Below are 137213 nucleotides of genomic sequence, written 5' to 3' on the forward strand. Positions count from 1 at the left end.
ATTAGAGCTTATAATAATATTAATAATATTCCGTATTTATATAGCACTCAATACATCGATCCAACGATGTGCCTAAGCCCTTTACAGATATATTATTACCCCGGTCATTGGATTCAGGCGTACCCGCACACAATGTATGCACATTTTCCACTCCCTGGGGAGCATTCCAGCCAGTCGCCATACATCTAAAAGTATTCAACAAATGCCCTATAATTCAACCAGTCCACCGTTCATTCTTGAGTCATGGAAAAAATAACATTTAATGTAAAGTGGTATGAATAATTCAGTTGTTCACTGTATGTAACAGCGATACTGTAGTGGATTCAACTTACATCCGTCAAATGTAAAGGACACTATGTCGCTCGGCATCATTGAAAATCCTCTTTGGCAATACAAGTCTTTAAATAGAACTTATTATCACAGTCTCCAATCCTGAATAAAGTCCTATTATCATTAGATATAAGTTACAGGATATCCATTGGCGTACTCACAAAGTAGCCATAGTTTTGTCAACAACTGCCATTCCGCTATTAAAGATATTTGGTATGTTCCCTCATGATTAGACGATAAAGATGCCAGACACTTTGAAAAGCCTTGAGGTTGTACTCCGCTTCAAATGTTCTTCACTTTAGGTCCTGTGATAGACGGCTCATTAGTGTCCGGACCTAACAACTCTTATCACTTCGATACACAACGGACAGACATCTCAGCGACCAATGACTTTTCACCTAGTAATTTCTGTAATGAATTAGTCTCTAAACTGTCTTTATTTATCCTTGTCTTCAATGGACACTGTCCTAAAACATTCCTCAGATAGCTGAGACAATTAAAAAGTGGTTGATTAATTAGGCACTTCCGTCAGCTTTAGATAAACATATTTATGCACGTATCCTGTGAACGATCCTTCTGTAGTAAATTATAGAAACCTTTGAGTCTAGTGGCATTAATCAGGGATTCTACTGGCGTACTGAAACATCCACATATGGTCTAACCTGCACATGCAGCATAACTTATAGAGCTGACAAGATACATTAAAGAAACCTGTCTGAATTAGACTTTTATGGTACTCTCCACAACTGGTATATTCACAAATAACGTCCGAAACAGCATCTGAAAAGATCAACATCCATTCAATCTAAATCAAGTTTTTCTGTCCGGGCACTGGTGCTGCTTCCAGCATTGTCAGGAAATGCACACAATAAATGCAGATTTTCTGAGTGCGATCTCCACATAATATCCAAATATTGAGCTTTCATTGTATTCCGTTATGACATCATGCAAAGGCACTTGCTCATCAACAATCAACGACCTTCTGAAAATAGGAGTTGATTATTCGCCACAACAAAGGAGAAATGGGTAGGGTCTTTTTTTAAGCATTACTTTTAATACTCGGGACGGGGAGACCCCTAAAGAAGTCCCATTGTTCAGTACCTTATGATCCTGTAGGACAAGTTTGTCAGGCCCTCTGTTACATCACTCACTCCTCATTCAAGGTCGTGCAACATCACACGTAAGGTCATTTCTTTACAAATTAGGCAGAAGAAGAATGAAGTCAAGTTTGCTGAAGGTACAAAAGTAATGGCAACGTTCCAAGCGCTAAAATCTTCTAAAAGCCGGCAGGCCCATAGAAGGGGACTCGGCTATCTGTTGTAGAGCTGAAGATTGCTCTTCGTACTTTCCACTCAAAGGGTTAAAAATAATCTCTATTCCATACACTAAATGTATCCTAACTAACTTTGCATATAATGTCAACCATAAAAGCTTCACAAATCAGCTATAACTGAAGAAGAAGATACAACCTTTGCCAGATCGCACAGAAAATGACTGTGTACATGAAATTTGCTTCATGGACTATTGTTCCAGAATCTGAATGTCGCAGTACAAATTCTTTTCACACGATGCCACGGCGAAAGATTATCTGTTCCTCAAAAAATGTCCAAGTCTGAAGGTAACTCTCTGTAGTCTATTTCGAAATATATAATCTTGAAAGTGATCATACTCCAAAGAAAATAGAAGGACCATGCCCTGTGTGCCACAATGAAGTCCTAAACAGCGTTTGAACGCCAGAACAAACTACAAGCCCCTAAAGCGTACTCCCAGAGGCTCCAAGAATTAGTGATTGCTTCCTCAAAACACAAGCAAGATCCAAGCTATCAGCTGTGCGTCTCTCCCAAAACTCTAATTGTTCAATTTCCTCGACCCAGCTATCTCCATGGGACCTGAGTCTCCACGAGGACAATGTGGGACTATGGGGAGCAGGTGCCCTGCCTTGCGGGTGTTGTCAGCACGGTGGCTTGGAAAGAGATGACTCCTTTTGGTAATTCGACTTAAAGACCTTTTTCTCACTTCTCCTGCTTCGAAGAAGGCGATAATAAGGAAGTGTTACTGATTAGCGAATAGTTGCAGCAATTTCCCCAACCAATCAGCGTGCATGCACAGGATGGGGTGAAAAGACAGAGAGAGAGAGAGAGAGAGAGAGAGAGAGAGAGAGAGAGAGAGGGGGAGAGAGAGAAAGTGTGTGTGTGAGAGAGAAAATATACCAAGAGAAAGAAAGAAAGATAGAGAGAGGGAGGGAGAGAGTCAGACACATTGTATTCTAAACTTCAACCTCACAAAAGAGTACTTTCACTCAGCAATTGAAACTGTCATACCATATAACTTTTTGACAGAACATCATTGTACTGCTGCAGTTAACTTTTCAACAATTACCATAATGGCTGTATGTGCACTTCAAGTGTGTATTCCTAAAGATTTCATAAATGTTGCTTTGCTGTGTTTACATTTGTTTCTCACGCTCGTATCAGTATCATCTTCAACTAGAAATTGTCTAACACGCAATAAAAATAAATTGTTGAAGTTTTAAAGAATGATCAATTGTGTGTGTATACATTGTAAATAATATCTGTAAGATAAACTCCAAACCTAAAATGAGTAAAGCTTTAATACATGAAATGTCTATTATACATTAGACTGGGGAGGCAGTGGGTCACAGGGGTCTGACACCCCCCCCCCCCTTTCTATTGCTTGTCATACATTTGTGTGTATTGGACAAAACAATTTTTTCTTCCAATACCTTCTTTTTTTCTTTTCTTTTTTTTTTGGGGGGGGGTCTCATTTCTTTGAGTGCTGAGTCAGCACCATTAAAGTTCTGATGTCTTTGACATATTTTTGTTTTTGATTCTAATGAGAGGTTGTTTTTTTTTGGGGGGGGAGGGGAGATGAAACCCCCCTTTTTCATTATACAAAATCATGGAGCTGCCCCTGGTACCTGGTACCTGTTTTAAAGATTGTGACAATGGACTTTCTCTTTTTATAATATACAGCGTATATATATATATATATATATATATATATATATATATATATATATATATATATATATAAATATATATATATATATGAGGGCTAAAAAGTACTTGCATTGACTCCTTATCATTCTAATTGAAAGTTAGCTTTTACTTTTCACTAACTAACTTTCCATCATTTTTCTCTTACCAGAAAACTGTTAGGATATTTAACAATCGACCAATCCACTAACTTGTCATTTATTTAATCAATCCATCCACAATGACTCACAAACATCATCATACCCTACACACAAAATTGAGTCTTAGTGGGAATTCCCCTTCACATAAACTGGGGACAATGCCATGCTATCCAAATAGAATGGTGTTATCTATACTTCTTGTGAGAACAATGTGTAGTTTGTTAGCTCAAGTTAGAAGAATAATACAGGACTCAAAATGCAAGGAAGACAGGCAAATATGATCAAGAGCTGTGGATATAGTACAGGATAAAGGAAAGTATGGTGTAATGGAGAGTTATACAGAGTTGATAAACTCTAGAGTAAAAAATAGATAAATAAATGGTATATATGTAGAGGTGTAATTGTGGTCGAGTGGATACGTCGCCGGACTGTTGATCACAAGGTCCGCGGTTCGAGTCCCGCCGCCGCACTAATGTTCTTTGGCAAGACATTGATCTACATTTGCCACACTCCACCCAGGTGAAGTAAATGGGTACCTGGTAGGAATTTATTCCTTGAAATGCTAGAGCGCCGTATGGCAGCCGTGCTAAAGCCAGGGTAATAATCGGGAGCGCCAGGAGGGTCAAATCTGACTGACATGAGCGCTATACAAGAACCCACTATTATTATTATAATTATTATTGTCGAACTGCCTGAGAGCACCTTTGAAAATCTCACTGTGTGCTAACATGTTGCAGATACCAAACTCCCTCCATCACAATGATAGGTGAGCAATGCAAACAATCCAGCCCGGTTATAACATAGCCGCGCCCATCAGGCCTTTTGAGAAGCGCCATCACATTAACCTTCCAATCACCCCATTCAATCTGCACACGTACATTACACATCAAAATTGCTTGATCACTCTTTAACATGCAATTAATAAGCTTTATCAGGTTACAAACGAGAAATCAACCGATTAGGTCACAGACACAACAGGATATAGTTCAAGTCGATACACGCATGTTGAGATCAATGGATGCTATCCTGATTAAATGAGTTAAATGATGACAGGTTCCATCACAGCATTATAAACTTATTTGCCAACCATCCTGCTCACTTCAATGAACTAATCATTACCCAGAATGTTAGCAAAGATGTATCATGGCATCACTTTGAATTGAGCCTTTTAATTTTAGGCCTTTAATCCTTTGCTTCAGGTAGTTTTTTATCATTTTGCACATTAATCTTCCTTTTCCTTTGCTCTTTTCCTTCTGTTTTCCGGCTCTTGCTAGTCTCCTTCTTCCATCCTGTGTCATAAATTTCAATGATATTTCTAATGAAACAAAGCTCCATATATTTAGTTAAAAGAACTTTGAATAGTTCTTATAATGGTTAGAGTCGTTTATTCAGTTTTCACAACTGTGATGTAAGCAAAATATTTCAATATTCCTGCAAGTCTTCAAATTCATTATTGACTGTCAATAGGGTGGATTCACATTTAACAGTGCCCCCACCGGCAAGCCATGACAGGCCTATTTTTCGGCTGGCGGGTCGACATCTTTAAACCAGTGTAGCACAGCAAAACATGTAAGCTAGCCACCAGTTGATATGACCCAAGTGGTCAGAACTGTGTAATATCATTTAAAGGTCGTCAATACTACTGGGCCAGAAGGGATTAGACCACACAGCAAGGTCACTGACAGGTGGCTCTCTCATTAACTCAGCTCTCAACTAACATAAGAACTAGATGGAATTTTGACTGCGCGCAGTCGAAAATGATGCCTCCGCCATAGAGCAATTTAAACAAGTTTGGAGTTTAAATCTCCAGTGGTTCTTGAGATATCATGATAACAATCTCAATGTATGGAATTTCATAAGTTGACCTCTGTGACCCTTGACCTTTGACCTATGTGCTCCAAAATCTAATCAGATTGTCTTCCTATGGTGATACACACTATCATTAAGTTTGAAGTTTAAATCTCCAGTGGTTCTTGAGATATTATGATATGGTGATACATACTATCATTAAGTTTGAAGTGAAAATTCTCCAGTGGTTCTTGAGATATCGCGATAACGATCTCAATGTATGGAATTTCATAAGTTGACCTCTGTGACCCTTGACCTTTGACCTACGTGCTCTAAAATCTAATCAGAATGTCTTCCTATGGTGATACACACTATCATTAAGTTTGAAGTTTAAATCTCCAGTGGTTCTTGAGATATTATGATAACAATCTCAATGTATGGAATTTCATAAGTTGACCTCTATGACCCTTGACCTTTGACCTACGTGCTCCAAAATCTCATCAGATCGTCTTCCTATGGTGATACATACTATCCTTAAGTTTGAAGTTTTTACATCTCCAGTGGTTCTTGAGATATCATGATAACAATCTCAATGTATGGAATTTCATAAGTTGACCTCTATGACCCTTGACCTTTGACCTACGTGCTCCAAAATGTAATCAGATTGTTTTCCTATAGTGATACACACTATCACTAAGTTTGAAGTTTAAATCTCCAGTGGTTCTTGAGATATCATGATAACAATCTCAATGTATGGAATTTCATAAGTTGACCTCTGTGACCCTTGACCTTTGACATACGTGCTCCAAAATCTAATCAGATCGTCTTCCTATGGTGATACATACTATCCTTAAGTTTTAAGTTTAAATCTCAAATGGTTCTTGAGATATCGCGCTAACAACCTCAATACAAGGAATTTCATAAGTTGACCTCTGTGACCTGTGACCTTTGACCTACGTACTCCAAAATCTAATCAGATCGTCTTCCTATGGTGATAAATACTATTCCCGAGTCTTAAGTTTAAATCTTAAATGGTTCTTGAGATATTGTGATAACGGTCAAACGGGACGGACGTACGGACGGACGTACGGACGGACGGACGGACGTACGGACGGACGGACGGACGGACGTACGGACGGACAACCCGAAAACATGATGCCTCCGGCACCACCTTCGGTGGCGGAGGCATAAAAAGAGGATCATGGGGGACCAACATGCACCGATCGGCGAAGTTTTCTATATAGAGGGAGCAAGTAGCTACAAGTAGGACAGTGGGGCTTTAACGGGATGATTGTTCTGATATCAGCATACATTTTTATATTGATTTGGATGCCAAAACCCACTGTCAATTGATTCAAGCTGAAAATTAAGCATACTTTTGGACAAAAAAATCAATATAAATAGTAATTTGTTGTGCCCCAAAGTGACCGAAATGACCATAATGTTGTTAATGAGGGGGGGGGGGGCTATTTGACCACTTTTCTAGCATCAGGGCACATTTTTACATAGGATATGCCTATCAAATCTCCTTTGCTAATAATAACGATTGGATAAATTACCTGAACAAAAGTGACCATATCATTATATCATTATTATTATTTTTATCATCAATTTCATTATTATTATAAGAAGTGACTTACTGGTATTTGTTTGGAATAAAAACATGAAAGTAATATATACTAATCATAGATTCAAAATCTCATGTTCACTCAAAGCTCACATACACACTATAAACTTAAACCTTAAAACCATTCAAAGCCATTTCAAATTATCATGGTTCTGCAATTCAATGTGAGATAAAAAGTGAAATCTGAAACAAAGTCAGTGACATACTTATTTTCTTGATATCCTCTATCAGGTTTGAGCTCTGTATTTTTGAAATGACATAGGGTGGATCGCACTTTGGTTCTTCTTCTTCCTCTTCTACCTCTTCTATGTCTTCTTCTTCTTCCTCTTGATCAACTTGATCAAGATTAAGATCTAAATAATATCCTTGCTCCATTTTTCCTTGAGCCAGGCACTAGGGTTCTCCTTGCAGACAGGAAGATGGGAATATTTTAATATCCATCACAAAATCACTTTTTTTCAAACTTATAGTTTCAATATTAGTCAGAACCAAACTTCCATGAACATATCCATGCTTCCGCTTGTATAAACATGTATCTCGCGAGCTTGTACAGTTGAGAGAAAATGTTTTCATTCAGATTGAAACTAACAAGGATCTTATACGAGTCTTTGATGAAGGCCAGAGGCTCTTCAGCATATACACTTGTGACAATTATGAAGGACTTTGGATAGTCCAGTATCAGTTCCTAATGGAGGCTATTTGGAGCATTGAATATCCAATAAAAGCTTGATAATGTACATGTATTAAAGTCAGGTGAATCAAAACTCATTGTTGTGAACAATGTCGGTATATTGATACCAATTGGCAATGCCGATGATGTCACAAGACACTTGAAGACAGCTAGTAGTTCTTCCCTGTATCACTTATCAGGAGTTCCTCAATGCAAATAGCCCTGTAAATGTAATCCATGCATGCATGGACCAAAGTTAAAGCCTTGATACATCCCTCTTAGATTGTTGCTCCAAAAATAATTAACAGAACATGCTCCTTTTCACTACCTGGGATCAGTCTTTTCCAAAAATATCTGCCACAGCCCTAACTTCTATTATCATTCATTACATAAAATACTCAGGTCTCCTTCTCAACGGACAATTCCACTGCATTTGGCCCCACAATTGTTCAAACCAGCAAACACGAGGTCATGATCTCCAATCAAAAGATTCCACGTCCTTAATTTTCATCCGGCCCAGGCTCTTTTAGTTGTAATGTAAAACTCCTACATGTAAAAGCAACTTCTCATAAATGCAGGATCGACTCCATGCAACGCTTTTTCCACGATTCACAAACGATTTATCCTCATGATAAAAATCCTTCTTTTTTACACTCCAAATGGATCCTCGTTGTAGACGTACCTTGCAAAACTATTGTTTAATTACACGGTTTTTCGCTTCTTATGCCTTTCAATTGACAAAAATATTTTTCTGTCTACACATGGTCTTTATGCACTAGTTTTTGCACTCAAGTTGACTTAACCATGTAGATACTTTGTACCAAGTATTCCACCCGCATGCACACGTACAATGGAAGTGGCATGTCAACCGAGAGTCGGCACAGGAAGTTAGTTCACATATATTTTATCATTATCAAGGTCCAAGGGTGAGACCTGCCCTTGTGGGAAAACCCCAAGTACAAGTATTTCAACACTCAAACAATCACCCTCTTCCTCCTTTCTGTGTTATTACCATATTTCAAAACATCATTACAGGGATAGAGGTCTTTAAATTGGCAATATACTAATATAGTCATATCAGTTACATGTAGGATGGGATCAGGTGCTCGATAGGTCATTAATTGCTCAATAAAGAGCTATAATCGAAAGAAACTGAAATAAACAATGCTCTCTGTAGACTCTGTAAAGAAAATATCAAAGCTTTGACCTTTGATCGGTAAGGAAGGAGTAGTAGCACAAGCGAATACTAGGCAATCTTCCGTGCCAAACTCCATTCATCCGTAAAACGGGAAGTCTTGCAGACCTCGTGTCTTGTATTAATAAAATTAATTATTCATTTCGATTTCCCCTTGCTTTCCTCTCACCTCCGATCATTTGATAATTCCCCCACTGATTGTTAATTATATGACATGTATTCTCTTATCATCATCTACGATCGAATGTTGACTTTCTATCTTTCTTTCTATCTTTTCTTCACTGCTTTACCCACATCCTCTGCCTACCTACCTTTGTTTTCTTCAACTCTCTCGCTCTGTTGGCATACTCATCGTACAAAACGTATTTCAATTACCTTATTCAACTTTAGCTGTTATGAGTATAGTTTACTGAAACTGACTATGATTATGATTATTTCTTTTTTGTAAATTGATTCTCTGTAAACTTCAATTTCAACTTATGAACAAGGAACAGTAACAGGAACCACATATATATTATGAGGCAACACTTTTAGGCAAGGAAAAAGTACAAGTGCTACAATAATCATAAAAACTATTGTGAAATTTGATTACATTTATCTATTACAGCCTCTATTCATTGTCAACATTGTTTACCCCCTTGGCACTTTTGGTTGTATCTATAGAATGTACATTACACAATGCAAGCATGACTTGTTGAACTTCAAATTATTATTCAAACACTGACTTGGAGACTCGAGGCTCTAATATTGACTATGTGGTACATTTGTACGTCTAAGGCAATAAACAATCGAGACATCTAGATTTTAATCTGGCCCCTTTTTCATAAACTTTTTTTTTTAAATGCTAATGTTTTATGACCAATTACCTCACAGCCAATCAGATGCCATGATTTCAGTAGCTTTTAAAATTGTAACTTGAAAAGTTGATAACAAAGTATATGAAACTGGAAGCAGTTACATGTATATCACAATTTATGTGTATCATCATTGAGCTCAATGTGTCAATGTTTTATTAGCTCAGTTCAGCAACAGGCCAATTTTTCGTAGACATGAGACAGCTCTAGTCTTCTGCCCCAATAGCTGTACAATTTCTATAGGGTTTATACTGTGTTTTATTCCAACAATAAGAGATGTACTTTACCTTTTAAGTTGATTAGTCGTATGACCGTTAAGATATGACGCAGAAACAGCATTAACAAAGATGCTGCAGATTTCATTTTTGCGTGTAAATGAATGGTAACCACAACAAGGGTCGTACACATATTTACTTAGCTCGATGTCATAAGATAAAGAAATATGAAGCATATTACAATCACATTATCATTTTTTTTTTAAATGCCAACTTACCATTTCATATCTGATTGAGGATTTAGGTTATTCTATGATAAGGGATAGATCTAAAATATAATATAAAATTCACCTGCAAAAATCTCAAATGAACTTACTGATGTTTTCAAGTCCATCCCTGGAGTTCAGACACGATTCCGACGTCGTTCGCTGGAGGGGTTGTAGATGAAGACTCGTCGGGAAGTTGATGCTGATCATCGACTCTCTGCCTGTTTTCCAAGCCATAAGAGTGTTGCCGTGGTAACCCCTCTATCCGATAAAACTCTTTCTGGTTTGAAACCTTCCGTTCTGGTGCCAGTGGCAATGATGATGCAGACCCTAGCCAGCTGACGCTAGTTGCTACATCCCTGTAATCATTACAATTCGTTTGAATTTGATCAATTGCCTGTAAAATGTGTAACTAAAGCAATCATGTCATAATACAATATCAATTTCCTGCATTAGAAATGTTATAGTAAAAAAAATAATAGTATTTGCTTTATCATCAATAACAATCACTTACTAGTACTAAAAGTATATAATGATAATTACATTGCTTGCTAATTAAAAATGGTAAATAAATCACAATTGTAAGCTTAAAAAGCATAAATGATAAGTTGACTCAGTGATCCAAAGATACTGTTGTCGTTGTCAATTGATCATGACATTTTAACAAGTCATGACAGTGTACTGTAATCAGGCAAACTATTTTCCATTCAATTTGCTGTTAACATTTATGAAAGAGAGCAAAAGTGATGATTCATTTCATTTTTCGTTTTTCATTTCAATTATTTTCATATTTCTCATGTTACATATACATTTCAAAATAAAGTACAAGTTGTTTTGTGTGTGATAAAATAACAATCAATAATACATAATAAATAATATAAAGATAAGTGGTCAATAAAGAGTACTCATTTAACTGAGAGAAATATGATGAGACCTACATGAAATATCTATATTTCATGAACAATTATATATATGGTGTATACATAAGATTTAAAACGATACCTTTTTATTTCTTTATTGAAATCCCATCCATGAGCTATCCTTCACAAAGAAATGCGGTTCACGACTGGAAATGAGCATTTTAACTGCAAAAGAAAAAAAAGTCTCGATTAAACTCTTGATATAGGTACATTTGTTACTGCATGCAGACAAAGCCACCATATACATGTATAGCAAATTCAATCAGTACATAAATCATAATTTGCATTGTTTTTTTTCATTGATTGATTCCTTTCCAGACAACAAAGAAATGCTGTTTCCATGCCTTTTATTTCGAACAATACTATTGAAACTCAGAATATGGCATGACCTTTTCATCAACCAGAGCGAGTAACTTTTGTACATGCAAGTCCAAAGTACAACTGTACGCTATTATAGTCTCAACTGAAGGAAAGTATATCGTGTTATCAGACTCAAGACAAATAAAGAAGATGAGAGAGGAATAAAAAATACTGATTTGAGAAGTGGCATCATAATTCATAATCATAACAAACAAAAGACTAAGTTATTAATACAGCTGGAAAAGACCCAAGACATATTCCATAATTCAGACAAAATCAAAAGAAAGAATATTGATCACATTTAAAACTCAAATATATGTTTGGAAATCGCTCAAGTTCGTATTTGATCAGGGAAAACATTACTTTTCACCTGTTTCAATATTTACGCTTTGTCTACACAAAAGGGTGATTCTACGCTTGACTGAACTGATTGAAAAAATGTGTTTGTCTGTTTGTTTTAAAAGTATATTTCTACATTGTTCTGAGGGTACATTATCATTTGTACACATCAATGATCAATGACCCGCTTCTAATAATGACCAAAATTGAGCTTATCAAGTCTTTACTCAGCACAAAACGTATGACTCTGTGGTACAAGGTTCTGAAAATCAGATTACCTTCTAGGCCTATTTTTTGCAATGTGTTTTGAAAATTCCTAACGGTCAATATAATTCCTCATACACGGACGGTAGAGGAAATTACCAGTTCTAATATTTTAAGAGGAGTTTTTTTTGTTGGTACTAAACTACTATCTCTTGTTTACCATAGGATTTACATAATTTTATATTTTCAGTCTGCAAAAGGGACAGACTATCTTTAAATGTTGTAAAATCCTTTTTTACTCCACTACATGAAGTATAGATTTATGATCATTATTACTTCCATCTTTATTTATTCATCTAATATTATCTTTCTTAATATTGTCGCACTATTAATTGATTAGTCTTGCGAGGGCAAGAATCAAACTGGACTATCTTTCATCTGAAACATGAGCTTGTAAAAGGAAGAATGAACATAAATAGATTACACTTATGATTATTCTCTCAGTATCAGGGCTAAACAAAACAAATTCATATTACATCAGAGTTATACAGTATGACATTTATGACTTTACTTTTGTCTGGATTACATTTAATCGTAGACAAAGTAAAACATACTTGTCATGTAAATGGATACAAGTAAAACCACACCGCCTCCTTAGTCCTTAGACAATTAAATTTGCCCTTGGAATTTTATGATTATCCAATTGTCTTTACTCTTTTCTTACCAAATCACACCACTGACAAGCAAAATTTAGAAAAAATGTGCCAGTAGCCCAGTACATGTACATGACAAGTGAAGTAAAATAAACCTTCTGTGAGTAGACTATGATGAATTTGGGCAATGCAAAACTTTTAAAAGCCCCCCCCCCCCTCCCCCCTCCTCCTCCTCCTCCTCCTAGTTCTTCCTGTTTTTGACTTAGTTTCTTCTTCTTCTTCTTCTTCTTCTTCTTCTTCTTCTTCTTCTCCTTCTCCTTCTCCTCCTCCTCCTCCTCCTCCTCCCCTTCTACTTCTTCCGTTTTTGACTTAGTTTCTTCTTCCTCCTCCTCTTCTTCTTCTTCTTCTTCTCCTCCTCTTCTTCTTCTTCTTCTTCTTCTCCTCCTCCTCCTCCTCCTTCTTCCTGCTTTTTACTTTGTTTCCTCTTCTTCTTCTTCTTCTTCTTCTTCTTCTTCTTCTTCTTCTCCTCCTTCTTCTTCTTCTTCTTGTTCTTGTTCTCCTCCTCCTCCTCCTTCTACTTCTTCCTGCTTTTTACTTTGTTTCTTCTTCTTCCTCTTCTTCTTCTTCTACTCCAATGAGGAAAAGGCCTATACACTAAAAACCACACCACACACAAGTAAGGGATCGAAATACCTACTACACAGAACTGTATGGAATTGGAAACAGCCATAAACAAATAACTCTCACAACAACGGTCCGAGCAGCTACAATCACCCGAGCCGAGCGGGCTGCGGCCGTGTGTGCAAGCACTTGCACTTCTGACGTCCAGTTTTAGAGACTTTTGCATAGATCTAGGCCTACTGCTGTCGAAAAATCAGGTGGTTGACCTTTAAATTTCCTCTTTAAAGTCAAACAAATGTTAGCGATGCTCAGATTAAATGATACGTAGTTATCGGGTCGCACACACAGATTACACGCTATAATGCTCGATAAGCTACCAAAACTAGTCTGCGCAATGAAACTAGAATACTAAAACTTGAGTCTCTTTTAATTTTTAAAATAACTTTACACATAATCAAAGAGGGTACACGAAAAAAAAAAATTACAAGATATTAAAGAGTACTATATTTAAGTAGATAAGATATATTTTATTGGAAAATTCAGTCACTATAACAAAGCAAATGGCAATTCGAATTTAAATCAGGTCTGAATATTATATACTAACTAAGTAAATAGGGAATCCCGTTCTATTAGGCTTCTAGACAAGACAGTGCGCTACGAGCTCAGTATGCATGATATAGGAACACCACTAAACTTTTTGGAGGGAAAAAGGGGGGTACCCCGGGGGGGGGGGGGGGGGTACCTACAAAAGGAAACCTCAAAGCGAAAATATGCAATTGTTTAACATTGTTATATACCCCTACAACATCGTGATTAAGATATCAAGGATTATTTCAATATCTGTTTTGTGTTTACAAGTTCCAAGATACAGTTGGGTGTGATGGTCTGACTTTGCGAGGGAGCGAATTAAGCGAGCAAACAAAAAAGATTTGTGAGGTCACATTACGACCGATAAGATATCATAAAGACCAACAACAAAAGATCCTGATTGAGTATTAAGCACAATCTCATCATGAAAGCCTGAAAACCCTTTAATTAGTTACAAAATTACATCAAAGTAAAATAGTCATATTTTATGTAAAAGAGGCACTTTATGGGTACTTGAAAAAAGGGGCAATCATGTGCTGGAGGTTCTCGCCCTATCTGTTCAAAAACTCATTATCCCTATATATTTTAATCAACTTTCAGAGTCATCACCAATGAGCCTTCATCAATCCTCTCCCAAGACTCTCTAACTTGTCTTTTATAAGGAAACACCTTTGGATTCTTCATTAAAACTCATCATTATCTAATAATGCAACAGTAGAAATTATAATACTATAGGGATTAAAATAGACCTGTATTCTTTAAATCATGTTCTGGAGGTTTTCATATAGCAAACAAAGCCTGCCATAAGCGGTACCCGTTGATTCCCCATGGTCCCCTTTTTCTCATCTTAATTGAGAGCTGATTTGATGAGATAACCACCTGTCAGTGACCAAGCAGGGAGGTCTAATCCCTCCTTGCCAAACTAGTGCGGACAGGCTTTAAATTGAATATTCCTCAAGAGTAACAAATAAATTAATACAACAAAAGGGATTCCAAAAGAGAGGACCCCAAAAGATACATTATTAGACACGTCTTGTCTAAAAACAAATTGCGATTAGTACCAGCCTTCAATGAATTCAAAGGTGGCGCCCACAAATACAAAAGCAACCACTCATCCTTATTGCAGGAGCCACGAACCACAAAGAAGCCCCAGAATGCACATTCGCAATCACGCAATCATGTACTGCGAACGCGCATCCGGAGGCCTCCCGCCTATCTGCCAAAAAAGAGACAAAAACTCAAAAACTCATTAACCCTCAGGCGCGTATACAGGGGGGGGGGGGGGGGGGGGGGGGGGGGGGTTGGGGGGTTAAACCCACCCCTTTAGTATTTTTCTGTGTGTAAACTCCCCCCCCCCCCATAACCCCCTTAAACCCCCCCCCCTTTTTGGATTTTTAAAAAAAAAAATTCTATTTATTAAAAAAAAAAATTCCCATGGCTGACCTAAAAAAGCTGACCTTACCCCCCCCCCCCCCCAAACGGAGCAAAATGTCAAATTTTCAAATTTCGAGACCAAGAAAAAAAAAAGTGTCCTCGAATTCTTAGTTGAAATGCAGCATTTACTTGTTCACCCCCTTCTTCAAAATAAACCTTGCATCATTATGGGAGATTTCAACGTTGATTTGTTAAAATGTAATGATAATCAGTTCTCTCATTATTTTCTGGATACCTTACTTTCATATTCTTTTGTTCCATTAATTTAAAACCCACGCGGTTATCCACTCATTCGTGTACTCTCATCGATAATATATTTGTAAATGTTGATCATTTACAAACTGAATCTGGCATCATACTGTCTGACATATCAGATCATTGTCCAGTTTATTGCAAAATTCAAAGTTTATTTAATCTTGCTGAATCACCTCCCCCGTCAAAAATAGTAAGGAAATTTACAGCCTCCAAAATTGATAAATTAAAGGGAAAGTCGGGATCGATTGATTGGGCAGAAATTTTGGCTCATACTGATGTAAATGTGTCTTACAACAATTTTATCCACGTTCTAAAAATAGCTCTTGACGAATGTATTCCTCTAGAGAGATGCAAATTTTCTTGTTATAGACATGAACCACGTAATCCTTGGGTCTCTAAATCTTTATTAAGATCAATTAATAGGAAAAATAACTTGTATTATAAATTTCGTGCGAATCCCAAACCTAAACTTCGTGAAAAATATGTTAAATATAAAAACACATTGACAAAGATTATGCGATTAGAGAAACGGAGATATTATTGTGCCCAGTTTGAAAAAAAAAAAGAAATCCAACATAAAGGAAACATGGGGAGTTATTAATAAGGCATTGAACAAAAAAAGTGGGAAAAAAGCATAAAACAAATCCGAGAGGATAATAAAACCATCAACGATGAAGAATCTATTGCTAATCACTTTAATGATTACTTCTCAAACATTGGACCCAATCTTGCCAAGAAAATTCCTGTTGTCGAAAAACCCTTTCATTCTTTTTTGAAGAACAAAAATCAGAATTCTATATTTTTTAGTCCAACCAACTCATCTGAAATTCTAAAACTTGTTAATAATTTCAAAGAAAAAAGAAGTGCGGGTCATGATGAAGTCAGTAACTTTTTATTGAAAAATATTATACACGAAATAGTTGTTCCCTATCTTTCCACGTCTCAGGGTGCGGTTCCCGATGCCATGAAACTTGCAAAAGTTGTTCCGATTTTTAAAAAGGGTGACCCCTTAGATTCGTGTAATTACAGGCCCATATCTCTCCTGTCTTCCATCTATAAAGTGTTAGAAAAACTTAACTATGATCGCACAGTAGCTTTTTTAGTGAGTAATAATATATTCTCCGATTCACAGTTTGGCTTCAGACAAAAACATTCGACTGTTCATGCTATTTTACATTTCATTAATCATGTTACTTCTGCAATCGATGATCACTCTCATACCCATGGGATGTTTCTGGACCTCTCCAAGGCCTTTGACACAATCGACCATCAAATTCTACTATACAAACTTTCACACTATGGTATACGTGGAAGGGCCTTGGAGTGGTTCGAAAGCTACCTCAAGGGTAGGAAACAATACGTATCCATAAATGGAACAGACTCGACCTTTCAACAGTTAATTTGTAGAGTGCCACAAGGATCCCTTCTGGGGCCAATTATATTTATATTGTATATGAATGACTTTCAAAACTCATCCAATGTTTATATTATTCGCTGATGATTCTTCTGTGTTTTTCTCACACAAAAACCCCAATACACTACTTGAAACCGTAAATCTTGAAATGAAACTTGTTGAAGAGTGGATTTGTGCCAACAAACTTTCCTTGAACTTAAATAAAAATCAATGTATGCTCTTCAGCAGCTCTATTTCGGGGATTGCCTGGCAACGTTTACATCAATGAAACGATTATAAACTTAGTTGATTCGTCAAAATTCCTTGGTTTTATCATTGACAATAAACTTTCTTGGAAAGAACACAACTTAAATTTAAGTAAAACTCTATCAAGGAACATTGGGATAATCAATAAATTAAAAATGTCTTTTCCTAAGCATATTTTGAAAAGTTTGTACTCGACGCTTAACTTGCCTTATCTTAACTATGGCATACTTGCATGGGGAAATTTGTTTAATTACCAGTTGGACAAATTATTGATACTTCAAAAATGCGTCATACGAATAATCTGCCACACTAATAGTTTATTTTTAGAAAATAAAATATTAAAAGTTCATGACCTGTATAATTTCTTTTTAGGCTGTTTTATGTTTCGATTAAATTTTAACGAACTTCCTCATGCCATCACTTCGATATTCCAAAAGAATCGACAACTTCATAATTATCCAACCTGACAGTCTTCCTTTTTTCACTTACACAAACTGAGAACTTTACTAAAACAAAAAACTTTGATTTATACTGGTCCTGTGTACTGGAACTCCTTAGACATTTCGCTCAAACAGCTGCCAAGTTTAATTACTTTTGAATATCATTTGAAACATAAACTTCTACTCCAGTATGAAAATGAGTAAGGTCATCATGATAGAGACCATCGGTAATATCAACACTTGTTGGCTGGCTGCACCACACACCCGTTTTTGTTCTTTTATTTTGTTTTTTGTTTTATATATTATGTGACAAATGTATTATGTAAAGGGAACCTTAATTACAATCATTATGCTTCCAAGGTTTCCTCCTCATTACTACAGATAATTGTTAGCATCATATGTATTTAATGACTTGCCATTACATTGTTTTTATTACTGTTGTATCAATCGAATATTATGTACATGTTTTGTTACCTTGTATATGCCTTACTTTGTAAATTCTTTTCATATGCAGTTAATTTGGAAATAAAACCTAAATAAAATAATACTACAGGGATTAAAAATAGACCTGTATTCATTTAATCATGTACTGGAGGTTTCCCGCCCTATCTGTTCAACAATACTAAATCGAATTTCTAAACTTCAGAGTCATCACCGTGAGAGCCCTCCCTATCCTCTCCAAGGCTCTTTAACTTGTCTATTATAAAAAAAAAAAACCTTTAAATTCTTCATTGAACACTCCTCGATTAACCAAAGCTTTACACTAGGGATTCCAAAAGAGAGGACCCCGACTAATACATTAACATACCTGTATTGTCTAAGACAAATATACCATTGCAACCAATGACAGACCTCAATGCATTTAAGACAATGACCCATCCCTCACTGCATTAAAAAAAAAAATAGTTCTGTCACCCCCTTATTTATTGATTGATTGTTTTTGGTTGAGCGCCCTCTATCACCACATCGTCAGCGGGAAATTTGTTGACATTTCTGAATTCTGTGTTCTCCGATCCAACATCTAAATCATGGATGCGTCAAAGCGATCTCTCTACGAACCAGCACCGCTTTACAGTGAAAAGGAAACAAGGTAGATTCCTTTTTAAGATGATCTTTTATTTTACCGATTGCATTTTATGAATACTTGTTAAAATCCACTTTTTGAATTTGATAGTCAAGTCCCACACGTTCATTTCTGCGTAGGCTAGCTAAACTGTAACTCCGGGAAGCTCCAACACCGGCGCCGCAGGCGTCGGAGCTTCGGGTGGTTTCCTTGGTTTCTCTTGGGGGCTAGTAAAACAGCCGATTGGGTGATATTATCGTTAAATCTGCAAAGGGAGTACTTACAATTTTTACATCATAGGGTGCACGACTCCTCAGGGCTCAACTCCAATCACTTGAATGTATAATTTGAAGAAGTCTTCGATGGGAAAAAAAGGTTAATTCGAGGTACTACACCAACGATTCTTCCATGTCGCAGCGTTGATTCAAAATAGCGATGAGAAGGTACGCATGTGTGGCAGTGGCGAAGAAAATATGAATATTCAGGCTATCGAGCGCCGATCGCTCGAAATCGCTGAATATGCACGACTCGAATAAACAGAGCCCTTCTCAACCTCGTGCATATTCAGCGATTTCGAGCGATCGGCGCTCGATAGCCTGAATATTCATATTTTCTTCGCCACTGCCGCGCATGCGTACCTTCTCATCGCTATTTTGAATCAACGCTGCGACATGGAAGAATCGTTGGTGTAGTACCCCGAATTAACCTTTTTTTCCCATCGAAGACTTCTTCAAATTATACATTCAAGTGATTGGAGTTGAGCCCTGAGGAGTCGTGCACCCTATGATGTAAAAATTGTAAGTACTCCCTTTGCAGATTTAACGATAATATCACCCAATCGGCTGTTTTACTAGCCCCCAAGAGAAACCAAGGAAACCACCCGAAGCTCCGACGCCTGCGGCGCCGGTGTTGGAGCTTCCCGGAGTTAGCTAAACTGTAACTCCAGGAAGGAAGCTCCACTCCAACAAAGCATAGTGAGTCATAACTCCGGGAAGCTCCAACACCGGCGCGCAGCGTCGGAGCTTCGGTCAAACTGTCGTGGTGGCTTCGAAAAAAAAAAATGGGGCGACGTTATCGTTAAAATCTGCAAAGGGAGTAGAGTCTAGACCTACTTAGTACTTACAATTTTTACATCATAGGGTGCACGACTTCTCAGGGCATAACAATGATCACTTGAATTCATAATTTGAAGAAGTCTTCGATGGGAAAAAATGGTTTTTCAGAGCACTACCCAAACGACTATTCCATGTTGCAGCGTCGATTCAAAATGGCGAAGAGACTGTACGCATGCTCGGCAGAGCCGCAGAAAGTATGAATATTCATGCTATCGAGTGCCGATCGCTCGAAATTGCTGAATATGCACGACTCGAACAAACAGAGTCCTTCTCAACCTCGTGCATATTCAGCGATTTCGAGCGATCGGCACTCGATAGCATGAATATTCATACTTTCTGCGGCTCTGCCGCGCATGCGTACAGTCTCTTCGCCATTTTGAATCGACGCTGCAACATGGAATAGTCGTTTGGGTAGTGCTCTGAAAAACCCTTTTTTTCCATCGAAGACTTCTTCAAATTATGAATTCAAGTGATCATTGTTATGCCCTGAGAAGTCGTGCACCCTATGATGTAAAAATTGTAAGTACTCCCTTTGCAGATTTTAACGATAACGTCGCCCCATTTTTTTTTTTCGAAGCCACCACGACAGTTTGACCGAAGCTCCGACGCTGTGCGCGCCGGTGTTGGAGCTTCCCGGAGTTAAGTGAGTCAATGCTAATGCGTATTGGGAAGCTCCAACACCGGCGCCGCAGGCGTTGGAGCTTCAGTTGGCGGATCCTGGGGTTAGTAACACAGCCAATTAGGCGATATTATCGTTAAATCTGCAAAGACTTCATAATCATAGACCGTCACCTGACCTAGGGCTAGGTTGCATGATTTCTCAGCTCAGGGCATGGAAGACCACTTGAAATTATAATTTGAAGAAGTCTTTGATGGGAAAAAAAGGGTTTCTACACCAACGATTCTTCCAAGTTCCATGTTGCAGCGTTGATTCAAAATGGCGAAGAGAAGGTACGCATGCGCGGCAGTGGCGCAGCAAATATGAATATTCATGCTATCAAGCGCCGATCGTTCAAAATTGCTGAATATGCACGAGGTTGCGAAGGGCCGAGGGACCGCTCTGTTTGTTCGATTTGCATTACAAAAACGCTGACCTATCAGGAGAGAGTTGTGATGTTGGTTCGGCCGCAAAGGCAAATACATGCGGTATACACTAAAAAATTACCTGTTTTTTTAATTGCCAACCTGATATTGTCTTTACAACAATAGTGTTTAGTGTAAAAAGGTGCATGCAGGCAGTTCCCCAAATTCTGTGCGTGTCCCTTTTTAATTTTACATTAAACTTATCGCTATTATTGTAAAATCAGAATTTCAGGTTTCTTTAGATAAATATATATTTTTATTCTTAGTCCTTACCTCTTTTTGTTCTTGTACTGTAAAAGAGCTGCACTAGACAATGTGGCTAATCCGCGATACGTGGGATACCAAGAAGGTCTTGTTTAGGGCACAGGCATTCTTGGTGATCCAAACTTGATCTGTTGAATCATAAGATAATTAGAAAGGGAAAATAATTGTAAAAATGTGTGATCCACCAAATAAGATTCTTGAATATTTAGAATCATTTTCATCTCATATGGAGACACTGCAATGAATCAAGTGAAGACATTCTTGCATGTTACTGAATCGCTGACAAACAATATTTCAGTGAAAGTCAGTGATATCTAGTAATACGTAGGTACCAAATTCTTGTTCACCTATATTTGGTTTCAGATGATCATGCAGCAGCAGCCTTCCCTGTTGATGAACGATGCTATGTGTATTCAGTATTGTTAGTTTGTTTGTGAGCAGAAAACTTCAGACCTTTGTTTCTTGCATGTAAGAACAATTCAAAAGGAAAATTCTAGAAGTAAATTATCAAAATACTCTCCAATTTTAAAAATCAAACACTGTCTCTCACTTTCTTTCAGTGATGTACCTACATGTACTTCTAGATATATATTTGTCTATCTCATCCCCTTCCTCCCTCTACCTCTCCCTCTGGCTATCTGTCTGTCTCTTTTTCTTTCTTTCTCTGTCTCTCTCTCCTTCTCTCTCTCTCCTTCTCTCTCTCTCTCTCCTCTCTCTCTCTCTTTCTCCCTCCCTCCCTCCCTCTCTCTCTCTTTCCTTCTATCTCTCTATTATAGGAGACCACTGGCCCAGGGACGTCTCACAAATGATACTGTTCTCCCAGAGAGTCTGACAGTGTATGCCTCGCCCTCAGTACTTGCTTCAGACCCAGGTAGAATGAAAGTAAATTATATTATGGTGAAGCAGCAGAGAAAGATTTTAGTACTGTCTAAAACTAGAATCTGATCTGAGCTCGTTCATATATTTGTCAAAATAAAAAATGTAATTTGTGATAAATGTACATCAATGTTTAGGTAATTATTGTACTATTGTATTGTATTCAAGCAATTGTAGCAGTTATCAAATACACTATCAAACTTAGTGATGTTCATGTGTATGTAACTGTTAGAATTTATATTAATTTTTTTTTGCTTGAAAGATATTTTGGACACTATTAATGATCCAGCATTTGCTCTTTCAACGATTGTTCCAGGCTTTACTTTGTCAAAGGTTTAAGCTTTGTAGGATAAGGTTGCAATTTGGTTGTAGGGTTAGGGTTACGTTTAGTATTGGGACCAGGGCCGAAGTTAAGAATTCAGTTAGTCTAGGAATTAGATGTGGAACAATTGTCACAGGAGCATACATGTGTCACACAACCAATCCTGAAACCTCTCATTTTATCAAATATTTTATTCTACTTCAAATCTACAGTTACTACAATGTTAATTATTTGAAATCACAGACACAGTTGCAAGAATATCCCACAATGCTTCTTCAGGATTTGGTGAAAGTGCGATGACCCCAGCTCGTCACTCCATGGCTAGTCTCAACCTCAGCCACCGCACCCCATCTTTATCAAGTGATATCTCCACATCACTGTCGAGGAGGTAGGGGGATCAGTTCTATAGCATACGTGTTAATGTACCATTTAGGGTTATATATAGATGTCCTGTTATTATATATACAGGTATGTATATATATAAATATATATATATATATATATATATATATATTGAAATCTGTATAAGGACCGCTCCAGCAAAAAATGAAAAGTGGTCTTTATAAGGAGGTGGTCTTTATCAACATGTTCCTACTTCCTACAGTACAAATTTCAATAAAAAAAACATATTTAAGGGAAACAAAATCTGTGGTCTTTATTGACACATGGTCGCTAAGGCAGGTTTGACTGTATATGTATATTTTTAATTTTCCATATATTTATGTGCCTTACTAAAAAAACAGATTATAGCTTTAACTTTGAGTACCGGTAAACAAGGTCCAGAGCAAATGACATTTGTATTGTGCCACAGTTGGATCCCATAGATCAGTGGTTTTTAATCTGGGGTCAGGATTTGGGGGGGGGGGGGGGCATTGTGATTTTTTTTTTGATTTTTTTTTTTGGGGGGGGGGGGGGTCATAAGTGGAATATGAAACACATTTGAATGTAACTTTCGAAGTAGTATAACACAAGCGAGAAAAAATTAATAAAATTTTGTCAATAGTCCTCTCAGCCTTATCTTTTGAATGGAACTTATTCCGTATGAATTGAAACTTGTTCATTGCTCGTCACCAATTTTTGTTCTACTCATCCTTCACTATCCAACCATCTTCCTCATCTAACCAGTTCACCCACTCATCATCGCTATGCAGTAGACAGGAGTTACTCCCCTCCGAGGTCTCCTTCCAAGCCCTCTCCATCTGACTTCCTGGAATTATCGGACTCGGACAGAGAGTATCGTCATACGGTAAGGCCATTAGTGAAGTAGGTGGAAATACATATTGTACCTTATTCATAAGTTGGACCATATTCTATGACAAATAAGTGATATCAATTTGACGTTTATGGCCTGGTTTCACTTGAACAGTAAAGATATTAAAGCCATAATCTATAATGATGAACAGTAAATGATAATTGAATGATATATATAGTGATGTACTATAATGATAAACTCATAATTAATGATATACATATATATGATGATAAATTACAGTTTGTATATATATGCATATCTTATAAACCTTTAACAACTGCAATAAAAGTAGGTCTTTCTAAACTATATCGGTACCTATAAAATGGTTGGAGGTGTCTCAAATAATGCCTGCATAGCTTCTCCTGTATTGACTTTGCATTGAAAGAGTGAAATTATTGGGTCACAAAAATAAGCTTGTCTAAGAAAATTGCTCACTGAGTAATCCTGACGAGACATCGATAATTGACGGAGGAGGCTCGTTAGCTTTGATAATTGAGTTGGAACCTACAACAATTTCCAATACCTTTTCCTCACAAACAGCAGGGGAGCCATTCGGTGACACTAGTTATTGTTATGGTTATTGTTCAGGAGGGACCCGCCCCTAATGCACTTAGATCTAGTCTTCAACTCCTGATATGTTTACAACTGATATATATATTTTATGTGTTAACCCTTTCACAACAATCTTCCCACATTCATATATTCATATCTATATTTATTTCATTTCCAACAGAAAGGTAAACAAAGATATTACATTTGATTTCATACATAATTCATTTTTCAAGAAACTATACAAATAAACTTTGCAGTTTGCACATAATAAAATTATTACAAGAATTTCTTAATTTCTGAGGAAATGGGGGGGGGGGGGGGATCCACTAAAAAGCAGTGCTTGTAGGTTGTGGATCCCCCAGAAAAAAATAAAAATACAAATGTTTCAAATTTTGCCTACGAAGACTTAGAAAACACAAGACAATATTTCAAAACAACATACAATTTACAAACACGAAACAAACAAGGAGAAGTAAAACAGATAAGAAGGAAAGGGGAAAAGGGGAAGAAAGAAGAAGAAGAAGAAGAAGAAGAAGAAGAAGAAGAAGAAGAAGGACATTACGTGGTTTGGCTCAATAACTTTTGATTCAGAGCCCTTAGAATATACCAGATGTATGAGAAGAAAGGCAAACAAAGTTCTGCACATGCTGCATCCACTGTGTTTCATGGCTATCTTGTGATTGATGTCAGGGATTTTAAAGATAAAAATATGCTTTAAAATCCTTAAATTGGCAACACATTGAGAAATTCATGATTGTTTTTCAATCAAAATTGGCAACTTTTCAACAAGATTCCTGCCCATTTACATTGTTTTCAGAGGCATTACATTTTATCAGAACAATGTAGCAATACAAGAAAAATACTAAGGTTGCCAATTTGAAGGACAACTATGATCAATTAAGCCCTAAAAATAAATCCTGTCCTGAAAGAGTTTTAATAGATTAGAAGTATATCATGGGATTAATAATCACTCAGTGTACCCTTCACTGAGGAATGCAATTAGGATGCAGTGCCTCTAGTGACATGTATCAGTCTTTAGACAGACTTAATTAGCTACCAAATATTTAAAAACAGTTAATGAGGAAGGAGTATTGGTTAATTAATTGGCTCTCAATCCCAGGGTTCATAATAAATTTAGTAAATTTTAGAAGTTTCTTCAGTTTAATCATTTTCTTGCTCAGCAAGTCAGTGGTCGTGAATCCGTTTTAAAGCGACCAGGTTTTAAAGCGACCAGTTTTCATAGATGGCCCACAAGATATAATCGTATTTAAAGAAATAATCTTTAAGTGTAAATCATAAGAACCTTTTAGTTTAGACAGTCACTCTGTTCATCACGTCAAGATACTTCAGTTAGTCTTTGGTCAATGATATCTTCAATCGGGAGCAATGTTGTACATGTTGTAGTTGACTCTCATATAAGAAGGTCATGGGTTTGACCCTTGATCGGTGCTTACGTCCTTGGACAAGACTCACATTTGTCCCTCTTGACACAAATGTGTTAAGTGATTACCATGTAGTGATGGGGGTAATATTGTGATATGAGAGGGATAGTTGTTTTAATAGGCTTTTACTGGCATTGTTCGTTTCTTTACGGGAATGGCTAAAATCATAACTCCAATTTCGACCAATCAGATGGCTAGATTTCTAAAGAGAGGTATATTAAGGCTCCTGTAATTACAATGTAGTAAAATACAAGGGCATCAGGAAAAGCAGTGTTAATAATTATGAGGCTTCCCTCGGAAAAACAACAGAAGACCAACTTTGAAAGTGGTTGTTGTACAACACGCATAGTGGAAGGTTAAAGCCCCACTGCATTACTTAAAGCTACTTGCGCCCTCTATATAGCAAACAATGCCTAATTGGTGCCTGTTGGTCCCCCATGATTCCCTTTTTCTTATGTTAATTGAGAGCTGATTTGATGAGATAACCACCTGTCAGTGACCAGCAGGGTGGTCTAATCCCGCCTGGCCAAACTATTGCAGACGGGCTTTAAATGATTACGCAGGGGGTCAATTTTGGAGGTGTGAATTCCGCATCTGTCTGTAACTTAGCGTTCATCATTCAGTCCTCTGAAAAGTCACCCGGCCTCACAGGGCCCTCTGTTGAACTTCCTGAAACTGTCAAGGTCAGAGTGTGAAACTGTCAATCACTTGGTAGGGTGAAGACGTCCGGGTGCATCATGATTGACAGCTCGAGGGGGATGGGCCCAAAACTTCCTCGATCACTGACTCATGATGGGGTTCGAGAGGGTGGATGTTATGTCAGCAAGAATGGTTGAATAAGGGTCGGTTACACGAAGGGAGCGTACTAATAGTGGAAGTGGAAACAATTATGTCATGCAGTTGAGGTCAATCTTAAAGTGATATTGATACAAGCAGAACCAAAACAGGGGGTGTTTCATAAAGCTGTTCGTAAAGTCATGCGTAACTTTACGAACGACTTGTATATGAAAAGCCAAATGGGATGCTCAATCATTATTAAATACATCAACTAAATTTGAACTGTGCAGATGTAGATTAACATTCTTATGATAACAAACATTTTTAATGCAAAGTTTATTTTTTGCCATAATTTATTTGAGGTTATTGAAAATATCAAAAAAAAACTTTGGGCATCCTATCTGGCACTTCATATACAAGTCGTTCGTAAAGTCATGCATAACTTTACGAACAACTTTATGAAACACCCCCTGGAGAGTGTTTCATCAAGACTAAGAACGACTTTAAGTTGAACTTAATTATAGCAGGCCGTTCATGCCACTAGTTCCTCTAATCATTCCTCGCATTGGTTTCTCAAGGGACGTACAAATCATGGTCACATTATTGAAGGACAAAATATTATTATCTAAAGATCCAATTGAGAGACCAGTGGTGAGAGCAACTAGTGTCATAAATAGCCTGCCGTAGTTAAGTCCAACTTAAAGTTGATCTTAGTCTTTGTGAAACACCCCCCAGGATCGATTGCATTAGGTTTTGGATGTAACCCTAAGTGTACCCAGGGAGGAACATGCCTGGAGCCAGCAGCTTGTGCATTCTCAATGTGTCCAGTTTTATGTATACCGAACTAGAAAGGAAAAGTAAATGTGAAATCACTCTGAAACCGCCAATGTAACTCATGTAATAAAGAAAAGATTTTTTGCATTTATTGAAAATAAATTACAGCCTCCAACCAGGCACCATCGTGCATCGCCAGGGTCTCCTGTTCTTCTGGTCGATGCCAGCGGTCATCGTTATGGAGAGGGTCAGGCGGAGGTCGAGGTCAGGACGGCCAGTATGTCATCCCCAGCAAAGGTCATCTGCCACACCCTGTCCAGCTTGGACAATGACATCAGGTAAGGTCAAGCAAAGCTGAGATTCACATTCTTAACACCTGAGTTCTGTGCTCTTTTGTTATTTTTGTTGTTGGAGAGGGTGTTCGGATTGAATTTTCAGAGTCTATACATTAGTCCATGTTAAAATGTTCAAACATTTGGGGTTCGGAGTTAGATTAGCTCCTGTCGGTGTTTGTTGGTTTCTCGTCCAATTTACATTAAAATTGTGAAAATATATTATATTTCACTTTTTGTTCTGTAGCCAAACAATGTAAACACTCATAATAACATGTGCAGAAATTATGATATTTTTTTTCAAGTATAAACTAGTCCAATCCATGTGCATACAATAGATTAGTCCTCTTGCATAAAAGTTTACGTTTTTAAACCAAATCTATAAAAAAATGGATGTCCCAAAGACGCATTCCTCACTAGTTAAAAATCAAATTAAATGATAATATAGAGAAAAAAATCCTTGCCAAGATATTAACTTTCCAGTTCCTCAATTATGTGTCAATGCAATTTTCCCCAAACTTAATTGGTCAGTATATTTTACCTAATTTTATTTTATTGCATTCATTTTGAGCCCGTTAATATCAGGGTCAAATCGCCCTTTAAACCTGTTTAACACGGTCGCTTAATATTTCCCAGGTACTGGATATATTCAAAACATGGAATCATTTGGTTTTGGGGCTTTACAATAATCCATGCACTTTAAGTGCATTGATTATTGGTAATACCAAGTAGATACTTGATACTTGTTTTGGCTATGCTTGTATCAAAGCGTTACATAGACTGTCAGTTTGGTATTAAGTGTGAAGTTATGTTTGAATGCCAAATGCCCTGCCTAAAGTGTGTTGATCTTCTTAAACTACCTGTAAACTACTCTATCCATATATTCATGTACCTTTTGTGAGTGTCGCTTTCAGGGTTTAAACTTTATGAAGTATCTTTTTACAAGAAAATGGCAGCTATGTCTAAACCCAGGATTAGAGTGATTTGCGAACTTGTTTTTATTTTCTTGTATTGGTACAAATGGGTGGTAGAGCAAGAGAGAGTGAGAGAGAGAGAGAGAGAGAGAGAGAGAAGAGAGAGAGAGAGAGAGGAAGCTAATAGGCAAACTGCCAATTTCCAAACTAATGAAATACATGTGCTGTAAGTCTGTAGGCCGGGCAGCATGTGCGACATAGCTTGTCTTATGCTGGAAATCAATATTCAATATTGTCCTGAAAATGTTGTCAAATCTTCTTTTTCAACATGGGACTTACATGTTTATGTATCCCTGGATGTTCTAATTTTATTGATTTTTGCGGCAGCGAAATCTGCCCCTCTCCGGCTGTAAGACCAGCATAATAAGTTGGGGAGGTTTAATAATAATTTAAAAACAAATGAAGAAGATCCTGCTGTATGGATGGACCTCCATAAATCACTCTACTTCTTCTACTTCTACGACGATACTCAGCAGGATCCATAAGTCAGGATGTAGTGCTGAGGAATAAACTATCTAGTTCTTGGTCTAGATGCTTGGTGGAAGCGCTCCCTTGAAGCCCTCCAGTGAAGTAGCGCCCTCCAGTGCAGATGTCAAAATCTTAACTTGTGTCTATAGCGCAGTAACCTTAAATATTATTTTAACCCGTTGACTTCTGCGTTGTCAAAATCCGAAAGGCTTAATAACAGGGATCACCAGGTTCATGTAGGCTATAGGCTGATAACCCCAGGAGGAAAAGGGCTATAAATGGAGCTTTACTTGATTAATAATGTAACAACTTTGTGGTCTTTCTGAATGTTATGTTAATTAATTTTTGTTTTGTTTCCCTGTAAAAATCTCACTGGAACATACAACGGAACTTTGCATAAAGACCACCTGCCTATAAAGACCAACTTTCTTGTCTCCTTTAAAGCCCCTCTGCACTAGTTTGGCCAGGAGGGATTAGACCTCCCTGCATGGTCACTGACAGGTGGTTATCTCATCCAATTAGCTCTCAATTATTAAACATAAGAAAAAGGGGACCATATGGGGGACTAATGGTCACCAATTAGGCATTGTTTGCTATATAGAGGGCGCAAGTAGCTATAAGTAGTGTAGTGGGGCTTTAAGCAGTACAGGATTCAATCTATTTGTAATTGTAGGAACAGGGGATCTGTTGGGAGGGGTAGGGGGGGGGTAATTTTCCCACTGGCCCCTGTTAATGTTCAGTCGTGCTTACATACAGCTAGGTTGACATACTATTCAAGGTTGTGGGAACAGAGCTGATTTTGCTCCAGTTTCAAATGAACTTAGTCATGTGTCACCTTGAAGTCATCAAACAAAAATTGATCTTGAATCTGAAGGGCAATTTCCTGCATAGGATTTCCCTCGTGCTATAACCATGGACCTATTACGGATGGACATTCAACGTGATGCTTTCTTTGATCCAATGATAGTTGCCGCCTTCTGATTATGTGCATCTTAATGGGAACATTCAGCTGTTTTAACAATAACGACTGCGTAAGCATTTTCGGTCATTGACAAAGGAGCAGTTTCCCTCTCTTGGGTTTTGTTTGGATGGTGTGCTCTGTAAGAGTGTGTCTTAAATGATAGCATCCCCAATGGGGGAGCAGCAAAGTTGAAAAGCAGACGATTTGGGTGATATGAAATGTATTATTACTGATTCTCAAACTTTCGCACACACCTATGACCTTATAAAACAATTAGAAGGCCATGATCTGTATCAGCCCTGTGTGTTGTAACTCTGGAATATTATGAGGAAATAGGGGGAAACAGGATTTTAAATCACAACCAAAAAATCAAAAAATAACCTCTATCTGGTAATATCAACATGTTTTTCAAAATAAAATACATGTACAGTACACGGAACAACAATTTCCGATTATAAGCCAGAACCGCACATTGATTTTCCATGATTTAGGCGAGAAATTATCTTCTGCGCATGTAGATTAACATGTGTAAAATCACTGATTCTTGATTCTGTCCCGGCTTTTTTGCCGGCGACCATGATGAGACCAAATTGAAGAAACATGTACAGAATGTTATTGAGACGACATTGACGGAGACAATCACTATGAATTTGTTAAGAAAACGATGAATGTCCATCTGTAATACGTCCATGCTATAACCCACTCCCATCAATGGGCTCAATGAATTAAAGGCAAGCAGAAAGTAGATTCTTATAGAATTATGAAATGAATTTTAAGCTGAATTTTCATGACCACAAATTAATGGTTTACTAAATATTTTTGGTAGAAAATGTGAAATGGCCCAAAAATTTGAAAAATTGTAAAGACAATAAGAAATCTATGTATAGTTAGTAGTCAAACTCATGTGTACATTACATGTATTATTTGCACAAGTTCAGTATGTGCAAACAAGAGAAGTGACTGATAATTGCATTGCTAGCAATTTACAGTATATGTGTTTTTAAAAGCATTTTAAGATAGACGATCTACACACATCCTGTTTATTTTCCTTTTGAAAATGTACCCCTGTATATGATACTAAATAATGATAATTAGGATTGTAATAATCAACACTTTTATATTATTTACAGTATTACAAATTATACATAATATTGAAATACCAAAAGGTTGAAATTTGGATGATATTTATCTGCCTAAGCATGACATTGAAAAGGAATAAGTCAAGATGTGACACATTGTTTCTGAAACCTGACCTAATTGTTGCTTGGAATGTACATACCCTAGTAAAATAAAAGAAAAAACATAGAGAACAAACAACACATAAGATGTTTTTTTACTATGTTCATCTACGGATATATTTTTTAGATTTTTCATTTTTCCATAAGAATATAGAAGTAAAGTCCAACTTAGAGATAAGTTCAACTTTGGATCTTTGTGAAACACCCCCCAGACCTAACTGTGCCTAGGAACTACGCTTCAAACTATCCACTTTAATCTCCAATTGAAGATGTCAAATTAAATAGATGATCATCCTGAATAGTGTAAAGCAAGAAACATATCAGATAAGATTAATGCTCTTCTTCATTAACCTGACCATAAGGACTAACATGACAGGTTGATTCTGAAGCCTGACCTAATTGTGTGCCCCCAGGAATGTACGTACCCTTCAATGTAATCCAAGTGTTTCCTGTTGCCTTCATCACCTGCAGAACGTTTGACGTAGACAGCATTGAATGAATGCACTCCAAAGTGCTCCGTGAATGCTAAGTGTTCTTTAAGACTAACAAGATGTATAGAGCAATGGTATACACAAATATGGGGTATAGTCATGTGCAAGAACAAGTCAGTGCCTATATTGCCTTTTAGGAAGACATTAATCCCCAAATAGCGACTAGCCCTTGAATGAATGTCCTGAAGTTGTAGGTTCCTAAGTTTCTTGCTTACAAATGTCTTCTTAGCCCTGTAGTGAAATAATCAAAAAGCGATCAATCGGACAATGAATCAGCTATCCAACTGAGAACTCAAATCCTCTTCATTCGCTGTTCGTGTATCGTCCTCGTCGTGTGACAAATTAAAATGAAATGAGAGGTTGTCCACTTTCAGGGTACAGCACGTATGGAAAGTCAAACTTTCATAACTCGTTTGCGTCAAATGACTTTGCAGTTTTCAGGCTTGTCGGAGATGGCTTGGTTTCCACTCCAGAGATATGCACCCAGTTCCAAGAATTCAAGCAAAGATACCGCTTAAGTTGTAAGAAATATGAATAACTATTGCTGGGCTTTGTAAAGCAAGCTCGTTAGTCCAGAGTATGTGGAGAACTATGTGCAACTGTATATCTTTGTTGTTGAAGTATTCAGCATCGTAGGAATTCTTTGTTTGGTGTACGCATGTGTGTGGGTTAGATATTTGTGTGTGTGATCTTGTGTGTATATTATGAAATAAAAAACATCCTGCCCTGCCAAGTCCAATATATCCTTACCCCACAGAAACGCGGGATACACAGAGGAAGCGGCCAGGGTACATATCGACTCGGTTCCCTCGGTAACCATCCTCGCTGACGCAGATTCCGGAGAAGGGGCTTCCGTGGAGCTCGACCAGCACACGCAGCGCGGACTCCCAGGGCAGAGCCCCGAATCAACCGTCCTCTCGCGGGAATCATCCATGGCTTGTAAGTTTATTTTCGTTTTTGTAATAAGTTGCCTTTCCCCTCAATTTTCCCGGTAGCCCCCTACCCGTTGCCTGCCAGGGACTTCCGGTTGGAAACTTGGCGAGGCTAAATATAGGAGCGCTGTGATGTAATTCAGACTCAGTCATCATGAAATACAATACAATCATGTATTATCTGAAACGCTCATATGTTTTCTAGGAATTCCATATGTATGCCTCGATCTGCTAACTATTCCCAAGACTACATGTAGCGAAACTGCCAGTTTGGACACCTAGAAGAATCTTCTAGAATTGAAGGATGGAATTTCTGTGTTCGTGAACAAGCAAACGCAAGGTCATATTTGTTGTCATAAAATAGTTGTTAAAACTCCAAGCTTGGAACCAAGGCCCTATTGAAAATTAAATCTTTGTTTACACACTGATTGAAAGATACATAATGGATCATTTAATGATTCTTTAATGATTTTCAAATTAGATAAAGAGTTAAAAACCAACCAATCGATCTATGACATGATGCATACATGTAAATAATACATAACGAATAGGATAGGATTGACTTCCACCTACCCCTACAGCTACTATTATCAATGCTGCTGCTGCTACTTTTACTACTGCTACCATTACTTCTACTACTACTGTTACTGGTACTACTTTTATATGCTATATTTACTTCTACTACTATTTTATAAGAATATTTTTGTTTTACAATGTCCTCCATGCAATATTATAGTATACTTCATCTTTTGAATCATCAACACTGTTTTTGTTTTTGTTATTTACGCGTGTATGTTGTTGGGTGCCTTGAGCATCCCTTAGTAATTCTGTTATTATTAGTGCTGCTATTTAGGGTCCATTTGGCAAATGTTATCAATCGAGAGGTCATATTCATCACTCACTTCAGAAGACCACCTAGATACAATGTTATGGTTCATGAAACTTTGTGGTAGGTCTACGGATTCACACCATCATGCAACATGTTTAATCATGTTTAAGAATCTGATTGGCTCCAGGCATGACATCACACACCAATCTCCACCCCCCCCCCCCCTATTGACCCACTTCTTGATACTTCTACCCTTTACAGCTCTCTTCATAAGCCTATTTATATCCATCATTTCTAAAGGCTATCCCAGGTCTTGTGCCTTAGTATGCTTTAGCCTGTCTTCATCAGCTCGAGTTTGCCAAATAACACGCTATTTTCAGACTCGAGATATTATCCCAAAGCTCGAAATTGCGTTTTCACCAGACCGATATGCTCATCTCACACTAGCTCGGAAGGGCCCAAAAAGCCGGATATTTTGGAAACACCAAGATTAGCGGGATATTTGGTTGAGAAAATATCCCGCTAATTGCAGATAAAGACGCAAATTAACTGGTTAATTTGCAATCGGGATAGTTAAAATAGCGGGTTATTTGGCAAACTTGAGCTGATGAAGACGGGCCTAATGTGGTAGGTCTCCAGAAACACATGTTAGAACAGAATAATTGACTGCAGATGTGATATAGCATGCAGCTTTCTGACATGACCTGCTTATTGGTGCCTTTACCCTTTACATTCATATAACTATAGATATAAAAAGTATGGTAAATCCAGAAACTGTTGTCACATGAAGCTTTTGCAATTATCATTTTTCCTTTTTTTTTTTACCCATATACATTTCCTGTACTTTACTTGCATTTTGATTAGTTTTCCTGAAAATTTGAGTAATATTTTATCATTTCGGTATTAAAAAACTTCATAGTACAAAAACAATTCTTACTTACTTACTACATAGTCTCCCTTTACCAAAAAACTTCTAGATGATTCTTTCATAATCCCAGTGCATGACCAGACTTGAGAAAATTTGTTATAGGTCCGAGGATTTACGTCATCTAACAATCTTGTAGAAAAATCTTGCAAAATAGGCATGACATCACAAGCAATTCTCGGAGTCTGGTCGGGAATTTTTCATCACTGTAATGAATTCCCCCATGACTCCTGATACTATCTGTTTCCTCTTGTCCCATCTATTTATATTCATGTTGTCCTTGAGGTCAAAAGATTTCGGTGACCGTGGACCTCACTACTAGTTATGTGTACACGTTTTAGCATCAGTATGGACAGTATTGGATGTACATGCATGCTTGAAGGAAGGAAATAAATTAATAAACCTACAGATTAGCTATTAATCTAAAGAAAGTGCCTTTAATAATATAAAAATGTCTTGCTGGTAATAAGTATTTTGGACATTAAATCCACTAACAGCTAATATGCTAACAGATTTGAAGTGCACAAAAAGAAGAAAATAATTTTACAAATGGATACAATATCAACAGAGACACAAAGATTTGGATGCTAACAGAAAATGAATCACAAATCCAAACCACTGTGACTCATAATTATAGGATATAATAATATTAAAGATGGCTAGAATGAGTACTTCTTCTATGCCAGACAGCGAAATTTCCTATAACTGTGGCATATAATTTATATGTATGTCAATAAGTGCGAGAAAGAGAGAGAGAGAGAGAGAGAGAGAGAGAAAAAGAAAGAGATAGAAATAGAGATAGAGAGAGAAAGAGAAAGATAAAGAGATAGAGAATGGTGGGGGGGGGGCAGAGGCTAACACAGAAAAAACCTTCAAAAAATAGGAGGGCTAGAGATAAAGTGATTGAGATCTGTTTTGGGGGTGTCAAAGTTAAATTCATATTGAAATGTATTCTATCTGTATCATGGTATTTACAAATGACAGAAGGGACTGTCCCCATAGCACAATGTACATATTAAAGCAATATGATTTGTCAATGGGAACTCACTAGCTTACTTGCAGTGATCAATGGTTGAAGTAGACATCCACTGGCCTTGGTCATGTCCATTTTGAGAAATGTTCAAGGGAGCCATTGTCTGAACAAACCACATCTTTACCAAGTTTCTTTGAAGGTTTGTCACTTTGTCATAGTTGAGAACATAGGCCTCTGTCTTTGAATGAATAGCTTATTTTATTTTCAACTGGAAACAAATGAAGTGATAATATGCATTTAAAAAAAAAATTGTATACTGTAAGGGCCCCTTTTACATCTGTATTTCTTTTTCACCACACAAAACATTTCCATTACAAATTCCAAAAAGCTTTCTAATTCCAAAAGGAATTCCAAAATACAACGATCTCAAAGATCACAAAAACATTAAAATACAAGCAACAACAAAAAGTTATCCAGATTCTTGTCAGATTTCTAAATTAATGTTCACTTCGTTCATGTGGAAAAAATAAATTCTGATAAAAATTATGTCATGGGTATTTTGCTATAATTCATCAACTATGGTAAGCTAAAACGAATCTGACAAATTGCTTATTAGGACTTGCCAAAAAGGCTCACATGCTTTTAGATGAAACCTGTTTTAATTCCTCACACTGTCATCTCTTTAAGAAGCAAGCCATCTTGCTGAATCTGGGATGACCCCCTTGTTACTATTTTTAATCGCTCGTGATCGACATACGTTTGCCAAAAATGACAAAATTCGGGGACAAGCACTCAGAGAGTGAGTGGGCTGAGCCTTAGAAGAGATAATGGATGTTTCCGATTTGAGATATTCCTAGATCTTGGGCTGTCAGAAGAGTCTTTTTGGGTCATGTTTGCGGATGCTTGAAAACATCTTGATGTATGCAGTTGCCAAGAAATTTTGGAGTAGAATGTTTTGGATTGCAATCTGATTGATTTGCGGATTCTGCACTCATTCGAGCTTCAATGGTGTCGTTGATGTAGTGTCTGTGGCTCAACGAATGCATGAAAAGTAAAGAAAAAGAAACATGTTTTATAATTCATCAATTCCCTTTTAGAATGACAGTTATGTATCACTATCAGTAGGAAGATTAGAACACCCAGAACACTGTCCGCAAAGTTTTAAACTCTACATATTCCGAAGAAAGTTTTTAGAAATTGATTTATCTGGAGAGTCTATTGGGGTCATGTTTCATGGTTTGCAGAGGCTTAGAAACATCTTGGTATTGGTGTATGCAGTTGCCAAGAAATTGTGGGGTAGAATGTTTTGAAGAGCAATATGAATAATTTTCATTTGTGGTGTCCACACTTGCACAAGCATTGCTTTTAAGTGTACCCCTCTATTTCCAATATGTATTCCTAAATTGTTGTAAATGCTTATAACTGATTTGTAATGTTTTGTTGGAAACATAAATAAATTGAAATTGATTTGCAGATTCTGCACTCAGTCGAGCTGGTATATATTGCTTGGAATATGTGAAGGGTAAAAGAAAAGAATTCTTCTTAAATTAGACATTCATCCCCCCCCCCCTCCCCCTCAAAAAAAAAAATTATATTTTGATATATACTTTTCCAAAATCTTTAAACTAAATCTGCTAAAAAGTGTTCAGAATTTGTATTTTTTTGAGAGTCTTTTTGGATCATGTGTGTGGAAGTTTTAAAACATCTTGGTTTTAAAACATCTTGCGGTTGCCAAGAAATTGTGGGGAAGCATGTTTCGTCGAACAATCTGATTCATCTGCGGATTCTGTGCTCAGCTTTAAGGATGTCATTAATGCAGTGTCTGTGGCTTGAACAATATGTAAATTAATGTTTGAAGAAAAAGATGGTGATGAGTATCATGAGAAGAAATTCATTAAATATTTTTAAAATGAAAAATATATATATCGATGGAAATTGTAAACACCCAGAATTCTGTACTCAAAATAAAGAACTGAAATCTATTAAAAAAATTAATACTGGTAAGCATTCAAAATAGGATATATTTACCCTAGTCAAAATAATTAAGTCTAAAACCATTTGAAAAGTAGTGTATAAACAGCACAGAAAGAAAAAAAAAATATTTTAATACTTATTTCAACTTTGAATACATTTTTCTATCTCTTGTTCCAAATCCTTAGCCTAAAAATATGTTTTTGGGGGGATCCATTTTCCATTTTTTCCCCATAAGAAAATTGTTTAGTTTTCTAGGAAATACCATAAAAAATGTAGAGAAAATTACAGCTGAAAAAAAAAAAAATTCCATGTAAGAAACAACAAGGGTAGATAAGAACGATGCAAAAAACCTCTCAATCAACAAGACAACAGTGATGTTATTGATCAGATGTGATAAACCGTGCATTACTGACTTTGCTCTGGGAATAAATGTGTTGTCTCAAGAAACAATTCTGTTTCCTTTTATATTATCTGTTTACAAGGTTTTCAGCCATAATAGTTTTCTTTGATATCTAAATACAATCTACATGTATATACTGTAAGTGTTAAATACCGAATTACATATTTTGTTTCTATTTATTTCCAGAAATTATTAAAGGACAGGTTAGCATTTTGACCACACTGTCAATTAAACCATTCCTGTCAGGAAACTATCATGTAGGGAATTGGGAATATGGCTGGTTAACCATGACATTTTATGATTCATCCTCTGACTGCACTAAGCACAGTGCCATTAATTTTATAACATCCATGTATATTAAAGTAGAATTTTTTGCCTCAATATTCCTATGAGTGATGATTTGATTTTGATATCAAGACAAGTCAAGACACTCATTTTTCCTGGAAAACTTGTTTGAGAGATGAAGATAAATCTTTCAGTGTCATATATGAGGTAGACAGGTAATAATTGTGATTATTTGGGGGATTGCTGGATATGGCTGAAGGCCAGGCGATTATACACGATTATGCAATTGCTTAAAATGATTTGTTACAATTTGCCTGGGAGGGTGGATGCATGTACACATGTGTTGACGTGTGACACGCACATAAAGCATGCACACTGTTGAAGGATTAAAAAAACATTCATGGAATTAGTCATTTTCGACCTGTTACCCTGGCAACGGAACAACCATCCCTAAATAGGGGGGCCCTCGTTGGTTTTGGGGGTGAGTTAATACCGACTAAGGACTATAGTCCAAGGAGGAATGGTAAAGCTGTTATAGCAGTTCCGAAGAAATCCAAGGTTTCATTAGATTCCACTTTAATCCCTTTCGCAATGGAGAGAACTGTCTGGATGAAGCGGGATGTACAAATCACAGTTTGTTAACATTTCTTGGACTGTTATATGAGGCCTCATTCACATATGGCAGCATAAATGTTAAAAGAAAGCCATGGCAAAATAATTACTATTTTAAAGGGGGTGTAGCATGGCAAATACTGGTGAACACCATCTACAACTTTTTTTGGACAACTGCACGTAAACAAATGGACTTGATTAATGGTGAGCGCGCTAGCATTCACGAAACAGACCGAATATCTCCTCACGCTTCGGTTTTGCGTATGTTGCATGCACGAGAATACTGCGGTCGCATCGTCCGTAGTTGTATTATACCCGATTGGCCCCGAGTCAGGCCACAGGAAAGGCACCTAGTCTTGTCATGCTACACCCCCTCTACCGGTAAATATAAGATGGAGATGGGGTGTATTAAAAGAGAAGCCGTGTGCAGTGAAGAACTCAACTCCTGCTCCCTTGTACATATACAGTTAACAGCTGAATGATTCATACCCCTTGTAATTTTGATATGTTTTTTGGGTCATAGCTCAAGAATTAAAGCTTTACTGGTTGAATTAGGGCCTTAGTTGAAGCTCTATTATGTCACATTCTCATGAAACATAAATCGGGACAAGTCAATTTTTCACATAACTAAAAAATCACAAAACTTGGTAAGGGTATAAAGAATGTATATGTTAACTGTACATTATCCCTTGTGAGAGACATGTTATTTGATATTGTAATTACCACAGCATGCGTTTCACAGATAGCTTACCACATCTTGTGTGAATTAGGCTCTAAAGGGGGGGGGGGCTGGATTAACAATGGTTTGCCCAAGGTTTGTCCAACACAGCAGCAATCATGAAATAATGATAGAATGTAACCAATATTTTGAATGATGTACCTTGAGCTGTACAATAAATACATTGTGCTTGGCCGATATAAACTTCTTATATTGAATTTACAGTTAACCCCAAATTGCACAATTCTAATTGTTTGTAAGTCTAATCATTAAAAAAACAACTGTACAAAACGTGTACGATTTGCACTTCTTAAGTCGAGTTTTGCATAACAGTTAAGTTACACTATTTTTTTGCAGTCCCAACAGATTTGACTTAAGCAAACTAACTGTAGGTAGTGCAATCGCCTGACCAGAACTCAACTTTATGTTTAATGAGAGAGAAGGGTGTTAACTCTGTATCCAAGAATATGGGTTCATGTTATTCTGACTTCCAGCAGAGAATATTACACAGTACGTGTATGAAACAAAGATGGATCCCCCCCCCCCCCCCCCCCGCCCCGCAATGACCTGTATTACTTCCATGCCTGATTACTTTGAAAGTTGAAACCTTGCCATTCTCAAAACAAACAAAAAGTTATAATCTAGAAGTCTTGAAAAGGAAATGTGAGTGGAAAGCTGGGCCTCTGTATCGCTGATCCTGGACACGATCAAATCCCAGCCACCTACTCTCTCCAAGTTCACCCCTTTTTCTCCTCAATAATGAATACACCCACGTGTAGATTCCTGTGGTTTGGCACACAAGGCTAGACCATTCCATGCGCATGTATAGGGGGGTCAGGTCGCTTGGTAATGAATTGCCACTTATGGAGGGAAGCTCATAAACAGGAAATTAGAAAAGTTTCCCTCTGCTTCCCTGCGGTGGGTAGACACACTGGGTATGTAATAGCCGTCTGTACATTATTGCACAAGGTTTAAATAAAAGCTTGGAGTAATGCCTGAAATCCAGAATTTGAGGGAGAAATTTCTAGTTTACAGTAATTTCTAGTTTTGTTTTCTGTTTTGCAAAGAATAGTCCCCTAAGGAGTAACCACAATGAGTATTGCTTCTATATCATCAGGGGAAAATATACTTTGTGGCTTGGATGGAACTCACTTAGGGATATAATGCACCACATCATATTGTCCTAATCATTAAATGTAAAGACCAGTATTGGAAACGCCCCAATTTCAAAAAATGAAATGGAAGCTGTCATTACCAATCATGTGAAAGAATATGTTTTGACTAATACATGATGATAAAAAATTTGCCGGGAAACCGCCTACTAATTCATATATTTGGTAAATTTGTTTCTCTCATGGTCTGTGAGAGATATAGGGTAGTCCCATATACATCTTTCTGTGTATAGTGCTTGTAACTTTACGAAGAATGGGCCAAATTTCTTATCATTTTGATGATTCCAGAACCTTGCAGATGCTAGATGCTAGATGATCAACCTTTTCTGATCGATTCCACAACGTTTCTTTCACAATGCAATTGCATGACCATAACTGGTCTTTACCTTTAAAGAGGAGAAAATAATATCCATACATATTCACCCAGCTGAAAAAGGACTATTTCTGCAGAGTTTAGAGTATGTTCTGTACAGCACAGTATCACTAAATAACTTTGATAATGTTAATAACCAAGTAAACAAATTTAAATGACTGTGGATGAAGTTTTCAGTGCATTAATCAATCTTTGACAAAAATGGATCTAGGGGCAAATAACCCCTCCCCCCCCCCAATACCTTGAATGCCCTCTCAATATCATTAACCATTATTTGAGATGACAGATACATTATATGATAGGATCCCGTTGTGTTTTTTTTTAAACTAACTATATTCTTACAATGAATCTCTGTACATGTGGAGCTTTTTTTAATAGAGAAAGATAGAGAGAGAGGGAGAGAGAAATTTAGTACTAGTCATGTTTTTGCAGAAGAGAAAGATAAGGGATTTTATATATTTTTTGTTCATACCTGAATATACACATATTCTAAATCAATGTACTTTATTATATTCTGTTCATCATTTATGACCACAAGGTAAAAGCACCAAAACAGATGCCAGACGTATAAGTATTTCAGATATTTTTTTTATCCAGATGTCTGGATTACCAATAAAATTTGTATTTGATGTAATTTGATGATTTGATGTTTTTTAAGCTTTTTTTCTACCCTTTTATTCTTAATACAATTGACGATTGTACCACAGGTGCATAAATGAGTAATGATGACATACCTTCATAAACACGTATCATGCAGTATCGATCTTGATAGGTTTTAAAGTTTTGTACAAATGACTTTTATCTACTCATGCGCAGATAGTAACTCCGAAACAGCTTATTATCATGCATGCATAATTGGATACTGTATGTACCTTCCTGTGATTCAATCAAGCAATACAGTTATTTTGAAGAATACACTGAGAAACAAAATACAGAAATGCAAAACTTTTACTTACTTGGTTAGGACAAGGTGGTAGGTATTCCTTAAACAATGGTTGACAAATAAAGAATCCACTGCTCACTTGAAATGAAAATAGGTGAAATATTCCCAAGCATCCAGAGAAACAATGGTGTCAGAGATAGAAGCATAAACCAGATGGATGATCCAATGTGTTACAAGTAGATATTAGAGGTCACTGGAATATATGTCAATGAAGAGTATTTCCTACATGACAAGAGGGGCTTTAAGACTTCCCCCCTAGCACTTTAGATGTATAAAACAGCACAAGTTTATGTCAGCTGAGAGCACCTCGAACCTTATCCGATGGCTTAACAACTTTCACTTTACCTCCTCTCTGTTCTCCACCACTACAATGGACGCAAAAGAATAAATCTTGAGCTGTTGGAGGCCCTTAATTGGATTAAAAGGGGAGCAGGAGGGATGGAAGGAACCCCATGGAGGAAGGTATCGATTAGAGCCCTTGTGATGTGCGAGGATCACTGCCCTCGTTGTTGGGGATTCAGACGCTTGGCAAGTCGTTAAATCCTTGTCGCGTGCGAGGTGCGAGCTAGCTAGTTCCCTCGTGCTGAATGTACTCCGTGGTGAAGCCTTACTAGCTACTCTCGTCACACGATATGTTGTGACAGCGCTCGAGTATCGCCGAGGAGTGGAAAGACGCTTACTGTCCTGCGCCTGCCTCACCGACACCCTCAGACTGGAGGGGTCTGACACTGTCAAAGCCTAGCCTCCTTGTCAGGGTTGTGAGAGAGTAAAAGATGGGATTTAGCAGTGCTAATCCCCTTCCTCCTCTGTAGACTTGATCTTGAAGTAGATTGAAGTATAGGCCTTGATATGCCACATATATATATATATATATATATATATATATATATATATATTGAAATAGAGCAGTCCACTTTAATTCAAAGCTTTTGTTCTGTGATTGTGCTGATTCAGTGCACATTCTTCTTATGCAGCTGTGCTCGACTTTTAATAATATAAATCATTACACTTTTTTTCAATTTTACTCACTAATACATTTCTGATCTTAATCATAGCTCTTTTTGCTTATTACATGTAATAGTGTAGGGCTTTCCTAATGACTTAGAGCATTAAATATTCCAGATATTCGTTATTCTGAAAGGTTCAAGACTCTCAACACCCCCCCCCCCTGCAAGGCTGCAAGCCTTTAAGTTCAGTGGACAAATTGCAGTTATACAAAGTTGACCTAGTTTCCTCAACCCTCACTTTGCTGTGATGTATCTATTTTTATCCATTCATGTCATCATTAAAGCAGATAGGTGCAGGTCATTTTACTTTAATCAGTAATACAATTTTATTCAGTAAATTAATATGAACATTTTTTGCACAATCTCAGCTCTGATTGGTTATAAAAAGAGTAGGACTTTATTGGTTGGAGATGTTTAATTTTCTTGATTCTTTTTTTGATTTATTCTTTTAAAAGGTTCTAGACATCCATTTTGATAATAACTCCCAGTGGTCAATATTACAGTAATGCCAGTCAGCCTAATTTCTTAACCTTTCAATGACCTTGCTATGATGTTCCTTTATCATCCTTTCATGACATCATGCAAGTGAATTAGTTCCGGTTTAAACTAGTTTAAACCGCTTTCCTCTACACTTCCTTTCTGTCATTGAAAATATCTATTATACAGTCAAACCTGTCTACAGCGACCGCCCAAGGGAAACACAAAAAGTGGTCTTTGTAGACAGGTTCTTTCAGTACATGTTTCAACGAGAAACCATTTTCAAGGGAAACATTAATGTGGCCTTTGGAGACAGGTGGTCACTAAAGCAGGTTTGACTGTATAATGACATTCTTATTTTAATTTCAATTGCCTATGTAAAGGGTAGGGTCTCTCCAATGTGGGTCAGGGGAGGAGGTGGTTGATATTTCAAAGATTTATCGTCTTATTTACAAATATTTTTAAAGGTTCTTGAACTCACATATCTCCTTAAAAAGGAGCTTGTTTAATCTAATCAGAAAAACAATAATCAATTTGAAGGTATGATTTATCGATTTCCATGGCGTATTGATCAGAAGATTTGTTATAAATATAATAAATATATGTAAGCACTTTATGACAAAAATAGATCTAGGGGCAAATAACCCATTAAAATAATATAACCAATTGTTACATGGAAACATTTGTATGGCAAAATGAAACACAATATAAAGATGGATGACTTATATAAGAAAGAGAAAGAAAGAGAGAGAGCAAGGGGATAGAGAGATTGAATGAAGGGAAAAGGGGGATGGCTTAATAAGGAATTATTCAAATTTATAGTACTTATCATATCTTGATGAATTCATTTTAATTTTTTGAATGGAGAAACTTTTCGATTTAAAGGAGTGTAATATGAGTATAATTCATTTCAAAAGATAATAACTGTACTTATATTGGCAGGATGAAAGGCTATACATATAATGATCTATTATCATTGTTATTAACACCCTCTTGTCATACAGTCGACAGCTAAATTCTTCATACCCTTGCCAAGTTTTGTAATTGTTTTTAAGTATGTGAAAAATTGACTTGTCTCTATTAACGTTTCTTGAGAATGCAACGTAGCAGGGCATTCATCTAAAAATATTCTATATTCAACAAAGTCTTTGATTCAACCAGTCCACCTTTCATTCTTGAGTTATGAAAGAACACCCAACAAAACTTCAAATTTACAAGGGGTAGGAATAATTTACGGTAGTTGTTAACTTTACTTTTTAAGATTACCAAAGTCGACTTTTGTCACAAGTACAATGCAAATTTAACACAGTACTCTAAAATATGTTGTGGTGTAATGCATCAATCTGTAGATAATAAAGAGTTAGTGAATCTCGTGAGAGAATATGTTTTTTCTTCGGACCCTTGAAACAACTACCGTAACTGATGGAAGAATACATTTTGGAATATTGAGTTTTTAACAACCCGAACCGGCCCATCATTTGAACAATGCATGCATTTATTTCATTTCTTATAGCTTTGTGCCCCTGAGCTATTCAATATTTTAAATCTCTCATGTGACTCATTTGATATTTCTTCTTTCAAACTTCATTGAAAGAATTTCATGACATTATAAAACAGTGAGGCGGCTGTTTTCTTAAATTCAGTTCCATTGAGCGTCCATTAATCTTCTCCAGTGATTCACTCTGTGTTTTCTATTACACATCATGGTGACATCATCCGAATATGACATTATTCCATAAGCTGATAAAATAAACATTTGGCAAGTCTATGTTTCATTCAAGATGAATTCTTTAATGAGTCACTGAGGTACAACGGAAAAAATACATTTGGCCAGGTCAAAATGTCGATTTTGCCAAATTCAATTATCATTTTTCAAGTTCACATGCGACGGGTGAATTGTAGATTTGTCATGATACGTCATCTGATTGAGATGAGGTGACCTGGAGTTTGATGAGGCATGCCTATGTTTTGAGGGGGATTGACATAAAGCTATAGGGATATACAGGTGGACACTTAATGCTCCCTGTAACCACCTCCCCTCCCCCCACCCCCACCCCACCCCAAGAGAATAGCTTAAAAGATGTTTTGGTAAAGAGAAAAAGGAGAGAATGAAAAGGAAAGGGATAGGGTAAAAAGAAGGTAAGGTCTATACCCCTTTCCACCCCTCACTCAGTGGCCTTCTCTCACACCCCATCAGTCTTATAATTCAATTTCATTTATTGTTCAACCATCAAAATATATATACAATCAAAATAAGTTACATCAAGAATTTAGAATAACGCAATGATGGTTTGGTGACCCCAGAGAAAGCAGGGCTTATAAAAAGGGGCCACCAATACATAAAAAGATCAACATTAATTATACCAAAAAATATCAACATCGAACATTAATATAAACAAGGAAAAAAAAGAGAAGTACACTTCTGCAGCAGCAGCAAAAATATAAGCTTGTATGTCCAGTGTTCCTGGGCCACCTATTCCCAATCCCCATGAAACCATATCAGTGAGTGTCCCCCCCCCCCCCCATCAGTTGATCGACCCAGGATATGCCACTGAGGTGGTGTATCGTCCTGTAGTAGTGGAAAGCCAACTCAATGAACATATCAGGTCATATAGTTTCTGCATTGCAATTTTTTTTTCTCCAAAGAATGCCATACATGTAGTTTATTAGTTTAATATAAATATATCTGGATATTTCCTCTGCTTGGGCACAGGAAATATCGTCCTCCCCTGTCAAGATGGCCCATACACATGACAGAAGTGGCTTTTTAGTTCGGTATATGCTGAAAAGTTACTGGAAAATGAGAGAGATGGAGTATTCTTGTATTCAAAATTTAAACTTCTGCATACTCTGTTCATTATTTCATTTTTTTTTCTTCAGTTTACAGTGTGTATATTTCATCCTTGTGAATTAACTTCTAAAAAAATCGCTAAAAAGTTATTTTCAAACTTTACCACTGGTATTTTTTGGTGTGTATAAATGAAATGATTATTGTCTCACTTGTTGTCAGAGTGTCATAATCCTTTCGTAAAATGAACAATTTCCCACGAATTTGACATAACTGGACAAGCCCAGCACCCATGGTTTTAAAGGATCAATATGCGGTTTCCTATCCTTTTTTTCTGACTCAGTCATTTAGCTTAGTCCAACGTACAAACATGAACTTGCCTACCTTAAAAAAACCACAAATGTAAATTGCATAAGTGAGTTTAAATCTCTTTTGAAAACACATCGCATTTAAGGGATTAAGGAGTGACAACATTTTGCCAGCTGAACAAGCATGCAAGCTATACATACAGGACATGCATGACATGAAAAAAAGACAGGAATTGAAGATGAAAAGTGATTAAGCTTATGAAGGACATTAAGCAACGTTTTTCATATCTTTGGTTTGATCGGCGTGGTGATAAGAAATAGGATCTATTTGGAGATGAATCAGATGATTTGTCATGTCACTGGTTCCTTTGTTGCCATGGCGTCAGAGAAATTGATGTTGATAGAATGATGTTGTAGAATTTCTCACAAAGAGAATTGACGTCACAGAAGTTGGTAGATCACTGGACAAGGTTTAGTGATTGCATGCAAGTCATGCTTAAAGAGAATTGCAATGAATATGGCAGATAATAAAATCTCAAAATATACACTCAAAAGCAAGCTTTAAAATTACTCTAGAGCCGAGAGGACAATATTTATGTTTTGTTTAATCTTGATTTTAGACCATCTTGATTGTTTTAAAACTTTAAATTGATTTAAATCACTGATTTTCTCAATTTAAATCAACGTTGATTGGGAAAATCATGTAAGCCAGAGCCTTGACTGATTAAGACACAAATTCCTTGCTCCCAAGTTCTTTGTATTTAGAGTGCACTGTTTCGAGTATGAAGAACAGTCAGTACCAAACTTTCTAGCTTCCCCCCCCCCCACCATCCCCCCCCCCCTGTATTGTCATTAGGTTGTTTTCAGTATACAGTAAGTGCCACCATCAAGGGTACATAACTTTTATTTTCCTGTTCCTGGATGTTGTCCCAAAACTTCTAGAGGAACTTTTAGAATTACAAAGATATTGATTCATGTATTAATCATATACAGTTAACAACTAGATCATTCATACCCTTACCAAGTTTTGTAATGTTTTAAAGTATGTTAAAAATAGATTTGTCCCAATTTATGTAACTTTAGAATGTGACATATGAAAGCTTACATCTAAAAGTATTCAATAAGGGCCCTAATTCAACCCCTCCACCCCTCATTACGAGGGGAATTTTTTTTTTACAAGGGGTATGATTATTCAATTGATAACTGTGTATTCATGAACCTTACCCCACTTTCCAAATGATGAAAATGTGTGTGTGGAATACCATAAACCTCTAGAATAGCACCAACAAAAAATTGGAATATCTAGCAAGCTCCTCTTTTATCATATTCATCCATGAATTTCTGTAGCATTTAATATTCATGACCACACCCTCTTGACATGCCCCTATAGACATGCACCCTTCTGATTTATCCTTCGTCATCCTGGACCACGCCCCTCTTCTCCTGGACCACACCCCTCTTCTAACAAGACATCTTCATTACCTCGTTAAACTCAAATTGTTATTTGCCTATGTTATACCATCAGACCAAGTGGAGTCATGTAAGGAAGTATATGCAGAGTGTGTTTACGGTTTGGTTACCAACTCACAGTCGTAATTGCCACTGGGACAGTCCCCTATTAATAATTGATGCTCATGAATTTTTACCAAAACAAGATTAAGGTATGATGCCTGTCTCTGCTCTCTACTGTCGTGTATTAATGAAAACCTTCCTTCAACAAATTAGATGCAATCTTAACTGGATGAAGGTCTTTCCTTTTGTTTGTTCTATTTTTATGTTGTCTTTCCTTTCTGATTTTCTTTTGCGATCTTTTAATGTGATTACTGCCCTCATTATCATTCTGGAAAAGAAACCTGTCTACATGCATTTTTCTTTACATATCTATCCACCTTTACCTTAATAAAAGTACATCTCTCTCTCCCCCCCCCCCTCTCTCTCTCTCTCTCTCTCTCTCTCTCTCTCTATCTCTCTCTCACTCTCTCTCTCTCTCTCTCTCTCTTGCTTGTACATTCTTGCAAGAGAGCACTTACAGTTAAATTTGTAAAAAGTACCCCAGAGTATTGAAATAAGATAAAACATTTGTTTTTATTCTTTACTTTGTTTTATTTGTATGAAGATAAAATCAGATCCAGAAGAAGTTGTAGTGGTGGAAGTTTATAGAACTCTTCCTATAAATCGTTGCCCATGACCTTCAAATCTAAAAGAGTCAAAATGAATATAAATAAGTCCCCTCCCCCCCCCCCCCCCAATACAAAAAAAAAATATATATAAATAATTATTTTTATTTAAACAAAAAAAATCAATTTCGAAAAATATTAATAATAGTGGTCTGTAATGCCTGGAATCACATAACAGCCAAATCTGGTTAGGCTTAAAATTAACCATCTAAAATGTAATCATATTTCTGTTCCTTCACAGCTCATAGTCATAGGCATGGGGATACTGATTCCACAGCCAGCACCCTCAAACCAAACGAGACGTCATCCCAACAGGTTTCCCAGGATGCAATGAATGACCTCACATCTGAATCGGAGCGCCCAGGCACTGCTATGAGCGTCGATGACCATAGAGGCAGTGAATCAACCAAGAAAAAGAAAAAAGTCAAAGGTGAGTTAAATGTGAGCGATGTACTTTATACTTCTTCATGGGAATCGAGCCAGGATCTTTTCCGCAAAATCCCCTCTTTTTTCATGCTTGAGTAGTTTGAGCATAGTTTTTCAATCTTCATTTTATACTTCTATTTTTTCACCTTTTAAAGAGGTATTCCTTAGGCATTTAGAGAAGATATATGTTTTTCCAATTTCAAGCATTTTAATGCTACTTTCTCAGGATTTTAAAATGTTTTGTCCCACAATCAGTAAAAAATTACCTTGTTTGGTAATTGGTAACCGGTTTTGGAAATTAATATCAATTAACCAGTTCAAGAAACTCCTGAAGTCTCATCTGTTTTGCTGGGAAATAAGGATTTTAATATCCTGTATGTATTGGTCTAATTGTTTATTTCAAGTGATCTATGGCCCAAATACATGTTGTTGAAGTGCCTTGTAACAACAAGGAAAATACACTGTATTAAATGCTGTATGGATTGGATTAATTTGGTTCTATTCTTAACCACAATGTGGAGCTACTTAAAGGATTCCAACTCTGGACAGGCTTTTAAAGAAAGTCAGATCAAGGTCACCATAGCATGTTTGCAAGCCGCCCCCTTTGCCCACTATGGGATAGGGATCATAATAGATTTGAGAGTATCAGGAAGGTCCCAAAGTCTTAGAAAACCACACCCTAAGCACTTGATCTGTTCCCATTTCTTGTCTAATGGCTGGGCAAAACCTGGTAGGATTTATGTCCCTCTCAGGATAATCGTGAAGGTGTATTTAGATTTGAAACTTATCTTTCTTGTTTCTTCCTAAGAAGTCTTTGTATAGTGCACTCAGAAACCTGTATATAAAGATCATTTTCAGGGAGACAAGAAATGTGGTCTTTACAGGCAGATGATCTTTATGTACAGGTTTCAATGGGAATTTTTCAAGGGAAACAATAATTGTGGTGTATCAGTATACAGACAGGCGGTTTTTCTGTACAGGTGGCCTCTGAAGCAGCTTTGACTGTATAATTTCACAATATCAATAGCAGTTTCATGACAGGATTTTTTTAAAGGGCTAAATTGATCATATGTTGTTCAAATTGGCAACAATAATATTTTTCTTTAATTGCTACATTGTTCTAGTAAAATGTAAACATTATACATTGTACTTGGGTAAAATTTGTGTACTAGAAAAGTTGAAAAATTGCCAATTTTGATCGAAAAACAATGATTTTGAACCTCATATTGTGTTGCTAATATAAGCTCATTTTCACTTTTAAAATTCCTGGCATCACATACAATATAGTTAAGCAACGAAATAGACTCATCGTGTGTGCAGAAATGTTTGCCCTTTCTACTCACGTGTTTGGTATGATTTTTAAGTCTCTGAATCAAAAGTTATTACGCCAAACCACAAAATGAGGACCTCGTAGAGGACTCGTCACAAACAGGATACAGTAGGTAGTGTGGCTGATTGAAAGGAGCTGGTATGGCTCAGAGGGTAGAATGATGATGGGCTTTGGAATGGGATATCCTAGGTTCAAGACCCAACTCACAGCACTCATACCCTTAGCTATAACATAAAACAACACATACTTCTTTACATAGGATTTGACTGAAAGCTGTCGCTCTTCTGGAGGTTGATAACAAGCATAAAGGCCAAATCACTTTAATTTTTAGTTTTCATGTCCCTGCCATGAACTTGTTGAACCATGTGTAGTGCGTGGAAAAAATCTTGGAAGAATATCAGGTAAAATGGAGCCCCCTTTTTGCTCCTTATTTTCGAATGATCATAATGAGACGCAAGGTATCGTCTATATCCTTAACTTTATTAGCTCCCAGGTAAATATACAATTACAATTTTTTTGTTGTTGTTGTTGTTGCTGTGTCTGCATCTTTTTAGGGAAATTTGTCCAGTCCAGATACATGCAGAGTCAAGCCAAGCCTGCAGCATCAGAACCCAACGTCAGCATGACTGGAGCCAGGCCTAACGTGAGTGGGACCAGATCCAATATCAGTGGTGGAACAGGGGCCAGGTCCAACATCAGTGGGTCCAGGTCTAATACAAGTGGCGCTGGAGCCCGACCAGCCAGTGTCAGTACAACCGGTGTGAAACTGACGAGACCAGGGGCCGTTGGTACCAGCCGATTCAAGTCTAGTAGTAGTCGAACCAACAATATTTCCGTCAAAAGGACAGACAGATCCAAGGTATTTTAACCTGTTGACTACTGAACTTTCTCATTTTCATTTATGCTTGACACAGGGACCAACCAGTTCCTGTGGGTATTGGGTTTATGAAACATCTAGATTTTTATAGTACGCGATGGCTCAGTGCCAGTGGTAGAGCAGCGGTCTCGTAGAGGACTTAAAGCCATCAGTCTTGTGGTTGCTTACTTACAGCAGTCAGGTGAAACAATCATCACCACTTCATGTGAAATAGCATCTCCAATCGTTTTACAGATATTATGACCCCAGCCATCTGATTCAGTCATCACATACACAGTATGTACACCATCTCAACTCCCTGGGGAGCATACTATATATATTTTACTTGCTGTAGGGGTATGTATATTGCAAGTACGAACACAATCTTTCCATTTCTCTCCTGGGTAAGGAGTTGCAAAGAAAGATGATCAGGTTCTCCTCAAATGTACTTTAAGTCCTTTAAAAATGTTATCAGTTTAATATATAAAGCCAAATTTGAGGAAAACATGATAGTTTCAGCAAACATCTTAAAATTTCTTAGAGCTGATAACTGAAAATTTCACATGTGCATCTTTGTAATACAGTCAAACCTGCTTTAGTGACCACCTGTTTACAAAGACCACATTTTTTGTTTCACTTGACATGGTTTCTCATTGAAACATGTACTATAGGCACAGATTTCACTGTACACTCTTTCCTTAACCTTCCTAGAGCACCAGTGACAAAGCAGTCCCAATGCGAGCTACGAGATCCTTCGCCCCTGCACCGTCCACCACCACCACCGGTCCTGCCGTCGCCTCTTCCCACCCTAGGCAGCACCCCTCCACCGGTGGGGACAGTCAGTTCAGCACCCCAGTCACAGCCAAGAAGGGCAAGAGGTTTGCCTCCACGCCTGCTGTGAACACCTCCATGCTTCCCGGTGCCTCCCACATCAATGCTTCAGCCATTGGGGCGAGTACATCCATCCTTGGGGCCAATATGTCTGCCATTGCTCATGTTGGTGAGTGCTGTAGTATTTGTCATATGTGGGACTATGCTAATCATGAAATCTTGGTTTCTTTGTTTTAGTACATTTAACATTGCATTATCATCTGCATATTGTTTGTTGGAAGGGGAAAAGACTATTGGGCTCCATGAATGAAACAAACTTTTGAAAAAATTTGCATAGTAGTTCCCTTCTTGTATAAAGTGTTCCAGAACATCAATGTTTTTGATGAATTCTATGACATTGAGTGCACCTGCACATCCCAATTAGTTAGACTAGCAGGAGTAATGCTGAATATTTATTGATGATATTTAATCTTCCCAGATTCTTCCAAATTGATGCCAGATAAGATGAGAGATTCCCATGACATTAGAGACAGGTCAAGACGAGAGAGAGGTAATTTGATTTTTCTAATCTCATTCATCGTAGTTCCTTTAAGAGGACTTAAAGCAATTGGTCCCCTGGTTGCTTACTTACAAGCATTTATGCTTTCTTAGCAGTCAGGTAAAATAACCACCACTACCAAAGCATATCAATGACTTATAAAATATTCATGTGACAAGCATTGTAGTTAAAGCATCGTGCAAAGCTGAGAGACTCTTTGAAATGCTTAAATTATATGCCACATGTTTGTTTTTATCATTTCTAATGGTGGGTTGGAAGTTTAATGTACATTTGCACATACACATGCAGCAGTCAGATAAAGTAAACAAACCATCTGAGTTAGTAGTTATTTTTGGGGTTGCTCAGGTCTTGAAGATGTTTCACTATATCTTTGTGGTCTTTCAGGTATGTCTGGAGACACGACGGGACCGTATTCTGGACTCTCAGTCTCACCAAACCACGACTCTGCGTACAGCTCTCTTGGCCACAAGGTTAGTCATCTTCAAAGTGCCATTAATATTTCATCCATCTTATTGTCATTAGCCATACTGTGATCGAAATATATATATAGAAATGCTATCTTTGATATACTTAACCAGGGAATCTATCTACAACTATTTCATCTAATCTCAAAACAGTATATTAATAATTCTGTTTTAAGTACTGAACTGACTCCTGACCCACTTCTGTGGATGACCATATCTAGCAGGATGACATGTATATAGATAAAATCAAATATTGTATTAAGTTTATTTTAGCTGAAAGCACTGCTGGGCATTCTGTACATGACTAGTCTATAGCCATAGAGGGAGTTGTATTGATAAGTCTTTAGTTTCTAGTTGAGTAATAGGCACACATATATATGTATTAGCTGAAGCAGGTAATCTTTTCTTGTTTCTGCTTTACATTTAATTGTTGAATTAAGTTTGACCAAAGTTCAGAGGTGGAGGGATGAAGTGTCATCATATCGAGAGAGTCGGTACTCCCTCGTAAGAGGGAAAATGCTGACTTTAATAAATGATGATGATGGTGATGGTGATGATGATGATGATGATGGTGATGGTGGTGATGGTGATGATGGTGATGGTGATGATGATGATGATGATATAGATGATGATGTTGATGAGGATGATGATGATGATGATGATGATGATGATGATGATGAGGATGGTGATGATGATGATGGTGATGATGATGATGATGATGATGATGAGGATGATGATGATGATGATGATGATGATGATGATGATGAGGATGGTGATGATGATGATGGTGATGATGGTGATGATGATGATGGTGATGATGATGACAATGACGATGGAGATGACGATGAAGATGACGATGACGATGATGATGATGATGATGATGATGATGATGATGATGATATTTTTGTTGTCTTTCAGCAGGTAAAGAAGTTGACTCAGTCAGACTTAGACGTGATGTATGCCAGATACATACAGGCTGTATTCCTGGATTCAAAGGTAAAGTCATTCTCAATCTCTGTCGGCTTGTTCAGGTATCGGGCGGTAAAACTGCCGCGAAAAATCTGCCAGTTTTTGAATGTGTAAATGAATGGCAACTGCAAGCAACAAAATATTGGCGTGTATTCACTGAACTCTGTGATAGAAGATACAGAAATATGAAGTGTATTACACGTTACGTCATCATTACATAAAAACACCGCGGTTTTGCCTTGTCATATCTGAACGAGTTGATAATGATAACAAAATTACCAATGAACACAATTAATTTTCATTTAAAGATAATGCGTTCCTAATGTTGGTCATATTTTTATACATGTACTTTGATAAGTTTTGCAAATTAAATTAATGACACATTTGATAGAGAAGTCAGAGAAGTTTCAAAGGAGTTTAGAAGTGAAATAGAACAATAAATGCATGCATCCTTATCAAACCTGTAGTAAATTATTAATTGCATATCGTTGAGTTTAGTATCTTTTGCATTTTGTTATGATACTTTCCTTCATTTTTCAACAGATGAAAAAGATTGTTGCAGACAAAGAGAAAGAAACCAGGGTGAGATATTTGTTGAACTTAAAATCTTAGAACTCTTTTAATTTGTTTAATCAAATGATGATAGTAATCAACAGACATAAAATCTTGAAGAAAAAATTGGAATTGAAATCAACCAAATTTTTAAATTAAATGTTAAATATTATATCGTGTAATATTTTTTTATTCACCTCTTTTAAATTTACTTTTACTTATTTACATGTACATTTTTTCTTAAAAGTTCAAGTTACTTCTAACACCCTGCATATATTCCTTTCTTTGAATACATCTACTATGTTATCATTCAATGGCATAATGTGTGTGAAGTTTCAAATGATTGATTTATTTTCCAATTAATTTATTGGAAATAGAATATCATTCATTAAAGGGACTTGGTATCATTGTTCAGATGAGAGAATATGGTGCTAAGATAGTGACTTCAATGCTAGATGTACAATTAAAGATAATCTGAAAGTTTGAGTGGAAACAGACCATTATTAGGAAAATTTGGTCTGACCGATTTCTTAATTCTCCCAACTATATTATTACAATTTAATTACATTTTAGGTGGATGCAAAATCGTCACAAAGCAATAAAATGGCTCTACATACCATTCCAAACATTTAAGTGTTGAAATATTTTTAAAAACCTGTTTTATGTCTTATTTTCATTGAAAAACTGTTAGAAAAATTCAAAATTGGTTGGGAGAATTTACTGTTAGAGGGTGTTGCACAGAGACGTCTTCATAGAAAACCATAAATATCTTTGTGGTTTGAGAATTTTTTCAGGATTTGTTGCATGTCAAACGGTTAGTACAGTAGAAGGAATATAATAAGTAACATTTAATACAAAATTACGCAGTTTTTAAATAACCTACAACAATGTTACCGGGTCACTTTAATATTTTCTTTAATTTCAATTTATTTACAGAAGCAGATGTATGGCATGTGGCATTTGAATGAAGAAATGTACAGGAAGAAAGCTCAATTAGAACTGAAGTTAGCCAGACTTAAGCATGCTAACACACTAGATCAACATCTAGATATACAGGTAATAATGGTTATAATCATTATGAATTGTCTTGGGTGAGAGCAGTGATCTATTGTTTTATTCAACTTTCTTCTTTTTTTTTCCAAATGAGTGTGTTTGAGAGTTCTAATGCAAAATTCCTGAGATGAGGCATTTTATGTACAATTGCCTCTCTCAATCCATGTTTAGTAAGTGTGTACCTGGTATTTAAAGCCCCACTGTCCTACTTGTAGCTACTTGCTCCCTCTATATAGAAAACTTCCCCAATCGGTGCCTGTTGGTCCCCCATGATCCTCTTTTTCTTATGTTAGTTGAGAGCTGAGTTAATGAGATAGCCACCTGTTAGTGACCTCGCTCTGTGGTCTAATCCCTTCTGGCCCAGTAGTGTTGACTCTCTTTAAAGACATGTTTGTTGTCATGCACACTGTGTTGTTAACGGCAGCAGAAGCTGAAACCATGGTGATAATTTTCAGAGCATGTACAAAAGATGGGTTTCATTGTGATATTTAAAGCCCCACTGCACTACTTATAGCTCATTGCGCCCTCTATATAACAAACAATGCCTAAGTGGTAACCATTGGTCCCCTTTTTTAATGTTGATTGAGAGCTGATTTGATGAGATAACCACCTGTCAGTGACCATGCTGGGAGGTCTAATCCCTCCTAGCCAAACTAATGCAGATAGGCTTTGAAGATGTGCATGTATTTTCCACCATGTGAACACTTCATGCTTTTTCAACCTTCATGTTGTCTTCTCCCCCCCCCCCCCCCCCCCTCTAATATTTATATCACAAATCTCCTTCCTTTTTTAGGGAGTAATTTAGGTAATTTACCTTGCAATATCTCTTTACAAAAGTAACTATTTTAGCTGATATTTTGTATAATGAAAGTGATGATTCAGATCAAAGTTTGCAGATCATTGTAAAATAATGAAGGTGTATGATAAGGGATTGGGTATGTTAGGCTCAGATTCTGAAACAAAATCTTGGATTTAGCTCATGCTGCAATGATAACTATAAACCTTTACGTCAGTCAGGAACCCCATGATTACAAGCCGATCGCCTGTCTGATTCAAGATAGTCTATTGGGGAAAATGAGTATGGTAAAACTGGTCACTCAAAGATTTTTACTTTTTTTAGGCACTTCATGATCAGTTTGAAGTGCAATTTTCTTAGGGGTTCAATATTAGACCATATCACTGACACTAATAACACGTAGGACCATGCATCTCAGATTCAACATTGTTAAACGATGCCTTGAGTATAAAACTGAAACCAAAATTATTTTGTTTAATTGTAGTTATTGTATTGTTGATAGGAAACTGGTCTATTCCCAGTCACTGCTAACCTGGCTCAGTTCAAGCAGGAACACAGCACCTTGGCCCACGCTCTGGACACCACACGACACCAGGTGGAAATGACGGATATCTTACTCCCGCAAGACAAAGATGCCTATCATGGTAAGTTACATGATGATTAAAGGTATATTACCAATCATGTGAAAGAATTTGTTTTGACTAATACGTGATGATACAGATTTTGCAGGGAAACCGCCTACTAATTGATATATTTGGTAAATTATTATATCTCTTTGGACTGGATAGATATAGGGTAGTCCCATATACATCTTTCTGTGTACAGTGCTTGTAACTTTACCAACACTGGGCCAAATTTCCTACCATTTTGATGATTCCAGAACCTTGCAGTGCACACCAATACTTATATGCTAGATGATCAACCTTTCTGATTGATTCCACAACGTTTCTTTCACAATGCAATCGCATGACCATAACTGGTCCATACCTTTAAATATTATAAATGTGCAAGAAGATAGATATCTTACTCCCACAAGACAAAGGTGCCTTCCATGGTAGGTTACATGATGAATAAACTTCATGCAGTGCTAGAATTAGCATGTAACTTCATAGAAGTGATCAGAATGTAATATATTTAACACCAATTTTTAGAGGAGGCACGATGGCTCATTGGTAGGAGCTATGGTCGAAACAAGGTCAATGCGACAGTTTGTACTTCTTTTCTAATACCCCGTTCACACAGACAAGAACAATAATAGACCAATTAAAAAATCATCAAAGTTCATTTTGTTTGGAACTAATGCAGGCCAAACACGGAGATGATAGACGGATCTAAAACTGACAGTAAAGTGACATTACCTGGAATGGCCCAGATTTTGTTTGTTATCATCAGTCTGTTTTTGGTTGATGATCTGACTCAGATAATAGATTTAAAGAGGTTTTAATGGATATGTTGAAGTTATTTTGGCATTTAAAAGTCTTTTTATTTTGTCTTCATCCTTGCAGATGCACTGGAGAGAGTGCTGAGCGAGAGTGAGCATCTGTTGGGTGAGATCTCCATGGCAACGCGGAACAAGCAACCCAGAGTGGAGGCCTTCTCATCAGCCATCAGTATGCTGGAGAATACAGTAGCTAGTGAGAGTGAAGAGCTAAGGAGGTAAGGCACAGATCTATACAATCAGGGTTCCCACAGTCATGGACATTTTAAGAAACTTTTTTATAGCTCTGGAAGGGAATACATAAGTCACAAAGAAAGGAAAATTATCAGAAGTCATGGAAAAGTCATGAAAAAGTCATTTTGAAGAAGCACAGGAACCCTTTACAATTCTAGTATGAGTAAAGGTTCCCACGGTCATGACAATTTTAGAGAAAACAAAATCAGCTCTGGAAGGGATTTTATAAGTCATGAAGAAAATAAATTTATCAGAAGTCATGGAAAAGTCATGAAAAAGTCATTATGAAGAAGCGCAGGAACCCTTTACAATTCTATTCTGGATAAAGGTATGAATCGACAAGCTACCATGTGATGTGTCCACTTACAGGCAAGAATGGATGAACTAAAGGATGCATATTTCAACTAAAAGAGCAATCTATAAATTTCTGACCACGTATATGCACCTCATTTCAGATGGTACATCATCCAAATTGCTAACAGTGGTATCAATAATTTGGCAGTTAAACCAACCATCTACGATTAAATAAAATCTTTTGATAATTGATATATTTCTTAGTAATTTTCTTTCTTTCTGCCCTTCTTCACCCCAGATGCCAAGAGCTTTTGGCTGCCACATCATCGTTGGCCACGCATGAAACTTCACTGAGGGTTCAGGATTTAGAGCAACGTTCCGAAAGCTGAGTAGCTGAAGTTTGATGTGATCATGCAAAGAAAATTACAGACAATTTTGAGCGGCTGGTCTTGTACAGTAAACCTACAGAAGGTTAAGGCATTGGATGGTCATAGTTTGAAGGCACCACATTCTGGTGTTCCTGTGAAAATTGCTGAGCAACTACTGGCAAACACGATGAAAAACCAAACTTTTACAATCCACCTCTGGAGTGTGATCTTTTGAAATGTCATCGGAAATTTCACAGATTATTGCAGTGTAAATGCACGCTCTGGAAACACGGTTGAATGATGCTGGTTCTTGGTCACATGACTCTCAGTGACAAGTCAAGAATGCCCACTACTCACAAAAAAAAATCAGAATGAGCAAACACAGATGTTTCTCCAGCAGTGTAAATGAGAGTAAAAAAATGTGATGATTTTTCAAAATGGTGTTTGTGCTGTGTAAATTGGCTTATAGACGTGGTTTAAAGAGATTGGGTAACTTTGTCTCAGATGCTGAAAAAAAATCCTGGATTTAGCTCATGCTGCAATGATAATTATAAACCTGTAGGTCAGTCAGTCAGTCAGCTGATCGCTTGTCTGATTATCAAGATATTTATGATTGGAAATCAAAATCAAATTTTGCTTTTTCCTGATCATTTTGAAGCACGATTTTTTTTAGGGCTTCAATATTACACCATATCACAGACACTGATGACACGTAGGGCCATGCATCTCAGATTTAACATTGCCTTTAAACACTTAAATGGAAATGTGAAGGTCATGGGTTTGATCCGGGCAGGACTCTTGAGTCATTGAGTGAGAAAATTGATCTACCCGGTACATTGTTTCTCCCAACCCAGTACCTATTAGGATGCAAAAGTCATTGTGAATATCTGTAAAAGCGCCAATGCACTACTTATAACTACTTGCGCCCTCTATATAGGAAACAATGTCTTATCGGTGCCTGTTGGTAGTACCCCATGGTCCCCTTTTTCTTACATTATTTGAGAACTGATTTGATGAGATAACCACCTGTAAGTGACCTTGCAGGGAGGTCTAATCCCTCCTGGCGAAACTAGTGCAGATAAGCTTTAAATGGAAATGTGAAGGCCATGGGTTTGATCCGGGCAGGACTCTTATGTCATGGAGTGAGAAATTTATCTACATTGTTTTTCCCCACCCAGTACCTAGTAGGATGCAAAAGTCATTGTGGTCTGTTCAACATCGTGAGTGTATGTTAAAGGCTACCTGGCTGGAATGTACCACAGGGAGTGGAGATGTTGCATACCGGTATGTATATATTATGTGTGGGCAAGCCTGAATCCCATGACCAAGGTGAAAATATATCTGTTTTTTATAGAGACAATCGTAGATGTAGTAATAAGTGCCGCAGCACCCCAGTTGAAAAACGCTGATGATGTGTAATGATTATTATTGTTACAATTTTGGAGAAACTGTTGGCCATGGAACAGAATACAAGATGTAGAGGGCGTAGTGAATGTGAACGCCTTTAAAATGTCTTCCATTGGATTTGGCTTTATCAAACACTCCTCAAACTTTCATTGATCTGTTTCTCTCATATTTCTTATGAAATTCAACTTGATACCGGAATTAATAATAATAATAATAGTGGGTTCTTGTATAGCGCTCAAGTCTGTCAGACTTGACACTCCTGGCGCTCCCGATTATGACCCTGGCTTTAGCATGGCTGCCATTACGGTGCTCTAGCATTTCAAGGAATTAATTCCTGCCAGGTACCCATTTACATCACCTGGGTTGAGTGTGGTAAATGTAGATCAATGTCTTGGCAAAGGACATTAGTGCCGTGGCGGGACTCAAACCGCGGACCTTGTGATCCACAGTCTGGTGACATATCCACTCGACCTTTCATATGGCATATGTAGAGCATAAATATTGGTATGTGTCTATCAATACAATACTTAGCAATTCATAGTGCTAATTAAGAATCAGTTACATCATTATTTGGTATGTCAGACTTTTTATACAAAATTAAATTGAAACATGGCAAGATGGATGATGCAATTGCATTAAAAGTATTACAAAGTTTTGGGAAATTTTGAAAAATGGCAATTTCAATATATTTAAATGCCATTGTGGATGTTTTAAAAACACCAGAAATTGTAGCCCCTAAAACACTTCTGCTTTCGAGAAAAATTGAATATTAAGATTTACCGGTGCTCCCAGTAAATTATGATCAATTTTAAATAGCTCCTACGGCCGTACAATGGTAGCTGCGACCATGAAAATTTCAGAGTATGTAGTTGTGGTATATAATTTCCGAACGAGACAACGATCACTGAATATTGTAGGATCGTATATGCTTCCAATATGTTCATTTGAACCAAATTCATGACCCCATACCAAAACTTTGTATTACCTTTAAGATTCATCAGAAATTGACACATTCAAGTTGTTCTGTTTGAAATATAGCATGTTATGAGCTTCCATATGTTGTAATTTATAAACAAAGACATGCATAATATATGTACACAATGTAAATGCTACAAATCTATAGCACTTTTATTTGATTCTTAGAAAATTGAATTCAAAATGAGTGGAAAGCTTGTTCCGTTGATACCTTTTGAAGCCCTATTCTCTGTGCACATAATCTGTACATGTATATCTATTGTGTAAGCCTATAATATAAATGCCTTATTTGTACCTACATCTATATGTATATGATATATTAATGAATATTAATGAATATTAATGAATAGAACATATTGCTTATAAAAATGGTTGTGTCATAATTATTGTTTTTTGTGTGTTGAAGGTATTCTGTATTCAAAATTTGCAACTACTTTTGAAAGATAAAAAAAGGGTGCATTATGATATACATTGATAAGCATCATGGATGGAATATCTTTTAACTGTGTTTGAAACTTTTGTTCTCAAATTCTTAATACAAAATCTGTACCAACAAAATATTCTGCTTTTAGCTGCAACCTTTATCAGCGATGTGACCCGACACGACCTTTGGACTGTATTAAACTGAAAGATTACAAATTAGGGGGGTATTCATATAAAAGCATAAGATTTAAAGGTGGAAATAATGAAGAACGGAGATCAAAATTACATTTTCTTCAAATACCAGATAAAAGCTTTAAGACCTTACAGAGAGAGGGGGAATAGATGGAGGAGAGAGAGAGAGAGAGATAGGAGTTATAGAAAATAAAAAGAGGGCATAGTAAAAATAGGACGCTATATATTCAAGAAGTGAAACAGAAAGAGTAAAGAAGATAGAGAGGGATATAAAGGAAGAAAGAGGATTTAGAATTTAGATTAAGAAATGGTGAAGAAGATGATGACAATGGAGATGGTGGTGGTGATGATGCTGGTGGTGGTGGTAGTAATGATGATGATGAATTGAATTGAATTGATATCTTTATTTATACATGGTTTAAAAAGCCCAAACAGTTACAAGACTGATTTCCTTCGGGGCCGTCTGAAACGATGTAAATACATCAAATAAACATCATTTGTGACTTTTTTTTGTTTTTTAATGATTTGAGTAAACATATCATTTTTTTTTTAAATGATAGTGGTGGTGGTAATGATGATGATGGTGGTGGGGGTGGTGGTGGTGGTGATGATGATAATGATCTGAGTACACGATAAAACAAGTGTATTCTAAGATCTGACCTGAGCACCTTCCTTGCAGGCTTGAGTATTGGAGGGTGGAGGAGGCGTAAATACTGATCAGTTTCATATCATCCTCGTATTTTCTGAAAGACAAATATTGATATAAAAGGAATCCCAGTAAAATCTCAATATATAATCTCATGCACATCCAAGGGATGTCAGCCTATGTATGGGACATAGCATTTCCCTAATGTTCTTTTTTTTATTTTTATGACAATTAAGATGAAGGTACCCGGGCAAGAATATTTGGGAAAATTTATTTGATAATCATACTTATATGTGAAGGTATCCAAATTTTAAATTCACAGGAGAATATTTCACTAGATGATTTGCTATAAATCGATATATTGCAAAAGATTTTCTTTCCGATTTTGCTTCGATTGTGGGCATTTTATATAAATGCAAAAATTAGTTTTGGTCTGCAATCTAGAAAGGAAATATTAATTGTAACAACTCCTGTGAATGACAAATTTTGGCCCGATTTTATCACGCATTATGCAAATATTTGGTCTTAGTTTATTATGAGTTTGATTTTACAATAGTTTTCCAATTCTCTTAGCTCGAGTATTTTCTTTCTTTGTCCAAGGAAGCACGGTCTTTAGGCCCGCTACATGAATTTTCACATTTTTGCGCCTCCCTCAAAAGGAAAATGCAAGGGGTCCCCGCATTCTAGTTCTTAGATCAATATTGCGGATCGGATCGAGCGCGATCACAGAAAAAAAAAGTCGAGCGCCAGCTAGCGACGAAAAATCAAAAGCTCATAAATAAATCTAAAACAATCATGGCTGCTTTCCAGCGGCAATTTCAAGCTGTTCGGAGATCTTTCAGACGGAAAAAGCGTGATTACGACGTTGTGTTTGAATGTACACCCGTCGTCAAGCGGCAGAAGATTGGCAATTTCAGACCTGAAATATCAGAAGAGGTAATGTTGTGGCATTTTCTTATTTACTTTAGATCAATATCGTGTCTTTGTTTGAAATCGGATAAGTGCAGTGTTATTTGAAGTGCAAATGCAAGTGGTGATTGAATTTGCATTTGCCGTTACACCGATGCAGATGACAGTGCAGGGGCAGTGCTTCCGGGTATTTAGGCCAAGTCTTGTGGGTTGGGCACGCGCATCATGTTGGGTGTGGTGTGTACGTGTGCCACTGTACTGCTGTATTCCTCTAAATTGATTACTTTAAAAAGAGTTTACACTTTAATCTACCCCCGATGAAATACATTGTAGGCCTAACTTTTAGATTCTAGATCTAATTTGGACGAGTAGACTAGAGTATGAGCTACATCGTACATACACATGATGCATGAGAATGTGTAAATGTGTCAAATATTTTTGAGCAAGAAATTATGTTTTTGAAGAACAGTGATGAGTGGAATCGTATTAATCTAATCTAGATCAAGTGAAATCTAATGAAATAAATGAATTTGAATTTGACTTTATGTCTTGCTAATCATGCTCATTATTGTGTTGAGTGTTGTGTTTATGTCATGTGTGACACCGTCCGTCAGTGTAATTTGTCATTCATTTGTTGTTTCAAATTGAGATGTTCCTTAAAAAATGTAGGTCTATGTGTGGCAGTTCGGGCATGTCAGATCAGGGGTGGTATCAGAGCATGATTTTACCACTTTTTATCTTTGATTTTATCTTTCATTTTATCTCAATCTGTTAGTACTTCTTGCGTACCCATAACCAGTAGGGGCGCTGGTCCGAGAATAATGATCGTCTTCATAAACAAAGATCGTCTATGTAAACGCGGACCAATGCGTCCTCAAAAACAAGGATTGTCTGCTCCATGATGTTCCATATTTTTGATCGGCACATTGGCGAGGCAAAAAAACGGATTCCGGGATGATTTTCTTGATGTATTTTACATTGACTTTGTACAGAGACCTTCACATTATGAGCAATAAATCCTTTGGAAGACAGACAACCCATAAAAGTAGACAGTCAACTAGGGTTGTTTTCCCCTGGGGAATCCAAATTTGGCACCCGAAACCAGCAGAGCGCCGATGAAAAAAACGTCCGCGAAAATGCAGACGATCCTTGTTAATGAGTACGCATTTCGTCCGCGTTTATGAGGGTATCCTCGTTTCTGAGGACGATCCTCATTCTCAGAAGAGCGCCCCCTACTGATAACAGTGATTTGCAGCTTAAACGTAGTTTTAATGCTGACCCTCATATTATTTTATTTAAAAGTTAAGATAAGACTTAAAATATACTCTTTTCACACTGGTTTTGCTTAGCCCCGTACTATCCTTAACCCCGGACTATTTTTTTTTGCTTTTCACACACGATGTTTTTAGTCCCGTACTAGCGCCTATTCCAGAATAAGAAAATTCCCGCTGTTCTCACTGCATTTCATTAACCCCGGATATCGTGAATATTATGATTGGACATATTTCGCATCTGGCCAGCTGCGATGCGGTCCATTGCGTAGTACCGGACTATTTTTCGTTTCTGTTCTCATTCATTTGCTTAGCACCGCACTTGCGGGGTTAGCAGGAGTTAGCACCACAATTGCAGAGTTAGCCCTGCTATTTTGCAGGGTTAGTTAACCCTGTACTATAGGTGGGGTTAGCCAACTTTAGCCCACTTTGGTAAAAACCAGTCTGAACAGAAAGTGGAATAGGGGCTAAGCCCCCCCTTAACCCCACCTATAGTACGGGGTTAAGCAAAATATTGCCAGTGTGAAAACAGTAATAGAGTAGGGACTACGTACTTTATCTCTCAGATGGCAGTATCGGATAAGGGTAATATTTAATAGTCTTGTGATCAAATGAACAAAATTAAGCCTGACTATATTTCTCCAAGTCCAACTGTCCAAGTATTATAGAGTTCATTAAAAAAAATATCCCAGCAATTCCACGTTTCGAATTTTGAAAATTTTGAAAATAATGCATGTACATGTCCCTGAGGGACTGGCAGAGAGTGGTTTTATTTGCTGAACATGATGACAGTAAAATCTAACACACACCATTCCTTAGTTTCGCACATGGGCATATCCACACACAACCAATTCATCATATAACTATCCTGAAATGGTATAGTTATACAATGAAATTGTGTGTACGCTTACTAAGGATACGTCATATAACGAAATGCAGGTCTGGGCATCGTTTCGAAATAGAACTCAATAAGTAATCACGGAATGTGTTGTGTGTGGACTAGTATAACTGGTCGAACTTAACGTGACCACGTGCAAAAGGAGACCTGACTTCTCATTTCCGCTTGCGTTTCATGACCGCAGTAGTAAACTGCGCACCTATACGATGTTTCGCTGTAGAGTTTGGGGATTACTTTCTTGGGTGTGTGGATGCCCTTGAATTTATACGATGATTCTTTATACAACGTTTCTTTATAGAGTTTCAGGATAACAAATTTTGTGTGTGGACATGCTGTTTAGTGAGATAAAATCTCGCTAGTTTGATTCTGAGAATACCGATTTAAGAAAGAATTAAAGGGTATTTCCACTCACTGAGATGAAATAAATCTCATAATACCACCCCAGGTATGCAGACTAAATCTTCTTCTTTTTTCAACTAAAAAAGGTGAGGAAGCTGTGCATTTAACATTTTGATTGTCCCCAGAATATAGTTTTCTTCTTTATTGTTTGACTTCTAATCATACTCTGAAAATACCCCTTCACTAGATTTTCAGAAAGGGTTCAGAATTTAAAAATGTACTGTATATATATAAAACAAAATGCCTCTTTATTTTTATTTTTACAAAGCGATTTGTGTTAAAATGACTAAAAATAGCATTAGAATTGTGGCTTTTCACAAAATTTCTTGATGTTCTGATATTTCGTTGCTCATTATTCAACTCAACCTGTACCAACCAGCACAGTGGATGTAAGGTTATTGTGTCATCTGGACATGTGCAGTTTACAACTTTACATTCATTCATGTTTTATTTTGTAAACTCTGCTATTTTTTAGTAGGTATACATGTACATGTACATATTTTTTCCTTCTCTCTCTCTCTCCATGATTGTGTGATGCCCCTCTTATACTATCTGTTTGATACTTTTCCATGTAATTTCTATGCAATAAAAGCACATACATGTACATCCACACACATATTATGTTAACATTTTCATCACTTGAAAAGTGGGGTGAGAGAATATCTTTGGTTTGTAGCTGCTTTGGTTAGGCTGTATAATTCTTATTCTTTTATAATTAATCAAATTGTACAAATATATTCACATCAATCATATAATTGCTATGCACACATACACTGAACATGCAGGCCTTCATGTACCAAGTTTTGGTTAATAACAAGAGTCGTCATTACCTCAACCTCATTTTGAAACAGGAAACACAATTAAGAACGAATGTGGCCCATGTGCTTTGGATAACTTCTTTTGTTTGTGGTTAGTTGTTGTTTCCAAGCAAAAGTACCTGCCATTGTGTGTGTAATTTGACACTCCCACAAGTACTCACACCAGTGCATTGGAGAGTCAGGAGACTTCAAAGGATTTGGGTTCAGGTGGGATTAACCTTAATCCCCCCTCTTTCTAAGCTACTATGAGGTCACTCCATTAGGACCCTCACCTTTGATTGAAGGGTGAAACAGATGGTTTAGTCATTGGTAGCAGATTTCATTCATTGATGCCCAGACCAGCCCAGACACAGGATGTTCTCAATCGGTCCCTGATCGTGCTCAGTTGCTTGCTCGCTCAGTTGCTCGCAAAGTCTCCTTGCACATACACATACCTTCACGTGTTGCTCCTCCACAGCTCCACTGTTTCTTTGTTTTTGTTCGTTCCCTGTGACTCCTGTATATTTGTACACTTGTAAGATGAGACAATAGCTAGGGTGCGAAAACAAGATTTTGGGGAGAGAATGAGAGATTCTTATACTTTTGTTCTGGTTTGGAGTTCACTGTTTCACTCAGGCGGTTCATCATTGAGGGAATAACAACACCATACAGTGGAGTTTGATCATTTAGTACATACACACAGTAAGTAACTGCCAACTATTACCATTACAATCCCACATTGATTTAACCCCTTCATTTTTATTTCTACCAGTACCATGTGATATTGTTAACATGTTGACAATTTTGAAAGAACCTTGAGGATTCACTGAAATGTTCTTTCCAAAAACCAAATTAAAATGCTGCAAGTTTTAATTTGATGTGGTCTAAACGGGCCATCTTCTGATGATTTATTTCAGGACAATTTTGAGTCGATTTCTCTTGAAATACATTGTTATTAGATCAACATTACTTTCATTCTATTTTCAGTTCTCAACCCTTCATCATGATGCATGATGCAAAGTGTAACTTCACAGGCTACAATAAGTTTAGCCTACGGGTGTAACTACTTAGGCTATAGTACCGGTATACATGTACACAATCAACTATTGTATTATTCTGAAGAGATACATGTACATGTAGCCCTAGATCAAATATTAGGCTTGCATGCTTGGGGATCCTCTAGAAGTGTACTTCTGATTTTAAGAAGCTTACTGTTTGACCACTCAAAATGAAGAGTCCTTCCGATTATTAAGAGGATGGCATCATTTGACAAAATAACCCTCGGGCTCATTGAGTAAGTTCTTCAGCATCAGGGTGTGGAAGTAAGAGCTAAGAGGTAATCCTGTTGAAAACTTCCAGTCGTTCTATTGCATCGAGTGGTACTTGTTCTGAACCAAACTTATTGGCTCGAATTCACAAAGGAGGTTTGAGCTCAGACCAAGGTTTTCGTACGTCATATGACGCGTTTTACGCATTTTTTACAAACCTGGTTTGTAAAGAACAAAAGGAGGTTTGGCGAAACAAAAGGAGGTTTGAGCTCAAACCTTGCTTTGTGAATTCGGGCCATAGTGAATGCATGGTGGGTGGGTGCAAATGTATTACAGGAAAAAAAGTGGTATTGGGAAGACCATTGTTTGTCCAGTCTATTTTAAAAAGAATTGAGTGATGGTGTTGAGACAACAGATGAAGGAAGACTATTCCAGGACTCATCCACTCATATCAGACCTAAGACCTTTTTTGTGGTGGGGTGTGGTGTAGAAATGTTGAGCAATGCCTTTTTTTATGATCAAAGAAAGGACCAACTTCTATTCCAGATTCATTGGTTTTAAAATCTAAATCATTCAGAACAGCAGGGTTTTGTTTAGAATGGAACTTGGAAGGAATTGTATTGAATAGTGGCAAGTGAGTCAAGTGACAATAAATGCATTTGAAAGAACACGCTAGAATTTAGAAATAGCAAGATAATGACGACATTAATCTCTAACTTTTTTTTGTGCCAGTGCACTCAGTCCAAATAGGGCAATAATAGTGGGTTTGGATTACTGAGTCAGAAAACCTTCATGGAGGGTATTCATTGGTCAGTTATAGAACTGAAGTATATTTACAACTTAAACTGCCCAATCTCATTTTAATACCCTACCTGGTGACCATGTACATCATTGCTTAGCAGTATTTTGTATACATGCTGCTGACTCTGGGGTAATTTGTAGCTTCCTTTCTTTACTGACAGCTCGTTGATACGACTGACTGACTGACTCACCTACGGTCCCAGACTGTTGTTTGACAAACCTGATAATATCTTAATCCGTCAATACCAATAGGTAGAAATTGATTAATTCTGTCAACAGAACGTGATTACCGGTGTGGTATTTGATCAAGGAAACAGACAATGGTGTGAAATGGGTAAATGTAATGGACCGATGATTATACAACGTAATCAACTCTTTTGAATAACAACGATATTCATTAATTATTTTGAAGGAGAAGGAGGAAGTGATGGAGCATGCAAAGTGTAGGCGATTTGTAGGCGACTTGTTTTAGAACAGAGAGGAAATATAATAAGAAATGAGAGATGGAGAATGAGGAAGGCTCATGGAGAAATGGAATGAGAGAGAGAGAGAGAGGGGGTGGTAGGGGGAGGGAGGGTGAGGACTGGAGAGTAGTGAGTGAGAGAGGAGGGGGGACAGAGGGAGAGAGAAAGAAAGAAAGGGAGAGGAGATGGAATTGGTAGGCTTACAGAGAAAGTGTAAGAGAAAGATAGAAAAAAGTGCAGAGAGTCAGAGATAGAGAAATGAAAAGGAGAGGAAAGTTGGAAGATGTTAGTTGGACACAGAGGTGAGCAACAGAGAGGGAAAAAGTGAGAGATAGAGAACGAGGCAGGATCACAGAGAAATAGAATGAGAGAGAAAGGGAATGTGAGAGATAGGGAGTGAGTGAGAGAGAAGAGGGAGAGAGAGAGAGAGAGAGAAGATGAGAGGAAGGGGAGGAGGTTGTAATTGGTAGGCTTACAGAGAAAGTATATTAAGAGAAAAATAGAAAAAAAGTGCAGAGATTCAGAGACAGAGAAATGAAAAGGAGAGGAAGGTTGGAAGATGTTAGTAGGAGGGAGAGAGAGAGAGAGAGAGAGAGGTGAGCAAGTACAGTACAAAGTTCAATTTTACTAATGTACATGTATTATAATTCACAGGAAAGCTTTTGCATACAACTGTCTCAAGCTAGTGCTGCTGGTCACTGACCTTTGCCTGAGGAGCTGCCATTGTAATCTACTCAGCTAGGGTTAAATACAAGTCATGTGTTAATTGTGCTTCATTTTCACTTTGTGTACCAATAACTATGTAAGCAGCTGTGAAAAAGGAAGGAAAGCCTCATAATGAATAATTTTTCATCTGGTGAAATGAACATCAGATATTGCATACGTAGACAATGTCCTCCAATACTCTTTTTTTCTATTTCCTTCTCTATGTTCATCTTCCCTCTATGATCTCCCTTCCTGTTGTACTTTTGTCATTGCGCATAGTGAACATTTGTTGCCTAAATACTTGTACAGTGAACAACTAAATTATTCATACCCCTTGTAAATTTGATTTGATTTGTTTTTATTTTTTAATGTAAAAAATGACAGGTGGACTTGGTTGCATTATGACCTTTGGTGAGTACCTTTAGATGTAAGCTTAGATTTGTATGTGTCACTTTGTAAAGAAAAGTAAATCCAGACAAATCAACTGTTAACATACAACTGTCAGCTGTACTTAAAAAATTACTAAAAGTTGGTGATGGTATATAGTGCTGTAATGTACTATGTACATGTATGTTGGTTCATTAAAACCTGTCTATAAAGGCCTACAGTACAGTACATGTGTACAAAATAAATGTATGTGGTCTTTCTAGGTTTTTATAGTCTGCAACCATGTAAGGAAGCTTGAAAAGAGATAGTATCGACATGTACACTGTATCTACAGGGACAGGTGGTCTAGATGTACATTTGTACATCTAGAGGTGATCTTTACATCACTCAGCTTTGGCTGTAGATGTGCATACAATATGTACTTTTTTATATCTTTTCTTTTCCTTTTTTTTATGGAACTTAATTGTCATTTTCTTTGTTAACTAATGTGCCTTGCTTTCAGTTTCATACATCTGAGCCCTGTCTTTCAAAGAGTTGATATCAATCGGAACTACATGTAAGAGATAGGAGACGACAAACTTGCAATTGATTTGAGGACTTGCGATTGATTTGGATCAATCATTACTCTTTGTAATAGTGTTACTATCCTGCTCTAAAATTCATCCCTACCTCAGGCTCGGGCATTTCCTGCCTGGTGCATAGTCAGAAATGGTCATATTGTAATCACACTTGTTCACAGGTTCTTTGTTCTTTGAAAGAGTAGAAAGTTGTAGAAATTTTTCCTTTTCACCACTATGGGGCGAGGTCAAAAGTCTTAACCTTTTGCTTCCTGTAATGATTTTCATTTCCCGCTCCTGTTACCAATCTATAAGGGGCTTTAGAGAAATTAGAGGTGCCAAAGCCAGAGGTCTCATTTTGAAAGTCTGTTTATGGTTACACCCTAAAACTATATATGAAATGTACTGGAAAAGAACTGTAAAATAGAATATAAGTAAATAGAGAGGGAAGAGGACAAAGGAGAGAGAGAGAGCGAGAGGGGAGGGCAAAGGTAGAGGGAGATAGGAAGAGAGAGAGAGAGAGAGAGAGAGAGAGAGAGAGAGAGAGAGAGAAGAGGTGGGGTGCAAGGGTTAAAGATGGTAATGACACACAGAGCGAGATTATACATGTGTGCGCCTGTATTACTATGTAATTGTAACATGTAAAATACATTACAATAATGCCCTTTCTTTTTTGTTGCAGTCCAAAGTTGTGGTCTTCCACAAAGTCATTTGTGGTTGGGATTGCTTGCAAGATATATTATATATATATTATTCCCCCCAGTGCACACTTATATGGTAGGCCTATTGTACTACGAAGTTGTCATTTGCCCCCCCCCCCCCCCCCCTCCCTCTATATGCTTGCAGATTTTTTAGTCTTAACTCTTTTACAATTCCGTTTATCAAAACAAATAATTAAATCAATAATGAAATTGACTGTCAAAACATGACCAATCTGCTACGTGGCCCAATCTCATTGTGCCTTTATACCACCGCATCCATTGTTAGAAACGGTTCAATGCTTTTCCTCAAAACACTGTTCCAAGATAGATGATTCACTATGTTTACTCTAGAAATGGGTTCTATGGTTTCCAATCATTGCTTTTCAATAACTTGTTTCAAAACTAAAAGTTGTCATTTGTCATTGGGTGCTGTTGACATTTGTCACTTGTTTAAGTACATGCAAGCGCACTGTCATTGTGTAATTTATCTCCCAGTTTCAGCTGCTACTGAAAAGTAAGCATAATCACTGTTAGTTTTTTTTTATTCTCTTATTTGCTCTTGAATATTTCTTGTGATGCTATTTTCAACTAAACCTTTCTGTTATATGTAGTGTTTGTACTGCCCTTTGTTCTTATTTGATTGATGTATCTGAATCATGTACTTTTGCAGTCTCCATTCCACTTACCGGTATAGTATCTATTTTTCATTGGTCGGAGTAAAGTCTACTGCAAGTACATGTAGTTGATAAGAATTATTAAAAAATATATCAATATTACAGTGAGACAAAACAATTAGAGCTTCATGTACATGTATGTGTCATTGTCTGGAAAGTGAAGAGTATTAATTTTTTTTGTCTCTGAATCCTTTAATTATTATCACATGAAACTAAATATAGAAACAAACAGGTGTCCTGCTGGTTGAAACCACCAAAATAATAAAAGATAAAACAAAAAATGAATAAATCTTCAGAAAAATAACAGTCGCGTCTGTCAAAAAAAGAAATAGGAACTCGACTCGTCCCAAGATTACACAAGGATGTAACAGGCAGGAAAGATCAGAGCCATCTGTAACTTGACTCTCTTCATCCGTCCATCCGTCCCCACGCTGTGCACAATCCATACCATCTCAGTGGCGTCTCCTTTCTCACACCATTTCACGCTCCCTGCGATCGCTCGCTTGCTCCTCCTCGTGCAGCGCTTATTAAATCTATCCCAGCCACGTTGAGCTTTCTCATGTGCTACTGGGACGGTAAGACTAAGCTGAGATATAGATGTGCCTCGATGCAGTGCTGTAATTCATCATCACCCTGTGAAATTGTTTTGATAGCATCGCAGCAGCAGCGCAAGGGTCCCATATCCTGGATTGGTCTTTACGTGGATATACGATTATACGTATAATATATCCATGGTTTTTATTAGGAGGCTTAGACACTGACAGAGATTAGCAACAACTGCATCGTTGTTTATCACCTTATTTAGATTTTAAGTGTCATTACTCTCGAATCGATTCTGATTCTGGTTAGATTATGATGAATGCAGGAAATTTCTAATGTGGATCTGGAAATCTTTTTAATGATTGGTTCATGGTTGTCATTAAGAGGCAAAGACAGCTCTAGAGAAACATCGCAGTACATGTATATCATATGATCTTGAGTGTCATCATTACTTGTGATTTGGTATACCGGTATATGATGAATGCTGGAAATTTCTGAGCATGGATTTGTGGGAATCATTTAATGATTGTTTCTCCTAAGGTGCTTCTCCTCCCGTCTTATGTACATGCAGTCGTCCTTCACATGGATGTGTGTACATAACTTTCCAGTGATTAAGAGGAAATTACAGCTTCAAACTGAAGGATTTATGATCAAACTAGAATGGAATTCATTTGAAGGCCTTTACTAATTGATTTGATGAAACCTGCAAATTGTTAAACTCTTGCGGTTGTGTATGTGGATTAACTACATTTAGAAAGATACAAATGAACGTTGCAAAATAGTTGCTGATAATTGAAGCGTTTTACTGATTAGGTCTACAGGAGATCAAGGCAATACCAGCATTGAATTAATTATTCTACACTACAGTACCAATAATTACCTTTGCTGAATGAACAAAAACTTGCTTACAAAATTAAAAACACACTTTTCTATATTCCCCTGTATGCTAGTCTGAAAGCGTTCTGCGTATTAGTTTTAGAGGATCTGTAAAAGTATTAAATCATTTTGATAGGCTTTCCATGGTTTTGTCAGAAATTGGAAGCCGCGGATCCTTGAGGGTCGGGAGGTTGCTGACTGGTGCGGAAAGGATCCTTGCTTCACAGTCAGTCAGTCATGCGCAAGTAATTGAGCAGAATCGGAACGGCTGGATGATTAAGTAGGATTTTGCTGGAGTTGATGCATAATTTTAATTGAAAGTTCAGCGTTATGACTGGATTCCCAAACTCTGCTTCGAGTGCCTGTACATCATTTGTGAATGCACATTCCTAATACTGAGGGGTACAGCATTTAACTTGGAAGAAGATGTCCAGCATTTTTAAGGAACTGCATCTATCAACATCTTCATGCAAGTACATGCACATGTAGCAATAAACTATTTGCATCATCTGAAGTGGATTGAATAAGAAATTACTTCCTGGATGTTTTCTGGTATTACTTCCTTATATTATTCCTTGCCGTCCAAGGAGACATGAGTGTGATCTTTCTTAGCGACTAGATAGTTTGATGATGTACATTTCTTTATTTGTGAATGATCTGCAGTTACAAATCCTGACTTTCATGGGCCATTCAAGCTCCAAAGCTGTTAAACAGCAAGCTCAAGAAATTTATTTACATTATTTAAAGCTTGCAAACCTATGACAAAAGGATTTCATCTGAAATTGGAACCATCTGCATTCTGCAATGGTTATGACTGAGACAACCAACTTCCTAATTTGTGTTAAGCTTACCACAGACTGCAGTTGAGCAGGAGGATTTCTTTCATGTGAATCCTTCAATTCATATTTTTGTTCCTTTTACAAATGAGGATTATATCACCAATTGCAGGATTAAGTTGCACCTGTGAGCTGAACTCTACATATTTATCCCCCTTCATCTTGATAAACCTTTGGTCCAGTCAATCATTCTACAATGAAAACCACTAGACTGTTTATTCTGTGATTTGATTACTTCTTTCAATCAATACCCAAAGTGCTTCTCTATCGAATCAGACAATATCATCATGTTAAGTCTGCCAATATTCAACTCAAGGGGATAAGAAATCCTGACTGATTGAGCAGCGCAATATCTGTAACTCATATCTCCCCCCAGAAACTCTACCACACGGTCGGTGGTAGAGCGAGGGAGAACAGAGGCATTGACATAACAGCATTGCCAGTTTGCTTAGTATCTGGATTACTGATTGCTACCATTCTGCGTTAGATTTGCTAGACGTGCACTGGAGGAATTTTGGTACATACTTGAATGTCACCAATCAATGCTAGAGCACCTCTTGGCATTTCTCTTTCTGATTTTGGATTCCCGTCTCGCGATAGATCTTCAGATTTCTTTGCCGTGTACTACTGGGCACTCAGACATAATTTCCCAGAGGTTTTGAGAAGTAATAAAAGGATATGTTTGAAATTGGAGTCCGTAAGCGTGCTGGCAGCGTCAGCGGTGCTGCAGTGAGTATGGAGTATATTTGTAACCCTTCCGTGTCAGTAAACAGTAGGGTTCTCATTTCTATATGGACCATTTTAAAGTTTTACAGGAATATTTTTTCTCACTCTAACACAAAACTCCTTATCTGTTTTAAAGATAACCTGAGGATTTACAGTTTATCTGTAGGTAGTCTTTTTGATAATGACTGTTTTTATTTTAATGTTCATTGTATGATTGAGTGTACACTGCATTAAAAATGTTATTTCTGGATGGATATTTAATACTTTATTCATGAAATCTTTATTATTTCGGAAGATATTAACTCTCAAATGTGACTTGAAGTACTGTATCTATTATTGCTTTCTGGTCCCCCTCCCCATTTGACTGATTATGTAGTAATTAGTAAATTAAAGTATCAAACCAAGATTGTACTACAGTACATCTCAACCCATTCCCCCTTCTTGTATTGAAAGGTTTCCTGTAGACCTGTATAAAATACAGATGTACAAATACCTCTCAAGCTGCATGTGCATTGTAGCAGCATGACTTACCGCCCTTCTTGCACTCATCAGGCAACAGGCATGTGATAGTTTAGAGTTGGAAGGGTGTCAACACTTTGTAGAAGCCTCCTTGTTCTCAGCGGATAATATTAGAGACTTTTAGATTTGCGTGGACTGATACATGTGATGTCCTTTGAAGGCAGTGCATTAAAAGGACATTGATCGTAGCAATCCACGTTGTTGTTCGGCAAATCTTAGGCTCTATGATTTTGCGGGACAAACGTTCTTGTATTAACATAAAATAGAACCTTTTTTTTTTGTTTTGTTTTTTTTTGTTGTGGAAAACCAAAGATTTTTCAAACATTGTAATTTGCCCCTTTAAACGAAATATAGAGCACTCTCTTCATCACTGTTATTCCTGCTGTGAATTGAACTGAGTGCTTCTTGTCTCTCCATAGGGGATGAACCAATGGTCAGCGTTTATCAGTAGCCATGGTAACGTTGCAGATTTTGCACTGTTTGTTACCTGCAAAGTTTAGTTGAAAATAATGAATGATCATGAAGAAATTGGTCTATTCATAAAGATGTTTATATAATATTTTACAATACACCTGTATGACAAAGCCATCTTTCATCTGCTTTTAACATATGTGTCTTTTCAATGTTTCAAAGTAATCATGCACATACATGTAGTCACATACAGTGTACATGCATCAAAGTCAAGGGAGATACTGCCCTTTTTATTATGGGATTAAAAAGTGTATAAGTGCACTTTTATCATGATATCAACTCTACCTCACTTTGGCACACACCTGTTTGATCCCCCTCCTCAAGGGGGATTACCCCTGGACCGTAGTCCCTTGACTGGTCTTGGATTCCATATTCCATCTCATGGCTTGACCTAGATCTTACTATCCTGGTCTAGATCAAATTAGCCCAAGCATACCTCTGAGAGGAAAGTGATACTCAAATCTTGACTTTGCATTCCTAAAACAAAGCTCATGTTATCAATTCCAATAAATATATTGACCTAATTGTTGAAAGCAAGCTATGGAAAAGTGGGTCTCTGATTTATCCAGATTATTCTTACTAAGCTTCAGCTGCCAAGTACAAAACTCTACCAATTTCTGTGTTTCGTTGTGAAATTTTAGAATATTGCAGTTTTTCTGCAAAAATTCTGATTTGTCATCCCGTGTCTGTGTCATCTATGGTACACTACAAATGAGAATGACTGATTCCCTCAACAGAATACTGATTTTCAGCCACTGAAATATTAAAATTTCCTGGTGAAAGATGGCATATCCGTTTCTGTTTATTTTGAAACATACTCAAGTACATGTACACTTGAACTTGTCAATTCTGCTCTTCTATATTTAGCTTTTTGAAAATCTCTTGTCTTGAAACTTTAGGGTAGATTACATTTTGAAATCTTTGTGAACACAGAGCCATTTATGAAAAGAGAAACCTTATTTTTGAAATGCATGGCCACAGGCCCAATATCTCTTGCTTATGCCTCAAAATGTAGTAACCCAATTATTTTGATAGCAAATGGAGCAAAAGGAAGTCTTCCAATCAAATGCACAATGTCTACTTAGAGCCAGAAGGGCATTAACTCCTACTGTTACACGGAGCTAACACCCTTCTGGCTCTCAACAGAGAACAGGATTCCCTCAGGTATGAGCCATTTATAGTTCTCATTAAATGTACATGTATGTCTTCTGTTAAGAACCAGAAGGGCTTTCGCTCACATACACTGCATAGATTTTATGTTCTTCTTGCACACTCCTGACAATATGACACCCCCAGGTGAGAGCCATTTTGAAGTACAGCTCGGTAAAGGAATTTATGCACTTCTTGTAGTTTTCTGAATTTTTCTACCAGATCACCCAGAGGGTTTGATTATGAAAGCACTTCTTCCACTCTGGGCACTCCATACTAACTCCATTGCTCTGATCATATAAGCAGGTGTAATTAACCATCCCTTCAGGGGCCAGAGTGCATTCACTTGGACCCCTGTCACACCGAACAAAACTGTCCCAGACTGAGGTTCTCCAACGACATGCCCTGGGCCTGGCTACAAATGTTTGATGGTCAATGGAGTATCAAAGTGTGAATGTCATACTGGCCAAGTTGTCAAGGTTGCTGGTTCAAAACAAATGTTGTGCTAAACAATGGTGTGGTGCATGGTCACACCAGCATCAAACAGTAAATTTGCCTGGCTCCAGTCAGTTGCTTGAATGGTTTTGCGGTGAACCTCATGCACAGGCTGTTGTTTAGAACCAGTAACCTCGATGGCAAGCGAATATATGACATTAGCTCCATGTTCTGATCTGACCAAACTTCATAGCTTAAGTTCTGGACCAAACTTTATACCTACATACATGTTTACAACAAGTAACTACAACGCGAACCCTTTCAAAATTAACTGCATGTACATGTATATACCGCTAATCGTAACCCTATTCTTTGACGAAAAAAGCCTGAAGTGAGGTCAACTTACTGAAACCTCTTTTTCAACCCTTTAATTTTTAAAGAAGCTTTTCCATAAATTTGACAGTTTTGACACCAATCCCAATCCCTTTTTTCCCTACCGCAACCCCACTGACCCAAGACATGTTTGGAGGGCAGCTTTCTATTTTTTTTTTTTTCTATTTTTGGTCACGGTGGCTTAAGATTGACGTAATCCGCACGCAGGTGAGGTGTCAAATTCTTAGCCGCAAGCTACCTGTGCATATACCTGGAGTATTTATACCTAGCCATTACATCTGACCCAATATCATGAAGTGGTCCCTGGTCACATCAGAAAATGGTCCACTATCTCTTGGCTTACAGGCCCACTGTACTACTTTTAGCTACTTGCTCCCTCTCTATATAAACAATGCCTAATCCGTGACCATTGGTCGCCCAAGATCCTCTTTTTCTTATGTTAATTGAGAGCTGAGTTGATGAGATAGCCACCTGTCAGTGACCTTCCTGGGTGGTCTAATCCCTCCTAGCCAAACTAGTACAGATGCCCTTTAAAAGTGATATCAGTTAACAAACTTCACTCTAGGGTTTCCCCGATAAGAAGAACCACTAGAAAGTGGCCCCAAATACCTGTGATTTTGGTGTAACAGGGGTCTTTTCTTTTTTGGAGGGGTGCGATGAGTCAGAAAGTGACACGCTCCGGGCAAACGACTATCATCTATAATTCCTTCTGGTCCAGTGAGTCATACCGGTGGAGTAGATTTCACCACCGTTTGACCACGCCGATTTCAATTTCCATCCTTGAGTGAACCTAACGGGTAATTATGGCGCAAGTGTCCACTTGTGTGAAGGTCATGCGATGCAATCAATGATTTGAGTGGAATTGATCCACAGAAGTGGATGGCAAAGCTCAATGAAGAAATTGGGAGGGGACTCGGTTGATGAATTACCTCATCTCATTTTCAGGTTATCATGGATTAATTTCTATATTTATAGGCATGTCCTCTGCAGGGTTCAGGGACATAATATTTTACCTTCACAATATGTAAGGTTGATCAACTCAAAAGAACATCATTTGTTGGATACTTTAACTCAGAGTTAGTGCCCTTCTTGATCCTAACCAATGACATGTTTTCTGTCAGTTGTTTGCCACTGTTTTCGTTGATATGTATATGTACTTCTTGCATAACCTGAACAATATCTGTAATTGTGCAGTGAAAAATGCTAGCATTTCACACAGAACATAAGCAAGAACAGAACAGTATCATCTACTGATAAGAACCTCATGTCAAATATAATAAAGAGTCTTTTGCTTTCGAGATGAAAATTAATTACTGAAGTTTATTAGATACATGTCTGCCACCTTACCTGTTATTGCAAGTATCTACTGAGCTCCTATTGACTAGACTTATTAAGAGTGATAAATTATATGTACAGTATGTACTTACCCTGAACATCATTCTATTATCACCAAGAACAGAAACAGAAACCTTGTTATTTCACCTATTTTCAAGAGGATAATAAATGTATGTGACATTGCATCAAAAATTAGCTGATTTCCTAATACTGGACTACTGGTACTAGAGCACACACAGGCCTAATATTCCTCCAATCAATGATGGTTTTAATGTGAAGGTACATAGATATACGTACATATATACATACATACTGTACATGTATATACAAGTAATTTGAAGGTACATACATGTAAGTTTGTTCATCCTGTTTCTTGTTATGAAGATGCTTAGAATGCAAGCAAGAACAATTCAGAGAAACTGATGGGTGGAAATTAATCTTAGCGACAGTTTGGTGAACAAATTCATAATGCAGATTCATACTAATAGTTCATTCTCATAGAAATCTGACAGATAGTTCAATAAAAAATTAAATTTTAGATGATTAGAAATATTAGTAATTTTGTATGAAAACTACAATGGATGAATATTCATGATACTGTTTCATCACCTGATACCTAGAAGGGCATTGATTCATGTATTTTACACTGAGTTAATGCCTTTCTGGCTCTAAATATATTTTTAGGACCAGCTGTAATCTTTTCTTTTGAAAAATAATAATAGTCACATTTGTACAGCGCTTAATACTACGTTTCAAAGCGCTTTACATTGTAATTATTATTACCCCAGTCATTGAATTCAATTTCTAAAGCCATTCCTCAGTAACAGATTATTCTGTTCAATATGATAGACAGGGATCATAAGGGGAGGATATTTGAAAGAGATTCATGATCTGAAGCAGATATCCACTCTACAGTGATATTACAATGTATATGGCGGACTGGCTTTTGAGGGAGATGTGACACTATATGACCTTACTGTAATCATAAGTTGAAGATGAGGGCAGTATGAATTATTTGGGGGCATCATGAATGATATAAGGGCATTTAAGTCTTTTGACATGCTCAAAAATGATTAGGCCAATGTCATTATTATTTATGATTTAAAATAAACTGTCTACAGTGTATATTATTATAATATCACTTACTGTATATCATGTCAGGCACAGGTAGACAGGCAAAATTCCTAGATCATCTAGATGTGAGATTAAAAGGGGATAGTTTTGTATTGCCTGCTGCCAAAGTACTTGTACGACACATGTCTATGCATTCTAGACCCTCACATGCAAAAACCCCTAATAAAAATCTTTTGTATCTATTTTGTAACTAGCTTGCCTCTATGGACGTTCGATCCAGCATAGCTCAGGATGGATCACGTTGGGATATCATTGAGGACCTGGATCTCTTCTACTTCAGACAGCTTGCTGTCAGTCTACAGGTAAGCTCAGGATTCATCCGTTGAGAGCCAGGGGGGAGGGGGGGGGGATGGGGGGGGAGGGGGAGGGGGGGGGGGGGGGGGATGGGGAGGGGGAGGGGGAGGCTCAAGCCTCTATGGACGTAAGATCCAGCATAGCTCAGGATGGATCACGTTGGGATATCATTGAGGACCTGGATCTCTTCTACTCAGACAACTCGCTGTCAGTCTACAGGTAAGCTCAGGGTTTCATCCGTTGAGAGCCAGGGGGGTAGGGGGAGGGGGCTCAAGCCTCTATGGACGTTCGATCCAGCATAGCTCAGGATGGATCACGTTGGGATATCATTGAGGACCTGGATTTTTTCTACTTCAGACAACTCGCTGTCAGTCTACAGGTAAGCTCTATAGGTCTGTCTTCATCAGCTCAAGATTGCCAAATAGCCCTCTATTTTAACTATCCCGCTATTTCAACTATCCCGATCGCAAATTATCCAGTTAATTTGCTCCTTCATCAGCCTAAAGTTGCAATTAGCGGGATATTTGGTTGAGATATAAATCATCCCAAAATATGTTGGGCTAGTTTGTAAAATATCCCGCTATTTGTCCGGTGCGTTTTCACCAGCCCGAAGATTCGCACTATATATAAATATCTCGAGCTAATTTCTTGAGGTCAAGGTTCAAGTTTTGAGGTCGAGTCTCAAGCTGATGAAGACGTGATTTGTAACTTCTGGATTATTTCCCAAATCAGAAATGGCGGGCTATTTGGCAATCTCGAGCTGATGAAGACATACTTAGTGTTTCATCTGTTGAGAGCCAGAGGGGATGGGCTCAAGCTCCCCTCCCCCCATTTCTTCATCTCTCCCTTATTTTCTTGATTAGGAATGGATTTAAGCAAAGCACATGCAGAAAATAAATGCAAGAACCTTGAGCCCCCTCCCCCAAGCCCACCTCCCTAATTATTCTAGAACAGTGCTGAAGCCTGAAGTATATGTACACATTATTTGGTAGCTGATGGAAGAAAAGATGATGGATTTGTGAAATTGAGGCATTTTCTTCTAATGGAGGATGACTGAGATAGGGAATGAAAGGAAGGAGGAAGATATACACAGTTATATAGAGAAATGAGAGGAAGGAAATAACACCTAAAAATTCTGCTTAAGAAAAATAAATAATAACATATGTGCTGATCTGACGGCAGTTTAGCTTTTGAAAGTTTAAACAAAATAGCTGAAGGGGGGGGGGGGGAATGTTAGTTACATTTTAGATAATTATTACCACTTCCATAGAAATTCATGAACCCACCCCTCCCCCTCCAAGAGAAGAACAAACCTCTGAGCACTTTTTTTTCTTCAAACTATCGTTGTTTCACTGTGATTGATGACTGAGAATGAAAATAAGTTGAGTACAATTTACTCTCTCTTTGTAGATTAAATGTACTCTGGAGTAAAGCCATTTTTCACTTGACTGACTTACAAAAGGCATTTTGAAATATAGATAATGCACCTATTCTGGAATTAAAAAAGGTAATTTACCTCAAACAAATTTGTTGAGCTTACAACTTTTAAAAGAAGCTTTGTCTGAAACCATTAGCTCTCTATTGAGAGTCTGTGTTCTTCCATGTGCAAGTGTAAAGAATACAATGATTGAGTTTCAATGTGGCATGTTGAAATGCCATTATCAAGGCACTGATGTGATTATTAGATCACCGCTTCTTACTTACTAGGCCTGTCTTCATCATCTCGAGATTGCCAAATAGCCCGCTATTTCTGATTTGGGAAATAATCCTGAAGAAACAAATCGCATCTTCACTAGCTCGAGATTTGACCTCGAAACTTGAAACTCGACCTTGAGAAATGAGCTCGAGATATTTTGCTCAGCGTTAGCGCGTATTGCGAATCTTTGGTCTAGTGAAGACGCACGGGACAAATAGCTGGATATTTTGCAAACTATCCCAAGATATCTTAGGATGACAATCCTGACCAAATATCCTTCTAATTGCTACTTCGGTCTGATGAGGACGCAAATTAGCTGGATAGTTTGCGATCGGGATAGTTCAAATAGCTGGATATTTGGCAATCTCGAGATAGTGAGGACGCGCCTACTGAAAAGGGTTTACAGAATCCTGCTGACAAGTCATTAAAAAGCCGCATGATTGATTGACTGTGAGAAGAAGTGTTTTACATTCATCAATCAACGAGTAAAATGAGGCCTCATTCACATTATCAAATTAAGAATGATTCAGAAGAAGTGGGAGTAAGTGCCGCTTATAATATGAGAAGAATGGGGTCCCATTCACTGTTTGATAAGTGAGAATGATTTAGAAGTTCAGTGGGAAGAAGTATTGTGCATTCATCAATCATTGAGTAAAATGAGGCCCCATTCACACTTAGAAATTCATGAGAAGACCCCTTTGAAAAAGATTCAGAAAAACTTTGGAATCAATGTTGTATATTCATGAACCAATAACCAGTGAGTAGAATGGAACCCCATTCACACTCAGAATTTGTTAGAGGGCTCCTTTGAAGAAGATTCAGGAAAACTTTGGAATCGATGTTGTATAAAATTCATTAACCAATAACCAGTGAGTAGAACGAAACCCCATTCCCACTCAGAATTTTGTAAGAGGGCTCCTATTAATCAGAACTGTTCAAATACAGTAAGTGTTGCTTGCACTCATCAGGCCCCATTCACATCTGAGAAATAAGAATGTATTAAAATCATGGTTTTGTGCGCCAAGGGAACCTTTTTCAGGCAGATGTGTTCACTAGGACTGTGCACTATACATGTACATATCCAAATTATTCTTACTGTTAGTTTATGTCAGAAGAAGAACTTCAGGAACAGTCATTGGATGGAATAAGGCCCCATTTACATTTATATTTGCAAATAATAGTACCCCTAGGTATAATAAAAATGCATGACGTGGGTGCCTGTCCATGTTGAACTCTTTAGATGAATTGTGGGAAAGCTATTAAAGGTACAGCATTGTATGGAAGAAAAAAATTGTGATTCAGAAACAGTTAGTATTATTGCATACATGTAATTGCCCAGTACCACACTAAAATTATGTTCTATTGGCAGAATTATCAAATTTACAAATACCAGTACTCAAAATAGCGGTTAAAATTATGGGCCTCCAATGTTTGTATTATATGTTTAACAGTATGCTTACTAAATTTTACCAAGTATTTGCCAAATCATAACAAATCTTTACCAATTTTTTCCCAAACTTTTACTAACATGCAAAATACAATTTGCATTGCTTGATATGCTAGCAATGATTACTTAAATGATTCCAAACCAAAATACTTATTTTAGAAGTAGAATTGAATCAAGCAATTCCAAGAAAGTGAGTCTACCCAATATCAATGTATTTTTTTATGAGATGCAAGCAGTCCCCTTAATGCCTAGCGCATTGCACGAAATGAAATGAAATTTTCAAGGCACCACCAAGATGTGACAAGAACCAATAATATGTTAGTGCCCTTGGATGTATGATTATGACCTGAGCTGTCTCCCATCTTCTCTCTCTCTTCATCTCTCTTTCTCTCTCTCTCTGTTCACATCTCTTGTTCAAATTGAAGTCAATTTGAAGAGCTCTGGGCACTGTCAGAAGCTGCATACATAAAAGGGTGCATTTTGTAAGAAATAATCTTAAATTTTTTATGAATATGCAGCCATTACCTCAAACATATTTAAAGGAGGATGCCTAGGCACACAGGTTGTTAAATGCACACTGTATATCAATTATAATATAAGATGCAGAGTTTGAACTATTTTGATTAAAGACTATTAAATTAATAAGCCTATTAAAGTAAAAAACATGTTTAGCATCCCTGTCTGCTCCCTTTTTAAAGGCCGCCTGCTTTTTTTCTTCTCTTTTTTTTAATGTAAAGACATGAAAAACATACTGCTAAAATGATCTTCATCTGAGAATTGCTGGCTTCTTCCTTTTATGATAGGTTACTTTACAGTTGATGCCAAAAATCTTTGTGACCTGAGCTATACGATCACGTTTTGATTGCACATGTCTATGGTTATTTTTTTAAATTACAATCCATGTCACAGACTGTCACGTAGCAAGGGCTGTGTAAATACAGTATGTACAGTATATGTTCCATAATAAAAGTCTGCCCAGAAAAAGGTCTCCTTAAGAAGCTTGGTACCATATGAAAGTCAAATTACAGATTTACATCAGCGTGTCCGTGGTTCCTGATGGCGGTTATTAAAAGTTTGATGAACACTGCCCAGTCAAGTTGATTACCCTTCTCAGTATCGAGGGTTGTCTTGTGTCACATTATGCAGCATGGATTGGGAGATTACAATGAGCTTTGAGTGAAGGTCTACATGTACAATGTATGTGGTTGGCATCACAGAATGATGGTCAATTCATGTGGTTTTGGTAGGAAGACTGTATTTCCCTTTTTTATTTAATACATTATTTCCTCCTGTTGCTCTGAAACTTCCTTATTAAAATCATTATAGATATTCTCTCTGACATTTCAAGATTCCTCTCTAATTCCCTTTTAACCATCTGTTCTCTTAATTTCCTGATTTGCTATAGATACAGAGTGTGCATAAAAATATTGCTATGCTGTAAATCAGTAGGGCATTCTGTAAAATTCAAGATACTCTGATTACTTTCAATATAAAAAGCTTTTCAGTCTACCGGTAGATAATATATTTTGGCCCTTTTCACCAGGTTCACAACATATTTTCATTTCTAGGGCCAAAAAAAAATGAAACAAAACCATATACAGGTACACACAGTTCTTTAATTTTCTACTGACAATTCAAACTTGTCAACTTCTGTTTTTATTCTTATCTTTCTTTTTATTTAGCCTTTATCTATGTTGGGGGTCATTTTTCTTTTTGCGGTACATGTACTTCATTTTGATGCAATTTTTGTTTGAAGAAAAAAAATTAAAGTTGTGTAGGTATTCAATTTTTTTTAAAAATGCATACATTTCTTGTTTATTTCAAAAGGACTATGACATGCAACAGAAGATCGACCTGGAGATCAAGATGAGAGAGGGCACGCGGAAGCTCCTCGTGGCTTGCAAGAGGGAAGCCCAGAGCCTGGAAGCAGCGAAAAACCTGCTCACATCCAACGTGCGCGTCCTCTCGTACATGTCAGAGCTCCAGCGACGCAAGACGGCAGAGTTCGCGGATCGGGCGGCGTCGCGGAAGATCAAGAGCGCCGGCAGTGATTCGGGCGTAGAAGCGGAAGCAGGAGGTGATGTGATTGAGCCGTGTAGAGCTACAGTGTGTGTCTCAGGTAAGGAATGGGAGAAGTAAAGAAAGATGATACAAGTCCAAAGATTGATAATGAGGTAGATTTTAATAGGAAAGTTCACTCTGATATAAAGTTAAGGGTAAATGGAGAGAAGATATGCGCAAGATACGTTACAGAATTGCCAATTTGTGTTTGATTGATTGCAACTTTGAAAATTAATAACTTTCTTTTTTTTAACCAGATTTTGCTCAAACTTTCACTGACCTTGTTTCTCTAAATTTTCTCTAAACTTAATATCAGGGTGGATTTCCCCTTTAATGATGTAAGCCAGTGTAGAATTACACAATTCATCCAAGAAAAGTTGGAAGAAGTAAATATATGTTGCAAGGACGATAAATCATGATCTTTTGAAGGTACTACAATATTTCTAACTTTACCGTAATTAACAGTGTATAAACCGCACCTTTTTGCCGCCAAAAAAACTCAAAGTCGTTTTTTTTTTTTTTTTTTTTTTTAAGTCTCGATTTATGCCCCTCCATCTGGTGCTATGCCTGGCAATGTCTCCCAGCTCTGTAATTGGTGTGTTGACTCACCACTCGGAAACTAAAACAACACTTATTTATGTTTTTTATTTTTATTTTAGATTTACGAATTCCCCTTATGTTGAGAGGCGTGGACCATATCAAGAACAAAGGAGGTAAAAATAATATCACTCTGTCCTTTTCTTCTGTATTCCCATATTTGTACAGACTTCATTCTAAACATTGTAAAGAGTCAAATTTGCTACTGTGTGTGGTGACATCCTTTGTATTAAGGCAACTTGCTGTGAGTGTCTGCCTTTTAGATACCCCTAATAGGTACTCTATATGTGGTGCTTTATAAAATAGCATTTAGTTTAGCTTCATATATATATATATATATATATGCCAATGGAATATGAAATTAACATGTTATGGGCTCTATAATTTCTACAAATTACAATATTTGTTGTTGTCTCGTGTTAATTCAAGGTTTTTGTTTGGTTGTGTTTACCAGTATTCTGTTTGATTATGTTTATTAATTTTGTAATAAGTACAGTGGACCAGAATATGCCCTAAATCAATTTAATGTTTCTTTAGGTTCTCTTCAGTTTAAAAGAACAAGTTAAACCATTCAGTGAACCCACTAAAGACTATGATACAAATATCATGTGCATGTACATCTACTACTGCTGATCTGTTACTATAGGCGTGTCTGCACTATCTCGAGATTGCCAAATATCCAGCTATTTTGAACTATCCCGATCGAAACTATCCAGCTATTTGCGTCTTCATTAGACCGAAGTGGCAAATTAGCTGGATAGTTGGTCGGGATAATATCCCAAGATATCTCGGACTAGTTTGCAAAATATCCTTCTATTTCCGAACTAGCGGGATAGTTTGCGACCGTCTTCATTAGACCGAAGTACGGAGTCAATTATCCCGATCCCATCATGCACAACGATTTCCGGTTCGCACATGCGATCTATACCGCTCAGCGCTGACCTCGCAACCACTGACCTCGAGTAAACACGGAAAACCGCAGACTAGACCGAGATATCTTGGGATATTATCCCGACCAACTATCCAGCTAATTTGCTACTTCGGTCTAATGAAGACGCAAATAAGCTGGATAGTTTGCGATCGGGATAATTCAAATAGCTGGATATTTGGCAATCTCGAGATAGTGCAGACACGCCTTATGTCTTGGTTACCCAGGGTAGCTTCATCAGTACTTACTATTAATACTATTCTCCCCGAGGGCCCTGCAGTAATATTATTACCCTGGCTTCAGCTTGGCTTTTATGACACTGCTCAAGCGTCAAGCAGCCTTTTCACACACAGCTAAAATTCATCGTATCTAGAGATGATTAGAATCACTCAACAGTTTTAAACATGTTTATAGACAAAATTTCCCAGTGTGAACATCGTTTATACGATGTTGGGATAGATACGAAGTCGCGATCCATACGCCCCTAAAAGCAGGCTGCAGATACGAAGTTCGTATCTAGAGAGCTTGACATTTTGTGTGTGAAAGGAAATTCGTGTTTAAACGTGTTTAAACTGGATGGAGCGTGCGCTTTGATTGACATGACATGACATGACCTTCAATGCGCAATGGCACTACTGCGCATTTTACGAGCAGTAGTTAATCACGAAACTATTAACGATCGCAACGAAATTTCTGTGTGTAAAAAGGCTCGTGATTAGTTTAAACACGTTCGAAACACGTTTATACTAGTCATGTTTATAGAATTTTAGCTGTGTGTGAAAAGGCTGAAGGATGAAACTCATTTGAAATGCGTGTTCAATGAAATAAAGCAGTCTCTAACAAGTTGAACTATTTGATTTCATTTTAAAAAAAGTCTCACTTCTCCCCATCTCTGGAAAATAAAACTTGAAATTGCCCTGAGAAGAAAATCTTCGCTATTGAAATTAATCAAGTGTTCTCATGGGCGAAAGAAAAGAAAAAGGAAAAGAAGGCAATTTGTGATTCAGCTAACATGACTGATGATAATCACCATGCCGTCACTCACAAAGAAGAAGCCACATAATGCTGCCCTCCCTCCCCCATCCCCCCCCCCCCCGCCCCTCCCCGCCCCTCATGGGCCCCACCCCCACAATACATCACATCTTTTCCACACCTCATTTAAGAAGATTCATGCCCAGGCTCATTGTACCCCTGTCATAGAAGATTTCCCCTTTCTTTCACCCCTGTAATGGCTTCATGCGTACCCCACAATGGATTTAACCACAATGGTTTAAAGAAGTGCTTTTTATTGTATAAAGTGCAATGTGATTTGGATATTGAATGCCTCTAGCAACACCTCTTCAATTCAAACTGGGACTGTCAATTTGTAAGATTGTATTTTATTAAGATTATTTTTCTGAAATTTTTCCATTTGTAAGTTTCTCAATAATCTGCATTGCGTGTGTGACAGTGGCAATAAGATCTGTTCAGTATTTCAAACATTTGTGAACCCTAAAAAGTGGGGAGTACAAGGCCTAGTTAGGAGACATATTGTTTTTTTGTACTAAATTATTAAATCACTCCATATAAATCTTTAAAGACAGTATTAAAAGCACAAACATTATTGTTTATACATGTACATGTATTCTAACAATGCAGCTGCTGAGCATTCTTTATGTATATATATATATATATATATATATATAAAACCCTACATGGTACATTAAGTGGACATCATAAAAATCCTAACCCTAACCCTAACCCTAACCCTAACCCTAAAACCTAACCCTAAACCTAACCCTAACCCTAACCCTAATGTCTACTTAATGACTCATTTTTTTCACTCCCAATGTCCTTTCAATGACGCCTTTAGTAAAATTACATATATAGAGAGAGATATATAACAAAATTGGGCCTTCCACGAGAAATAAAACGTAAAAAACGTTAAGAGGACACCAAATTGTCCTCCTAATCACAATGTCTACTTAATGACTCATTTTTCACTCCAAATGTCCCTCTAATGATGCCTTTAGTAATATATATATATATATATATATATTTATATACACCAGACAGACGGACAGACAATATGACATTTCACACCCCATCTCCTTAATTAGAAAAATGATGGGTACCAATAACACTATTAGAACCATTGGCAATTTTCAAGCATGGAAGCTTACAATTTTTTTATAATGAGTTTATAACTGCAGCTGCTGAACAGTCTCTTTAAATATGCCAGACAGGCAATGTGACATTTCACACCCTATCTCCTTGATTAGAAAAATGATGGATACCTTTTCCTAACACCACCAGAACCATTAGCAATTCTAAAGCATGAAAGCTTGCAAACTTCTCCTTTTTTAATGAGTATATAACTGCAGCTGCTGAACACTCCCTTTAAATATGCCAGACAGACAATGTGACATTTCACACGCTTTCGCCTTAATGAGGGAAAATCATGGGTAACTTCTCCCTACACCATTGGCAATTCTCAAGCATGAACGCGAGGACAGGTGGATAAGGTAAAGCTAAATTGATCTAACGATCGCTTCCTTTGTGTGTAATACCGATTCAAATCTGACAGCTACATGAATGCCTGCCTTACACGCACCCACGATTTGTGTTTGCTTAGTTAATGTTGCCCATTGACGTTTGTTTACCCTTGATTGTGTCGATGGAATGCTTTTTGACATCCAGTGAAATGTAATGTGGTTGAACATTGCATAGTATCACATATGAATACATTTGTTTGATTAAAAAAAAAGATCAAATTCCTCAAAATGATATGAGCTGTATTTCAACTACATTTCAGCAATTAGTAGGTGTGTATAATGTCACAGACCCTAGCTAGCTTGATGGGTTTTTTCTTTAAATTTGAGTATATAAATGTTAGGTATAAAATGTGTTCTGAGAGAGCCTGTTTTACATTAGTTTCTAGAGGTGTATGGATATAAATGATTCAAAATACATCCCCATATCTTGTTTTCGATGTCAAACACTCCTTCTTTCTTCATATGATTCTTATTTAGTTTGGTTCCCCAGCAATCTGTTATTTACTTTTTATAAAAGAGAGAGAGAGAGAGAGAAAAAAACAAAAAACAAGAAAGCCCTTCAAACAAGACAGATACCCAGCAAAACGGAGATGGCCCAAGACATCCTCATCATATATCATTCTGACACGTTTGTGTATTTTACTTTCTCTTAAGAGACAAATGACTTCCCCTACTCCCAGGGCATGTACTGCATCTCTAACGAGCTCTGATGAGCTGAAGATACATGTAAATCATAACAGAATAGCCATCATTGGCCCGTCCAAGCGCCCATTGCATAAACAGGAACACCCCATGATAAACGATATGCCCCTCTGCAGACGAAATCGTGACATATGCTACCGTTCTTTCCAATTTATGAAAGTAAACAAAGTTATTTGACCAGACACAGCTTGAGCGTGACTCAGTCAGGATAGGTTTCATCCTTAAATAATGAGCTTTATTGCCATGCCAACCAACACCTGCCTTGTTTATGACTGTTTCTAATGTTTATCTATGTTTCTAATGTTTCTCTATGTTAATTCTTTCTTTTTGCTTTTTTTCTCTCTCGATTAAAATACTGTGTACCTTTGGCTCTAATACATGTACATCCCCAAATCTTGTTTTTGATGTCGAACATTCTCCTCCTCTCTTTATATGATTCTTATTTATTTCTGTTCCTAATATGTTTCTACTCTTAATAAAAGAGAGAGAGAGAAAGAAAAAAGCTTTTTTCCAGTCAAAATATATTATTTTAGACAAAATAAAAATATCTACAGTTTATTTTGTCTTGTAAAAAAAACATGTTATTTTTTGGTAAATACATCTCAGTCTCTGTTTTTTGCACCATTTTTTTTCTTTTGGTCTTTCTCTCTAGTCTCTATACCCTTTGATTTTGATTTGATTTGATTTTGATTTGATTTATTTATTTTCCACTCAAAATATCCACAAATTAAATGACATATATAAACCATACAGTAATACAATATATAATAGAACAAATGAATTATATACAAGTAACGAAAAACTGACAAGTATGTTCGTAATCAAATAAGTTTACAAAGTACATTTATGTTTGAGAATTAAACAACATATTTTAAATTGCTTGATTTAACTTTTTCTTTTTCATACCTTTTTTTCTTTCTTTTCTTTTATATCTATCATTCTTTCTCTCTGTTAAAAAAACTTTTTTCCTATTTGAAGCATTCACAACCACTGTGGACTTTCTTTCGTAAAGCCTTGTTAAGAGTGCTGATCATTAAAACAAAACAAAATAGATACATGTTTGATAGTTCTCATCACCTCACTTTTTAATCGCTTATTTTCCTGCAGATCATCACAGGTATGCAGTCTTCTGCCTGCTGAAGATAGACACCCAAATCTATGCCACTCAACTGGTATCTAATATAGACAGGACAGCAACAGATGTCAACTTCAAAGATGTCATTGTCTTGTAAGTTTATGTTTATTAATCATATTCTATATTGAAGATATGAACTTATTCTTGGTATTTATACAAAATCAGTCCAATGTGTTATGATAACAAAAATACATAGAGTGAAGTATTCCCCCCCCAAAAAAAAGTATTTATCATCGACTGTTTATTGTCTCTTGTATTTGTATTTAAGAGCACTTAATCTGTTCTTGTTAAGCTCATGACTGTTCTAAAGTGATATGAAACAAATAATGCTTGCAAAATCTCATATTTCTCAATGTTGAATTTTCTTGTTTCTTTTTATTGACAAATAAATAAATTGGACTGTCATGTTTGATGTTGTTTTGCAGTGATAACGTGAAGCCAGATTTCACCTGTATCCTAGAAGTCTATTCATACAACCTTCACAATGACATGACGATAGCAAGCACACCACAGAAGATCAGACGCAAGTTGAGCGCCCTCTCTGCGTCAGTGGGACGGCGGGGAAGTCTAGGTCACCGAACACAGGTCAACTCAACCAGTGGGGTGAGTATGGGTGCAGGGGGGTGTTTCACAAAGATCCTAAGTTGAACTTATCTCTAAGGTGGACTTAAACATTATGGAGAGCCACTTGTAGCATTAAAATAAAATATATTAAAAAGCAAAAGTTCAAGTATTTTAGAATTTTTATAAGTGGCTTGATTGCTTGACTGGAGATGTGCAGGTCGTGGATTCAAGCCCGAGCATGGCATTGATCTTTCTTTACCACCCTTGTCAGAAGTAAAAGTAATGGGTACCTGACAGGCTAGCTAAAGCTGATGTATTACCTATCGTATATGGCCATCTGGAGGGCTACTGCATCATAAATAGGAGTGTTACATATGAAGACAGTGTCATTTTTAAAATTTAATTTAGGTGTTTTGGGAAGGTGTACAATTAACGTGAAATGCGTACATTGCTGATTTATCCACACATATTACTGATAAAATCAATAATCGTGGAAACATTTGCTTTCCTAGTCAACACCATAAAGTCGATTGGTAATGAGTCTGAGCTCTGATGATTGATTTGCCTGACTGCTAAGAAAGCATTTATTTGCTTGTTTCTTAGCAAATAGGGGACCTATGGCTTTGAGTCCTCTCCAAGGGACTTGGTAATGAGGATAGATGCCTTACCAAAGGTCACGAACTTGGGACCTCTTAAGTAAAATACCACTGCTCTACCACTAAGCCATTGCGCCTCCTCATTTATAAACTTGTCACCTTGATAACATCTGAATATTATTTGATCTTATAGTCCACTGAAGAAGAGCAGAATGAAGGGCCGAGGTACAGCTTAGTAGCCAGAGCTAGACTGAGGTTACAGCAAGTCAGTGATCAAGTTCAGACATTTGATCTCAACACAGAGAACGGTGAGTAATAATAATATTCTGCTTTTATACGATACCATATTTTATAACGATGTCTCTAAGCGCTTCTCAGATATATTATTACCCCGGTCATCGGATTCAGACTTCCTGCACACAATGCATGCACATTCTCCACTCCCTTGGTAGCATTCCAGCGAGGCGTCATTTTACAGACGCTCACAATGCTGAGCAAACTACATTAACTTTCGCATCCGACCGGGTACCCATTTAACACCTGGGTGGAGAGTGGCAAATGTAGATTAACGTCTTGCCAAAGGATGTTAGTGTTCGGCTGGGATTTGAACTCAGTACCTTGTGACCTGCATTTGGGTGAATTATCCACTAGACCACAGCACCTCTTTAAATCACTTTGGAACAACGGTTGATTGTTACCATTTTGTAACGCAGCATGATCATGAAAAAATGATTATTCAGCAGTTTACCTAGCGATATTTCATCAAAGAGAAGGGATTAAGGATTAGCCTGTCATTAAGGTGGCGTTGGGTTTAACATAATGGTTATGTTTAATGTCAGGGTTAGGGTAAGCTATTGTATATGGTCTAGGGTTGAAGTTAGATGTTCTAGTTGTGTTTGAAATTGAATGCACAGTAATTGTTCCTGAAAGGTATATATATTTATTTATTTCTTTTGGAGGGGGGGGGGTAATTATTCAGATACACAAGAAAGATAATTTAGTTGAAAAGCTTCTTCTGGATATCTTTATCTCCTGTAAATGACAACTCCTCATTACTTAATGACGTATGTGAAACAGCTTTATACAATAGATTTGTTTTCTGTTTTGTAGATGATAACACAGCACACCAGCTGCAGTTGTTTGGTAATATCTGTTGTCGACTAGCTGCTCAACCACTGTGCACGGTAGAGGAGAGCATGTCGGGGTACCTTTCCAGTCAGGTAAGACACTCTGCAACAGTTGTTTTTAAGATAAATTTCCTGATGTGAAAAGAACCTGTGGATTGCAAGCTCAGAAGAAAAAGAAGAAATTTATTCTGTGAGGAATGCTACTACCCTGTTAAATACAGTTTTATTTTGGTAACACACTTTTTCCATAAATTCTAACTAGAGTTAATTTCAGGTTTAGTATCTTATGTGTTCAGCCAATCATCTTTGACCAAAGATATGTATCGGTGTCATTCAGTGACACCGATAATTAAACAACAAAAAACACTTAAATTTATGGGATCGTTTTCTACCCTAATAGTTTTACAAAAAAAGTGAACAAAATTGTATTTTTTTTAAATCCCTTTGACTTTTACCATCCCATGTATTTTGCTTGTTTCGTCAAATGAACATCATTTCACAATCTTGGATGACACTAGAGATAGAGAAATGGCTCGTTCATTCAACCCTCTTGATTTAATTGTCCATTCTGGCTAAATCTTAACTGTAAATGTACTTCTCTTATTACTGGATAAGTTTCAAGGTAAACAGGTATCATAAAAACTTTGGTGTAGATTACAAGGTTCTCATCTTACATGCTAGAATGATCCTACAAATAGGACCTAAAGAAAACACTGAAGTGTTGCCAATTTTATATTAAGAATGCATTAATCTATTAAATTATCCTGTCGTTGATGTACTTCTCTCATTACAGGATGAGTTTCAAGGTAAACATATGTCAAACGGACTTTGGTATAGATTACAAGGCTCTCATCTTGCATACTAGAATGATCCTACAAATAGGACCCAAAGAAAACACAATTTAATATTAAGAATGGATTAATCTATTAAATTATCCTGTCGTTGATATACTTCAGGATGAGTTTCAAGATAAACATACAAACTTTGGTGTAGATTACAAGCCTCTCATCTTGCATACTAGAATGATCCTACATATACATGTAGGACCTAAAGAAAACACTAAAGTGTTGCCAATTTTTTTGTTAAGAATGCATTAATTTTTTAAAATATCCTGTTGTTGATGTACTTCTCTTATTACAGGATGAGTTCCAAGGTAAACCAGTATCAAACAGACTTTGGTGTAGATTACAAGGCTCTCATCTAATTTGCTGGGATGATCCTACGGAAGGAAATCTAGGGGAACCATCCATGACTCTACAACTCAGAAAGGTATGTAATCTCTGAAGATAAAATTCTGTTTCTCTTCCTGATGAATTGAATTCATTATTAACTTTTAAAGGCCATTTTGAGTTCTTGTAATGACAAAAAAACTTAGACTTCAATAAACTGGAGATTCCAACTAAATTTCATAGACAATAAATAAATTATTTTTGCGGAGCGGTTTGATAGGAAAAGTAAAAAGCTAAGGAATAAGCAAAGGAAGGTCAGAACATTCAGGTCAGTTGAGTAAATCGTCAACTGTGTTGGTATCAGTTACTTCTTTTTACATACATGTACGTATGCTTTTATAGGAAGAATTAGTATTTTCAATTTTGTTTTCTTTGTCCAAATAACCTATATGGTTTTATTTATCACATTAATTACTAGGACAGTATTTGTGATATTTTGTAGAGCGAGTGAATCCCAAATCAAACCTTGTTCTCATTCTGAAAGCATAATGAAGAAATAAGAATTTTAACAATATCACTGGTAAGCCCAGACACTGTAACCTCTAATAAAATTAAAGATAGAGACCTTGTTGTTGTTCTACTTCAGAACTCTTCAGCGGTCCGATCAACGTGCTGCACAGACCCACTGTCGTTTGTGATCGGCGGTTGCGGTGACAATCCTGACAGAAAACGTCCATTCATGGCAGAATCAGAAGAGGAGCTAGAAATGTGGCTAAAAGGGTTTGAGCAGCAACTAATCAACATTGGTAAGTCATTTCAGGAATGGGAAAGTCTTTTGGGAAAATAACATTTTCCTTTCGTTCTTTTTTTGTTCAAAGTGTTCTCAAAATAGGGAAATCTTTTCCGGAATGGAAGAATTCTTTGGAAAGCAGGAACTTCTTACAACTTATGACAAATTCTTAAAAGATTTAGGGTGTTTCTAATTCATGACTTGTTCCAAAATGTGTGGAACCTTATTTTGCTTGTTTAAAGTAAGTACGACTCGTAAAGGACCAATGCTTCTATCCATCTCAGAGATGTTGATGTGCCTTCTTTATAACTGATTAAAAAAGTAAGAACAGGTTCACTTTATATGCTTTGTCAATGGTTGAAGTTGAAGGTCTAATTGAATTGACTGATATGATAAGTATACACTGTTGTTATTGAGCCCAATTGACCTAAGAATTGAAACTTGTTTTCAGCATGTCTTTGTTATGAAGGAATTCACGCTATTTATTTATTTATTAATTAGTAACACAGCATACTGATGAGTCATCAAAATATATCATGAATGGGGTATCAGTTCACAGTATATTTTTGAAGATATTTTGCACCTCCTTAACTGTCATGTGTTGCATGATGTGTGCTTTGACTTATTGAATGTTTTTTCTTCTTCTCTGCAGAAACTTGGTCTGAGTGTTGTCACCAGAAGATGAAGATCTACTCCCCCTTCCCTGGCAGATCAGATCTGGTGCTAGCAGAGAGAAAGGGCTCCCTCTATGATGAATGTTCTTTAGGTAAGTTTAGAATTTACCCTAACTAGGGAGGGGGGGGGGGGGGGGGTGTTTCACAAAGACTAAGATCAACTTAAAGTTGGACTTAACTATGGCAGGCTGTTCATGCCACTGTTTGCTCTCACCATTTACTGGTATTGGTCTCTCAAGGGACTTACAAATCATGGTCACAAGTTTACAGAATTTACATTTTTAGATGATTCATTATTGAAGGAAAAAATATTATCTGAATATCATAATGGTGAGAGCAACCAGTGGCATTAAAAGCCTGCCATAGTTAAGTCCAACTTAAAGTCGATCTTAGTCTTTGTGAAACACCCCCAGTAATTATAACCCTAGTTACGTCGTAAGTAGTAGGCTAGTTTTTGTGACCATAGGTTTTATACGTGAGAAAGTTGATTTACACTTTTTTTCAGATGAAGAATTTAATGGGTCAATTTTTAACTCTCATTTGGAAGAATATTTCACTGATTGAAATGCTAAGAACTTGTGTTAACTTAAAGTGAAACACAAATACTTATATATTTAATTTGAATATGCCAATAACAATTGAATGCTTGTGATCACTGATACAGGTCACCCGATGGAAACTTTCACTTTTATAGCACAAATCTAAGCTAGAATAGTTATGATCGTTTATTCCAATTAGTATATGTTAACGTTTTTTTTCTTAACAGTATCGCCAGAGAGAGAAGAGTTCAATGATGAGAATGTCTTCCAAGGACCTCCGTCAGACAACCTGCGCAGTCGACGAAAGATGAGATCGCAGAGCATGGCAGCAGTACCCAGCACATCATCATCGTCATCAACGTCATCCTTATCATCGTCTCCCCTGCTTCCTTGGAAGAGACCGGTGGTGTTACCTGCAGCAGAATCATCCCCCTCGACATCGTCCCCGACGTCGTCAGCGATATCATCGTCATCAACTCAGTCACCACCTCTCTTCCCATTCGATAAGACCGTCCTTCAGAAAGAAACAACAGTATGAGGTTCAGAACCTTGACAGCTCTGCTCCAGTTATTACATAAGAAGTAAACATTATTGGGTGTTACTGTGTGAATACACCAGTTCGTAGGTAGCACACGGTTCAAATCGCCCCATATATCAACAGACCTTTCACACATGGAGATGTCCCACTTTTTGCATTTAAGGGTGCGTTCAAGCAATTTTTTAAAGCTAGCATCACAAACATGGATCACAAATCAAAACACCGTTACAAAACATGGTTACTAGCTGCGGGAAATCGTTCAAGTGATTTTACATGAACGTTACCACGTTACAAAACTCGTCTTTTTCAGCGTTTCATGTTTGCGTTATGAAACCTGTTTATTTTTACAACTGACGAAAAATTGCTTGAAATCGCTTGAAAGCAACCGTGTTTTAAACTGAACGTCTTTGCAACAGCGTTTCTAGGGTGAAAAAGTGTCGCTCGAACGCACCCATAGAATAATCACAATCAATGTGATGAAGGTGCTTCATGTATACCTTATGTTTGCCCTCTCCTCATCTCACCTCTCCTTTTCTAATCAATATATTCCAAAAGATGTTCAGAACCTACAGCTACACATACCATTATATGTATAATCATACAATCATACTCAGCAATAAGTAACTTATAACACACTAAAATATTTGAATATTTAAAAAATCATTCACTTTTATATTCTCTTCTTGCACACTTTGATCAAAATTTTGTAGAAAGAGTTTCATATATATTTATTTTTGAAATCATAGACACTGTATATTAATGGCACATATTATTTATGAGTTTATCTAGATCATGAGTTATCTTTATTCGATGATAACTTATCTTCATTTTATGATTGTTTTATATCTTCTTTTTCCCTGTATAACGCTTACATATACTATCAACTTTTCTGTTTGTCCTTATCTATTTCCGTAATTTTGTATCGTTGGTTTTCTTACATCATTTCTTTCTAAAAATGTATGAAATATTTATTTGTTAGTAATTGTTCTGCAGAGAGGCAAAACGGATTAATTCATATCATTTGACATAGAGTTGATGCTCTCCTCTCTCTCTCTCTCTCTCTCTCTCTCTCTCTCTCTCTCTCTCAACTATTTTCTTTCTCTTTTTCATAATTTGAGATCAAATCTTCCTTTTGTTTCATTGTAAGCTTGATGCCAGTCATGCAGCGATCTTCCAGTCAATTCCAAAAGACAGTTTGTTACTTGAGTGAAAATATGCCATTGTAGAAAAAGAAACAACATGAACAAGGATAACATTCCTTATTCAACCTATCACATTATTTTTATACTGGGCCTTGTAACATGAACGTAATCAACTGCAAATCAATTGAATCAGTATTATCTGTGTGATTAAACATATATCAGTGTAACACTTTGTTACCATGTATGCACTTCATTTTACAAATAGTAATTTGAAGTAAAAGTAAAAAGAATGTCGTCAAATAAGAGCTACTGATCAAAAATATGTTTTTTTAAAATGTCACAGCAGTTAATGATGATTTTACCGCTACATTCCTTTAAATTGTACAAAAGAAATGTTGTCTTTTTTTTTAGGGAAGCTAAAGTGATATTAAAAGGTGATCCCATTCCATACATCATTGTTCAATGTAAAGCAAGAAAGATATAATATGTATATTCATGATTATAGAAAAAGAATTAATATTTGAGTTGAATGTCGGACATGTACCTCCTTGTATATTGCACCCCTTCCCCTTTGGCTTTCCGTAAATTCAGATGTACTTACAAAATGCAAACATTTTGCTGCTTCCATATTTGTTTTCATTCCATATTCCATTTGATTTCTTCCAAATTCAGTTTGTATTTGCCTCAGCATCATTTTTTTCCAGCTATCTGGCTTCCATGAATGTTTATTGTTTTATAAATTGTTCATTCCCATCATATCTCATTAGGTTTATTCTATAATTTTTGTTATTACAATTTTAAAATTACCATTCATGCAGTTCTGAAACCCAATGTCATATTCTTCAGAGAGTATTCTGAAGGTTCGTTCAGATATGATGCAGTAAACCACCGCAAAACAGCTGCCACGTTTTTTAAACGTGTAAATGAATGGCAACTGCCTAGGTGCAACAAAGTTCCTGGGCATATTCACTGAGCTCTGTGTTGTAAGATACAGAAATGTGATGCCTATTGCACTTCGCGTCATTAAAATCCGCTGTGGTTTTGCCACATATCTGAACGTGGCTTAAGCCCCTCTGCACTAGTTTGGCCAGGAGGGACTAGACCTCCCTGCATGGTCACTTACAGGTGGTTATCTCATCAAATCAGCTCTCAATTAACATAAGAAAAAGGGGACCATGGGGAATCAATGATCACTGATTGGGCATCCTTTGCTTTATAGAGGGTGCAGGTAGCTATAAGTAGTGCAGTGGGGCTTTAAGTGTAATTTATTTGGTTGGAATATGCAGAGTAACATGTATAGAAGATATGTACAGTACCGTTTATGGATTTGAAATAGAAACTGAAATAGAAAAATCATGACAAGGATTTTTGTTCACAGGATACCTACTAGAAGAGTTTTTCCATTTTCCTTGTTTTTGTTCTGTTTATACCAGGGTTATTGAATGATTTGCAGGGTTCTGATGTGCTACTTTCAGATCATTTTTTGCACCACAGCATTTTGAAGAAGTGTGCTTGTGTTTAGAATAAGATAAATATTAAAAGTATTACACAGTAATAAGAAGACAAATGTCTTTTGTTATCCAGAACAAATTACAGCAATATTAGAAGTTTAGAAGTTCTACTTCTTTCGGGGATATGTTTTGCTGAGACTAGACCCTATGTGCGACTTCATCATTCCCTCTCTTGTCTTCAAGCAAGTCAAAAGTCAGAAGATTTTTTTTTTTTTTTTTTAATTTTCCAAGCAAATTAATTTTTCTGTCCATCATTCATGAGAGTGAAACCTGGTTCTAAGGAAATTGTTTTAACAAAGCCTCATTTTCGCAAAATCATGTTGCTGAACCCAGTTCTTTGTTGACCTGTTATAACGAGATTTCAATAAGAGAGGACAATTTTCTTTGGGCCAAATGGTCTTTTGTTTAAAGAGGTTCCACTGTATTTCATTAGACATCCTTTCTTTTTTTTAATCAACTTCTATCATATTGGTTTGTATGATGTCTTTTCAACATTTTCTCTTTTGTATAATTATGTCATTGAATATTAAGAATTGTATGAAAAGCATTAATTAATATGGCATGCATTCCAGAAATCAGAAGTTGAGCATGCACTTTTACTCAGCTTTTATTTTATGCTTCTCGCAATCAATGTCAGCATTATGATGAAAATTCACTTTGCCATTCCTTAAAGGGACTTTGTAACATTGTTCAGATGAGAGATAGTGGTGCTAAGGTAGTGACTTCAATGCTAGATGTACAATTAAAGATAATCTGAAAATTTGAGTGAAAACGGATCATTATTCATGGTACAAATTGGGAAAAACTGATCTGATCGATTCCTTAATTCTCCCAACTATATTATTCTACTTCTATTCTGCTACTTGTCAAAGCCTGTTCAGCATCAAGACAAGGACAATTTAATTACATTTTAGGTGAATGTAAATCGTCACAAAGCAATAAAATGGCTCTACATTCCATTCCAGACAGTTATTAGTGTTGACAGATTTTTATAGCCTGTTTTATGTATTTTTGTCATGGAAAAACGGTTGGGAAAATTCAAAAAATGGTTGGGAGAATTTATTGTTAATCACTGTTAGAGGGTGCCTCACATCGACACCTTCAAAGAAAACCATAGATATCTTTGTGGTTTGAGAATTTGTTCAGGATTTTTTGCACGTCAGAGGGTTAGTATAGTAGAAGGAATATAGTAAGTAACATTTTATACAAAAATTTAGCAATTTTTTTCATCAACCTTCAACAATGTTACCGATTCACTTTAAATACTTAAAATACTGTACTTATATGTCTAAATCTTCAATAGACATTGTGATGTTTAAGTGAATGGATCACTTGTTTTTTATGTAGTTTTACATTTCTCTAATTTAGTTCCTCCACAGCAATTGCAGCGATTGTGTGCTAATGCAGTAGGGGGTCCCTAAACACAACATTTTAATGTCAGTAGCATTTGCTATAACCAGAAATGTTTGTTGTACATGCATATACAACTTGTAAGTCATTCTATATTGATAGGATCTTTGTATCCAAGTTACTCCCTTCCCTTACATTGTGAGAAAAAAAGATCTTTGAAAAGGATCCTTTTTAAGAGAAATTTTGACAACTTTGGCATTGTTCCAATCTAACATGCAGAGAATGAGAAAGTTCACAAATTATATGGGTTTATGGAACTACTCACAAATTTTTGAATTAAACTTTTCAGTTATTTCTTTTCATATTTCAAGTAAAAGGGCCGTTTGAGAGGGATCCTTTTCAAGAGAAATTTCCACAACTGTGACATTCTCATAAACTGACATGCAAAGAACAAGAAAACTCACAAATTATTTTCTATCTGTATTAGAACTCAGATGACTTTTGGACCAATAATGGAGTTTGTGCTTTCCTTAGAAATGTACCTCAATCTGTATAAAGTGATTCCATTATAGAGATCTATTTAGGACCTGTAAAGTGTATATTTTCCGTCTTAATATATAATTGCTGAATATTAAGATTGAGTACATGATGAAATATATTAAACAGTAAATAACAATCTATTTTCAGTGTGTTTTGTTCTTGATTATGTCTTAAAATTTGAGTTTTTTTAGAAGTGTACGTAGGGCGCCCCATATTGTAACTTAAATTCTACCATGATTCTGGATTACACCTTTAGTGTCATATCATTCGAAATACATATATACTCCCCAAATTTGACTCAAGAAAAGATCTGTCAAATTGAATAAATTTCATATTTTTCTTGTTTAAAATACAACTTTACAAAGACTTGCATGTCGGATCTTACAGTGTGACCCTTGCATAGACATTCCTGAGTAAATGCATGATATATCTGGTTGTCCAATTTTCTTCTCTTTCTAGATGCTTTTCCCATAAATTTTTGACAAATTGCAGATGACAGATTCTTCCTTTTGTCAATTTGAGCTGTAGATCTCTCTTGGCAAAAATTACATCCATTGGAGAAATTTAAAATGTAGCTGTTGAATTGTTTCTTTTTTATCTTTTACCGTAATGTGAAAGGCAGAGTCACATTATTTGCAATCACATTGAGCAAGCAAACATTTTTACAAAAGATAAGAAGAAATTTAGGCGTTGTGGCGTGCGCCTGTAATCCAGCTAACAACGGAAGTTACAAACTGATTCAGCCGAGGACGCAGGTTCGAAACTGAGTCGCGTCTTTCGGATGGTGACGTCAACACTGTTAAAATTCGGTCCCCAGACGCAAATAATCATATCTGATTGATACACGTCTGTAAAAACCCAATCACACACACACACACACACGCGCGAGTGAAGGTGGTGATGAAGATGGTGGGGGTGGTGAAGATGATGGTGGTGGTGGTGGTGGTGAAGATGATGATGGTGGTGGTGGTGATGGTGGTGGTGGTGTTGATGATGGTGATGATGATTTCAAATAAACAATACAAAAACAGGGTGCCATTTTATGCAAAATTATCTGACAAGCAAACACAATGATGAATAACAATTTTCAAAAAGAAAGTAAAATAAAGGCCGTCGTAGTTTGGGGTATGTCCTGTAATTTTGAGTACTTTTTCACCATTAAAGACGAAAGTCATGGGGCATTTGATGCTTTACCCCTCCCTTTTCCAAATCTTGGGGGGGGGGAGGACCAAATCACACACCTTCCTTCGGCTCCGGCATTTCTCCGTGGTCGGGGCAATACAACAAAACAGTAGAACAGTTTAAATATTTAGTTACGCCTAAAGTAAAACTGAGAATGAGTAAAAAGTAAATTTCATTTGATGGTTCTACAGTAATATACAGTATGGAATTCACTGTCCTTAGATTTTGAAGAGAAATTCTCTGTAAAGGAGTTAAGAGAGGATGCTGATGAAATGTAGAGCAATCCCGAGAGCAATATACATCTTTCTTCGTGTAAGTATTTTTTTTTGTCGGCCTATAACGGGGTATAGCCGGGCTAAGGCCGGTGTTATAATATAATTTCAGAACACTCAGAGAGAACAATATTCATACCGTTGTGGCTATATCTATATGTAGCATATAGTGTTCTTGTTATTATTATTTTCATCATCCTCATTATAATATAACACATTATTTTGTTCGTTTATATTTATCAAAGAGCCTTTCATTATATCACATTTAGTTTCACTATAGCCACATTTTCATATTCATCTCAGCTAGTGGTTTTTCACGGGCTTGTAAATATGTTTCATAATTATATTTTTCAAATCATTCATTCATTCATTCATCACTCAATCATCCATTTATTCGTTCATTCATTCAGTCAGTCACTCAATCATTCATTCATTCATTCACTCACTCAATCATTCATTCATTCATTCAGCCACTCATTCATTCATTCATTCAGCCACTCACTCAATCATTCACTCAATCATTCGTTCATTCATTCATTCATTCAGCCACTCACTCAATCATTCACTCAATCATTCATTCACTCACTCATTCATTCACTCACTCAACCATTCATTCATTCATTCATTCATTCACTCAATCACTCAATCATCATTCATATTGAGTTTTTTACATTCATTTATTCATCATGCATTCATTCATTCGCTCATTCGCTCATTTATTAATTCATTCTTTATGAAATATAATAGGCTATATACCCCGATGACCAATAACCAGAGGTGATTTTATTTTCACTTTCAGTATCAAATAATTCATATTCATATATTTTACCTCGTTCGTCATCAGTCATCAAGCCTATCCCCTTCGGCTGCAAAATTACTTTCACTTTCTAAAGATCAGCAATATATTTGGCCGTTAAAGTTTTTTCTTGGTAGTTTTATTTTTATTTATTTTTGATTGATGTACTTTTTGTTCTACCTATATTATTCCCATGCTCTTGAATGATAGGCCAGTAACGATGGAGTGGCTTGGTAGCGATAAAGGTTATATTACTGGGGGGGGGGGGGGGGTTGCATGGACCGTACACGGGTATAAGCCATCGCTTCAGGTTCTCCGAAATAAAAAAGAAATTCATGTCAACTATTTTCCTTCTAAAATGTCAAGAGAAAAATCTAGTTTCTCACAAAACTTTTGTATGAAATCAACATGCCTTCGACCTATACTATAGTCAAAACCAGGCCTACGTACATATCTTATTTAGAGATTCAAACACTTTTCAGCGGCAATTAACACCTAATGAACGAATAAACGAAAGTCTTGAAAAGTGCGATTCTGATAAAATGTTGAAATGACTTTCTACACGAATTTCATCATATGCCTCTGACTATATCTTCATGTAATTGTTTTTTAAATATTTTTTCTCTAAAGACGTCGTTGCTAAAATCATGCCCGGTTATCTCCGTGGGCGCCGTTTTGAGAAGCCTCCACCGCAACAATAAATTTATAAATTACCCCTCCCCCTTCTCCGGCCCCGCTCAAATCAGACATACATGTACCAGGGATATGTGAGTTTAAACTCACATATCCCTGCATGTACTATCACTATGAACATGACTGACAAAGAAAGCGGACAAAATATACAGTTCCTCAGGTAGACAAAGGAACATCCCTTCACAGCTATTATGTAAAAATGTGTAGAACAGGTGTCACATGCATATTCACCTTTTTACATAATAGCTGTGAAGGGATGTTCCTTTGTCTACCTGAGGAACTGTATATTTTGTCCGCTCTCATTGTCAGTCATGTTCATAGTGTATTATAGGCCTACTGGTATAATAAGAATAGCCCGAAGGATAATTCATCTTTACAATAACGACTTCATAACATATCCGAATTCCAAGCGCCTAATCAGATTTATGAAAAAGTATCCTTTTCACTTTGTCCGCCGAGGCGATGTATACCACTCCAATAAAAATGCGTCGAGCGCCAGGGATGAGCAGCCAAGATCTTGTTAGCGAATCGCATCTACTCACTGTACTACGAAAGGGTGTGTGTGTGTGTGTGTGGACGTGTGCTACGTGCACCTGTCTTAGAGTATTGTACCCATTCGTTCCACATTGGTATACGGTACCGGTAGGCGTTACGATATCCCGGCGCAGCTTCAGCCAGAAATGCTGTATCACTACCAGTTCTGAGGGCGAATCTATAACAATCTCTCGTCTTATTTCCAATATCCACCGCACATTTTTTGATAAATCGATCCGTTGCTGGGAGGAGGACGAGATAAAGAAGGCAAGATGGGTACGTTTATTGGTCATGCATTACCGGGAGCGTTTTTCATCCTCATGTCCATCTGGTGGATGATGCAGTACGTGTACACGAAGATCGTCCTGGATAACGGACGCCAGCGGCCGCGGTCTCGCCTGATGTACTGTCTACACCGCGTACCCATGGAAGGGGCGTTTATAGTGTTTGGTGGGGCTGTCGGTTTCATTGGTGAGATGATGTACCCAGCCCCAAAATGGACTATCATCGACAGCGAGGGACATTGGAAGCATCAAGTAGAATGGCAACACGTCACCATGTACACGTATTTTGGGCTTTACGGCGCCGTCAAAGTTATGGGTAGTAGCTGTTTGCCGTCTGTTGCTGGGAAATACGAGAAAGCGTTTGGTGCTCTGGCGTTTGCAGTTGAGGGTTTCCTGTTTTATTTCCACACGCATGGCAGGAGCGATCTAGATATTCAGCTCCATACGATGCTCGTGATGGCCATCTTTGTGTGCTTTTTGGCGACAGCTGGAGAGGTGTGGCGGTCGGGGGATACATTGGTGCTGCTCGTCAGGATCCTGTTCACGCTGGTGCAGGGTACGTGGTTCTGGCACATTGGGATCGTTCTCTTTATACCACCCGGAGGGGTTCCCTGGGATAAAGAAGATCATCTCAATGTCATGTTCACTACGGTCATGTTCACGTGGCACATTCTCGTCGACATGCTCGTGCTCTTCTTCGTCTACGGTGTCACGAAGCTGGTCCTGAAAATCTGCGGCTTTTCGTCGGTCCGCTACTCACAGATGAGCAACGGTCCCGAGGAACACGAGGTCAAACTCCTAGGCAACAGCGCAGAGGCAGGAAACCATCTACTAGGAGGTAGTGAATCGGACTAAAAATATTCCACAAAACTAGCCCTGCCTTGGAAGATCATCAAAAGCAAGGGATGTAGGAGTTAAAAGTAGAAGTTTCATTATATCTGTATGCCAATCAATTTGGTCAAATCTCTATGTGCATATGTGCTCAGTACTTTCAACATGGAGTCATGTTTTGTTTGCAAGTTCATGGTACTCATTACTTTGTCATAAGAGCCAAAAGGGCGCTAATGTGCATCCTTTTACTAGCGTCTTTCTGGCTCTCAAGTTTGTAGTACTTTTGATCTGGTTCATGTGCAAATTTTTCTCTTTAGAACGAGTGATTATTCAGTCTAAAGCTCTTGCAATATTATGATTATAAGATTGAGAAAGAAATAGGATATCAATTATTATATGATTTAATTGATTTTATTAATGATTCTAGATTTACATTGAACAGATTTAGTTCACTTGATAAGTGACAAAAATTGTGAAGGCTGCATTTGCATTAGCTGCTCAAGAGAAAATGTTGCCTATTTATTTTGTACAAACGTTGTAAAAATTATGAAATGTAATCTTTGATCCTTTGAGGCAGATGGAAAGGGTAGATATTAGAAGATATTAGATATATTAGAAAAATCTGATTCCATTTTTGTGTCACATTATCATTTCATCTGTTTGGAGCCAGTCTTGATAGAGGGCCAACGCCCTTCTGGCTCTGAACAGACGATCTACATTTTGTATCAGGTGACTAGTCAGGTGACGAGTCAGGTGACGATACCAATTGTAAATCTTTCTTGTGTCAATTTACTAAAACGTATTCAACTCCAGTACTTTTGAAACACTTGATTTTGAGCCATGTAGCATTATTTATACTTTGGATGGATTTCAAATATAAACCTGGATGTTCTTTGTAGCATTAAAGTACTTTTGAAGTTGCACATGATGCTTAAAATTGATATTTTAAAAGCATAGCAGATACTTGTATAATGCATTATTTGTCCTGCTTTTTTGTCAATGGATAACAACTTTGATAGCAAGAAACGTGAATTAATAATGCTTGAAAGGAATAACAACAAATGGATTGGGCCATACACCACAATTAACGTCCCATAAACTGAAATCAGATTCTGTTTTCAGAGGAGCTAAGCAAAACTGTTGTACAGTAGATTGTACAAGCTTTGAACTCGTCCAACTCATGCATGTATTGAGTACACGCTTGTCAGAATGATCAAAATGGCTACATGTGTAGGTACACGTACATGTAGTCATGTACATACATCGTCCATACCGGTATACCCTTTTACATTCAATATCATTATTTTCTTTTCTTGAATGTATAATGTACACATGTATGTATAATAAATTATACATGCAAATGATGCAATATAAAAATATCAAGAACTACTGTACATGTATTCATTCCATGTACATTTCATGCAAGAAATTTGAAATTTGATAATAGTTTTGATAAAGTCTACAGTTTTATGAAGATGAAGCATTACATATGTTTATCCATCAGATATATTCAACTCAAGTGTGTATTCAACCATTATAATCCCACATACTTAAGGAGTATATATAATTTAACATTCAACTCATGCCATTAAATGCATACTCTACTTATCCATTTGTCTAAGACAATGTACATGTCGGCCCTTTCTTGATTTAAAGGCATACGTGTTTGTTGATGTACCAGTAAGAATAATGAGGAAAATGGGAAAAAATAAACGTGGCGCCTTTTCCACTTGATAAATTGATACTTTGATATGTTATCCGATAGGTCAGTATTGACCCATACATACAGTATTGAAGTTAAAAGAAATGTACTGGCACTTTTGTGTATGAGGTATTAAAACAAATTATTGTATTTTGCATTGCTTCTCGTCCATGTAACTTGTTCAAGGCATACTCATTTGTTGATTTAGCTCCAACTCCAATCAGCTTGTGATGATCTTGGTAGGCGGAACTGAAGGAGTATAGTAATATACCAGCCATTTTCAAATGTATTCAAAGCTGAAAATGACCTGGCAGCAAGTCATTGCATTGGCCTGTTACAAATATTTCTATTTCAGTAATCAGAATGCAAATTAGATACGTTATCTGTTGCTAGGCTAGACAAGCATTGGGGCTTGCCCTGCCTTAAAACATGTAATGTACTCAATTTGCATTCTTCCCCATTGAAATACAATTAATAAATGAATAACATAATTTAGTAAAGAGGCATGAAACGAAAACATGTATATTACAATACCAAAATTGCCTATTGCAACATTTCTGCAGTGCTTGCAGCATACTCATTTGAGTCTAGTCTGCTATATAAGTTTATGATTTCCAGAAGAGAGACAAGATCGAGTTGTCCATTTAAAATCGAGTTCAGGGTGGCATTTATGTGCATCGGACCTTGAAAGTGCAAACAGAGGATTCATGAGGGGGTATATAATTATATACCTACACATTGTGGTGGGATCATGTAGGCCTAATGAAGATTGAATAACAGATGTTTGAGCAAGGAGCTATCTGTGCATGCATGTAGAAGCCTCATACATAACAGTCAACATGCATTTGCATTCATCGCTAACTACATTCTAGGCCTATGTATTGATGCAGTGCAGTGCTATACTATACCTATCAGTATCACCCTTCACTGACTACAGTGTACTTTGCCATCACAAAGCATTTTATGTCAACAATCAGCATTTCTATTTACATACTTGTAGATGTACAGAGCAGCTTTATCTCACCATCCATTAGTATTTAGACCCATAAGGGCATTGAGTATTTGACTCACATAGTTTTATATAGAATTAACGCCCTTTTGGCTCCCTATGTTATCTTATCAAGCCTATCTTTGTGACATTCTTATACAAGCTCAATTTGGGGTAATTATGTAATTAACCAAAACTGCATACGTGGACATGCACCTTCTGTTTTTGTGTGAATGTACATTGTAGGCTCTTTTGAAGTGTTTCATAACAAAGTCCATTCAGCATAGTCATCGGCCCATGTACAGGGTACACACTCTTCAGATTTGTTAACCTTTACGACAACGCTGTAACTTTGTAAGCAGAACACAGGACAAATATGGGTGTTGAACCATCTTAACTCCTTGGTTGAACAATTAGTTTGGAAGGAGCTTACTTTCCAAGAGAGAAGAATACCGGTAACTGTGAAATGAAGATTTTATTCCAACTTGTGTATTTACATGTATTTGGCTATTGTATGTTTCACATTGATATTTGTGTGACTCACAAAGAGCCTTGACAAAGTTTACAATGAACTGGAAAATGATACAAGGATAGCAAATAATTGTCACAATTGCTATGTTAGCATCAGTGTTGCCTTTAGTAGAAAGGACAGGTGATGTCGTCAGCATGCACCGATCGTGACAATAGACCATTTCTTGTAATGTTACCAAATGAAAATGAAACCAAAGGAAATAAAAATTGAAAATAATTGCAATGTTGGAGAAAAAGGGAGAACACTCGAGGATTGAATCTCCAAAATAGTTCACTGCAAATAATGATTGTAATTGTAATACTTTCATTTTATGGGCTTAATTTCCCTAAGATGATAGAGAAGCTACATTGTAAGATACAACAGTCTGCTAAATTTTACCGGTAATCAGTTGATGTACTTAATAAAGTTATGTTCAGAATGTGGCTAAGTATAGGCCTATTAAATGTACATGTACCTCTATTCATGGTGTACATTGTACATCATAAAAAAAAAACTTTTTTGTTGTTGCTTGTGTTAATATAGATCTTTTGGTCATTTGCTCTTCAACAAGAGATTTGATTGCAGTGATATGTAGGCCTATTATTTATTATACTTTTTTTAAACAGGGCTCTTTTGTTATCTTCCAGAGTTCCTTTTTATGTCCTGTGTGTATTTATGTCGCTGTAGGGACTACTTGTTTGATGTTTATCACTTAAGCAATATATCAGTCTTCACATAATGTTACTTAGGAATAGTTCCTAATTGGGAGATAAAAAAACAATCTTTTTCACCCCATCATGGTAGGGTATTGTGACAATTGTCATGGCAACATTATAAAGCTTATGCTTATTGCAAACTAGTCACTCAGGTGATGAAGTGTGCTTGTACCATCTGGCCCCAAAATGCTTTGTCTAACGGTACACATTTTGCTAGATTCTATCAGGGAGATGACAGTGAAATCTCCCTGATTCTATGTATGGACCTGATAGAACCGTCTGGAAGATGAGAAGTGATCCAAAGCAAAAGCTCAAGAACAGTTCAACTTCAAGGTGCACTGCACATCAATTTTGAGTGCAGGACCACCCGCTAATCATGTAAATATGGGGCTAACCCCCCTGTGCAAACAGCCCAACAAACAAAAACAGCACCCTGACATTGAAGAGAACTTAATATTCTTTACGATGCATTTTGAAATAGTGATGATTTTGCAGTTCTTTTAAATTCTTCTTGTTACACCATCCATTGTGTGTGTGCACCCATGAAAGCATGAAATCCTGTACTTGAGTATTTGATTTGTGCTCTCTGTATACCCAGAGTATTCATTTTCATTCATCTGTGAAGTCTGTTGTTGCAGGTTAATGGCATTGCTGGCATAACTTGGGATGTGATATAATTCTCTAAATCAAGACATCTTGTATAATACCAGTATATGTAGCAATTTCAAATACACTCACTATGAATATGACTGACAAAGAAAGCAGACAAAATATACAGTTCCTCGGGTAGACAAAGGAACATCCCTTCACTGCTATGTAAAAATTTGTAGAACAGGTGTCACATGCATATTCACCTTTTTACATAATAGCAGTGAAGGGATGTTCCTTTGTCTACCTGAGGAACTGTATATTTTGTCCGCTTTCTTTGTCTGTCATGTTCATAGTGACTCTGCTTGTGTGTTTCCAGCCAATGCACTTGTCCATGTACATGAATAGAAATAAAAGGGCGCTTCTGATTGTAAAACAAGGTCCATTAGTGTTCAGATAAATGAGTCAGAAACAGAATATTTGCACTTTGTATCATGTTGAATAATTAATGACGTATGACTGATTAATGGACTTAACACCCAGTCGGGCCACTTAATTGGTTTGGGTAACAAAGTGATTTATTTTTGAATATTCTATCTCTATAGAAACTGCATGTGGAATTGTAGAATAAACATTTACATGTAGCTGTAACACTAAGGTCAGGCTTGGATTCATATTTATTTTGTGCAATTCCGAGTCCGGTTGTTTTCTTTCAATCATGAATGAAACTATGAATTTGATCATTTTGATGTGTTATTAAAATGAGATGAGTTCATGTATTAATACTTCAAAGTCATCTGTTAACAGCCAGAAGTACATTAACTGTGTGTTAAAGAAAGACAGTATTCAGATTTGTGTCAAATTGCCCATGGTTGGAGGCTACAGTAGATGAGTTAATGGTATACAATACATGTAAATTGATTTTACATGTAGTTCTCCCTTTTTATGTGATAAAGCTTAAAATAACAGCTTGCATGTACTGTACATGTAAGTTTATGTGTATTTTTTTGTGTATACTTATGTCATTCCGTATGTAACTTTTTATTTCATAAATATGATAAAATTTCAGCCCAAGTAGGTACAGCGGAGTTGACATTTTACAGTAAAATTGTCAGTGAAAGTGAAACATATCGTCGCTGTTTTCACGAAGTGACGGTAGTGAAAAAGATCACTTTGCGTTACGATTTTCCTCACTACCGTCACTTCGTGAAAACAAGGACGATATTAGCCTGTCATACTTAGTGAATTATCATGATTTATTTTTATCCATCTCTGATTTATTTTTCTGTCCATTTACTTTAACATGTAATTAGACCGTGTTTTAATGTTTTATGTTTTATTTTATCTTTTTTTTTCTTGAGTAATATTCTGGGTCTAATTCAGACATGTTCTGTTCATACAAATTGGATTTGTTTATGAGTGGTATCAGTTTATTTTATGCAATTTACATTATCAGGCAGTGTTGCTATCAAGATGAAGTATTTATTTTAGATAAGAGAATTAAGATGTCAGTAACCATGTAGTGTAGTTGCCAATTTGAAGAGAGATAAGACTAAGAAAAAAATTCCCCTCCAAAAAAAAATTAATTTAAAAGAAATAAAAGACAGAGCGAGAAAAAAAGAGGAACAGATGATTTTTTTTCTGTATAGCATTTTGATATTTTTAAAACTTCTTTTGATTTCCTTACAAGCAACGTTATGCTCGTTAATTAATTCTTTTTATTTGATTGACAGAGTACATACCAAAGCCAAATGTTACTTTTAAATAAAGTGTATTCTTTATAGATGGGAATGTATGCAACAAAGTGTTCCATATATATAGAACTTCTATAGCATCATGATCTTGTAAATTCACCTCGAATTGTTTGTATATATCTGTACCTTGTTTAATTATTGATTCAAAAATTAAAAAAATTCCTGTACCATGACTTCCTTCATATTTATTGTCAAAAAAGTTATATTTTGAATGAGATATGTCAATGTGAAACTATTGTACTCTGTAACATGTTTATATGTGATTTCTGTGATTATGTTTTGAATGTTGAATGTAGAAAGAACAAAATAGGCCAGGGGTGTTTCGCAAAGACTAAGAATGATTTAAGTGGGACTTGAACTATGGCATATGCCGTTCATGCCACTGGTTGCTCTTACAATTGGTCTCTCAAGAAACGTGCAAATCATGGTCACAAATCTACAGAATTGACATTCTTTTATAGTTCATTGTTGAAGAAAAAATGACTTAAATTCAATTTCTACTTAAGACTTAGACTTATACTTAGTAGGCAATTTATGCCCTTGGAAAGTCTTGAATCAGACATAAAATTAGAGGAAAAATATCCTGATCATTAGATAATTTTTTATTATAACAATAAACTATCAAAATATATAAATCTGTAGATTTGTGACCATAATTTGTACTTCCCATGAGAGACCAATGCTAGGAATAATTAGAGAAAGCAGTAGTATGAATGGAAAGTAAGAGGATTGGAATAACACCTGTTATAGACATAGTTCAAGACAAGTCCTGGTCCATAGTTCAAGGCCAACTTAAGTCGATCGTTGTGAAACACCCTTTGATTGTTTAAACATATTTGTTACTTGATTGGTATCCTAATTCATATTGCCTAGTATTGGTAAAGTCTGTGCAGACTATGTATAATCTATGAGATTTATTTCCTTCCAACTTCCGAGTCTGTAGTTTTAACTGGGAATCTCAATTCCTGTTTTGGTTTTTAGTTTTTACACTCGATAATGAACTATTGGTGGTTTTTATTTTATTGTTATGGTAATGGTTTGTGTTTCATTTTTATTAGTAGAGATAGAGTTTTCTTCTATTGAGGTTTTACTCCTGGGAGTAGGGACTATGTGATGAATTATTTACTCATGAATTTTCATTGATATTCTTTTTTTCTTAAAGTGAGCATTTCTAATTATTCCACCGATTAGCACTGTTGAGCATTCTAAAACAATTAAGGTTTCCTTACATGTGTTGAGAGGAAATTAACTACATAATTATGGTAATGTAAATCAGATTATCATGATGTGCTAATTAATTTTCAGGACCATGATGAAAAAGAATTGAATTAAGTTTTGCAATGACTATTTTGTAGTTTAATGACACGTAATAGAGGTCTATGGATCGCAACAATATGAATGCATTTAGAAAACTGCATTGTTTGCAATATAAATTCCGTTTTAAACCATATATCATTCTAGCTGGATAATGATCATGACAACAGTAATTAATTTTGAATGAGATTATGAGAATCTTTATTTCTATTAATTAAGATGTGATAATTTGGAATGTAATATCAACATTGAAAATGACAACAGCAGTTAATTTTGAATGAGATTATGAGAATCTTTATTTCTATTAATTAAGATGTGATAATTTGGAATGTTATATCAACGTTGAAAAAGACAACAACAGTTAATTTTGAATGAGATTATGAGAATCTTTATTTCTATTAATTAAGATGTGATAATTTGGAATTTTATATCAACATTGAAAAAGACAACAGCAGTTAATTTTGAATGAGATTATGAGAATCTTTATTTCTATTAATTAAGATGTGATAATTTGGAATGTTATATCAACATTGAAAAAGACAACAGCAGTCTGTTGCATTATCAACTGAATAAACTTGTGAAAAAAGGACCTTTGGTTATGAGTTTAAGAATGTTGTAATTTTGTTTGATTTGTGGGTAGTGTTCTGCTTCTTGGGGGGGGGGGGTAGGATTGTGGCTGTAGCTGAAGCAAAAGGTCAAAGGTGACTGGCTACGTGTGAGAGAAAGATGAAAGCAATATTGAAATTATGAAGATTGGCAGTAGTAATTGGGAGCATGGCGACAGGAAAAATGAAATATGATCATGATTCTGACAGGCAGTGTACAAAAATCGGGTTCAAATGCAAGTAAAACGTCAGGGGAAAACATCTGATCAGAAATGCTTCGAGTTCAAACTCTTGATATAAAACAAATACATTCTTTACAAGCAGTAGGCCAAAATGCAATAGGATTCAAATGCAAGGCGTCAGGGGAAAACATCTGATCTAAGACACCTTGAGTTCAAATTCTTAATACCTGTTGTGTAAACAAACTAATGTACAAACATGCATAGGTCTCAAATTCCATTAAAACATCAGGGAAAACATCTGATCAAAGACACTTCAAGTTAAATTCTTGATAAATGTATATAAACAAACTACTGTACAAGCAGTAGGCCAAAATGCGATCGGTTTCAAACGCAAGTAAAACGTCAGAGAAAACATCTAATCAGAGACGGCTTTGAGTTCAAATTCTTGATTAAAAAAACTACATTCTGTACTAGCAGTAGGTCAATTGCGATCGGTTTCAAATTCATGTAAAACGTCAGAGAAAACATCTTATCAGGGACGCTTCGCGTTCAAATTCTTGATATAAACAAAAAATACATTCTGTACAAGCAATAAACCAGTGTAATCGAAGTTGATGCATGCGTTTTTGTAAAGTGCGACGATACTAATTAGTTCATTCAACTACAAGTATATTTCAATAGTCATAATGCGAATGGTATACATCAATTGTTGCTATGGGGAGGACAAACATTATGGATTGCCCTACCTATTAACAAATACGTTTATACGCAATCTGCATTCTGACTATTGATAAATTATTAATCAATACAACTCTTTGTAACATGGGAATGAAATAACTCATATTGAGACACTTTAGAAGGGCGTACATGCATTGAATTTGATAGCATTTAGGAAAATGGCCTATTAAAAGAATATTGACATCGAGTGCACTTGATAAAAGATGAGGGCTAAAAATATAGCACCTACTTAGAGAGAGAGAGAGAGAGAGAGAGAGAGAGAGAGAGAGAGAGAAAAGAAGAAGAAGAAGAGCCGAGAGAGAGAGAGAGAGAGAGAGAGAGAGAGAGAGGGGGGGGGGGGGGGGGAGGGGGCTGGCAGCAATGGGAAAGTGGATTACAAGAGAAGAATGTTTCACATCATTTTTAAAACTTTTTATCATGTATCATTTTGTTATTTTCTAATTCAATCATAAGCCCTTAAGCCATTAAAAATTTAATTTAGTAAAAGGTAACTGTGTTTCAACAATTTGATTATGGTCATTATAGTATAGGCATACTTCCTGTTTTTCAAAAGTACTTGAAGATCTAAACCGAAAGCTACGATCCTATTATCTAACCAACCTTCAGTGGAAAATGAAATTAATCATATCTTAATTGGCTGGCTAATAGACAATTCCAAGCCCAACGACTACCAGTTAGTGCACATGTTAAAAATGTATGCAGGGATGGATCTACGGGGTTTAACCCCCCCCCCCCCAAATAAAAAAAGGAAAACATTTTTTATTTTATTTTTTGTACGGGGGCAAATGAAAAAAAAAGGAGATTTAGTGCTCACTACCCCCCCCCCCCCCATGCACCCCCCCCCTCCCCCACTGAGCGAAATATTGGTCGGCATGATTTTCAAGTTCCCCTCCCCCCTCTTGGAAAATCCTGGATCCGTCATTGGGTCAACCCCCCCCCCCCCCCCCCTTAGCAAAAAGCTGGATTCGCCCCTCTTATGGCTTTATAATTATCTACGAATCCACATGACTCGGTGTCTTTTTTCTTTCTTTGTTCTTCACTTTTGCCCATGTTTGTTTGTTACTGCTCTCGTGATCAGCAGTTGACTTTTGCGTCAAAGCCCAAAATAGAATATCGTATAATCTTCCTCATTGCAGAATAATGTGTCATTTTATTCGATGAAGTAACATCAAAGGTGTATTGTTATTGTCAAATGAATGATTTCATGGCTTTTAATGTAACACGACCGCACAGATTTTTGAAAAATATCAACCTTGAGCAATAAGGCCATTTTCATAATTGTAATCAAATTTAATCTGAAGAGACTCGTTACAAACGATTTCACTCACCTGTTATGAATAATTGTATTTCAATAATCAGAATTGGTTCTTTTGAGTGAGCTGTTTTCTGATGCGGCATGAATATGGTCTGTTTTATGCATACAATGGTTTTGATTTCAATCGCACGCACACAGGCCTACTCCAAATCTTCGGATAGACTCATAAATTAAAATCATGAAATGAAAATGGTCTTCTCTGACATTTATAAGTAGTGCTTATCATCCTGAGCAAAGCAATGTTGATAAATTAGCTAAACAAACTATGAACTTTAAGCAGGCGCGATTTAAAGGCCTCATAATCTCACCAGTATAATGAATTATGAACCAACGGTGGTATCATTGGCGTAGCTACGGGTGGGGACAAGAAAGTCAGAGAGAGGGTGAGAGAGAAAGAGAAAGAGAGGAAGAGAAGGAGATATATATAATATATAAATATAGAGAGAGAAAGAGAGAGAGAGAGAGAGAGAGAGAGAGAGAGAGAGAGAGAGAGAGATTGATTGGGGGTGAGGTGGAACTTCCGCTCTTTTACCGGGGAATATATTTGTTACCTGTGTTCTTCACTAACTGTTGTGAAATTTTCTTCTTTTTTTTTCTTTTTTTTTTTTCTTTTTTTTTTTCCTTTTCTTTTCTTTTCTTTTTTTCTTCAAATTGTTTTCTCTTATCTGTTTTTAACGCCTTATATCTTAGATAAAATTTACAGGCTTCCCTTTTGGCCAGGCCTTTAAATCCGATCTGCGTATATACGAGTGCGAAGCGGTGGAGATACTTTCAGCCCTGAAAATTGGTAGACTTACTTTAATAGGTAGTGAGCACTAATTTGTTTTGTTTTTTGCCCATGAAAATTTGAAAATCGCACCCCCCCCCCTCTCCTTTAGCACCAGGGGAGGGGGCCCTTCTTCTTTTTAAAAACAAATAAAAGGTAAAATTAACGTGTTTTTACCTGTTTTTCCCCCAGTATGTTCATACTCAATACGGCGGACTATACAACAACAACAAAAAAGATGAAATTAATTCCGTAACTGTACACTCTTGTGGTGCCATCTCCTGGAATACGAACTCTGATATTGACAAACGCCCTCACTAGGTCAATGCATTATCGGTCTTGAAGCTTTCCAAATTTAAAAAAATGAAAAATAAGTGCTTTCTTCTACAGCATCAGTAAAGTAGCCACTATTTTTCTTTTGGTTGAGCAAAAATACTGAGTAAATGTGCGCACAGATGTAATAGAAATGTAAGAGTGATGATTATTTATTTCCCCACAGAATAAACGTGTCAACAATTTGGGTTTGCCTCTCTCTCCCCTTCTAATAATCGTGTGTATTTTAAATACATATAATAATTTCAGATGTTCCTACGCCGTTTTTTAAATATTTTTTTTAAAGGTTTGCTGTTTTACCTTTTCAACTTTTGGTGGTCACCTTGTTTATTACTTTAGATTTTTTTTTTAATTGATAAGGCTTCAAGCTCTGTTTTTGTTTTTGTTTGCCTAAGGAAATGATCTGATTCTATAAATCAGTCGCACTCGACTTAACTTAAATTAACTTTAAATATTTTTCAGAGGACTCGTTTACATTTCCACTCAAACAATAATGGTATACTGCCCTCCGTATTTAATGATATGTTTCTTAAAAACCATGCTGTTCATAGATATCCCACTCGACAATCCGATGAGTTTCACTTACCTCTTTTGAGAACATGTTCTGCACAGAACACGTTCATTTTTGAAGGCCCTAAATTTTGGAACACTCTGCATAACGATTTGAAAACTTCCCCTTCACTAATTGCTTTTAAAAAAAAGTTAAAATTTTCCTTATTACAATCTTATAATATTTAGAAATTTATGGTGATAGAACATCTCCTTCCCAATTTTGTTTTCTTTCCCTCTTTTCTGCAGCCCATCTAAAAAAAAAAAAAAAAAAACTACTTGCCATCATGTTCTTGCTCTTTTCGTTTCAACTATCTCAATGATTTTGTGCGCTCCCTATTTCGTGCTCGATCTCTACAACTTTCCTTTTCTCTCCTCTCCTTCCCTCCAAACGCAGCCCACATTTTTTCCTTTTTGTTTTTCTTCTTTTTTCTGTTCTTTCTTCGTCATGTAATTTATTACGTCTTTTTGTTTACAGTCAATACGTGTTTTAATAAATGATCTCTGTTGGCCACTATTCTTCTTTCATTGATTATGTATTCCATATTTTGTTCACACTCATTATTATCTGAGGGGTCCACAATTTACAAGCTTTGCTTTTCAGTGGACCTCTCCATTTCCTCAAAATATAAATGCAGTTAAATTTAAAAATTCATTTTTTGTCTTACTAAAATGTATAAATTATTATTAAGATTTGTTTATTACAAATGTAACTATGTTTTGTATACATTTTACATTGTATTCGTTATTATGTATTGTATTTTGTTGGAAATGAAAAAATAAAAATGAAATGAATGAAATGAAACTCTACTATATCGGTAGTATAAATAATCGTACACGCATGAATAATAACCAAATACACGTTAATTATTTTTCTGCAATTATAATTTTATGAGGAAATCTTTGAAACTTTGTATCAGGGCAAATAGTACGAAGAATTACCTCATAAAAGATGGAAATCATCACTTTGGAGTTTGGACTGAAAAGAAGTTTAATGAGACGCCGAGTGAAAATCTTATCAATCGGAAACGATTCGGTCTGGCGATTAGTCTATGTGGAATAAAATTGTATGGTTTATTAGCGCCCTCTCCAAATAATAATTATGCAGTTCATTGACAAGGCGAATGCAAGCCGTTTCCATTGTCAAATCGATTTCGACTTCTGACTTTCTTCAATAAATCATTCCCAAATATAGTGTTAGCTACAAGGACACGGGGCACGTATCCCCCCCCCCCACATCGAGTGTTGAAAATATACAGCAAGAAAACGCCAGAAAAGAGAGAAAGGGAGAGGGGAAAGGGGAAGAAGACGAGTGGGGGGGGGGGGGCATGGACCACCTGCGCATCCTCAATGAGTGGAATCACGCTGCATCACTGCTCATAATATATCGTCGCTAACATAAAACATTCACAACTATTAGTAATTTTATTAAGAATAGTTATCTCAAAGCAATATTGCACTGAACAAAGGCAATTCGTTTGCTCGTTTGCATGCTTCGATCCCCCACAACATAATATATAAATTAACTGGAAGGCTGATACAAACATAAACAATGTCATGTTTCGGTAAGGCGACGACACCACCCTTTTTGGTTTGATATTTTCTTCACACAACAAAAGATATAGATTAAATCCGTATTAGCTGTAACATTAAATTTTGTTTTGACTTTAAACAAAACCTCGGACAATATTTTAGGGTAATAAGATTTGGATAGTAAGCACCATTTTCTTCCCATCTTTTAATGTACTGAATGAATGAATGATATGGGGAAAGATACGCGAAAGAAGGTGATAAGACCCCTCCCTTCACACTTTTACATATGGTCTAGTATGTTTTTATGTGTAAAGTAATGATTTAAAGATGTTAGATTTATCCAACCTGTTGCGATTTAGAGTATAGGTCTATTTCAGGTTTAAGTTTCAAGTGTAGTATATTTCCATTTCACACTTTATCGAAGATAACATAATTGAACATAATGAACATGGTAATAATTATAACTAAACATACAATATAGAAAACATAATGTACATGATAATAGTTATAACAAAAGATCATAAGTATGATACATACATTGCAAAAAGCTAAATAAAGTGAGGGATCTACTAAAAAGCAAAGCTTTTAATATTATGTAGGTCCCAGTTAATAGGTTTGTATATTTTCGGCCCAATTTTATTTTCGATCGATTTCTAATACGTTTTGCAGTTTTGCAGATTATTAGTGAACAAAATATGATATTTTTGTTTTTCAACAGTGTTTTATTTGTCCTCATTAATAGATGAAATAGGCATTTATTAGAGGGTTTGTATTACAATCAAAGCAATAATTATCTCATATGATCATTTATATTAACCCCCCAAAATTCAATATTTGCAATCCTTTATAACAATTGAAAATTGATTATACTCAGAGATCGATGTTGGTAAGATAATAATCTGATGGTGTCCTAACAAAAACAAAATCAAAATTATTATTCGACTTCGCAAGAGTGGAAATACGGGGAATAGGCCTAGACATTTTTGTTATACAAGACAAAGAGGAAAAATCATGTTATAAAATGAAAATAAATCATTCTTCCTCCCTTTTCTTTCATTCATTCATTTTCTTCCCCCCCCCCCTCTCGCCCCTCTCTCTCCTTCTCTCATTCTTTCTTTCTTTCTCTCTCTCTCTCTCTCTCTCTCTCTCCCTCTCTCTTTCGCTTTCTCTCATTCTTTCTCTCACTCTTTCTTCCGTCGTCCGATTGAGGCCTGGGCCTGAGTGATATTATGAAGAGTTACGATTGATTCAAATCAAACGCAAATTAAAATGTATGCATCTTTATTTGTCTTTATTAACAAATAAAGATTATTATATCTGCAACTTGAAAAAAGTATAGGGCGATTTCGTTAACCCTTATACTCCTGGTACACGGGACACTTCCCCTGTATTAACCTGTAACGAAATTGCCATACGTGTAATCAATGCACCTGTTCTGTATATACTGTACAGAGATGCCAACTTTTGGAAATCAGAAATAGGGAGGATTTGTAATCGACACCAATTAATGTGCGCGTAGCGCACATCTCGAGCGCGTAGCGCCCGACACATGCGGCCGGGGTCCAGGGCCCGCCTTAGGGCCCTGGAAGCTCTGGGGTTCTAGATGCTCTCTGGTGCAATCTGAGCCTTATTTTGGAGCATTTTACATGTGTATTTAGTTAAATAATTCCCCCTTTTTTTTTAAATAACATAAAAATTGTACAAAATGCATGATGAATTACTTTCAGACTTCCGATTACACAGGTACTTGATACTGTATTCGGTCTTATACTTCCGAGACCATTTCCTGGTCTTATTTTGCTGATTTTCCGCCATTTGGATTCTGTGGCAATATCCACGAATTGGTTACGGCGATCCATATGCTGAAACAATCTTTCGCTACTCTTAATTTGTCTTTTAACATAGTGGAATTACTACATGCTTAAGTTAGCAGATGATATTTCTCTTTCAATTCACAGATATATATACTGATAAGCGCCCTCCAAAAAAAATCATAATAAAAAAAAAAAAAAAAAAAAAAAAAAAAAAAAAAATCATTTTTTTTTTTTTTTTTTTTTTTTTAATAAATCGGGAGGATAAGGATGGTGATCGTAAGGTCGGGAGTTGGGGTGAATTATCGGGAGCCTCCCGATAAAATCGGGAGGGTTGGCATCTCTGACTGTATCATCTTTAAAGACCGTCACCACTACTGGGCAAGAAGGGATTAGACCACACAGCGAGCCATCGAGGTCACTGTGACAGGTGGCTATCTCATTAACTCAGCTCTCATTTAACATAAGAAAAAGAGGATCATGGGGGACCAACAGGCACCGATTGGGGAAGTTTTCTATATAGAGGGAGCAAGTAGCTACAAGTATGGCAGTGTGCCTTTAAGGAGTTGTTGCCCTTTTGGGAAAGCTTCGTGTACGTTTATATTAAAACAAATTAACGCTGTCTTAATTGTTTATTTTCTTTTACTGATTCGATTCGATTTATTCGTCAAGTCCAACGTTACATATATGATATTTAAAAAAAAAAAAAAAAAATTATAATAACTTGACAGGATGAGCCCTGAAAGTTAAAAACATTTACAATGGGTCCTATTTACAAAGTATGGATTTATAATTGGTTGATTTAAGGATACAAATTTGTCCCAAAAAATAATCAAGAAGTAAGCACAAACAAGATAAACAACACGATAACAGCCAAAAAGAAATAACACTAATAGTTAGAAAGCGTACTTAGGTCTAACACACACATGAACTTTGGGTTGCGAAGCATATGGCAAGTCAGTTATGAAATTAATATGAAACTAGTCCAATGTATCCAGAGTAGCCATATCGGTATTAATAGGCCCTTCCCCGGCATTGCCATTGACCTGGGTCGAGAGGGAAATGTGGGTAAAAAAAGACCTTGCCCAGGGGGGGGGGGGGGGGTAAAAGCACCGAGCGAAGATCGAACCGGGGACCTCCCATCAACAGTCTTCACCTATATACCACACGTGACAATGACAATGACAATCATTTTTATTTCTTTGACGGCCTCTTCTGGGGCATGGAAGAAATACAATTGAATAGAACAAATATAATGTTCAACAATAATATTTATATTTAAAAAAAAACACAGAAAATCTTTGGCAGCGAACAACAAACAAATGACGGCAAGATATACTTTAAATTAAAAAATACATAATACCTATATCTCAACTGGCAGTACTGCCACTACTATATACATGTATGTACACTTTATTACTAAAAAAAACGACAACACATTAAACCAAAAATCTAACGTATTAAAAAGGACCAAACAAAATATCCAAACTTAGACTTTATGATCTTACAACATTTGGAAATGTTCTATACTATGTTCCATTTGCTTACGAAAATCATTGAACCCCAGCACATAATGGAAATCAGGAAACATAACTCAAGAGGTTGATCATAAAAATAATGAAATTTGGTAACTGGCAGCTTATTAATTATTACCACAACGATTCTATCACCTACGTGATCGCAACAGTTCTGAATCGAAACAGCTTTGAAAATGGGAGGGACCAACCCACAGGGCGCTACAGGTGGTGAAACTACGCACCCTCACCCCTCCCCTCCCGATCCCGACTCTTTTGTGCTTTCATATAAATCATTCATGATAACAACATGAAAGAATGTTTACAACCGGGTTTACAAACACGGCGGAAGGGATTAGAATAGAGAATGTGCCTTTTCAAGAACATGAAGTTTGGATTTTCATTGTTGAAAACGATCTCTCTTTCAGATAGCAATCAGCGTAAAATTGTGACTTCCTGAGTTTCTTTTTCTTTTCATTTTTTTTCCAAAACCACTCCTCCACGCTTGGATGATTGACAAGCCTCGAAGCTGCATTCGTGCTGTGTGCTGCAATGCATACACACACAGCTACAGTGCAGAGCAGTGCATGCATGTAGTACGGTAATTGCTTAGCGCAGTGCTGTCGCGAGTCCATCTAGTGAGTTAACGGTCCTTCCCGGTTTTTCTTGGATTTATACACGGATATCAGGTCAAGCTGGCGTGGTTATCAGACGAAGATGACGAAGCGGTATGTGATTTTTCAAAAATCTCATTTAATTACTAATTTTTGATGTAGATTCGTCAAAATCTTAGTTCAAAGTCGGGATAGGGTGTTGGATTTTGCAGCGGTACTCCGGCGACTTTGGCAGGCGGAGCACGCGGGGCAATGGGCAGTGTGTGAGAGTGTGTGTGTTCGAGGACGGGCTAGCTGTGAGGGGAAGGTGTGCATTTGTCTACGTGCGCTCAGCCAGCGAGCCGAGCCGTGCTCTGTTCAATGTGTTTATCACATAGCGGTGGAATGATGTTTAAACATGATTTAAAGTTTAAAGGGCCGCACGTTTTGCTGTGCGCGGAAGTTTGTTTTCTTTGTTCATATAGAATCACCCACATGGAGCCACCATGTTGTTTACAAATATATTTATTAGGCTCTAGGGAGCCTCTCTGATTCGACAGACATTGACCTGTCTTTGATGTCTTTCATGGCAATAAAACAGTTTTTATTGTATGCAACTGACTTGTGCTGGAAGTGTACAGAACTACAGACATTTTGGGGCCAGTTATTAATTAGTCTCCCTTTCATTCTAGTTAGGCAATCACTATAAGATATTTCAGAGTTAAAAAAAATCCAATAAATAGATTTGTGTATGATGAAACAAATACATATTACATTCTTTTAGTTTGTTCTGTAAAAATATAACATTTTAAGTTCAAATCACATTTTGAACCCAGTGTAATTGTTGTAGATCTATGTGAAAAATGAAAAGTTAAAGAAAAAAATTGGGGCATCATTGATCATTCACGAAGCTATCATAAGTACAAGTTTGCCGACATCCCATTAATGTATAAATTTTATGTTGGATGTCATTGAACTTGTACTACGACGGTTTCGTGAAACAATATGCTTTGATTGACAGCTCGGTTCATGGCCTTCTTTGAGGATTGATTGTTAAACTGTCCTGTCCAGTACCACCGTAGATGTACATTTGTAGATGTACTTCACTGCTCCACAAAATAGATTTGAATTTCTGTTCCACTTATATGTACCTCTTTTAATATTCAATAATGGACAAGATGCACATTTTGTCTGGACCAGAAAAGCGGGGCAATTTTGTTTCTGAAGTGCACTCTCTGTAAACATGTATGGTGTCTAATGCTTGATGGGGATCAAATGTTTTATTTTTTACCTCATCAGGATTCTTTATTTAGATCTTGATCCACGGCCCTGTAACAAAAAAGATAAGTTAGCAATTCATTTCTATGCAATGGGCTTCAACCAAAAAATTACTTTTTTTTTTACGAGGGCTCTTTTCAGATTTTCCCTTAAAAAATAGCCCCCCTTAATTATTTTGCGGTGGCTATTTTGGAGCTCAGGGGGGCTTTTTTTTTTTAAAGGTTGTATTTTTTTTAAACGCGGTTTTACCTAATTAAATTCCAAGCAAAGGCAAATATAGATACAATTGTAGCGTACATACATGTATGTCATGTAGAGTATTGCAGACATTCAGATACCCATGATTTATTCACTTTGTGTTAAACGTGTGGCTTTATGATTTACATATACATGTAACTAAAACTTGTCAAAAGGAGTGTTTTGTTTAACTGTTCGTTTTTCATATCCTAAGAAAATATTATCACTGACACGCGGGCTAGGAATTAATTTTTTTATGGGGGCTACTTTTCCCCATTGCCTAAAAAAAACCAAGGGGCTACTTCCTTAAAGCCATATTGTAAGCTGTAACAAGTTGTGTTTTTCCTTAGCCATCATACTACTAGCAACCAAATTGGTAGGTAATATGTTATTTAGTCTTTTTTTCTGTCCCAAATTTAATTGTTATCATGGACAATGCAATCCCATTAAAAAAAAAATGTAGACCAACTCCCTTTAAAATTGTGTTATTTAGACCATTTATAACCATTAAATGTGAGTAAATATTTTTACTGTTGTCCCACATACCGATGTAGGGTCTATTTGTTATGCCGAAACATGCAAAATCATGGCCTTATTTTTTTTTATAGACTCTAATTCTAAAGGCCAAGCCAAAGCTAGTTTCATTTCGTAGACAGAAATTGATGTCATCAATCATCACTCATGACAATTGGCCTGGCATCGATCGAATATAAATAATTTAATTTAATTAAACAGTTGTAAGAAAGATTCTGAGGAGTAGGAACATCCTTTATATATTTATTTACGGTTTTTTTATAACAAAATTCAATTTCTGTGTACGAAACTTGCTTTATACCGATTTTACAGGAAAAAATCCGGCATTGATTTTGCACGTTTCGTTATTACAAATATATCAGTATGTGGGACAACAGTAAAAATATACTCGCATTTAATGGTTTTAACTTATAAATAACACAATTTTAGACGGAATAACATTTTTTTTAATGGGATTGCATTGTCCATGATAAAAATTAGGGCCAGAAAAAAGACTAAATAAACATATTACGTACCAATTTGGTCGCTAGCAGTTGAGCTCTCGTCACTCGCAAATACTTATTTGCTTCATACAAGGAGCGTGCGGGCGCGCGCTGGAGCTGAGCGCGAGCGCGCTAGTACGTTTCTGTGTATTGTGAACGTGTGCGAACTGCGTATGCATTCATGCTGTGCACGAAACTACATCGGGGCCGGTGGCCTGTCCGGCCGCCGGGAGCTTAGGCGCAGGCAGGCGGATATCGCTGTAGATCTAGCTACAGTAGGTACGACCGCCGATCCGCTGCAACTCACAAAACTTTTAAAATGTTGATGGAAGTTTCTAGTTTTGGAGTTGGTAGTTGGAACGGAGATTTCACTCAGACACATCAATAAATTGGTTTATTAATTCATAGGGAATATCAATTTATGGCGGGGGCGATTTTTCAAGATATATTGATTTTTTTTCGCCCTCGTCTTGATTTTTACCGTGGCGATTTCAGAGGTTTAGGGGGCGAATCGCCCGTCGCCACCGTGTATTTTTTTCGTTGATGGGCTTGGCCTCCCCCCCCCCCTCCTGGCAAAAAAAGGGCTCCCAGGGTCCCACGGCCCCACCCCTGGCGGGGGGGGGGGGGGGGAGGGTGTTGAGTAAAAAAAAATATATATATTTTTAGTGCTCATTCACCCATTGAGCGAAATAGGGGTCTACACGATTTTCAAATTTTCGCCCCCCTCCCCTCTATTTGAAAAAGTCTGGATATGCCACTGTGTTTACACGTACATGTAGGATGTCGTCTGGGGACTTTGAATTTGTAAGATACCACAAAGTTGTTTTTGATTGAATCGGAAGCCCTCTGTTCAAGCTTGCTCTAGTATTACTATTAGCCTTACCAGCAATTAATCAATTAACCTTTATGAAATTCAAAAGATCTACATGTACCACTCAATTATTAAAACGCAAAAATCTGGCGGCTTTGAAAATGAAAGCTGGCACAGAGTTGGTGTGGATCGAGTCAGAAGCACTCGCAGCAGACTTGCTCTTACAATTAATCTTAACTACATCTACATGCAGCAGTCATTTATGTAAGATATTCAAATGGTCCAGTACTCCATTATTATGAAACACAAAGCTCTATCGTGACCTTGGCAGTGACTGTGGTTTCAAAACCCTTACAACAACTGTCGGTGAACTTTAAACCATTCTTATTTCCTCCTCCTCTGGGTATGTATCAATTGCGCATCTGCTGGAGATCAGTTTGGGCAGGTGTCAGCGATCAGCATTTCCTTCGTCTGTAACAGTGCACACTCCTGATCTGAACATAGCCATGTACATGTACCCACAGATGGTTGCCTGAAAAGACTAGATGGTTTATTTGATAGTAATACTAGGGGATTTCATCCATTTAATGTACATGTACAGAACATGTACATGTATGTATGTCCCTCATGACATCAGGGCTCAACACTGACAGGTGCGTGAGACACATGGGCGCTAAAATACAGAAGTTGGGGTCGCCGCCCCCCAAATTTGATATTTTTCATACATGTAAGGCTCATGCTGTTATGCATTAAATGTACATGTACACATGTATACAATCTGTAAAAAGTTAAGACCAGACCCCCTCCTAAAAAAAATAGTGTGGAACTTATGGAAGCCTCTAATAATCAAAACAATTATCTAGTATTGATAAAAACAAAATTGATCATAACTTTGGGCTTCAGCTATGTACATACATAAGCCTATACATACATGTAAGCCTAAATACTAGAAATCTTCACTTGGCCAACATGTCCTTAGACATGACATTTTATCTCAAGTTGTCTCAATTAATCCAGTGGGTACTTGGACCCTGGTTTTATTTAAATTTGTTGAAGTGCATTCTATGCTGATTACTAATACCGGTAGCTGCTTGAACTAACAAATGTACATCAACATCATTGCACATCTACATCTTTACAATGTACTTTACAGTATATATGTACATGTAGATAAGATTAGGTTTGACAAATTATATTGATGCCAAGATCTACAAGGAGTTGTAGCCCCTCCTACACGTAATGTACTGTACATATGTATTTGCTCGTAGATTTTAATGATGTATGTTTAAAGCTGTTTATTCTGCATGATAATGTTTACAGAGCACTTACAACACCTACATGTGTGTATTTGAGTAATAAGGAGCCATACATGTAGAACATCCTTTTACAAATGTACTTTGTATTAACGCATGTTTGCTGTAGAATACAAATTAATACAGTGTACATACATGTACAGTGTAGCTGCGATATGTCAAAATGGGAGTGTACATGTACCTGTGGTTAGAAGCTGAAAAAATTTGTATGTTGCAAGCACTTTGGCTGTTATGATATCAGGACGGACAGGACCATTGAATCATTGGTGTGTCAACTCCTGTCAATTTGTAGATCTATAATCATATACTGTAGCTTTATACAGTATCATCTTTACCACTTTGGCAATTGGTATCATTACCATCAGAAGCTCATTATCCAGGGCTCCACACCAGCTTTTTTGGAAGAGCGTCCAGACTCCAGATTGAACTTTTTACTGTCAGTGTGTACATGTACATGTATATGTATGTACGGGGGTTTGCTCGCTATTCTTAAGGACCGCAATTAATATATGGACCTCTATTTATAAGGACCTCTATTCATAATTTGAGAAAAGGGTCGCTATTCATAATACGGGTCGCTATTCCGTATTATGAATAGCGACCCTCATTTCGTATTATGAATAACGGTCCTTATGAGTAATGACCCTTGATGGGAATTATGAAAAGCAACCCTCATCTAACATTATGAATAGCGGTGTCTATGAATAATGGTCCTTACACCTTAATGAATAGTGACTCCCTTTACGTTTATGAATAGCAATCCCTCACATGTAGGAAGTTACATGTTATGAAAAGCGGTCCTCGTGACTAGGGAGGTTACCCCCACGTACATGTACAAGTCCTATGAAAAATTTCAAAATTTTTGGGATCCGACTTGGATTTCAGGCGCCCAAACATGTATGTCCCGGGGAACCTGTTTTAAGTCGAGCCCTGCATTATCCGTCTTCTGCTGGGGCATCAACATGCTACCTCCTTGTATTGTGTGAATAGGCTCTTCTTTCTTCTTGCTCCTCCTGAGGCACTTCTGCCTCCTCAGGCTCCAACTTGGGCTTGTTCTATTTAAAAAAAAATCAACATGCCCCATCCCCCCCCCCCTTCAGCGAAAAAAGAAGATAATTTTTTTTCTTCTTCATAAACCGGGAGATTCTACATTGAAGCGGGAGGAAGGGCGTGGTGGGGGGAGTCTCTCGCTACGAGGTGGTGGGATGGCGGGAGAATGAGTGTAGTGGCGTGAGACTCCCTCCAAATGCGGGAGGGTTGACAACCCTAGTTTCAGTGATCACCTACATGTCAAAGAAGACCACCTGTCTACAATGACCACATTAAGTTTCCCAGTTTCCCTTGAAACTGTTGAATAGTTTTTCTCATTGAAAAATTACTGAAGAAATAGTGTACATGTGAATTATATAAAGACCACCTGCCTCCATGGACATATTGTACATGTACCGTACATGTACATGTACGTACAAAATGCCTGCAGCACATGTAGATGTACAGAGACTAATTCTCTCTCTCGAGCATACAGCTGTCTTATTATCAATTCATTAGCAGAATCACAAGAGCCCATATAGCCCCATATCAAATACCTTGCACTTGTACACTGTCTATTTACAGGACAGTAGGCCTACCCGTTTATGTACTTCAGGCTTGTAAAGTGCAATCTCTAGTATACATCTACCTGTAAAATTCAGCATTATGGCTGATATTGTACATGTACGCCTACGTGTACATGTACATCCTGGTAATCATACATACATGTACATGTACACTTTTCTTGTGTTTCATTGCCAGTGATGTTTATGAAATCCAGGCTCACTTGTAGACTTGAAGTTGATGATCTAGACACCAATATGATGGACATCGCTAAAGAGATGTGCAAATGAATATTTGGACAAATATGTTTGAAAACCTGAAGATGCGTGGCAATGAAACATCAGACTGGTCAGTCCTCTAGTCATGATCTATTATGTATGAGGCAGTGGAGAGGAATCAACAATTTAGGAATTTTTTTTGACCAAATGGTTACAGGGTTTTCCTTGTGTGTCTTGGGGGCTCTCCATCATCATGGCGTAGTGGTGAATGTGACCTTCTCCTGACCTTGTCAGGAACCAGAGATGACATGTAAATGGTTCAAAGTAGCCCATCTGTTTTTACTTCATAATGTAAAAAGAGTCTGTAAGAATACACTGTATAAATATACATGTACATGACGTAGAGGAAGTTGAGTGGGTTTTACTTTTAATTGGATGTATGAAGGTTAGAGGTTCTTGTCCCTTCAGGGCTCTATTATTTTATTAATGTTTCGCAATTTGGGTTTTTAAGTAAAAAGGCGGCAGGGCCTTCATGTTTGTGAAAGGTATAATATTAGAGTGCTGTTTGAGCCTTCAAGTGGTATTGTATGTACATCTACATACATCTATATGTACATGTACATACCTGTATATGGAGCCAGTATTGCCAGTAAACCCCCCCCCCCCTCCAAAAAAAAAAGAGATAAAAAAAAAACCTTGGCAGAGAGCCATATACATGTACATGTACATTGGTGTATGTATACATGTAGTTCTAAAGTTCTGAAAAGTACCAACGAGAGCTACACGTGCATGAATGAAAAGGCCTAGTCAAAAAAGCAATTACAACTTGTAAGTAAATATCTTAATGTATAATATGAGGAATTATTACTTGTACATGTACAGTGTTTACATTATCGGAAACAGAGCAAATAAAAGAGAGCTCGATCACCTGAACAAAAGAACGTTTTGTTGATATTGTTGGAGACATTACAGTTATACCTCAAGTTCAATTTTAGTTCAACAGTCCCTTTAATTTGTTTTGTGTGTATCCAAAATGTTATCTCCTTGCTCATTTAACAGTAGGCCTGCATACAGTAGGCTGTACATTACAGGTGTACTGGTATATGAATTTGAGACTTGATTAATACATGTTGTGATTACGTAAAAGTACATGTATGGTGGTGGGACTATAGTTTGCACGTGACCTTAATTCACGGACAGTTCGAAAAAAAAATGATATCTCCAATGGAAAGAGGAACACAACATTTTCTTTGGAATTAGATGCAAAATTATGAAAAAATGGACAAAAAATTGGCCACTGTGACTGATTGTATTTGTATGCTTTGCAAATTAATGCAATTATCTATATTTGGTTGATCAAGTTATTATAAACTGAAATTGAAAACTCCCATTTGCGAATTAAGGTCTTACATTGTATGTACATGTACTTATTTTTCAGTTGCAATGCCTTCCTGACCCCACATCAAATATTGAGATCAAGATATCTCCATAATTATTTGACAATAAATTTTGAAGTTGCACCAATTTGTACATTTTGATGTCCAGTTGGTAATAATTGAACTAAATAGATTTGTGTAGCATTACTAGCATATATGAGAAATCATGGAGCAAATAAAACATTCCTAATATTTTTTTTTAAATCTCCACTAAGTTTGGTCACCCATACTACTCTACATACCTGTACATGTACACTGTGTACATGTACTTGTATGTACACAATTGTTGTAGCTAGTCATGCCACCTTTAATTTATATCAGAGTTAATACACCTAAAAAATATACAGAGAAGGATAAAGAAACATATATGTTTTACAATTGTACATGTCCAATTTAAAGATTTGGCCCTACAAAACCCCAGATATTGGTACCTACTACCTAATTTGCAAGTACCGGGTAAAAAAAAAAAGGAATAGGAAAAAAAAGAGAGAAAAGACTGGATCAAACTCAATAGCCTTGTAATTCTATTCGGGCTTCAGCTTTTAGAAGATATAATTGGGGTAAGTTGAATTGCTGTGGGTGCTATTATAGCGATCCAGTCAGCTCATCCAATACAAGAATAATGTAACCTTGAAAGGGAAGAGGTCTCTTATAGCTTGTGAAATTCCCATTTAATTTCATCGTGCTGATTGCCAGCCTTGCCACAGACATAAAAATAATGAATTGACATATATTTTCAACTAGGCATTCATCAATTAATTTCAACATTAATCATTCTAAATTAAATGTCCAGTATGGTGCAAACCATAAATATACATTGGCCCTACAGTAGTTTTACTTGTTTGTACAAAATGTATATTTGTAGGTCTTGGGTGTCCTCACAGACTTTGTGTACAGTATAGGTCTATAAAGTGTAAATAGAAACATTTATCCTATCAAAAGTTTGCCTGAGAAAAAAGAAGTGATCTTATGGAGCTACATGTACTGTATACTGTATGTACCTCTTTAAATCTGTCAGTTTTTCTACAGTCTTATTGACTGTCTGTCGATTTTTCTCTTTGTCTCTACATGTATTTGACCTTCTGTATCTACCTTGTACAATACATGTACAGGACATCTTCTCAGATCTCTTTCTTTGTCGATCTGTCTGTTTGTCTGTGTTCTTGTGTGTGTCTCTCTCTCTCAGTCTCATTTTTTTTGCTTTCCTTTGCTTAAATGCCTTGCTGTCTCTGACTCTATAAAATTATCCTCCTTTCATCCTTTGAATGTCAGTCTGTCTGTCCATACAGTGTACATGTACATGTACATGTACATGTACATTGTACTGTATGTGTCCATAGGCCTGTTTTCATCAGCTCGAGATTGCAAAATAACCTGCTATTTTAAAGGTAATACAAAGTTTTGGTATGGGGTCATGAATTTGGTTCAAATGAACATATTGGAAGCATATGCGATCCTACAATATTCAGTGATCGTTGTCGCGGTTGAAATCGAGTCTAAAGTTTTGAAATTATAAATAATTAACTCCTTATGCTGTATAGCTCCCTCTCAAGGTCAAGATATTAATTAAGCTATAAAACAATGTTTCTTGACTAAAATCGGCCGACTATTCCCGTTTGGAAATTATATATCACAACTACATATTCAGAGATTTTCATGGTCGCAGCTACTATTGTACGAACGTAGGCGCTATTTGAAATTTATCAAAATTTACCGGGAGCACCGGTAAATTTTTAAATTCAATTTATCTCGAAAAGCAGAAGTGTTTTAGAGGCTAAATTTTCTAGTGCTTATAATACATTAACAGGGGCATCCAAATATATCAATTCACTATCCACCCATTTTTCAAAATTTCCCAAAAATTTGTATTACCTTTAACTACCTCGAGCGCCTTCATCATAATTTGCGTCTTCATCTGCCCGCAGTTGCAATTAGCGGGATATTTGGTTGAGATAATCATCCCAAGATATCTTGGGCTAGTTTGCAAAATATCCCGCTATTTGTCCTATTTGTCCAATGCGTTTTCACCAGCCCAAAGACTCGCACTATGCGCAAGCTGAGCTCGAGTTTCGAGGTCAAGTCTCGAGCTCAGGATGAAAACGTGATTTGTAACTTCTGGCTTATTTCCCAAATCAGAAATAGTGGGCTATTTGGCAATCTCGAGCTAATGAGGACATATACCTAAATGTCTCTGCCCCATCATCTCTAATTCTTTACCCAGTACACATCTTTGTTGTAGGGTTCTACTAGCTGCTCTCATCATGACATGTCTCATCCTCGCTAGACGAGCTGACTCCCAGTTAACAATCAAATCATGTCTCCATCTGTACACATAAGGCTACATTGTACATGTACACTGTACATGCATGTCCTTCTGTCTGTGTGTCAGTCTGTTTGTCTTTTTCAGTGAAAAAAAAACACGGGGGCTCAGGGCGAAATAGCCCCCTGAAATGCCCAAATGAGCCCCCGAAAATCATAAAAGAGCCCCCTTAAATTTGCATAGAGTTCAATGCAAACCAAATTTTAGAATGTTATTTTCGTGCAGGCAAGGTTGAAAGTAGCCCCCGAAAAATAAATATTAATTTTTTCCCTGGTCTTTTTCAGTGTGTACATGTTTGGTAACATGTAACCTGTAGGCCTGTCCCGTATGTCCTTCTGTCTGTGTATCAGTCTGTTTGTCTTTTTCAGTGTGTACATGTTTGGTAACATTGTAGAACGACATTACTGTACACACTAGACTGGACTCTACCCCATCCTCTCCAACCCAGTAGTCACATCTTTATTTTAGGGTGCAATCACATCCTGTCTCTGTCTGTACATACACCTGTAGGCCTGTCCTGTATGTCCCTCTGTCTGTCTGTTAATTTTTCAGTCTTTTCCTTTTCAGTGTATGCACATGAACATACATGTATTTGCTAACATTGTAGACGAACATGCGTTCTATCCTGGACTCTAGCCCATCCTATCCAAACCCAGTCATCGTCACATCTTTGTTATAAATTGGGTGCTAGCTAGCTACTGCTACTCTGAGTCTGGTCATTGCATGCTTTATCCTCGATAGACGAGCGTCTCTCTCACTTCAATCAAATCATCATCTCAAGGGCCGGGTTTGGAATCAATAAGCGTTCATTGTGTAGTCACGCATGCTGCCTGGCCATTGTCACCGTGCAGTGTGGACCCGTGCTCCCAAGTGCTGCCCGCCCGTGTGTGTTTTCTATTTCCAACAGGAATGAGTTTCACTTTCATGGTGAAAAAAAAAGTTGGAATGATCTTCAGAATTTCTGAAAATTATTTGAAAAGAATATAATGGGACATCCTGTAGGCCTACATGTAGAAGTATACTTGTACATACACATGAACACTGTACATGAACTGATGAAGTCACATGTCTACATTAAAAATTGAGAGAGAAAGAAAAAGAAGGCTTTATTAATTGTAAAGGATCAATCATTTTTCGCCATTCTGATTTCATATGAATTTCAAAATGTACACTAAAGAAAAAAAGATCACTCAAAATGTTATCAATTTTTTTGCCCAAATGTTTCTGTTTTAAATTTTTAAACAAACATTTGTATTTAAAAGTGAAATGCAGTGATATACAGTACATGTACTGTACCCGTGGAGGGGGGGGGGGGGGGGGGGAGGGAGGGGAGGGAGGGGAGAGAAAGGCTATTTCTGGTGATTCTCTCATGAATCTGGTATGTACATGTATATGTATTTATTACTTACTGCCCAAATTTGTTGTTCTCATGACCAATCATGTGAGGCACAGGCTATTAAACAATACATGATGTGCATGTACAGTATCACATGTTTACGTACATGTACATGTATGTTTACGATTCCTCTGTAGTGGTGATATCCTTTGTCATCAAGAACAGTATTGATGCTTATGACAAACAACAAGTGTTATCTTTAAAAATCTGCTCGTCTTTACGGACTAATAAATCAAGTTAAAGAGTTTTATTATAGATGCACTAGAGTTCAACCTCGATCTTCACCAAATGTTAAATTTGAGAAAGTTATGTATTCCAATTTTACGGTAACTCTGTCAAAATCCAGGACAGTCCCTATACAACTTTTGAAATATGGTACGTACATGTACACTGTACGTGAATACATGAACATGTGTAACAATTTACAGCATCAAATATTGCTTGTGCTACAAAACGCAACCAGCAAGCAGGCACTACAGTAGCTAGCAGAATGTTGATTACTGATTAGAGTTGTCAGGAACTGTCTGTTTTTGAAGCCCAGACCGTACGTCAGGACTCCTCAATCATGGAGTCAGAGTAGAAATATTTTATCGCTCAATAAATTCTCCATTCAATCCCTCAACGATTATAATGACTTCTATGGGGCCTGAACTTTACAGGTGGGTGGACAATTACAGTTGTATTATAAGTCATGCATTGTGTTCATAATATTTAAGATTGATTTTAAATGCAGTGCTGTGTGTAAACAAAGAATATTTGAGTATATTTCATTTCCCTTTGAATGAATATTGGAACAACAGTCTTTTTAAATTTCCTCTCTTGCCGAAGGACTATGGTATATATCCTAAAGACGGGGAGGACATAATTTGTTTTTCCTTGCACGCTGTCCTTTTGTTGACCTCCCTCCCCAGTCGGCCGTTAGATGAGTAGTTGACTTAGTTTATGGAAATCAATACATCATCGTATGGCTATGGGAATTAGGTGTTTAGCAGCAATGCTGAATACCAATCGGTGCTTGTACATGTACTTAGTAGTTATTAATTATC

The 137213-nt window shown here is 36.9% G+C and overlaps 3 protein-coding genes across 4 annotated transcripts; all 3 read left to right on the forward strand.

The window, feature by feature from the left end:
* Nucleotides 1-18545: 18545 nt before the first annotated feature.
* LOC754650 (QWRF motif-containing protein 4) lies at nucleotides 18546-58840 on the forward strand. Its single transcript, XM_030985377.1, has 17 exons — nucleotides 18546-18666; nucleotides 21878-21972; nucleotides 22543-22687; nucleotides 23425-23545; nucleotides 27265-27434; nucleotides 32318-32499; nucleotides 48695-48883; nucleotides 50764-51068; nucleotides 51777-52065; nucleotides 52375-52446; nucleotides 52840-52925; nucleotides 53838-53915; nucleotides 54432-54470; nucleotides 55377-55496; nucleotides 56792-56933; nucleotides 57795-57945; nucleotides 58554-58840. The coding sequence occupies exons 1-17, from the start codon at nucleotides 18605-18607 to the stop codon at nucleotides 58642-58644; spliced, it is 2337 nt and encodes a 778-aa protein (XP_030841237.1). The 5' UTR covers nucleotides 18546-18604; the 3' UTR covers nucleotides 58645-58840.
* Nucleotides 58841-63049: 4209 nt separating this feature from the next.
* LOC115918215 (rhotekin-like) lies at nucleotides 63050-100991 on the forward strand. 2 transcript variants are annotated; one of them, XM_030985381.1, is made up of 12 exons: nucleotides 63050-63202; nucleotides 80706-80813; nucleotides 85776-86067; nucleotides 86669-86722; nucleotides 91878-91998; nucleotides 92331-92508; nucleotides 93259-93373; nucleotides 94176-94285; nucleotides 95333-95461; nucleotides 96008-96167; nucleotides 96804-96917; nucleotides 97592-100991. In XM_030985381.1, the coding sequence occupies exons 1-12, from the start codon at nucleotides 63062-63064 to the stop codon at nucleotides 97900-97902; spliced, it is 1833 nt and encodes a 610-aa protein (XP_030841241.1). In that variant the 5' UTR covers nucleotides 63050-63061; the 3' UTR covers nucleotides 97903-100991. The 2 variants fall into 2 exon arrangements, with proteins under 2 accessions (XP_030841241.1, XP_030841242.1); XM_030985382.1 differs by lacking the exon at nucleotides 63050-63202 and adding an exon at nucleotides 66344-67242.
* Nucleotides 100992-106007: 5016 nt separating this feature from the next.
* Nucleotides 106008-109245, forward strand: LOC574762 (transmembrane protein 45B-like). Its single transcript, XM_011685292.2, has one exon. The coding sequence runs from the start codon at nucleotides 106195-106197 to the stop codon at nucleotides 107059-107061; it is 867 nt and encodes a 288-aa protein (XP_011683594.1). The 5' UTR covers nucleotides 106008-106194; the 3' UTR covers nucleotides 107062-109245.
* Nucleotides 109246-137213: the final 27968 nt, after the last annotated feature.

This window comes from Strongylocentrotus purpuratus, unplaced genomic scaffold, assembly GCF_000002235.5.
Source record: "Strongylocentrotus purpuratus isolate Spur 01 unplaced genomic scaffold, Spur_5.0 spur5_scaffold_15, whole genome shotgun sequence".
Classification (NCBI taxonomy): domain Eukaryota; kingdom Metazoa; phylum Echinodermata; class Echinoidea; order Camarodonta; family Strongylocentrotidae; genus Strongylocentrotus; species Strongylocentrotus purpuratus.

Bases quoted from the DNA above. Each gene is read 5' to 3' on its own strand.
- LOC754650 (XM_030985377.1), top strand. From the start codon at position 18,605: ATGGATGCGTCAAAGCGATCTCTCTACGAACCAGCACCGCTTTACAGT. The intron at 55,497-56,791 runs GTAATAATGGTT...TATTGTTGATAG, and splicing joins ATCAACATCTAGATATACAG to GAAACTGGTCTATTCCCAGT. The intron at 57,946-58,553 runs GTAAGGCACAGA...TCTTCACCCCAG, and splicing joins GAGAGTGAAGAGCTAAGGAG to ATGCCAAGAGCTTTTGGCTG.
- LOC574762 (XM_011685292.2), top strand. From the start codon at position 106,195: ATGGGTACGTTTATTGGTCATGCATTACCGGGAGCGTTTTTCATCCTC.
- LOC115918215 (XM_030985381.1), top strand. From the start codon at position 63,062: ATGGCTGCTTTCCAGCGGCAATTTCAAGCTGTTCGGAGATCTTTCAGA. The intron at 63,203-80,705 runs GTAATGTTGTGG...TTTTGTAACTAG, and splicing joins GACCTGAAATATCAGAAGAG to CTTGCCTCTATGGACGTTCG. The intron at 96,918-97,591 runs GTAAGTTTAGAA...TTTTCTTAACAG, and splicing joins CTATGATGAATGTTCTTTAG to TATCGCCAGAGAGAGAAGAG.